General features: G+C 37.7%; 9 protein-coding genes and 1 non-coding gene across 17 annotated transcripts; 5 read left to right on the forward strand and 5 right to left on the reverse strand.

The window, feature by feature from the left end:
* Positions 1-14,038: 14,038 nt before the first annotated feature.
* LOC116253552 (protein NONRESPONDING TO OXYLIPINS 2, mitochondrial-like) lies at positions 14,039-19,398 on the reverse strand. Of its 2 annotated transcripts, none has more exons than XM_031628414.2 (3): positions 19,142-19,398; positions 18,300-18,418; positions 14,039-14,278 (listed from the first exon to the last, which is right to left on the reverse strand). In XM_031628414.2, the coding sequence occupies exons 1-3, from the start codon at positions 19,297-19,299 to the stop codon at positions 14,253-14,255; spliced, it is 303 nt and encodes a 100-aa protein (XP_031484274.1). In that variant the 5' UTR covers positions 19,300-19,398; the 3' UTR covers positions 14,039-14,252. The 2 variants fall into 2 exon arrangements, with proteins under 2 accessions (XP_031484274.1, XP_031484275.1); XM_031628415.2 differs by having other exon boundaries at positions 18,253-18,418; positions 19,142-19,397.
* Positions 19,399-20,961: 1,563 nt separating this feature from the next.
* On the reverse strand, positions 20,962-28,296 carry LOC116253542 (putative nitric oxide synthase). Of its 2 annotated transcripts, XM_031628398.2 has the most exons (14): positions 27,844-28,296; positions 27,398-27,583; positions 26,824-26,910; positions 26,653-26,732; positions 26,245-26,326; positions 25,879-25,899; positions 25,259-25,304; positions 23,635-23,753; positions 22,522-22,635; positions 22,346-22,444; positions 22,166-22,255; positions 21,746-21,855; positions 21,384-21,639; positions 20,962-21,302 (listed from the first exon to the last, which is right to left on the reverse strand). In XM_031628398.2, the coding sequence occupies exons 1-13, from the start codon at positions 28,261-28,263 to the stop codon at positions 21,390-21,392; spliced, it is 1,704 nt and encodes a 567-aa protein (XP_031484258.1). In that variant the 5' UTR covers positions 28,264-28,296; the 3' UTR covers positions 20,962-21,302; positions 21,384-21,389. The 2 variants fall into 2 exon arrangements, with proteins under 2 accessions (XP_031484258.1, XP_031484256.1); XM_031628396.2 differs by having other exon boundaries at positions 20,962-21,639.
* Positions 28,297-30,164: 1,868 nt separating this feature from the next.
* Positions 30,165-41,615, reverse strand: LOC116253331 (uncharacterized). 2 transcript variants are annotated; one of them, XM_031628106.2, is made up of 15 exons: positions 41,380-41,614; positions 41,154-41,237; positions 40,450-40,523; positions 40,042-40,075; positions 38,139-38,197; positions 37,780-37,894; positions 37,652-37,689; positions 36,979-37,076; positions 36,809-36,864; positions 35,662-35,977; positions 35,344-35,444; positions 33,599-33,655; positions 33,036-33,101; positions 31,543-31,617; positions 30,165-30,536 (listed from the first exon to the last, which is right to left on the reverse strand). In XM_031628106.2, exons 1-15 carry the CDS (start codon positions 41,548-41,550, stop codon positions 30,492-30,494), a joined length of 1,389 nt encoding a protein of 462 aa, XP_031483966.1. In that variant the 5' UTR covers positions 41,551-41,614; the 3' UTR covers positions 30,165-30,491. The 2 variants fall into 2 exon arrangements, with proteins under 2 accessions (XP_031483966.1, XP_031483967.1); XM_031628107.2 differs by lacking the exons at positions 30,165-30,536; positions 31,543-31,617 and adding an exon at positions 31,630-32,094 and having other exon boundaries at positions 41,380-41,615.
* Positions 41,616-44,497: 2,882 nt separating this feature from the next.
* LOC116252372 (transcription factor UNE10-like) lies at positions 44,498-47,518 on the forward strand. Of its 2 annotated transcripts, XM_031626577.2 has the most exons (6): positions 44,498-44,739; positions 44,910-45,585; positions 45,792-45,896; positions 46,347-46,412; positions 46,588-46,920; positions 47,173-47,513. In XM_031626577.2, exons 1-6 carry the CDS (start codon positions 44,597-44,599, stop codon positions 47,281-47,283), a joined length of 1,434 nt encoding a protein of 477 aa, XP_031482437.1. In that variant the 5' UTR covers positions 44,498-44,596; the 3' UTR covers positions 47,284-47,513. The 2 variants fall into 2 exon arrangements, with proteins under 2 accessions (XP_031482437.1, XP_049933458.1); XM_050077501.1 differs by lacking the exon at positions 45,792-45,896 and having other exon boundaries at positions 47,173-47,518.
* Positions 47,519-53,073: 5,555 nt separating this feature from the next.
* TRNAT-CGU (transfer RNA threonine (anticodon CGU)) lies at positions 53,074-53,145 on the reverse strand. Its single transcript has one exon. It is a non-coding gene; the product is annotated as a tRNA-Thr (tRNA).
* A 3,481-nt stretch (positions 53,146-56,626) lies between these two features.
* Positions 56,627-61,305, forward strand: LOC116253581 (WAT1-related protein At5g47470-like). Its single transcript, XM_031628483.2, has 7 exons — positions 56,627-57,024; positions 57,816-57,881; positions 58,153-58,269; positions 58,514-58,724; positions 58,961-59,122; positions 60,024-60,175; positions 61,013-61,305. Exons 1-7 carry the CDS (start codon positions 56,822-56,824, stop codon positions 61,161-61,163), a joined length of 1,062 nt encoding a protein of 353 aa, XP_031484343.1. The 5' UTR covers positions 56,627-56,821; the 3' UTR covers positions 61,164-61,305.
* A 1,465-nt stretch (positions 61,306-62,770) lies between these two features.
* LOC116252235 (WAT1-related protein At5g47470-like) lies at positions 62,771-68,100 on the forward strand. Of its 2 annotated transcripts, XM_031626365.2 has the most exons (7): positions 62,771-63,135; positions 64,440-64,505; positions 64,924-65,040; positions 65,199-65,400; positions 65,855-66,016; positions 66,796-66,947; positions 67,646-68,100. In XM_031626365.2, the coding sequence occupies exons 1-7, from the start codon at positions 62,933-62,935 to the stop codon at positions 67,788-67,790; spliced, it is 1,047 nt and encodes a 348-aa protein (XP_031482225.1). In that variant the 5' UTR covers positions 62,771-62,932; the 3' UTR covers positions 67,791-68,100. The 2 variants fall into 2 exon arrangements, with proteins under 2 accessions (XP_031482225.1, XP_031482226.1); XM_031626366.2 differs by lacking the exon at positions 64,440-64,505.
* Positions 68,101-70,439: 2,339 nt separating this feature from the next.
* LOC116252400 (zinc finger protein ZAT4-like) lies at positions 70,440-72,586 on the forward strand. Its single transcript, XM_031626630.2, has one exon. The coding sequence runs from the start codon at positions 70,876-70,878 to the stop codon at positions 72,139-72,141; it is 1,266 nt and encodes a 421-aa protein (XP_031482490.1). The 5' UTR covers positions 70,440-70,875; the 3' UTR covers positions 72,142-72,586.
* Positions 72,587-74,628: 2,042 nt separating this feature from the next.
* Positions 74,629-87,304, reverse strand: LOC116253019 (uncharacterized). Its single transcript, XM_031627725.2, has 19 exons — positions 87,135-87,304; positions 86,212-86,265; positions 86,001-86,120; positions 85,648-85,701; positions 85,349-85,456; positions 83,764-83,875; positions 82,441-82,486; positions 81,640-81,711; positions 79,695-79,757; positions 79,457-79,611; positions 79,248-79,312; positions 78,787-78,937; positions 78,330-78,435; positions 78,092-78,227; positions 75,867-75,931; positions 75,594-75,758; positions 75,429-75,501; positions 75,261-75,343; positions 74,629-75,032 (listed from the first exon to the last, which is right to left on the reverse strand). Exons 2-18 carry the CDS (start codon positions 86,258-86,260, stop codon positions 75,288-75,290), a joined length of 1,596 nt encoding a protein of 531 aa, XP_031483585.1. The 5' UTR covers positions 86,261-86,265; positions 87,135-87,304; the 3' UTR covers positions 74,629-75,032; positions 75,261-75,287.
* A 2,813-nt stretch (positions 87,305-90,117) lies between these two features.
* On the forward strand, positions 90,118-116,427 carry LOC116253540 (structural maintenance of chromosomes protein 6B). Of its 3 annotated transcripts, none has more exons than XM_031628392.2 (30): positions 90,118-90,199; positions 90,439-90,807; positions 90,899-91,004; positions 92,314-92,447; positions 93,767-93,822; positions 94,458-94,544; positions 94,735-95,055; positions 95,809-95,928; positions 96,252-96,386; positions 97,801-97,877; positions 97,957-98,032; positions 99,290-99,364; positions 104,917-105,021; positions 107,186-107,355; positions 107,491-107,593; positions 108,762-108,874; positions 109,510-109,714; positions 109,802-109,933; positions 110,019-110,133; positions 110,240-110,325; positions 110,417-110,512; positions 110,705-110,841; positions 110,928-111,030; positions 111,936-112,015; positions 112,122-112,200; positions 112,584-112,641; positions 113,997-114,094; positions 114,173-114,267; positions 114,856-114,920; positions 116,233-116,427. In XM_031628392.2, the coding sequence occupies exons 2-29, from the start codon at positions 90,648-90,650 to the stop codon at positions 114,911-114,913; spliced, it is 3,180 nt and encodes a 1,059-aa protein (XP_031484252.1). In that variant the 5' UTR covers positions 90,118-90,199; positions 90,439-90,647; the 3' UTR covers positions 114,914-114,920; positions 116,233-116,427. The 3 variants fall into 3 exon arrangements, with proteins under 3 accessions (XP_031484252.1, XP_031484253.1, XP_031484251.1); XM_031628393.2 differs by lacking the exon at positions 116,233-116,427 and adding an exon at positions 115,761-116,011; XM_031628391.2 differs by lacking the exon at positions 116,233-116,427 and adding an exon at positions 115,024-115,300.
* The last annotated feature ends 5,469 nt before the right edge of the window (positions 116,428-121,896 follow it).

Consider the following 121,896-nt stretch of genomic DNA (forward strand, 5'->3'; position numbering starts at 1 on the left):
ATATATATATATATGTAGAGAGAGAGAGAGAGAGAGAGAGAGATTTACCGTGGGACTGTAATTAAGATTCACCTTATCAGTCTTCAGCTTCGACGTAAAAACACAGATTTACCGTCGGCTGAGTTTTATAGCAGTATTCACGTAAACATGCTCGGCACATGCACATATTGGCTTAACATAGACGTGAAATGAATTTTTTTATAAAAAAAGCAACTAACTAACTTTTAATAATATAACAAAATGCATACTTAATTTTGTTGATGCTTGTAAAAGGAAAAGTTAACTCGATAACGTGCAACGGTGAAAGGATTTTACTTCCAATAATAATAATAATAATACCATAATAATAATGATAACAGGATAAATTATTAAAAAAAAAATTATTGGGGTGGTGGAGAAGGAGGGAGGGAAATAAATGAGGCCAAAAGCTTCAACTGTTCACGAGAAATATACTTATTCTACCGCTCAAGTAACGTGGGTTACCTCACTCAGGAGGCTTAAATAAATGGAGCGACAGCGCCGGCCGTCCATCTCCTGCCTCCGGCCGGACCTCCGCCGTCGGATGTCCTCGGGATTCCTCTTCACCAGAAAGGGCCAGATGGGTTGCCATTGTCCCCTGCTGGTTCGGTGTGGATGTCTCGGTCGCAGCAAAACCCACCACCGGAAATTACCAATCCCTCCCCAAAAGCGAACTGTGCGAGCAAGCGGAGCCACATGATGACAGTCGAGAGCGAACAGAAGAAAGAGAGAGAGAGAGTGCTGCCACCATGATTGGGCTCTCAATATTTATTTTTGGGCTCCATTTCTTCGTCCGTCCGATGCAGAAGAGTTAAATGTAAGGACGCTTGGATTTAGTTAAGATCCTCAACGGTTGAAAGAACTCCCTGCTGGATTCGACCCATTCATTATAATTTTAAGATATATGTGGGTGGATTTGTTTTAATCTGAGATCTACTTAGCTGTTATTCAAGGGGCGGAGCTAGGATTTTGTTTAGGGGCGGGCCGAACCTCTCGATTTGGATAGGACCAAACTGAATTCTAATACAAAAAATATATTATGCAATTAAAAGAATATTTTTTTTTAATGTAAAAAAAAAATTTGATTGATTGGGGTGGGGTCATGGCCTAGGCAGGCCCCTCCTTCCCTCCGCCCCTGCTGTTATTGAACCTAAGCCGTTTACTGTCGATGTTTCGAAACTTTTTGCGGTATAAAAGTGCAGTGCAATGAATCGTAACAGAGACCATGGATTTGTAACAGATACCCTCTTGACATAGACCACTCCGGTAGAAGCTGGTCTGCGTGCGATTAGTAAGAGAGCTGGAATTTTACTGTTTTTGCCTGTGTGTGTATGATATGATTCTTTAATGTGTTCAGTAGATTTGAATCCAATCCGATCCGTTTGAATCCCCGGGCTGCTGGATAAAATAATACTGCCATATCTGCAAATGGGTCGATGCATTGAGTCAGCGAACTCGATTATGAACTCAGCTAAATATCATATTCATATTCATGTTCAGTTTCATTAGATAGTTTTGTTACAAGTATTGAACTCATGGTGCCTTAGATGTGTTACCAGAATCACCCGATTTCAATTGAATCGGGTAACTATTTCAAGAATATTTTAAAACCTTTTACTTAAATTATTTTATATTCATTTTTCATTTATGTTTTTTTTCAGTGACTTTCTTCCATCATTATATGATAGTCAAACGAATCGGTCCGAATCGGCTCACAAACCGATTTTTACAACATGCCTCCAGTATCTCTTCACCGATCGGGACTCTACGGCCCAAATTTCGGAATTAATTAAAGCATCATGTGTTTGCACCTAATCTCGAGTTCGCTTCCTTACGAAGGTATATAATTCACATGGACCCGCTTGCTCGACCTAGTTTGCTGGATCCATTCCATTATACCGACCACATGGTGCCTTAAATTAAATTAGACCTGAAGTTCGGGTCGCGGAGTCCCGATTGGCGAGGACGGGTATGGAGGGGTACTTCCAATGAAAATCGTGAGTTCTATTTTATCCAAATCAAACTGGATATGGATATCTATTAAAGTCCCAATATGAAATTTGTTAACTATATAGTTAATGCTCTATTAAAAAAAAAAAAAAAATCAGCTACGCCATTGCAAGTTGCTTATGGTTATGTGGTGGGGAAAAGAAGGGCTTGATCCCTTCATTATTAAAAGAAACCAAGGGACTCAAATTCACGGTAGACAGCTCACACGGGCTCCACCGGCTTAGTCATGAGCAGCCCCATTTTCTCACATGTCATGAGATGGCCAAGACTAAAAGACTTGCATGTTTTCTATGGTGTATTTTTTATATTTATATATAAAAGACTCAAGAGCAGAGCTAAAAATTTTTCATGAGAGTTGTATTTTTTAAATTCATATATAAAGGATTTAGGAGTGAAGTCAGAAATTTTTTTTATGAGAGGGGCTAAATTAAAGTTTCTAAATTTTGATTAAAACGAAAATATCATTTTTCAAAATTTTTACATAAAATAAATAAAATTTTATAAAATTTACATTGAGCTGTGTATGTGAGATCAGACTAGAGCATCTGAACAACTTAAGGATTTGAGCTCCTGCCTCTCTCGTTTTTTTTCTCTCTCTCTATACACGCATACAAAAAAACATGTTTAGAGGAATAGAGACTCTCATACGTTCAGGGCTGTCCCTTCCCCCCATTTCTTTCATTCTTCTTCTTTATATATATCTCCCTTTCTCTCTCTCTCTCTTTCCTAAATTCACCAATTCCTTCCCATTTTTTTGCCTGCCACTTACCGCGCCGATGCCTTCACACAACCCCGGAGCTCTGCCGGCAGCACCTTGTTGAATATATATATATATATATACTGAATTGGACAAGGTTAATAAATATGAAAAGCCCATGCCACTTGAAAAGAAGGGACCAGCTACTTATTAGGCAGTGGCCTGAGTTGTTACACCATGACCGCAGGGTGGAGTTGCTCTACTTTGCTGTTTTTAGTGCCATAACAACTTCCCTTTTACAATACAGTTGTGTAACTATAGACATCCTCTTGTAGCTTTAGAAAATGGATTTCGTATAGTAAGAAAATTTTAAATCTATTTGCTATGAACATAAGAAGGGATGTATCCGCTGGGGGTCCGACGACCCACTTTACATGGGCCGACGGAGCTCTGGGGCTTGGTCCCGAGAAAGTCGAGGCCTCCGCCTGAAATCGTCCAGACTTCACGGCGAGGAGGCCAACGGGTTAAAGAGTACTACGGTAACTGGCATTGTGGGGACCATCAACAACGTGTAAGTGTATTAATACTAAGCGAGGGGTCAACGTCATCCCAGCTGTCTATTTACTGGCACCATGCCGATTGCCGATGGATCGCTTTTGGCGCGGCGAGTTTTTGTGGCGATGTAGACGAACGGCCGGAGGAAGGTGGGCTCGCACTTCACACGTTCGGGGTTCGGAGGTTAAAGTTTATAAATTTTAATATAAATTGAAATATTATTTTTAAATTTTTTTTATATAAGACAAATAAAAATTTCTAAAATTTAGATGTAAATTAAACAAAACATTTTTAAGGTGGGGCAAGGCCCATGCAGCCCCTTTTGGTTTTGGTTTCGTTCCTGTGCATTTCGGAGCTGGAAATGACGCACTGGGTGAGCTTCACGGTGCCACTTGCTAGCATGTCCTATGACAGGCAAGGCGTAGGCGAGGAGAGAGGATAAGCAAGAGGAAGGCTATGAGAGAGGCAAAGATGGAAGGTCAGATTTTGTTGAGTTATAGTTTCAAAATTTTGAAAGGAATTGAAATATTATTTTTAAATTTTTTATATAAAATAAAACATTTTTTAAAAGTTTATATGTAAATTTATTTTTTTTTTAGGGCAAGACCCTATTGACTTCGCTTCTGCTTCAATTCATAACAAAAATTTTTATAGACGGAAAAAATATCACGAGAAATTAAGATGTCCGAATAATATCTTAAGTAAAAAAATCGTGAAAGTTATGGCGAAATGTTGGTTTTTGCTTCCAAAATACTGTAGACGTGTTTGAGTGACTATCAAAGTTAGGTTTATGGGCCAGGCCACATGGCTATGCTTCAATAGAAATTTTATTTATGATATTGGAATGTTTGTATTTACTTTCACAAACAATATGATTTAGGCAATTGCTGTAGGACTTTCAGCTAGTAACATATCGTTTTGATCTCTAAGATGCCCTTAATTAAAAACAACGTACCCATTTTTTTATTAAATTCATCAAAGCTAATCATCAACTCATTTCCAATAAATCTCATTAAGCTAACATTATAACTTAATCAGGAAAAAGATATGCGTGGTATCTACGAAGAGTAATTATTTTTTGTAACACGCTTCTAAAGTTTGCCATGTAATTGCACAACAGTGCAGTTTTAAGATTTTTATATTTTAAAAAGGACATTATAGGTTTACAATTTAAGAAACTGCTAATAACATTTTGTTTTTACCGAAACCCCTTAACATGCAAGACACTACTTATGGTAAGGTAGGATAACATAAAATAAAATAACAAAAGTAACTACAGAAAAATAATAATGACATTACTTTCAAGCCACATTTTTACGATTATGATGCAAATGGGGAAACATGTAGGAATCTTGGTACTTTTTAAGTGCCTTTCAGTAAATTGTGATTATTTTTTTAACTGTTGACCGCTGGGACTGAACCACCCGCGATTCGAGGCCAGCACAAAGCGTGAGTCCTTGGGTGAAGAAGAAAAAAAATCAACGGCTGCGATGATCCCGAGGCCGTGCTGTACATATTGCATTTATTTTGGACAAATAAATGTGAAAATTGAATCGGGAGTAAGTTCAGAAGGAAGGAACGAGTAAAATGGGAGGAATGTCATTACCACAGACATTGACCGGACCCTTGTGTGTGTGTATGCGTGTGTTTTTTTTTTCACTTTTCATATTTTCAAATAAGTGCCTTGGTTTTTCCAATATTTCAGGTCACTGACGCCACATGAAAATGAGAAAAAAAATGTATCAAAAAATTCTTGAAATACCACGATCATAAAAAATGCTCATTAGAATTGCAGTAAATGCAAAAAAACAGCACAAAAAATAACTTATTCACTTTCATCACTGTATTACAATTAAAAACCCAAGAATCCGGAAACTCTCAACGGTAAATTCAAAAACCAAGAAAATGACGTTTTAAAGTTTTGTGTTTGTGGTTGCGATGTTCATGAACGCTGCAGTTGGATGATGTATTGTGGCTGTAAGACGTTAGTGCGACTCGAGCTTGGGACCAGGCCCACTTGGTCGGTCCCTTCGGAACTGGGTGGAACTAGCGAGCCGCCGGATCGAGGTGACCTGGACGTGACCCACATGCCAATATGCGTCCACTATGGGGATATATATTTTTTTTATCATATTCGGAGATGGGGCCCACCAGAGGGTGTGGATGGGCCCCACCAGAAACGCTACCGGGTCCTACTTCTCAATAATTTGAGCTCATTCGTAAACAAATAATTGACCTCATACAACAAGCGCCAATAACAAGTGCTTTATAATTCTGCCCAGAAAGAAAAAAACTCGAATAATTCGTACCGTATCACGTACGTTCAATTGGTACTTGGGTACTCTTCCCTATGGATCACTTGGGTTCCAAATTTGATCCGACCTCTTTCTTGATCAACTGAATCGGGATGCGGCTGATTTGGTGAATCGGGCGATTCGTCGGTTTAGATAAATAGAGTGTCGATTGGCTCAAGATAATTATTGTTTGAAATGAATAAATAATATAAAAAATGGAAACATTTTTAAAATATTGAAAAAAACATTGACGTATGCTCTCTTGGATAGTCCGTCAACCATATCATTTTGATTCGATTCAAATAGGTCAACCAAATGGTATTTAAGTTGAAGGGTACCATCGCTGATGCTTATGCAACCCAAGACCCCAGAAACAGGAAGGAACCAAGGTTCTTTGGACTGCAGGCGGTATGGGAATGAGATCGGTAGAACCATTTTTCATATGCATACGTACACACATACTTGACTTTTATAATTTTTTGTAACTTTAACGACTTAGTCTATCTTCTCTTATTATTACAACAAGATAAACACACATTGTATAAAGATTAGCGTGAGTTTTATATAAATTAATTATGAGTTATCCCATAAAGTTAGATTGATTGTTCACAAGGTATCACATATAAAATTGCCGTTTTAAATTATTACTAATTATTCACTTTTTTTATATGAACAATTTTATATATGACACTTTCTATACCATGAATTAAGTCAATTGAATGAATTATAATAATCTACCTACTTTTCATGTGCATCGTTTTTTATATGTCTATAAATGCACGATCAAGGAAAAGAACTTTCAGTTTATAGTTCTGATTTCGTTAAAAGGATTAAAAATCATAGTCACTTAAAATATCAAATTTAGACAAAATCGCGATCTTATCGTATATGTGTGTGTGTTTGGTGATGCGCCTACTACACATGTTTATTCAAATATGTTTATAAAGTTGCTTTTGTAAAGCCTGTTTAGGAAGTGCCCAAGCACATGTTCCTTTTATTACTAAAGTTATAAGGAGCTTTGCCACACATTATCTTAATCTTTTAATAGCTGTTATAAAAGCAACGAAGGAGCTAAAAAGTTCATTGCTTTACTCCTTTTTTTATAATGACCTACCGCCCACCTGTCTTGAAGATATAATCATAAGGTTTATAGAAATGAAAAGAAATACCAACATACATGACATTATGTCATTTTCTCAAATGTAGATTTAATTTGTTAGCTTGATTAAATTCAACCAATTCCACCACCATTGCTTCATAGTTTCATACCTAAAACTACTTAAATGACTTATTTGATCAAAGCATCAAATAAAAATTAAATGCGTACGCTCTGTCTCTCTCTTTCTCTTGCGGTTTGTTACTGTAGCTAGGAGACTTCTTGTCCCCAATTTTTGTATCTAGGAGACTTCTTGTCCCCAAATTTTGATATACATTCCTATTTTATCGGCTCTCTCTTTCTCTCTAACCCGGCCATAATGACCATTAAGGCTACTTTAGACTCTTGAAAAGGGAAAATGAAAAAAGAGTATTCAGTCGAAGGGGCCATCCAAGTCTAATTTTGAAAAGAAATAGAAGAACACTTTTCCATTAATTGGTTTCTTCATCAATTGAAAGGGGCTGGCTGAACCCAAGTAGGTGAACCTGGCAAGGTTTTTAAATGAGCTGCCGGGCCGGCACCCTGGGCTGCGCTCGGGCCCAGTCAACGACTCGATTAAATGAAAAACAGCCATGCCAGCGGACCCAAAACCCACACAAGGCCACCGTCAATTCCCCCTCTCGACCTCCCAGCACTGGCCTTCCACTTCTCCACAGCGTGCCCCTTGCCCCCCTTTGTTGAGGCACCATTATCCTCCTCACGTTGCCTGCCCCCATTATATCAAAAAGCTTCTCTCTTTCTCTCTCTATATATATATATATATATATTTGTTCACTAATTGCTTGACTTATAAATGTTATATTATATGCATATGCGATTCGTTTGACCTTAATACATAAGAAACGATCATATTTGATATGATTTTTATACAGACTTTCGCAATCAATCTTAGGCATGAAAAATACATCTAATAATTTTTTTTTCCAAAGATATACATTTTTTTATTAGTCCTACACAACTGCACACTTGCAAGGATGGCGTTAAATTTCGTGAAAGATAGCATTAAGTCGGGACGCAAGCAGGTCGGATATTCTACGGATATCATGCTTACTGGTACAGTAAAAAAGTAATGGTAAAGATCTGTTTGTCATATCCAATTCATTCGTAGAAATGAAAGTGGCCGGAATTACCTCTTTACATATGCCAGAACCGAGGCATGTGCCCGGAGACTGACACTTATAGGTACGGAGCCCAAGTTTATATTCTATTTCAATCTGATATCTTATCAATTTGATCTTAAAAAATCGGATATGAAAAAAAAATTAATATTCTATTAAAAAATGAAATCAAATTTGGATTTAATAAATGGCATCCGATCGAATTCGGATTCGAATATGAATTCAAATCAGATTCATTTTTAGACAAATATCATGTTTCTAATGCTATTAAATTTTGAAAATTCACAAAATTCGGTTCAAAATTCAGATTCGGAGTTAAATATAAATATAAAAATCGGATTCGAATTCGAATATGACTTTTCTTTATTAAAATTTAAATTCTAATATGTGAATATCCGAAAAAATGGATATGTTTAAGGATATATCCGATCTGAATCTGATCCGGATGTCACATCCAAGTGACCTCATCTCTTATATAGGAGCTGAAAATTGAAATCCTAATTATCTAGCTATGTGCATGAGACATCTGGATGAACGGATGGCTATATATATATATATATATATATATATATATATATATATATATATGAGCTTAGTGAACCATGATGAGCATTTAAAGGTCTATTTTGATATGGTGCAAAGTTGAGTCGAGTCGAGTTCGAGCCCATAAAGGTAGTCGAGCTAAATGAGCCAAGTTCAAATTTGGCTTATTATAAGTCAAATAAATAATAGTCCAATGCTATGAATTAACTAAAATAATATGGTTAGGAGTGTACTAATCAATTACTGATGTGCATGTGCATACTTGCGAGCTCTCCTTTAGGAGGACCGAGGACTTATTGATCCTTTCAATTAATAAGTTTAGCCGAGCCAAGAGTATACTAAATGCACTCTCATTGATGATGTGATGTGATGTTCAATGTCCAAGAGCGAGAACACGTTCCATGTTAGACAGCTAACATGGGAAGGAATGCCCCACCTTTTAACGTAGGGGCATTTTTGTAATTTATATAGTCTTTGAAAATTTCACTTCTGCCATTGTAAAGGGATGACGGTAGGCAATTGCCCACACAAACAACAAGTTTTTTTATTTTTTATTTTTTTTATACGGATGTCTTATAAGTATTTACTTGTTTATGTATGTAAAATGAAAATTTCTATAGCTGCGCTTTTTAACCAAAAATTTTATGGTTCCGTCATAGTTTTAGTTTTTAACCCATAACAGATATTCTCTTGTTAGAGGCCATAACATATGGCCTGCTTTGACATGAATATTTGGACCCAGATGAGGCAAAGAAAATGATTAAGTTGCACTGCCAATTATTCTCATTTGTCTCCATAGTTATATTTATGTTCCCTAATCATATGTTCATCCATAGTTTTCTGTTCCTGCATATTCTTCAATTGCTGGTAGTTGCTTGGATTTGTTTGTTTAATACAAGTCATTCTTGTATACATAACGCCATTGGTTTCCTCTGAAATCTGGCGGCAGCTTGTTTCATCCTATTTCTTGCTTTTAAATTTTAAAAACGATTTAGAAATTTCAAGTTGATTTAAAAATAAAATATAAACCTATATTGTAGGAGCATTTTTCATAAACTCTGCTAAATATATATACCAACAAAAAAACTGGTCTTCACAGTGAGTGACAAATTTGAAATGTGAATTCTTGTCGCCATGAAGAAAGCTGCGCAGCTCACATGCAAGAATAGGACGCCATGAATGAGTTGCATCCGATGGGCCAAAGTGACAACGAGGAAGTTCAGAGATAATGGAAGTCTAGTTGGAACGTAATTGAATCCAGTAAGAAAATAATGACAAAAACTATCGTACCAGATAGCGCTCGTCCCTGCTGCTACCTTGCTCAAGTCCACGCCATTTGTCCCATTTTTTTCAAATGCTCTTTCTCGAGGAACACACTTGTCGATCAGAAACTTCTACAGTGTTGCAGAGAATTCAGTGACTTAGCTGAATCTGTTATATACAAAAAAATATTACCTGCATCTGTCATAAAAAAAATGCATTTGATTTAGAAAGATACATAAAAGATGAAAGACAAATAACCTTTTTAAATATATCATTCACGGGATTGAGGAGACAGATAGAACGTTTTTATAGCATCGCAAGAAGAAAACACCCATATATAAGTTGAAATATGAAGGAGATGAGGTTTAATTTAGATGGTAGGATGAAATAATCCTTTTATTTGTTTAAAAATAATTATTCTAAAATATGTCAATAATAATCGTGTTAAGATAATGCAAGAAAAAGCTTCAGAATATGTTTTTCTCTCATTCATTGGAAAACTTGTAGAAAATCGAGGGATATATAACAAAGTGTATCAGGGAGCAAACACGAGCAGGAGATTCAGAGGCTGAGTTCATGAAGAACCAATCATGGGTAGTGATAGATTTGCCGTCAACCTCCCACTGTTTTGATCACGCCATTGAGATGGCTTTACTCATTGACAGCAGGAGAAGTGGACAGCAAAAGCATGAAGAGACCCTGAAAAGACCTTTTCTTCTTTCTTTGGGTTGAGATGACGGCAAACTTTTACCTTTTAATAATTTTTCTGGCTGCCAATGTCAGTGAAGCTGAAGTTAAAATTGCCTTACGACACAGAGAGAGATTTGTCTTCATCATTCATCATTCATAGATGTACTGAACCGCCCCAAGTTGATTGTTTGATGAATTTTCCCTTCATAAAATATTAGAAAAATAGTTTTTTTCTTTTTTTCCTGTTTAAAGGAAAATTGCCACTAGCTTGGAAGCTGTTGACATATTTGTTTTTGATTCAGAACCTCCATATTTATTGCAACACTTGTATGGGACAGTGTATCAATTCACGCTTTTGTTTGGATGGTATTTGTATCATTTCACTAAAACAAAACATGTTCAAGCACCCAATTTAATCTTAAAAACAATGAATTTGGAAGTTTCAAAGGAAAGAAGCATCGTAAAAGTAAAATATGAATGAGCAGAAATTTTTTCAACAACAAAATTTTCTGGGGTGGCATGGATCAAGAATCGAGAAGAATTTCTGCACATGTAAAAGGGCTAGAGAAGGTTTTAGTGCGATTTGGAGGAGGAATTGAAGCTTTTAGAGAGCAGGTTGGGATTTGTTGAACCAGAGCCCGAGCCGAGTGTAAGAATGAGTCGGGTCGTGACAATGAACCTCACATGTCACATCTTCAGCGAGAACTAGGGGTAAGTCCTTAAACATGTCCTCTAAATAATTGGCTTAAAATTGAGTGCTTGGTCCACACTGCAAATAATGGGCATATGAGACAAGAGCCATGGCCACATGTTTCCTTGCACTATTATTGAAACCATGTGCAAATGAGTTCAAAACACATAAAATTAAGATGGGGAGCACATGACAGAGCTGCAGATCCCATGCTCAACTTGGCCTTAATAACAGCAGAATTCAGTTGCTCATACTGTGAAAGGAAGTAAATTAATCTCTTAACTGCATTTTCTTTTCCCATATTTGGAGTTTTCAAAAGGGACAGAAATGTTCAGGATCCAAGATGAGGCAGAAGACCTATAGTGGGTGTCGCAAAGGGACATGGCAGTAGCAAGGAAGCAGCTCATGCAGTCTGACAGGGCAATAGAACTGAAAAATTAAAGGGCTTGGGGACTGGATCACGTCAATATAAATGCGCCGCTCAGAAGCTCGGGTTCTGGTTGGATCCGAATCATAAAACAATGCTTATGCAGACTGGCGTTGGGATGCTGGAAGACTTGACCTTTTATAAAAGGAAGGGTCTGCTGGTGAGTTAGTTCTTGATAAAAGGAACGGAAGATCCGGCCGGTCCTTCCGATCGGTTAAGTCTTCTCCGGCGACATTTGCACCGTATGAATCGATTGAAACTTGAGACGCATACTTCAAAATGTTATGTGTGTGGCCTCTGCATACAAAATGTGCCACAAAAAATGGACTTATACAATGTTTGCCTGATTTATTCCTAACTTCACGCATTGAAATTTACAGCTTATAAATTTCAAGTTATACATTGTAAAGAGAACCAGTTTTTTTTGCCATTAGAGTATACTCAGTATAGTTTGTTTCATGAAACAACCCTTGGAACATGAATTTCAGCAGATAACTCGACATATATATATATATAATGGAAAGTAACCCTTGTCCCGAGGATCAAAGGTGCTCAAGAGGCAAGACACTAGTACTGTATAGAAGGCACCCTCCCTCCCCTAGTCATTTTCCACCAAGTGAGTGACTGGCTGCAAGTTAGTAGATCTATAACTGTTCAAAGTCCAAACATTTAGGGCCCGTTTAGCAAATAGAACAGTGTAACCGTCACTGTTTTATGAATCTGTACTAATTTTTAAGTCATATTCGCCTAACAGTTATATACATTCTATTTGCCAAACCAAGGACATTCATACGCGCATATCAGTACACTTCTGGCTGTTCAAACCTTGAAAAGGGAGACATGGTGAAAAATTTTATAGCTATTTGTACACAGGAAAAGTTATCTACAATGATTTCATTGATTGAAAAAAAGGATGGTAGTCAGATGAACTTAACCAGATAAAGACACCCCGGATAACTTCTACTTAAGATCCAATGCGCACATTGCAGTACGATCTGCTTAAAGCTACAATGAAGAAGAAAGCTCATGAAATTCAAGCAGTAACGTCCTTTCTCCGTTAGGTAATACGCATGAAACTCGAAGCTCATAATGTTCACTTTAATTTAATTTATGGAGGCCAAAGGGATAATACCTACTACATGGGGAGCATCTCTTTGTCTAAAAGCAGCTCATATACGGCTCCTAATTTCTAGTGCAAGTCAGCTCATTTACCTAAAAGCAAGCTGGCGCTCACTGAATGGCAGACATTAGGTCCACTAAGTGTTGCATGTGCGACACTATACTGTGTGCTTTGTTGACTTGTCTGTATTGCACTGGTGTACTATAAATACCAACCATCGAATTTTGATGGTGTTGCACATTCACCAAGTACAGTTGACATGATCCGTACGTGATAACAATGTATGCAGGGCGGTACAGTTTCAGTTTTTTATTTTTTATTTTTATTTTTCAAAATTAATTTACATATATTTTTTAATCCAGGGAAAACACCGATGCAGCCCATCGGCAAACAAACCAATACAGCATCGTTATCAATACCGATGGTACTGGCGCCTACAGCATTTGAGACTTATGATGCATTCTCATGTTCTCACAACAAGTTTGATGTAATACATGGTAATTAATATGATAATTTGAAGTACGTAGACGGGCCACGAATGAGTCAAGCCAAGACGAGCATACTACGCTTAGATTGGCTAGTGAATTCTCCCCGCAGCTTGTTTTCTAGGCAAACCAACTAGAGAATTGCCTGTGGAAGAGCGAGCTAATGCAAAGCTATGCACATTTGCCAGGTGTATATATCTATGCCGTGCCGCTAGCAGAGTAGTGTTTTCAAAAGTCGTTGATCCTCCACAATCTGAAGAAAAGCCTATGGCTTGTTACGTTGATTGTGTTACGGGTTTGAGGCAAGTTCAAATTGTTCTTTCTCTCACTCAACACCAACTGTCCAAATCAAGTCCTGAAACCAAGCATGACAAGCCGAAGACAGTTTCATAGAACACTTACCGAGTGGTCCTTCCTTCATCGAAACGCCTAAGATCACAACACCACGAAAATAACTGATCGCCCACAGGACGCTGGAATAAACCAGGGGAACATATTATAATATTGTCTTTGCTTTCCGAATGGGCTATTCTTCTGGATAAATGCCTTGAATTGCTGATTTTACATTGGGCCATGGTTCAAAAAAGAACCTGTAGTTCCTAAACCTACTACCCAGCTTCAACCTTGAAGCAAATGGCCCTTATAGTTCAATTGATAAACCATGGTTCGCATTGGCAAATGGTACCAATCCACTCATTGGCAGCTCTCGGTGTTAGCAGCCTGCATTTATAATGCTCATCTCTAAATTAAGATCGGTTCATCTTTCAAGTTCACACTCAGCAATATGCAGCACACATGTAGTTGCCATCTTCGTCAATACAGGTGACGGTCCACGACGACCTAAGGTCCTATTATTGAACCCGATTTCCACTAGATGTCTCGTCTTTCATTAGCATAACCAACCATTCCACACATACATCTTATGCTTAAAACCGTTTTGACTACAGGAACAAGATTACAGAAGGAAACAATGAAGAAAACAGTAAACGTAAAACTTATTATGTCAAGTTTAGTTCTTCGGACATCGTCAGTAGATGTAAATAAAAAATTACAAACCACCAAGAATATAGAAGTTGATCAGTCGTGACAGTGAGAAAAATGAATTGTTCACCGAGCAATGTCAAGTTGGAACAGAAAAGAGCTTCTCCAGAGAGGAATAATAGGGCGTCGTGATGGCAAATCCTCCTACCTAGGCACCGCCACACCGATCTCTGTTGAAAGGAACAAAATCGTAAAATAGAGAAAAATTACTTGAAGCAGGAAAAAAAAGTAAAATGTGAACTTGAAGCATACGGTATCCTAAAATCAGATATGTAACAGTCAATTATCCAAAATCCAAACTGCTGACCGAAAACGAGTAATGGTGTCGTGATTCGACCATGGTTTATCCAATGAGGCCCATGTCATGTATCAAGATATCCAAGAGAAGACTGTTTATTTAAATTATGCCATACTACATAAAGTTCTCATTATTCATTTTCCCGACACAGTTCCCTACAAAAGTAGGACACTCTATCATGCTCGGGATTGCTATGCTTACGTTAAAACTCAAATCCAAGAGACAAGGATAATTATGAATCAGTGACAAATGACTGGCATTTTCCACGATCACTACGTTCCACATGACGGGAAAAAATATGGCACACACTCAATTTGCATGGAATAAATTTTAACTGCTAATGAAGAGCTTTCAGTGAAGAACAATTCGTAACCTACCTTACAGGCCAACCACACGAAGCAAAATGAATTCACTCACGTGTCATCATAGTAATCTGGGAAAGGAACAAGGCTTGTCACTAAGCAGTTCAACAAACATTAATACAGAAAAAGGCCCACTAAGTAGTCCAGAATTTGATGGGCACTAGACACCTCGATAATTGAAGTGGAGAGAGAATTTTGGGTATGAGAAGAGAAATGACATGACAAGGTAAAGTGACAAGATGTCCAAAGACAGGCTTTAGCGATCAGGACCCCAAGGTCCTCACTATAAGGTCAGATGAACCTGGGCACAACTTTATAGCTTTGAACTCGCTTCTCATGCTTCTTGATGGCAATATACAATGAAATTGCAGGCAAAGTAATCCATTATAACAATTGATCCGACTGCTAACACAGAAAAATGAGGTTGTATATAGTAATTTTCCTTGAACGTGTCCCTGACAAACGTATAACTTACAAATAATGAAAGGGTACAGCCAATGCTAGATTATAGAGTGTTATAATTTTACTTTCAAATTGTCTTTCAAAATTCGTCCTTTGTTGTTTTGAAATTAGTAAATGCAACTTGATTCCAGGCCACATAATGCAAACATGCTCAGCTATATAGTAAGGCCTATAGTAAAACTATATCATGTGCATGCTCAGCAGGAATCCTCAAATTGATTCGTAGCCAAAATTTTCAGAAAAAAAAAAAACAGTATCCATTGATCAGCTGATGCATCCACTGCCAAAATCTTCAACATAGATAGACCTTTAAGATAGCAAATAGATACAACACTAGTGATGTTCTCATGCTTCACTTCAAGGATACTCTGCAGGAAGATGGAATAATTGAAAGTTGAAGCAACACTGATATCTATGAATGTATTCCCTATCATATGTTTTTGTGTCATTTTTAATCATCCTCATCACCATGCTCCCCCACCTAAATGGGAGCTCTAGTTTTCCATTCTTAGACTATTTGCAGATGATAAAATCCATAATCATACTCATATAACAGGCCAAGACTTTAAAAACCCACCATGAACCTAACAAAAAAGAAAGAAAGAGAAAAAGCCTCTCATTGCATGACGTTTATTAGTACGAGACTAAGAAAATTTGTGACTATGCCAAAAGAGCAACACGTTGGTGTTGATTCTTCAAGCAAGAGAATGAAGGCATCCACTAGCCAATTGAAATAGAAAATGGCACTACACAGTTTTTACTTCTAGGCATGTAACATGCTTGAGATAGCAGTCTATGTTAATGGAATATCCATACTTGATGATGCTGAGAACTGAGAAAGTGGTTGGCAAGTCCATAAGGGCCCATTTTATTTCTTTTAAGCAAAGGGATATCATGTGCCTGCAGGAACCAAACATTTGAAGTTGGTTGAAGATACAAAGATCAATTGATCTGCAAAAGGACATGAGTGGTTTTCTAGAAAGAATAGATTAATGGCATAATTATGATATGATCTATGCAACAGAATTAACATTATATATATGGGTAAAATATATGTCCTATATAATTATAAGTGAGATCATAAGATTATTTAATCATATTAGCTACAGCTACTTATATATTAATATGCAAGATTATGCAATATATAGATATGTTGACAGGATCTCAGTTATTTTTGGGATTAAGTACGAAAGTTTTAGCAATACCCTTCCAGAAACTGGGACAAGCCATGGGGTTTTTCTTGCACATATACTTGAGAAATCTAAAATTCAGTAATTAGACGAATTGTCAAATTGCAAATAAGGATCAATATTGCAAGGAGATTAAAAGGCGGTGAAATATAGAAAGTTGCAATATCACTCCTTAGAAAATAACCTCCAAAGGAAGGACCAATTTATAGTAATAGTATTATTAACATGTGGACTACCTGATTCCACATCTTGCAGTGAAGAAAAACAGAGAATATAATATATGTCATCCTATATAAAAGAAATGCTGTTCAAATTTTATCTCAGAAAAATAATACGTATTGGGTCCTAAAATCCTAACTAACATATTTATATTTTATACATAGATAAACAAGGTATATCCTTATTACACGCACAATAATTATAAATCTCAAGAAGATCTCCACTCATATGCAAACATGACATTAATGTATATAACTGATTAAGTCCAGCAAGGGCGGGTACTAGTAGTCTTACATTTGCAAATAATCTGTAAAGGTTTTATTGGAAAAATTTATATGAGAACAGACAAGCTCTAGAGTTTGAAGACATACAAGGCAACAGAGCCTAAGCAAATGTAATCAACAAGACAGTTGACGCTCTCACCTTGATTCCTAGAGAACACAATAAGTAACATATCCATATGGTGCAATGTGCAGTGAACTACTCAAATTTCTCAAGGTACAGTAGCTTAGTAACTTTATTTGTTCCGTTAAGGCGTTAACTATAGTTTTCTGATACATGCAATACAACAAATAGGAAAACAGAAACGCATGCCATATGAATTCTTCCATTAGTATCAGGAAAACAAACTCAATGTCTTTAGTATTTCAGCAAGCAAGGAATGAATGTGGTCCTCTATTTTCCCTATGGATTAGATATAAGCATATTCATACAAGCGTGTGGTCAATTTTCCTTGAGGTAGCATGTTTGCCAGGTATCTCCCAAAGTATGCAAATAGAATAAGAAACCAGCTAGTGGTCAACCATGCAAATGCATCAAGTAATCCAAGATGATCTTACCAAATAGTTTTAAATAGAAGTCACACAGGTAGAATAGTTTCCTAAAGCAGGTGACTGATACCATCAACCCCTCCATGTGCATGTGAAAAGAAAGGATCAATCTTAGCTCAATTTTTGTTGGCAAGCACAGTGACCAAATGGCATCTTTAATAGGTCTCATCAGAAGAGGATGAAGGAAAGAAGAGGATGTGATAAAGAGAAAATTCACATAATCAGGAATCCAGGGAAGTGCTGAACAGTCATGAAAACAGACTCAACAGTACAAATAAGATAGAATGGAAAGAAAGAAGAGAAACTATTCACATTACATGTTCAATTGGGAACTTTTATCACATGGACAATCAACTTATGCACGAAAGACAAGAATAGACTAGGGTACATGGAAACACACAACAAAGATTTTCTGATTTAACACACAGATACATCTATCAACTGCTAATCTCATTAAAAATTATTAAAAAACTAAAATTATGAAGGATACATCACTGTATATTATGCCATGTCACGTCACCTACACAATCACAAGCAAGTCGTTGGACATAATCCTACAGGTCCAACCTATGACAGCAGAACTGGACATACACTAGTTCCTAGGAAGCAGGAGGCTGGACCTCCAAAAAGAAGAAAAAAACCCACCAACCAACCGGACAAGTGACTTAGTGAGCCGTGAGATGGTTAATGAACTAGAGTAGTGCCAAAAGAGATAAAGAACTATATGTTGCAGATTGAACAAAAAAAAAAGCATTTGCAAGTATTGAAGGAGAAGCAACTCACTCCAGACACAAAATATTAGAGTCCGGGAGAGGTCCGACAGAATGTACCCTGAGAAAGTGCACGACAACTCTGAGAGTTTACACTTAAGCATGAAGACAGGCGCGCGAGGGCAACAGCGCTATGCAGTGGAAACAGGGAAGGTCCACAACTCAATTCAACTGGCAATCTGCCGTAAAAGTCAAAGAAGAAAAGAACCAATTAATAATAAGAAAGCAACACACATTCGGCATAAGTAGATTTTTGTTTGGCAAGATTATACTGGCGCCGGAATTGCACATCAGGTCCAAAATAACAAAAATCGGTCAGGATACAAACTATGGGTATGATCATAGTGAAAGGCGGCAAACTACAAGAAAATTTGGAAGTTCAGAATGAAAAATCGATAAAACTACTAATCAACCCATGAGTAACACGCAAGGGAAAAAAGAAGAAAAGAGTTCATGCGACAAAGTGGGCACCAACCGAAAATAATTTACATAGAAAACAGAAAAAAAAATGTCAACAGACGCAGCAACAAAAAACGCAAGACAGGAAGGATATCAAACAATGGGAGACTTAGAGCAAGCAGACCGAGAGATGAAAAAAGATGACAACATAGATAAAAATGTGAACGTGAAACAGAACAGGATGAAATAAGAAAGAAACGAGAAGAAATTCAGAGCTTACGACAAACGTTATGATCGACCAAAAACAAGATCGCAAGGGCATGATTCATCCATCAACAAGAACCACAAATTAGCGCAATAATCCTTTAGCTCAATAATCAAGCTACTTTGAAACAAAAAAGGCGGCTGCGGTGAAATCCAAATCCAGCATACTAAATCCGAGGATGAAAAACACACCAGAGAAACAATAGCGGAGATTCTTTCGAAATGGAGACGGAAGCAACCTGGTGAAGGACTGAAGACGACGAGAGCAAGGCGTCGCCTTCCCGCCAGCTGTCGGCAGACTGGCGCACGGCGAGGGCGACGAGGAGACCCTAGCTCGAATGGCAGAACGAACCGCAGAAACCGTCGTCCTCCTAAGTAATCTGCAAGGCGAAGCCATCGCCCAGAAAATGGAGAAGGATGTAAGGGAACCACGGACGATCTGCGAACACGGCGGTTGCCTCGGCCAAGGGGTATAGGGTTTAGGAGCCTCCTTTTGGCGCCTAGCGTTAGGGCAGTGCGGATTTTACATGACATAAACACGTTGCGTCCCGCCCGAATCCAAACGCAGGACACCGACAAGTGGGAATCATAATAATTTCTTTTCAACCCCCGCCCTTCCGAGAAATTTAGATAAGCCCACCTGACTTTTTGTTTGTCAAGAACCTCATGGACGGACCACTATTGATGGACCATTATTAATGGGCTTTGATTGTTTGGAAATCATAATGATAGTATGTTATTATTTTATAAATCTGTTTTAAAAGATGAGAAAGATTCATCTAATGCTGTAACAAGTGTTTTATGAATTGGTTTTATTTTTGAGGTAGTTTCATGATATTGTAATATTATGTTACTATTGTCAAACAACCCTTTAAAAGCGTGTTTAATTCATGGACAAAGTAGTTCTTACAAAGCTGGTTTCTACAACAATGGTCTACCCTCTTTACATCTGCATGTGCTCTTCATAACTTATAATAGCTTTGAAACTTATCGTAATAATGTCATTAAGTAAACAAAAAGACCTTTCAAATTGAAAGGACTACGTAAACAAGGAGACCTTCCAAATTGAAAGGACTCAAGAATCTCTAACTTTGAGGTCAAACTTGGCCTCAAAAGGTCTAGCATAATTGGTTGGGCGCGTTGAAGGTACGTTGTTAGTCAATTATTGTGAGTGCTACTTCCCTTGGACTTTAAACAGTGATATCACAACAACACACATTTGATACTGCACCCCACTAAGATCTCAATGCAGCCCAAGACCCCAGGATAGGAGGAATGAGGAGCCTTTAAATCTCTTTTTTGTTTGGGTGGCTGATCGTTAATCTCATGTTCATCCAGACAGTTCATTAAACTTGGGCTTGATAGTGAACCCTACCAGTTTATTGTTGTAATTACCTGTACAAAGGCAACACAATATTAGAATGCAGGAGGATCGGGTTGTTTTCTCCCACACACTGAACCATGATCCCTAGTTTCGTGAGCTGTTCAGTTTCATTTCTTGCCGATAGTGAAACCCTGCATCCATGCAACTAGCCATAAACAGTTGAAAACAGGTTTCGTTCCAGCAGATGGAAGGCATAGTCCTTCAATATGGTTTGCCTCTGCTTCCACAGCATCAACCGAGGATGTTTTAATAATAATCTGATTGTTCTTGTTCAAGGTGTATTCGTTGGTCGCAAGAGCTTGCCCCAACATCAAAATTTTAAATTCAGTAGGATTTTGTAGCAACTTTTTGTTTATGAACAAGTAGAATAATTGAGCAGCGCATTTCGAGGTCCTTGTTGTGAGTGGCTGTCTGTCTGACCTATGGAGGCAGATTCGCTTTACGAGCGATCTTCGCCAAAAAGCACGAAGGCCCTCTTGTTTATCCTTCAGAAGTTGATTAGGTTCTCGCTAAATATTCAACTAGCACTAATATCTTGAATCCACCTAGTTAGTTAGTTGAACCTCATATTCTCCACCACATACAATTAGATGCAGATTAGGGGACAAAACTTTGAAGTCTGAGATGCTGAAAATCAAAATTCTCATGGTAATAAATATCATGTTCTCTTTAGGAGAAACGAATAAAATCTCTTAGATTGAAAAGCACCAGAATAACTGTTTTAGACATAAAATTTCTCGATGGCACGATAGAAAGACAGACCAAACAATGGTTTCTTAGATGTACAGATACAAACTTTAGTTCTGTAAATTCTGCACAGGACAACCTGATTTTTGGGCTGATACCGACATTGGCTCGATATTGGTCACAGGGCATCTCGCAATTTACACTGGAGAATGATGTTACAAGACACTGAAATTTACCAAGCATGCCCCAGCTATGTGCATGGCAAATGGAAGCTGGAACTTGTTAAATTTATGAATGGATCTTCAAGAAGATGAAGGCGTGTGCATTATCTGTGAAAAGCCTGGATTGGAAGATCCTTCCAGCCATAATACTATACAAAAATGAGGGAGAGGACAAGAGCAAAACTATACCTCAAATTATGTACACAACTTTGGCCTCATTTCTATCTGTTTCTCTGTCAGATCCTGGAACATGTACCACTCTGCACCCGCTTTGCCGACAGGCATGGGAGGGCGGATGAAAACTTCAACAGGTTTTGGAACGTGTATGGTTAAGTGTAGTTCTCTTGGAGTATCTTCAACAATCAAATCGGAAAATTCAGTTGATATTCCCATAGGCTCAAGAACTATCCATCCCAAACCCGAGACAGCAATGTCACAAGCAGGCCTGTCAAGGGAAGGTATTTGAGACTAAACAGTTTGTTGAACTTCCACAGACCATGATTTTGCAAGAGACTTCAAAGAAAGTAATCATTAATTGGTTAGCCACATACCTCTTCCAGTCTTCAAATTTTATTTGTAACCGGCGAACAGATTGAAGACCAGGCCAGCTATCTGCTCTCTCTTTCCCATTTGGTGGTGTAAGCAATACCCCTAGTTCTCTCTGAATGCATTGTGTGATAAAAGAACTAGTCAGTACTCATTAAAGCATAGCAAATAAGAAGAGAATATCATGCTTCATCTTTTTGTTTCCACATATAGGATCTCAACTCATAATAGAAGAGAAAAACAAAGCATAAGAGAAAAAACTAAGAAGTGAGAATCCAACTATTTGTCTAGAAAACTGTATAACTTTGAAACCGAAATTACAATCAGGTAGGTATAAGATTCAGGCAAAACATGGTCTCCATCACATTTTTTAATTTCCCACTCTACCAAACTACACTTCTACACTTCAAAGTTTAACTACACACCTTGTAAAAGTCATCTGCATCAACTGTAGGCACCATGTGTGAATGCAGAGCTTTGGGGCCATAGAGTGTCAGCCTTGTATGAGGAAAGACCTACATGCCATGCAATGGGTGCACTATAAGGATAAGCGTGCATTTAAAACAAAAAATTATGAAAAAAAATTTCAGCCGAACTCTACAAACTTTTAATATGTCAATCCTAACAAGTCCTCCCCAAAAGATAGATGACCCATTCAAGGTTGTAGCTCCTCCATCAGAATGTGCTTCCTTACCAAACGATGCCTGAACAACCACGTAAACTGACCATTAGGAAAAGTTATATATATATATATAAAATATTCCGGAACAGCTAATCATACAGGAAAACATTGGCCTCTTAGATGGCTCTGAGGTGCCAGGGAAGGCAGATCTTCAGAATGGACCACAGCAGCTTGCCTGTGGTGCAGGTGCACTCCAGGAGTGTCATAGAGTTTCTGCAAGGTATCAAAGAATAAAAAGGATTTAGCGACAAAAAAGGAGGGCCTACAGAATTGTTGAAATGTGGAAGAACTAAAATACTAACTAGCAGTTTTCTTTTCAATTTTGCACAGGAAAGCTGCATATTATAATGAACACAAAGATGATTCTATACATACGTAAATATGCTTTATGCAAAAATGAAGGTTTCAAAATCAGTCTGACACCGTGTTGAGTCACCAGTTGCTGTACTTTGGGTTGAGTCTGGGTTTGGCTTTAAAGCCTGTGTGTTGTGCGTGTGGTGTGGATGCATTTATTCTCCATACCAAGGTTAGAAAAATTAATGATTTCATCCATGTATTAATGATGATGTTCTTTCTGGGGGCCTGAACATGGTTTGTGCATGTAGTATGTTGTCCTTGTGTCTGGACATTGATGTTTGCATGCTTGAATTGTCTGTATGTGCATGTGCCACGTGTATTTGCATCCAGGTGGGTAGAACTACAGTCCTTTCTTGTGGCCCCCTAAGGCAAGAACCTGCATCGGCTTATGCAAAGGGGTGGGGACCCATGGAGTTTGAAACAACCTCCTGCCTATAGGTTGTGAATACACCCCTTTCAGGGCTGCTAGGTAGCAGCTAAAAGTATAATTTATAAAAAAGACACATACAAGGACACCATCAGCACACTCATTGACATTGGCATTTCATGTCAATAGATAGCATGAGAAAATATCTAAAGAAGTCATATCCTCAAATGATCCAGAATGGTGAAGAAGCGCACCACCTCAACAATTTAAATCATTTAACAAAGATCTACCAAGCAAACTCGCTTTTGCCTTCCAGAAATCTATCAACCACCAAGTGCAAAAGGAATAACAAATATCATGGTTCTTGAAACTTAGTCAACTTAGTGTTGGAAAATACCAATTTTTCATGTTTACATGGCATTTGGAAACAAAGTAACGATATATTATCACTCTGACAACATGTGTAAGGTAGTACAAAAAGAACATACCCCACCACCATGAAAAGCATCAATCTCAATTGGACCAAGGGTAGTTCCAGGAACAGCAGACTGCATGGGCTTGTATTTCCGAGCTGCTGCAGCAACTGGATCTTTTCTTGCCATCATCTCTATATGGAGAAAAAGGAAATTAGCATCCAACAAAATTACATTAGTGTCAAACATGCTACAGCACAATTGCTGGAGTGTGGACTGCTTAAGTCACTTTTGTTTTTTTAGTTTATATAGTTGAAACAAATAAAACACATCAACTTTTAGTAGAACATGGCAGCTCAAGTTCATGATGCATAGGCAAGAGATGAAACATAGGCTTGTTTACCAACACTAGCACAGAATTCTCCCTATATGACCTTAAGAATGGACATTACGGATTCTCCATCAAGAATATAGGGGGTTAGCTCCAAGATGGAACAAAAAACACATGAACTATGCATTGAATAGCTCATTTCAATCCGGCCTGCTTCTGAAACGTGAGATGATAGTTGATACTATCCAAAATGTAAGTGATGAAAAAAAAACGTAAAGAATTATTTACGGAAAGAAAAGGACTAAACCAACAACTTTATTTGTCTTTTCTTGGCTGAAGATGTCAATGCAATATTGAGGAAAAGAAATAACATAAAGGAAAACCATATCCAATCAATGCAGGCATGAAGGTAGCCGAGTTCTGAATTCTAAGACCATTAAAAAAATACCTTCAAGAAAGGCACTTGGCAGACCTGAGACCATATCTGTGACAATGCCAGTTTAGCGACTACAACCCATTATGTGCAACGAGAGTGAAGATGTGGAATTTGTTTCAAAAGGGTCTAATAATTCTGCTAATTACAATTGATGGCTACTTCAAAATTGGTCATGATTGGACTGAAAACATTGACATATGTGGGGTCAAATCCCAAGATCCTCTAAACTAGCTATAGAACCATGACAGACAATGTGCATTGTAAATACAAGAGCAAGTCAAGAAGTATAAAAATGTGTGTGTGTGTGTCACTGGTCTTCAGATTGCTCGTCCAGGCTGATGGCAACTATGAAATACTAAGTTTACATGTAAAATAAAGAGGGTTGACTATTCATAATAAGGGATGGTTAACTGCAATTAAGGGATTCCAAATCACGATTAAGTTCTTTAACCTTGTCACTAATGTTTCCGGTTTGACTAATCAATTACTGTCTTTTATCTAAATCCCATCCATGCCCTCTCCTCATTTACACTTTTGCCCTCAGCCTTTCAGGATTGGTAAAAAAGAATCTCGGGGTTTGACTGAGTAAAAACCATGGTTATGAAGTCAGTTTTTCCTCCAGGTTGGACCGTTACGACATTACGTAGCTAGAGTTCCGCTCTTCTCACTGGCAATAGGCTGTTAATAAACACCATAGCACAAAAAAATGCTGGCAGGTTAAGCTCGGTCCCAAAAGTCACCTCTAGGAACTCAGTAAGGTAAGTGCAAAGTGCTAATTTTGGTTCACATATCAAACAGTGCAAGCTATTGTTTCAGGACTACCACATAGATAAATCTACAACAACACATTAATAAGAAAGAAAACAAGGAACAATTTAGCTAATCAGCTACTGTTCACCTAAAGGCAAAATGTGCTAAGTTTGAGAACTCACGTAGCAAAGCATTAACAAAAGCAGATTTCCCAACATTTGCTGAACCCTGTAATCATACAAAAGAAGTATTCACATAACCAAAATCATAACTCAGGACAAGAAAAAAACTCTTATAGAAAAGCAGCAAGAATATAGTTGCTCAATGACTTTGTGCCTGGAGCAAGTTTTGAGATCAAACAGACAATATTGATAAATGGCCCCACAACTGTGGAAGGGCCCATATTTGCATACTGCTCCTAGTGTGAAAGAAAAGGCAGCCTTGGCGCATCCAACAGCCAGCCCTATGAGCTAGCTTATCAGCTCAACCTCTGCCACTACTGCTTCACTAGCCATTGCTTCAGATGGAAGAAATGACGATCTCACTCTTCAAGACAGATTCAGTCAATCTATTATGGCTAGAACATGGAGTTGCCACATATACAACAAACATGTATCAGCAAAAGAGGATAAACAACTGCTTCCACATTCATAAAATCAGCATTTGGTGACAAGTAAAATGGTTTAGCAACTTAGTTTCTAAATTAGGAGAAATGTCGGGTCACAACATTGCCCAGTCTTACAATGACAAGAAACTTGAGTAGACGACACAAGTAGATAACATGAAAAAAGTAGGTACTAACCAGAATGTATACATCTCGGCCCTGCCAAAAGAAGGAAAAAAAGTCAGAACATAGTTTTTTGAGGAAAGAAAATAGAACTAAAACATGCAAAACACTGAAACTGTAATAATTTCCTGAATTTTTTTTTATATTAAGTGGAAATGAACCAAAAGAGTTTGACTTCACACAACAACCTAAAAGTCTAAAACTTAAAAGATAGCCAGAATATAAAAACTACAAAAAAGACTGAGAAATTTAGAATGATCATTCAAGAACACAGAATGACACGCTTTCCATGCTTTCTTCAGCCTAACAAATATGTGACTCCAAACTATTATGAGATGAATCAAATGAATCTATCCCTGCTAGGAATATAGAACGAAGCACCTTTTTCTCCTTTTGAATCTCAACAGCAACACCTTCAATACCTAACAGAGACTTTGAGCTGGTCAAATGGATGCTCAGGACACTGCAAAAAGGCAACATAGAAGAATATAACATTGTTGCAAAGTAAAACCAACTGTCTTGGTAAAATAAAATACCAAACAGCAAAACCAAAAGTCAATGCATGAGTCTTAAACCACCACAATAATGATTCTTCCAATATAGATAATAGAAGGAGAGCTGATTCTCGCTAGAAACCTCAATGCATCACGCTGTTGGCCATGTATGAGCATCTTGGGGTAGACCATACACAATGGACAACCAAATTTGGTCATACATAGTCAACCAAATTTCAGTTTGCTCCGTAACAAGAACCTGCTATTTCCAATAGTTGGAAAATATGAAACTCACTTAAGCTTTTTCTTCATTGTGGCCTCCACTATCCAGTCACCCACACAGTTCAAATCAGTCCCTTTAGGGAGGAGATCGACCTGTATCAATTAAAAGAAGCCCAATGAGCAAGGTGGAATCCATAGTTGTAGAGAAACATCACAAACTAGAACCAGCACCAGGGGAACTTACCTTAGTGATAACCAAAATGATAGGATTTGCACCAGCTATATCACGTATCCGGGCCAAAAAGCTTCCATTGAAATCAACAATGTCCACCTATACAAAGATTTAAGTGTATAAAACCCAGTAACGTGCATAACGACAGTGAAAGATGATTTGCTCTAGAGGATTGATGGGAGTGCTTTCAAGTTTGTCAATTGTCATCTATCCCAAAGTGCTCCTAGACGGTATCTCAAAACAAACACTTTACGAAAACCAATTTGCACATGTATATATTAATGAGAAATAACATCTGTGTCTGCGCGCATGTGTGTTGTGGAGTGGGAGAAAGCCTGTTTAGAGCTCAATCAAAGCTTAGTCGGGAACTAAAGAAAGTTCACAAAAGAACTTAAAATTATAAAATTAACTTTAAAGATGGGAAACAAATGAGTAAATTGATAACTCAAAACGATTGAAAATTGCCACATATTACAACCGTTCTTGTTATGCCGAAAGTTAAGACTATAAGCCGGAAGTTTTAAACAGAAAATCGTCATGAATGCTCGCACATTTGTATATTCGTATGAATAGAGAACTTATTTACCAACTTAACGATGAGAACTTTCTCGGTTCTAAGGTGGCATAACTTCTCACGCAGCTCTTCAGCCGTTATAAACTGCTTACCACCAGCATAACCACCATTCCCACCCACAGCAGTAACCATGTGACCGTGTGATAGAAGTATACACCTCCCACAAAGAACAGTCCTGAGCTGACGATGTCTCTTCTTCTGCACTAAACATGAAGAATTCAAGCTACCTTGAAATCCTTTAAGAGCCACATTAGGAAATCATATATCAAAAAGGTTCTCAGAAGGTCCAAAAGGAAACAAAATGGTAAAATACAAGAAAGTAAGTCATAATAAGCAAGACACACATCAAAACCTCACATAATTCTCTTCACCTCGCGAACCAATCGGCACCATCCAAAGATAAACAGCCGTAACGAAGAGGCACCCGAAAGAAGGGCACTGGAGAAAACTTATCTTACCACTTCGTAGGTCTGCGGGTCGACGTACCCCGGGGCATCAACTTCCTGGGTTTGCAGAGGCGCCCCGCAACCGTAGCACGAAGCAATGCCGGAGTCCACCACCCGCTTTGGCTCAGCGCCCTTATTCTTCTTCTCTTTCTTTTTGGGCTGCCCAGAGATCGGCTTTTGGGAGAGAAGGCGGTGGAGGAAGACCTCTCCCCTTGTAGGGGCCGCGGCGCCCGTGCCTGTCGGCTCCCCATCAGAAACAGATGCTCTGCGCCGCTGTGTCTCTGAGTTCGCCGATGATGCCTTAACTGAAGAAGAAGAACACAAAGAAGATTGTCTCAATCCGTGGAGAGGAATAAGGAACGGGGGTGCTCTGGGGAGAAAGGAAGGAGTAAAGGAGGAGGCGAAGTCGAGGAATGGCGACTTGAGGGACATGGTGACCGCATGGGACTCGGTGAACACGATAACGCTTTTAACACTAAAACGTGAGCGTGTTTTAAAGTACTTAATTAGAAACTGGACTACTGGAGTGGATTCTGAGTTCGTATGTTATTTTCAAAATTTGCCTTTGGAACAAAGTAGTAATTAATTAACTGCAAAAAAAGACATATTTTCTTTACCAGTATAAAAGTTAATCCCCAATTCTTTGTCAACCTATTTCGAGGTTTACAACCATCTACCTGCTCCAACTGACCGATATGAGAACAAATAAGGGGTCTCCTGACAAATGATGAACAAAGGAGAAAAGCACACATGTTTCTACTATAATTGCAAAATATTACAGTGGTATTTGGTGAAACCAACCAAAACCTAACTTTAACTTGTTTGATTAAAATCGGGTCCTTTAATGAATTTTTAAAATTAGTTTAAATGAGTTTCCAAAATTCGTTTTTGTGTTTGGGAGACACGCAAAAACAGTGTTTTTATGAAAAACACTCCCTTTTTGGTTTCCCTTTTGAAAACCAGGATTTATCAACACTGGAGTTTTCTCAACTCGGTCTTGATGTTATCCAAGAACTCCAAAAACCATGTTTGGTAAGCAACCCCGCTTCCACTTGCTTGTCACAACCTCACAATGATGATCAGTACTGAATCTGTTGATCAAGCTTAGTGAAATTCTTAACAGAAGAAACTGTTTGAAGCAACCTCACAAAGGGTAATATTATCTTTCCCTGTTTTAACAACAAATCTCGTAAGTTGGCAGTACCAAGTAAACAACAAATCTAGAAAAAAGAAGGCGCCGTAAGAAATATTTCTATTTAGTTGCGGAGTGATATTTTTCCAATATATTGACTTCGGAACCGGAGACTTGTCCCCGGCATCCTTCGAACAAACCCTGTCATACCTAAGCAACGTCGCACACCCGTTGGATCTTGCTCCAGGATAACATACTTCACTGGCCCTGCCATGCATAGTCTGCAATCGATCGACTGTTCTTGCCGTGTTTGCTATCACATTTGAAACTGCATTCAATTTTCAACCATCTCAGCAATTTCAAAATCCATTCTTCCCCTTGAAGCCCAAGGCTAACGTTGATATAGCAAGAAAAACCACTCCGAAGTGTTCTAGCAAGCAAACAAGTTAGATTTTGAAGATTTTCATTCGCTGCAAAAGTATGACTACGACTGAGCATGGTACTGGGCGTGGTCAAAAGTTAAATCCTAGGGCCTAGTTCAGCTCGTTTACATAATGAGCTAAGCCAACTCAGGTCGCGGGCCCTGCTTTAAGAGTCAAGAAAAATCTTAACCCTACAGGCTATTAAGTAAATCCGTATGACTAAATATATAAATATTTTGACGAGTTGAATCTGACCCAATTCATTTGAATCGAATTAGGCAAGACAGATCGTCCAGTGCAAAAGAGCAGGCTTTGTTTAGGCCTTCATGGGACTGCCGGGCTTTTATGCTCTGGGATAACGGACATGCACGGCCGGGTGCCCATCCCTACCTATCACCTATCAGACGTTTTATTTTCGAAGTATGAGCCTCTCTTTCACTAACCGCTGCCATAAAGGAGCCTACAGTTAAATCATGTCATGTTGAGACAATAGAAAATTTATGTTATCCAGTGCAATTCCATCTCCATTTTTATACAGAAAAAACTAGTGCCGAGGAACAACAATAAAGATACCCTTATCTGACAGTCATCAAATAAAAACAGGTTCGTCTCAGAAAATCAGACATCTGCCAGCCATTCTGAAGTTATAGACAAACGTGGTCGTACATCTGCGATCGATCTGCTTTATGGGAGAAAAAAAGTATGATTTCTTTCCCCCTACGCCTCCATTATGTGGGAATGTTATAACAAGGAACTTTTTATCCACCGGCGCCAAGTGGTACAACAGCCAAATCGAACCACTAGATTCATTTCATGATACATCCCAAGTGTTCTACATCCAATTACACCACAATTGTTATACTTCAATTTAGGCGTCCATATTGACAAGAGTAAGAGTTCCAATTTGATAAACAAATTGGTCAGTTTGATAGGGAAAAATTGTACACAAAAAAGACGCATATTACAGACTAAATGACAGATGAATGCCATCCGTCAGCTGAGAAAAGCATGGATTCGAGAAATTTTCCAAATTTGAAGTGACCGCGCATTCCCAGGACTATTACTGGGTGCTCCGGTGGTACGATCTTCTTCAGTGGCATTTCCTTTCAGTTCGAACTTGAAGGTCCATGTGAGATTCCTCGCTCAATACACTGTATAGAAAACATCAAGATTCAGGATTATTACATGCAAAACCGAGCAACCTATATACTTAAGAGCCACTGCCAACAAACAGAAACTGTTTGCAGGGTTGGATGATGTTTGGCATGCTCACGCAGGAAGCAGTCATCCACTACCTTTTTACTTTATGATGTGGAATATTGCTTGCTAACCCATGTCATCAATGGCTCGCCAAGGTCCTTAGGCTAGCTGGTAGTGTAGGCAAACCGCTCCTCAGCAACCTAGCACGTCAAAAGACCTAAGACGTTTGGCTCGCTTAGGTGTTCGATAGCGTAGGATTTTTTTACTTAAATTGTCATTCCTTCTTCCTTCTTTTAAGACTTTCTTTTCCTTATGGTTTTGTATAATTTTTTTTTCACTTTTCATTGTTGCTCTACTTATCGCCTAGGTCCATAGCATAGTTGGTGACATATATTCTCCTCCATCTTCTTTCCGAAGTAGCACAGCCCTCTTCATTGCTATGAGCATCTTAATGTAAATCATGGATCTTTACATAACCAGTTGAGAATCAAGGACTTCAACCTTTCACGTGTAATTGGTTGAGCTTCAAAGCATGAAATATGTCTTCTTCCCCCATGTCCAATCAGCAAAAATATCGACTTGCTGGAACTGAAGGCAGGTATAGCACAAAAATATGTAAATGTAAAATATGCTGTTGCATTCACTCCTTATATATGCAGATACAATGTTCTTCGTATTTCATAATTCATACTTGGTCAGAGATGCATGCTATTCGAGCTACTAGAGTGTCACAATCATCGCCTATGAATTTGTTCAACCACTAAGAAGCTAATATATGAACGAAGAAACAGGATCTTGCTTCATGTGTTACTGAACTCTTTTGTTCATAGAAGAAACACAAATTCAAGAAAAGATGAACTACATATTTTTGCTGATTTTAAACTTTCAAACGTATAAAATAGAAAATGTGTTCTTCAAGAGACGAATACTAAGATCCAAAAGGGAACTAATTTATACCTGGAGGAGATAGCCATGAAGCCAGTCTAGTGTTTGGGGAAATGTTGTAGCCGAAACATTAACCACTGTCAAGCCCTGCTCATCAGAACAGAAAGAGAGTAAGAGGAAAGAGACAAAATTAAAACAAATGACCGTGGATTTTAAGAATGCACGATGCCATCAACAATATATTAGCTGTCAAAATGCCAAGGCCTTCATTAAATGTACATACGAGATCTAGTTCTAGAACAACCAACCAAATTGACGTGCAAGCAACACACAAATGACGATTACTGATGTACGTCACTGATGGTGGGTACACAAAACATAACCTTCAGTTGAAATCTTAAATGAAATACCATAGTTGAAAATCAAGTTGCTGAATGCTCATAACCGGAAAAGACAAAACCATGTCATACACGCAAAGTTTATGATGATGCAACCATAATAATAATATTGCAAGAAAGAGAAGCCAACCATGCAAACTAAGCAGACCTATGCCACATGGATGCAGCAAGAAGTTTCAAGGACTTAGACAATCTTCATGGAGCTGGAAATGTGGCTATCCATGATCTGAAATATGCATCACGAGAAAATAAATATGCTGTGAATCTGAATTTTATGCTAGAAGCCTAGAAATAGTACTTAATCTGAATTTTATGCTAGAACTAGTACACATGGAGATACTTCAAAACAGGAGATGGATGAAGAAAACAAGATACATTTATCAAATTGAATTAACCTAGTCAGCAACTCCCATGGTGAATCTTTGAACCTGTTAAGCTGAATTTTATGCTAGAACTGATTGCATGAACTCACTTAACTGCATAAAGGAAGGAGGGTATATGAAGAAATCAAGATATACTAATCGAATTGAATTAATATAATCAGCAAATCCCTCAATATTGTTAAGCTACGCATCAAAACAGCAGATATGCACATGCCTGCAGTTGAATAGCTTTACATAGTTGTATGGTCATCAGATAACACAATGGGATCTCTCTCTCTCTCTCTCACACACACAGACACACACAGCCTTTCCTCCATAGGTTTGTCATGCATGTCTCAAATCTTTGCTTAAGGTCAATACCTGGTAGAGACCATCACTAAAGTTTGGCTGGCTTACTATTTTAACACTCTACTTAACAAGTTGGACCTAAATGAGAAACCATTTTGAAATTCTCTTCTCGGTGCATGGATTTTCTTGGCTTGGGAAAAAGGAAGATGCTTTGATATTATGTGCAATTAGACATAACATAAAATTCGATCAAGCTATAATCCAAAATAAAGCCGTCTGTCAACAGCAACAGGACTTGCATGATCAAAGCGACATCACTTACAAGTTTCAATCATGGAGATATTTTGGTATTATATAGATCTAGATGTTACACAAAATTGGTCGAAGCTATAATTCAAATGAAGATCAACTGCCAAGAGGAAGGCCTGGAAGAACAGTCCTAAATCTCATTCATCTGTAAATTATATATGCTGACTACCTGAGAAAATTAAATTACCTGTGTCTCGAATGAGCACAAATAATCTTGAATAATCTTCAAATTTCTAACTAAAGTATCTTGATCCTGAAGATGACAAAAAAAAAAATTAGTGACCAGTAAGAACTAGGTGCCATGTAAAAACCATATATGAAATAAAATGTACTGAGTAAGTACTAACAACAACCCTAATTAGCCAAAGAAGATTATTAGTGATCTTTCATGCCTATATCCATAAGACAGGTTCCACCAATCATGCTAAAAACCATACATGCAATAACTTTGAAAATGATTGTTCAATTAAAATATAGGCACAACATGTCTCGATAACTTCTAACAGTTGCTAAAAGTAATGAATTATCTCTCCAAATTCTCCAACTTTTGAGACCAAACAGTGCCTATGTTCTGGTCGAGCAAGGTAGATAAGGTTATCATCTGATTTTTGAGCTTTGTGGGGCAGTAGATAACTAGTTCTTCAAAATTTCATAATGAAGGCCCAACAGATAAGCACATGCATTTTATGCATCATATGCATGTCTATATTATGTAGATGTGCATACAAATATTAGACCTCAATCAAATACCTGAGCAAGACATTTATCACCAAATGTTCGAGTAGAAATCCATTCCTCCAGTAATGCCTATATCCACATCACAGTGCAATACTGCAATCAGGTTCCAGCTAATACAAATCTCATACATGTACTAGGTGAAGAAAAAGAGTATAAACTCAAGGTTTCCGGGAGAAAATACATTCCAATACATTCTGAAAGAATCCTTCTACTGCAAATCAAGTCAGCTATGAAAATAGATAAACTGTTTCTATCACTAGAAGAACATATCTTAACAGTCAAAAGTGTGCTTGGGCGCCCACCTTTTTTCCTACACTGGCTACCAAGGAACTAAGTAAAAAAGAACGTCTTAAATTCTTCTTCTTCTTCTTCTTCTTCTTCTGCTTTTACGTTTCCATTCTTTTTCTTTGGCTTTTCCCTTTTTTCTTGTTTTTCTTCTCCGTCTTCATTTTTTTTCCTTCGCCAGGTGCTGCCAGGGCACTCTTAGGCTTTCTCCAAGGGCCACTGTCTAGTGCTTTTGACTACTAAGGATCTCATACAACAAAAAGAAAAGTAAATGGAAAAATGGATAGGAAGATATTTTTACATTCAGTACTTTTTCATCTTCAATCTTGTCATGCACTGGAAACATCAGCCGCTTAGCTACCAACTTTATATGACAATAACCAGCTGTATTATCACTATTCAGAATGCTGCAATTTAAATTTATCCAGTTATGACAACCAGAACATCAGGTTTCAATGGAAAAGCTCAACGTAATTGCAAAATGCTTGTTTCTTTTTTTAAATATACTAACTTAAGACCACCTACACTCCTCTCTGCAACACGCCACACTTATTCTTTTGCCTGTTCAACTAATCTATGTGGCGTGGCTGGGGTATCAATGGTTTGAAGCTGTCATCAACAGCCGAGCCACTGAGAAGCTAATTAAAAACGGTTGTAAACAGTAGTTTCCACTTTCCAAGTGTAACAGCAAATATTTTATCAAGATCTGATATAGACAAGAACCAGCTTGCCATTGCAACACAGGAATCCTAATGTCTCAAAATTTTATTTTAGTTGCTATATTTGGACCCACTATTTCCAGCAAATTACATAAGAACCTCCAGCACAAACACCTCTTCTACAGAAAACAAATTCCTGCCATTTGTACCACTCTATTAGAATCAATTAATTTTAGCATGTAAGTAAATGATGCAAGTAGTAATCACTTGTGGTGCTCCATTTTGCCATTTGTTTAATTTCAGCTGATGTTTCAAATTTTCAATTCCATTTGTTTTTTATTTGAATTGATGATTTACAAGCTTGTGGACGGGTATCCACAAAATTATTTTTTCTTTCCCCTCTGGTGATGCAAATGTTTTTCCAACGTTTTTTACATTCTGCAAACGTCAGTACGTCACAAATTTGAGGCAAATCGCTCTAATATCAGTCCTGAGAATATACTTTGAATTATCCACTAATTTCACCAACAACGTTTCATCATTTCTACTGATTGACAATAAACTAGTAACTAATTCCTCCTGAAGTCTGTTTACCTCCCAAAAAACTTGAATATCATTGAAAATATTTACATAAAAACAAAGTATAATCTTCAAAAATAGCATGCCAAAAAAATATTTTTTTTATTAAACACTATGGAAATGAAAATCACAAAATCCATTTGTGCAAGCAACACAATGGATACAGAAATAAGACTAACCGCATGAGAAGAATGGGGGAAAAAACATGAGAAAAACTAAAAGTTTGCCTCGCACCTTGTGATCAAAATCAGCCATCTTCAATACAATGGGAACAATTATTGGCTCAGCAACGGGTTTGTCCTGCTTTGAGGTACTTTCCACCTTTTTACCCCCACCTATGAAGGTTAAAACGATTTAAAAGGGGAAGGCAGAAAGGGCTTGAAAGCATAGAGAAGGAAGAATAACAATAATATTAAACAGACCAACCAATATGCCCATGAAGCCACCAACACCTACCTCAACATCCCCACCCAAGTGACGTCACTAACTCATGCATGTGTGCATGCACACAGAAGAAAAAAGAACTAATAAAAGAAGATACGATGATATAACCTTGGGATTCATGTACAGTGTCTGTAACATCTGATGGTGCCGGAACTTCAGTTACTTCTGGTGTGTGGCTTCCTGAGATGCTCTGTCCTTGAATGAATGAATCTTCACTGCAGCTATCTCTCTCAATTTTGTGTGAATTAACAGAACCAGAAACATTATCAGTAGAAGAACCCAATGAAACTGTCTCCACTGAGTTAGCAAGTTTATCCACTGAAGTTCCTATAGCAGATGTTGGAACTTTAGCCTTCTTAAATGACCCAGTTAACACTCCATTTTCCTCATCCATCAGATAAATACTTGGATCCAAGTGTATTCCCTGACAGAATCAACAAAGAACCACGTATTTAGGTCGAATTATCATATAGCTTGTATTGTTATAATGACATTGCCAAATAAACCACAGTTGCCCAGTTATACAGAATTTGAAGTCCGTGAAATGTGATGGGTGATATGAAACCAGCAAAGTGAAACTCAAAAAAAGCTTTCAAGTCAGCCTGTGAGCTGGAAAAGATACAAAGCTACTTCGACCTGATTTTATTTCTAACCTGAAGAGGATTTAGAAACATAGCAAAGGGTAGATTGAACAAGGCTTGACAATGATATGTATTAGTTTTGCTTGCTGTGTTACTCATTCTTAGAACATGCAAAACTAGACCTGGTGTAAGGGCTGATGATGTAGACTTATCCTTTTCTTACATGGATTACTCTTTCTGATTAGAACTTGGAAGTATGCATTGTTTAATTTGTTTTAACTTTGTTTTGTTAACAGATTTAATTCTTTTTTGCTATGTCCAGTGCATCATGTCGGCATCCTAAAACCATACAGTGCAATTCATGATACATTATGATGAAATAGGAATTACAAGTGCTCACAGAGCAAGGCTGTCCAGTAATTGAATGTGCATATGCTAAGAAGCAGATCCCCTTCACCAAACTCACGACAAAGGGCAAAACTATTCACTAATAAGGGGAAATGGACATCCACATACTCAGAAGATATAAATATCAATAACATCATAACAATAATATTTTGATTTTCCCAATGGGAGGTCAGCTGTCTTGCCCTCATCTACATCTGATATCAACTAAAAGAACCATCAAAAGACATTGACTGGATTTTGAGTTCAGCAGCAGAGCACAATCAAACCTCAATTATGATAGGCTTGCCATCTTTCATTGCTTTCTTGAGGTCACCTGCCAAACCTAACCAATATTGCCAAATGTCATGATGATTGGATGGCTGATGCTCGATTTGACAACAAATAGAAGAAATATAACCTATGACAGTATGCTAATAACAGCAAGGATCGAAAGTACCTTTCCTTACCACTCTACACTCCCTACAGAACTCGGTGACAAGTTCTTCCTGGCTCTTGAAATCTCGTGCCCAAACTGGAGTGGAAGCCAATGGTGCACTGCATATATTAAACCATATGAATTTTGTCCATATTTTGCAAACAAGACCATTCAATTTAGGGACTGCGCTATAAGAATATAATAGATAGCTAAAAAGTTGGAGAAATTAAGCATCCCTAAATGTGCTGAAAGCGACTTGGAAGTTGGGACAGAATGGAAAAGCACCACAAATAAACAAGTCAAAACGCCCATAAATGACCACAAGTCAAAACAGCCATAACAAAGAGTATTCAAACATGTGACGATCAAAAGGAATTGCAACTATATAACCTACATTGCCTAAACTCTGTACACAGTCAAGATCCCACATTCTGTTCATTGACACATTTATTTTGTCAAAAGGGTGAAGAGATCTTCTCCCAAAATGTTAAAAACTTAAAATATAAATTTCTTTTTGCAACCCATACCCATAAGCAGTCAGAGAATTCATATCTTCCTAGACAAATATGATCACAAAGGACAGATAGTAGAACAAAATTGTACTTCAGCATTCAAAGATGTCAGGAGAATGTACATATGCATACATTTCATACATTCACATAAGAGGATAAAAGAATAGTGATCATCAACATACTCGGTGGAGGTTCGCAGCAACTCGTAGACCATATCTGTCTGCAATATCAAATGCAAAATAGTTCAAGAAAGTTAATACACAAACTGGACTGCTAGAACAACAAACATGTCAGGACATAGATGAGTTACATGTAAAACATTTGGCAAGTTCAGGCGTTGAGCAAGTTGCGTTGCAATAGTGGATTTTCCAGCACAGGCAGTACCACACACAAGTATTACAAGAGGAACCCTTTGATGATGAAATCTATCAGAAAAGGTACAACAGTAAATCACAGATTAGTGAACAGAACTTTTACAGCAGCTAATAATTTCAAGTTGATATAAAAAGGACATGACAATGTAATCCAGTAACTGACATTCATGTCTGCAGGAATATCATGTATCATGTGACAGAGGTGCAACATTTATCCTAGGAGAGTATACAGGTTCTAAGCAAAATGAAAAAGACATTTGATTTCGAGTGCAGAAAATAAACAACAAGTCCCAACCTGGTCATCATCTTGTAGCGAATAATATACTCTTCTCCATAGCCTCTCCGCTCCATAAGCTGCATTTCATACCTGATGTTGGTAAGATAAGGAATCCCAGTACTATTAGACCCAAACAAAAAAACAAAGGGAAAAGATAACTTTTGTTAATCAAAATTTTAATGGGTGTGTGTCAGTTCTCTACATAAAATTGAAGGATTTACATTCATATGAATCACCCAACAAGAAACTATGCACCAGAAAGACTGTTTCCATGCAAAAGTATAGAGAAAAACTTATTTGAGTAAGATAAAGTAAATTGGTTCATCAATGATTCACAATGAATTCTAAACAACCACGTAAAACAATTATAATAAGCCAAAAAGCATAAGGCACGTTAACCAAGGTATGCTGTGAACCTTGCCATCACTCTGTTTTTCAAAGTGATGAAGGAAAGGAGTCATAAACGGATGGACTAAACCTTTGACACAGAGACTAGCTGATGAGAAACATGATTGCAACTACTGAAGCTGCAGTACACATCTACACATTACAACAAACACCAACCAGAATTTCTACTATAGAAGAGGTGTCTTAATCAACCCAACTTCATCAATTTGAAGAGCATACAATCAAAGCCTTATTCAATAGCTGACGTGAATAACAGTATACTTTTCTTAAGTCTCAAACCTCAAAAGGATAGAACAATGATAAGAGGTATGGCTAAGCCAATGTCAGACAACAAATTCAAAGGCCCTTTGCATGTTAAATATAGATCTTCAAATGAAACACAAGCAACAATAAAAATTTTGACACGAATAGGAACCACAGATAAATGCCGCAATATATCTGAAGGAACTAAAGAGGGGAAGAAAACAAAGAGATAGTCGCTAGTTAATATCCACATCTGCTCAAACAAATTGCTTCAAAACATACAGCGAATTGGTGTTATTTCCAAGAAGTACAATTTGTTAATTCAAAATCCCATAGCCTTATTGCACACCATATCAAGCAAAACATTACTTGAAGCAACCTTCTGCCTATGTCACACGGGTGCGGGTGCGATACGGGTACGGGGATACGGGTGCGGACACGGCAATTTTCATTTTTTTTGGATACGTGGACACGGTAAATTTTATATTTAAAAAAAAGATAAAATAAAAAAAATATTAGATTAATAGTTCAATCTTACAAAAAAGTTTGTTTTATCACAGTATTTGAAAGGATTATTAATGGAAATAATTGGATGCATCACAAAAAATTGATAAAATGAAAAAAAAACATTAAAATTTTTATTTTCTGCCATGTCCGCACCCGCACCCGAGTGTCGACACGGACACCTGGGCTATTTTGCCGTGTCCGTGTGACATAGCCTTCTGCAGTGGAATTTGCAACACACACCAAACGTCCATCCCCACCCCCACAAACACCCAAACAACGACTCTAGGTTTTCTTCTTTTTAATGTTTTGATAAATGATGCAGAGAACTATGAGGTTATGAAATTGCAAAAAAAAAATCATGACATCCCCTATTTAGGCTCATCTTTCTATGATAAAGGACAGGCTCATGGTGGTCTTGGAGCATCCTTTATTTGAGGACTGAAAAACATGACCCATTAAAAAAATCCTCAAACTTTCAAAACCTAAAGGCGTTTGTGAGAAAGTGAAGTACTAATTACTATCAAATAGTTCGTAAACATTAGCAAGAATATGACCATTTTATATTCACATAGCAAAGTTCGGAAATATAGAAATAAGCATGTCCTCCTTTACTTTTCTCATATAAAATCACTAGTAATTGATTCTTGTGAAGACTCTTGTCATGAACTGCCACTTTCAAGTTTCAACATATTAAATCTAGTAAATCTGGAGTAACAAGTAAATTTTAGCTGGTATATGGTATACAAGTTTGCTAGATAAGTACCTTAAACAAATTAGCCTCCAGATCAGATTGTGAACTGCAAACAATTTCAATAAAGATGAAATGTCAGAAGAGAAAGAAAAAAATTAGCACTAGGAAAGTACTAGGTATATATCAGACCTCTAAATCAACAAATACAGGTGAAGAACCTAATTATAAGTTGCAATATCCTTAATACAAGTAAAAATACTGCGAGTCCTACAAAGAAAAAAATTATGTAGGGCGCTGCAACTGCCTTGACAATTCTACATATAGAAGAAGATGCAGAGGTTCATATAGTGACAATTAACAAGTTACCAAAAGTCATGCTACTTGGAATCCTGTCTCATCATGATAGATGTCCAATGAACAGCAAAGCAGAAAAAGGGAGAGATAAAAGATAAACAGAGTCCTTATGGGAAGTTTACATACACGTCCAACAAGCTGTTGTCTACAAGCAGCTTTTTGAGTTCAAGAGCAATTTTAATAGCAACATGATTTGGGATCTGCATAGAAATAACATAAAGATGATTAGTTATTCCCCATGCAAACGACCAATGAGCCATATCACAACGCAGATTCGCAATTCAACAGTTGTCAAGCGCATGCAACACTGTTGAGGGTCGTTGCTTCGCCGTTTCTGATTTCACTCCCAGGAGACCAAAAAACCAAACAAGGCTGTAAAAGACATGAATTACACAGTTGGGAGAAACCAGTAATAGGGAAACGCTTACAAGAAAAGGAACTTCAACTAGCACAAAGAAGCGCTTGGATCATGTAATAAAGGCCTAGTTGACGAATTTTCACCAATTTATTGGAATCAAAGACGCCCAACGGAAAAGAACAGCCATTAAACTCACGAATTCTCTTATAACCATTTCAAAATTCACCCATAACATAATTAAAAACAATAAAAAACCGACAAACAGATTTACGTTTCGTCCCGGAAACATTTGAAAATACCAAGATATAAACTCGGATAAACCCATAAAACCACAAGCAATCAACCAAAACCTGCAAGAACACCTAAATTTCCATGCATGCATATTGAATTTCGTCAAAAACAGAAGCAAGAAAGAATCTAGGCGACAAGAGCCGAAAAGAAGGCAACGGAGAGAAAGGTGAGAGCACACCACCTTCGTTACAGTAAGCATTCTGCTCAACAAGAATCTCGATAACACATAGTAGTGATCCGCATTATCCCCTAGCCAAACCTTCACCTGCCACACAAAACCCAATCTATCAATCGAGAGAGAGAGAAAGAGAGAGAGAGAGAGAGATTATTATGATGGGTGGTGCATGCGCAGAAAAAAGTTAAGAGTGAAGAACGAAGAAGAGAGAAGGAACCGGAGGACCAAAAACCTTAACGAAATCGTATTTGGAGGAAGTGTTGCGAGCGGAGAGGCGGCCGGGTGGCATAGCCGGCTCTTCGCTGCCCTCGGCCATGGAGTCCGCCGCCAGGCGGGAAGCCGATGTCTCTGCTGCCGCTTCTCTCGTTGTTGCCGGCTCGCCCTTCTCCTTTCCCTTCTCCATTTGCCTTGGTCAGCTCGCCCTCTCCCTCGTTCTTCACGTACTTCGGACGCCATTTTACTTGATTTTTTCCCTCTTTTATAAAGAAAGGAATGTCCACGTTCGCGCAGCAATAACACGTCGTCAGCATTCAAGTGGGAGTCTGCGACTCTGCCGAATCTTTATATGGATCGGATATTGGTTAAATGAATGAAATCAAGGTTCAGATCCAAATTTAAGAAAATTTTCAAATATTCGTCCATGAGCCGACTTTAATTGTTTTTTTTTAATTACAAAAACCGTGCCAACCGTTTAAGTTTTTTTTTTTTTTTTAATTACAAAACCATGCCAACCGTTTAAGTTGTTAAGTGAGCGAGATTTAATCCCTACCGTTTATAATGGTGTGACTTCTTTGCTAACGTACTGGGCGGTTAGATAGTTTGGTTTTTTTAAAGACTCAAGTTCGAATCTTGAAGTGGTTACTATTACGTTTCAACCTCTAAACCGTAAAAGGTCCTCAAGCATGCCAAGAAAAAGACATACAAAAAAGGTGCATGCATGGTTAATGGCCCTTTTTTTTAAAAAAAATGGACAACCCCATGAAAACCCATTTATATTGACCCAACAGTTAGGTGTCGTTTTATAATTTTTGGTTACTTTTTAACAACTACGACCGGACAAGATTGGCCGTTTTTTATTATCTTAAATCAAATCAGTCATATGGTGCCTTGAAATTTCCTAACTTGATGACATTATGTTTTAAAACTGCAAATATGATCCACATATTGTCTTTCATTCCAAGAGTATTTTCAGTAGTCATTCAGTAGTCATCACAACTTTGTCAAATGTAAGAATATATGGTGCGTTAAGATGGATATGAAGTTGTTAAGCTTGCATAAGTCTCCTAACTTAAAATATTTATCAATATTTGCCTGTTTTTTTTTCTCGCCTACTTGGATTCATAGCTTCAAGGCCGTCAGCAAAACGAACCAAAGGTGCAAGAAAATATATGTAAAGACCAGATTATTGCGCTCTTCTCAAACCTGTCATCACCACCATCATTGCAATGAGGGGTGTGGCCCAACTACTGATAATTAGTAATTTAACACCACCATCATCGCAATGAGGGGTGTGGCGCAACTACTGATAATTAGTAATTTAAAAAAATAGTACCCACATAAATCAAACTAATAATCTGGTTCACTGATCCACCAGCCTTATAATAACCCAAATATTTTAATAGTAATTTTTATTGAAAACCAATCTAACTGGGTTTCATGAAGAAATGGATCAAATTCACAAAATTCCAAATAGACAAATTCAAACGCGAGAAGAAGTCTATTCTGACTTGAATCCAGAAAAAAATTTAAAAGATTACGCCGCCTTGCGAGGGTGCGGTGTGAATCTGGAGAATAAACCAAAACCACCGTCGAGCTCATCATCAAACTATGGGTCAATTCCTTGCTGTTCCTTGCCGAGCTTTCGCGGAGTTGCGGATGGATCGAACATATCCGGTGTTCTTACTGGGCTGTTTTTGCACGCAATCAAATAATAAATGATCTCGATTTAAGAAAACATGGAACCGTAAATCTACGTATGGTAGCACATCAAGACAAAGAACCATAAATCTTAATATATCTAATTTGAATGGATATTTGATCGAACCGTTCGGAAAAAATCAAACATGAAAAAAATTTATATTCGATTAAGAAATCGAATCAGATTCGGGTTTAAAAAATGACATCTAATCAGATTCATATACACATAAATATCCAATCAGTTTCAAATACAAATTCAGATCAAATGTATTTTTAAACAAATATCCTATATCTGATTCTTTACGTTTTAAATATCGGTCAAATTTGGATTGACATCACATTCAGATTGTAAAATGAGAATTCTTTGTTCTGCAAATGCTAATATGTGAATATTAAAAAAAAAAAAGAGATGCATATATCTAGATATATCCGATTCAAATTCGACGAGCCTGGTGGACCAAACACCAACGATGGCATTTTCCGACGAGAACAAATTAATGTTGCAACGTTATCAAAAGAAGCATTTCTTCCAAAAACGGAACCGCCGATCATGACTATATCGGCAATCCTTACATCACAGACATTCATTGTTCGTGACGCAGTCCTTCATCCACCTGGCTATCGGTCGGCCGGGCCGGTGGTGATAACACTAGTGATCGCCGCCGAGGTGGTCGTACCCGGAAAAAGGTGTTCCGGCGACCGCCCACAGCTACGTGGCGTTCCAGCCGGCGGTCTTTGGCGGAATGGGAATCATGAGGTCGCAGCCAAAAGCTGGAAAAGAACAAAGCGAGTTAGAACGAGAGGTGGCATTGAAGGGAGTTGCAGAGGGGGCTGCATTTTGCACAAGGAGACGAATGCTTCACCGAGAGGCATGTGGCAGCGGCTTCTACGTGCCAGATTTATAGGCTGCCATATGAACCAATCACATTTCGGTAAAAGATCTTATTCCTTTCTCTTTTTTTTTCCAATCTGGATTATTTCACTACTTCGAATCTAGAGACCTACATTGGTTTATTTTCTTTAAGTTTGCTTGTTTGTTCCACGATTATGTTTATGGGCATTTGATTACTTTGGACTTGGACTTGAAATCCATAAAAGAACTATGATAAAATCTATGATTTATTAAATTAAGGATCATAAGTCAGATTTAAGATGAGCGAAGAGAAAGGATCTGATCTTATATCTATGATTCTCAATCCTAATTAATCATCTTAAATAAAAAGCTATCAAACACCTCCTTTATATTTCTAAGCAGTATTCTTAAGCCAACGAACGCCTTTCCAAGAAAAGGCAGAAGGTTGCAGGGAGTCTGACCTCAATAGTAAATCTGGACTTGAGTTTGGGTATTAATTTAAGACCCTGAATCGGGTCCGATCCGTTATTAAGGTTTGCCTTTTTAACTGCAGGGACGTCCCTCTCAGTCAATCAATCACCTTCAGACTCTTTCTCTCTCCCTCTCTCATCCCCCTCCCCACATATACACAAGCACTGTATAGTGCTCTCTCTTCCTTCACTTCTCTCGAAAGAACTCAATGAATCACAGCGTTCCTCAGTGGCAGATGGAAGAAGAAGAAGAAGAAGAAGGAGGCCAATGCCTAGTAAACTCTCCCAAACAAGGAGGCGGAGGAGCCTTTCTACTTACCAACGCCGATTCCTTAAGCGACAGCTTTTCCCTGTAATCTTTCTTTCTTTCTTTCTTTCTTTTTCTCTGTCACTGTGCTCCACAAGGATGGGGAAATCATTGGCTTCCTTTCTTTCTGCTAGGATTTGTATCGCTGGTGCGGTTTTCGTTTTCTTTTATCTTCTTCGTTTCCCTTATGTATCTCTCCGTCCTCTTTTTGTCAGGTGGGACAACGAAGTTGCAGAGCTCACATGGGAGAACGGCCAATTGGCAATGCACGGGCTCGGCCCACCCAAGCCCGCAACCTGCAAGCCGGCCGGAAACAGGCACGCCTGGGAGGCGGGCGGCCACCCAACAGCCAACGGCACCCTCGAGTGCATCGTCAAACAAGGCACATCCTTTCGTGTCCCGGACAAGGTCCCGGGGGCGCCGCAACCAGCGGACCTTCCCCCATGGTTCAGGGACGCCTTGGTCCCTTGCGCCCCAGCACCCGTGCCCACACCCACCCTGCAGGGTAGAGCCGGGACGGACCGCCTCGCCCTCGACCTTCCACCCACTTCGAACTTGTCCACCTGCGTGGGCTCTTGCCAGTCCCCCTTCCCGAGCTGCCATGCCCATGGCAAGAAGGAAGGCCGGCCGGAAGCCGAGTGCCAGAATATCGCAACGGTGCCGGAAGTAAATCGCCTGGGCTCGAGCTTGTGCGTTTCAGAACGTCCAGAGACGATTCGGTCCTTTTCACGAGTTGGTAGTGGCACTATGGGCACAGGCTACCCCTCCACCGCCTTGGACACGTGTGGAACAAGCGATTATGCCGGAGAACTGAACACGTCCCTTGGGTCGCCGGAAAATTCAAGTACAATTAAAGATGACCAGGGCTCGGTATCCCACACTAGATCCAAGGTGTGGACTTACTTCTTTCGTTTCGAATATAACTTTCAAACGAAAAACATATGTGCTTGCTGCCCGGAAATTTATTCCGGCGAGGAAGATGCCATGGAAGCATATCCTACTTTAAATTCATTTGTCGTCGCCTAATTTTAGAAAGTTGGTATCAACCGATTGCTGATTCTCTGGGTGTTTCATTGCTTTTCATTATGTGTTAAAAGAGGGAGGAAGAAGAGAGCGAGAACCGGAAGAGGAAGAAGGGACGTTCTTCAATCTCTTCTGCAAGAAGAAGTAGAGCTGCTTCGGTTCACAACCAATCAGAACGTGTAAGCAAGATTGACTGTCACTGATTTTTTTTCTTTAGTTATTTTAGGGCCACTTCATGAAATAGTTTGTGCATTTATTTTACAATATTAAAATATGTGGTTACTATCAGCTTATGAAAAGTGAGTCCGTGAAAGTTGGCACGATCAGCTCTCGGGATATGAATCTCAAATTGGAAGACAAGTTGATAAGAAATTGACAAACGAATCTCAAGTTTCTTTTTTATTTCCTTTTTTCCCGAAAATCTCAATTCATTTCATGACTACTATTTAAGTCAATCTTAAAGACAAAGTGATAAGTGGTGGGTCTTAGGTTGGTGGTTGTGTCCATTATGCCATATATATATATATATATATATATATATATATATATATATATATATATATAAAAGAGTAGCAGTAAGAGTACTAATGTCCCTAACAAATAATTGATGAGATATTAAATATTTGCAGAAACGGAGGGACAGGATCAACCAGAAGATGAAAACTTTGCAGAAGTTGATACCCAACTCCAGCAAGGTAAATAACTTTAAAATTTCTCATTTATGTATTCCTTCTGAACTGTGGTGCAACAAAAAGGAATTATATCATATATTTCATAGCGACGCATATTCATGCCTGCATTATTTACAAGAATATTCGATTGCTTTGGTGTCGAAATTAAATTTCGGTACTTTCTTGTTCCAAATTGCAGACGGACAAGGCCTCTATTTTAGACGAGGTGATCGAATACGTAAAGCTGCTTCAAGCCACAGTCCAAGTGATGGGCCAGACGAACATGCCGAACATGATGCTGCCGATGAGCATCCAGCAGCTCCAAATGTGTATGTTAACACAAATTGGCATGGGCATGAACGCCGGAATCCGGCCTGGCCACGCCGGAATCCGGCCGCTCCTAAATCCTGCCAACTTCATGCAGCCCAACCTCGTCGCAGCTGCCGCCAGTTCGTGTGACAAGCTGAGAGAGACGATCGCTGGTGCTTCACTACCAGATCCGATCTCGGCCGTCCTCGCATGCCAAGCACAGGTAGAGTGCCGAGGCCAGCTCTCATAGTCATGGTATTATTATATGATCTTCATATAGTTTCATCCATTATCCAATCTGCATGATGAGATCATTAGACTATAATTATAAAAGTTGAGATTATGTAACTAAATCAGAACGTGTAGCTAGTGATTCTTAACCGAGAGAGGTGAGACCAATAAGCAAAATTCTTCAGAGCGTTAAATTGCTAAGAAACGAGAACCTCTGACAAAAAGCACTTTACTTTGGTTGCAGACCATGAATGCAGATCCCTTTAAAATTGCTACCTTGTACCAGCAACTATGTCGGCCATCGCCACCGCCGCCACCACCACCACCATCAACTGCCAATGGCTGGGAGGGCTAAAAATTTCTCAAACATCTGTATACTGAGAAGCTTGCATGCTCACACTCGTCTTTTTTTCTTCTTGATTGGTTTTGGCCTTTTTATGGTCCCAAAATCTGCCTTAAGGTTATAAATGTTTGAAGAGAAGCAAGTTTCAAATACAAAATCTCAATGAAAGAATCTGTCATGTGTATGTCGATGACAAAGAAAAGAAGATACAAAGATCATTATCTACCTTATAGGTATTGAATTTATGATATATGTTCACTTTTGAAGACATATATAACTAGTTAGTTGCAAAGTTGTAGATTGGTTGATTTCTATCACAGGCATCAATGTTTAGGGTGAATAACTGTTCGAGCTTTCACTGACCTGCCCACCATATTAAGGATGAGTCTGCTGTTAAAAGGATGTTGGAAAAAAATATTGGCTTGAAAATTGGTTTAGTTTTTTATTTTACGTAAAAATAATTTAAACTTATAACAAATTACACTCGAAAGAGCAATTCTGTTTAATCGATCGATCGGATGATTTTCTATTTCTTTTTCACTGAAAACAGACAAAAGGAAAGCAAGCAGCCAATGATAGAAAGAACGATGGTAGGGATAATGATGATGAAGAAGAAGACGACGGCGATTGATTCATTGCTTGACCAGACGTATAGAAATAGGAAAGCGTACATGCATGTGTCCATATCACCCATTTGGAATGCCATTGACTAGAAGACATTAAAGAGTCGTGGAGAACAGTTCCACAGCCCCAGCAGTCCGCCAGTCCAAGCGATGGCAAGTGGGCCTGACGCGGCTGCCACTTGCTGTCTTCCTATACAAAGGAAATTTCAATGCCACGATATTTTACTGATCCGAGACTAGTGTTTGACATCAGACCTGAAATCCATGCAGATCTAAAAGATGTGGAACTTTCAGATCCACAAATTTTCAAAACCGTGGGTCTAATTGTTTGTTTAAAATGAGTCATTCCATGCATGAATTAATGATGGGAATGATGATGAATGACAATAACGATGATGATACTGATGTGAATGATCAGGCTCTCAACATTAGTGTAAACTCTTGAATCACTGAAGGCGACCATTTTGTTCGCTATACAGCAGCTTTCCCCTTATATGTAGGACCTCCGCATTTCCACATGATTGGAAATGTGGGTAGGGCCCCAAACGCCAACAAAACTCTACGGTTGTCCACGAGAATGTCCCTAAAAAATAAAAATATGCACGCAAGAATCTCTCTCTCTCTCTCTCTCTATATATATATATATATATATATATATATATATATATATATATATATATATATATATATATATATATATATATATTAAGTCCCATAGTAAATTCCACTTCTCTCTCTCTCTCTCTATATATATATATATATATATATATATATATATATATATATATATATATATATATATATATATATATATATATATATATATATATATATATATAGAGAGAGAGAGAGAGAGAGAGAGAGAGAGAGAGAAGTGGAATTTACTATGGGACTTAAGGTTTCACACACATGATAAGTGGGAACCACATTGCACCAAGAGCATCCTTTGATTGGATGATGCATGATGAGGGGTGTCATCAATCCAGCATGGCCATGGGTCCCATATTGTACCAAAAAAACATTAATTTTGACATCATACTGAATGGGAAAGGCCAATGGAACAGTGGGAATGAACATGAACCCTGAGCCTTGAGGATAGAGTCGGAAGCCATCATGTGATTGTGATCAACCTTTATGGACCATTAGCATAATTGCTTCATTGATTGTAATTCGAATTACATTAGAGCAACTGGTCTTTCATTTTCTTCATTTTTTGGTAGCAATTTGTGAAATTTGATTTCGAACAAGGTACCAAAATTTTATTGGGTTTCTCAGGAATGGTAAGAATTAGGCATAGGGTTCATATTTGGAGGAATTTTGACACCATTGAAGCTTAAGGCGAAGAAGAAACAGCTTCTTTTGATACTTTCAAATTTGTATATATATATGAGCAAAGGCAAGTCTTAGCTCCTCAACATGATCAAAGACATATATCTTTAAAGTAACTTTTTCATTATCAAGATGAAGTTTAGAGTATCTAAAATGTGCATTTTACATTTATGATTTATCCTGCTAAGTGAACCAAGAAATATAATACATATAACTGTGAATGTATTCTAATTGTATCTAAAATTAAGATCATTCGACATAATTATAGACTCTTTCTTAAATTAGCCGGTGCAAAACTGTTACTTTTTCTTACAAGTTAGAAAGCCAATGTTCAAGTTGAAGAAGACTGGGTCCAACTGTTCATGAAATTTATTATACAAATCATTGTACAGTATTTCTTTCTCCTTCTCTTCTCTCTCTCTCTCTTCCAATGACCAAATATGATGAGTTGCATGGCGTGTAGTAACCACATCCTCAATTCGAGTATTGGAAGATACCATCGTGATGGTATTGGAGAGTGTTGATTTTGAGATTAAAAGTGCTGCTGTGGAGGCCAAGTGGACCTGTTCTTGTTCGATTTTTTTCTTTCTCTTCTAACATGATTAGTAAGACACAGGCGTGGCAGCTGGAAAGCCTGGGAGGGTCCAGCAGTGAGCTGGACCGAGGCACTGAGCTTGTATCTGTACGTATTGTTGGCTGAGTCTGCAGCAGTGAGAATCATAAGGGAATCAATTATTTGGGGTCAGAACCACTTGCATGGCCCGACCACTAGAGAACCATTACTTATTATCGAGAGTCTGTCCTGCCCTTCTTTCCTCCTCTCCGACATGTCAGATGAGTTCAATGAATTGTGTACATCGAGTATCGTCAAACACTGTTCCCTTTCTTCCTCTACTTCTTCCCTCAGATCCGGATCTCCTTGAGCTTCTGTATTCTTGAGAACCTTGAGTTAAATTTTCCACCATCAGAGGATCATCGCATAGGGATGTAAATCACATAGAAGATCAACAACAAATCGAATGGGATATGACTAACATTAGTTCTAAACAGTTGTGTGAGATTTTTATCAGATCTCGTTTGGATGTTGGATTTGAATTTAGTTATTTACTGCATCTTGAAACAAAATCTGACTTAATCAGGCGCATTTTTTTACCAGGTCCAGTTGATAGATTCAGGATCGGATCAATAATTGGGAGTATCTAATGTACTTACATCCCTAGCTAGTCGCCCGAAAACATCTGCATGGAGCTATTGAGATCAGGTGACATGTGAAGATGTGGATGACCTCACTCATGGAATACACCATGCATGTTTCCCATTGGTGGACCGAGTGCACTGCTCAAGTGGTCACCAAATAGTTGAGCTTGTGATCTCCATGGCCAATCTGTGTATCTGTCACATATATTGACTGCGGTTGTTTCAATACCATAGAAAACTTATCCCAATATCATAAGAAACTTAGCGACATTTGATGGTTTGGATTTTTTATTCAAAAATGAAAATTTCAGGATCATAATTCCTCCTCAAACCAGGTTTCACTTTCCTAATTCTGAAAAGAAAATACATTGTTTGAGTTTCATAACTCTAATTTATTAAAAACTGAGCATTTTGATTCTAAAATTCCATTATTCTGGGTATAACAAACGCCCCCTTAGAGACATTTCTATTTGGTTATGGCCCCATTTTGAAAAATTAAATTTACCCATTAAATTGTTTAAGAATGTGAGTTTGGCCCCTATAAATTTTTTGAAAAATAGGTATTGGTCCTCATGAAAAATATTCAAAAATTATATTCACTGTGTTGCATGACAGTTCAGCGCCTGGCTCCACCCCTGCTACTAAACCTGCACTTTAACCACAAAACTAGATAAGATCATGTAGTGAAGTAATCAATGTTTGATTAAATCATGCATGCTGCTTAACCTGCCTTCTCTTGTTGCTCTTTAATTTGGAAGGAATTGTTTTCTTCCCCTTTCATCATCAAGTTGACTTACTAGCTTATGCTAAGACCAAATACCAGTCGATCGATTATCTATTAAAGCCTGAACCTCCTTCATCGTCATCAGCTTGATGTCTACGCAACTCTGGCAGTCTCCCTCGGCCCCCTTGGCTGCGAGTGAGCCACGTTCTCTACTTGCCTTTTCAGATTCCATGCTTACGTTCTTGATCATGGCGGAAACCAGTCTTGAGTTTTCACTGCAGCAAGAAAGAAGAATATGTGCGTCTCTTCCTTCTTCATCAAAAAGCTCATTGGAGTCCCTCTCTCTCTCTCTCTCTCTCTCTCTCTGTTCACTTCCATGGCATGCAGAAAAGATTGCAGCGTGAGATGGAATTTACTGTCTATGACAGAGACTGGGTTTAATGGTGGGGAGGTTGAACGAGTGGTTTAGAGGGAGGAGTGACTGCTGGAGCTTTTCTGTTCACTCAAAATGTTGGACACATAAGATGGGAGTCCGTAGCATGGCAGTATCTTTCCTCAATCATGAATCAAGTGAAAGCGCCAAATGGGCAGACAAGGACAGCCCAACTGCTTTGGCAATCCTTTGAGCAGCACCACCATTGAATATATTCATGAACTTGCCTCTAAATTCCACGAGCTTCAACCAAAACGTCTCACTCACACTACCTTATGTCTAAACTAGCCAAAATGGCACTTTTCTTAAAGATAGTTCTTTAATCTTGTAGAGAGTATTTATATATCTATTGTTGGGATATCTAAAAATGGATCTACCCTTGACAAGAAGGGACTAGATCTACTTGTTTGGCGTTGTTTTGGCTACAGGAGATCACCATCATGATTTTTAATTTATTTAGGGCTCCTTCGGAACTTGGGTAGAGAGTAAGATACCAATCAATTAGAATATCACGCATCCATTGTTTATGGTCTAAAAGAATTGTGCCAGTGAAAATCCAACTAACAACTAGACTTTCACTTGTCTGCCAATAAGCTCTCTTTGAATATATAATATATAATAAAGATGATAAATTTCAGCCACCAAATCTTTACGAGAACAAGGCTGCGAAAAAGCTTAAACTGAACAACGTTATCATGGTAAAGTTGAAAGTTGATTTAAGTCCTTGTCTTGGCACCCTTTACCCAGCTTTCACTCTTGCACACTAGCTAAAAAAAAGCAGCTTCTGTCTTGTTATTTGCACTGTAATAGACTAAGCGATAGCTCCAATCAACAGTGGTGGAGCCACATGTGAGTTTGTGTGGCCATATACAAAGGATCTGCGAGTGCTCTTCAGCCAAAAATTTCTGGCTCCGCCATTTGTGAACCTCCATGACACTTTTTGTCAAGCTTTCTGAGGTAGTACGACAGGCAAAGTAGCCACAAACGAGGAAGGAGCGGCCTTATTTTCCGGGCCACGCACTGTTGCATCATTTCAATGTGCAACACTAGGGCCCCATGCTTGTACAATGTTTTAGTTTTCATGATCCAAATAAGAAAAAAAATGAACCCCTTTAATCACTTGTTTAAATTAAATGTACAGATAAGATCATCGTGACTGAAAACTCTTTGTTGACGTGGAAAATTAGGAACTTTATGGTTTGCACGTTTTGAAACGACACATAAAAGCCAGGACGCCGGAAGATAGCTTGACAAGAAGAAACAGTATAAATTGCATTAACAGCAAACATTGTATGTTTTAAAAGTGAAACCAATTTATGTAAAACTTTAATAAAAAAACGGGAAGAGAATAGTTTAAGAAGAACAAGCAACAGATTTGCAACACCAGTAATGTGTTTAGAAGGAAAGGGGCTGCGTGGAGAAATGGCGAAAAGCAGGTCGATGGGAAAATGGCATAAATAAAAAGCCAAGCGAATAATAATATGAAGCAAAGCAGCAGCTCCCAGCGAGGATCGAACTCGCGACCTTTCGCTTACGAAGCGAACGCACTACCACTATGCTATGGAAGCAGTTGTCGGAGATAGGGGACATAAATTAAAATCAATGGAATATTCCATGTACGCAGCATACAGTTTTGGTAGCCTACCGCCAATAGAAACTAACCGCTCGACATTAACATTTTACCTGAACCCGACTTTACAGTAAGCAGCATCGAAATTCAACCGTTGATATACTCCAAAGGACGTTGAGAAAAAAGCGAAGGATGTAACAAATTCCACTAGTGACAAGAGAAGTGTGTGAATGGTGCCAAATTGAAGACTATGGATATCATGTCCCCGTTGCCTCAACTTTTCCTTGGTGTTGCCCTCATAAAGCTTCCTTGGCTCATCCTCATCATGCCTAGTGTCCATTAGAGAAGATATTTTAAAGGTCAATAATTGAAACTATGGTGATGAACCCATCCATGTATCCGATTCCTTGAAATAATGCATGGTTTTAATCGTCAGCAACAAGTTTGGTCTAATTCAAATTTTCAAATTCCTAGTTTTCTAATGCATGTAGATGTAGGATTTCATTAGTCAGATTGTTTTTCTGGCTTTGCCTGATCCCATTCAATTCCAGATCCAGGTTTGGCCCAATCGATCCACATCAAGTTAAAGTAATTTGGGCTTGGAAATATGTAATTTGGATTTGAGGTTGGCCTACTTAAGTCTGATAGTAACAAAAGAATCCTGAAAGATGTTCAACTAGAAATATTCTTGTTATAATATGAGTTCATCGGGTGATGTTTGAATACTTTGAGCCCATATAATAGATCGGGCAGTCAAGAAATTATTTCCGAAATGAGCTTGTTCTTGTTGCTTGCTAAAATTTGAGGTGGTTTGTTAAAATGTTCTCGTGAATTCAGAAGACAAAAGGAAACAAAGAAGGTGGTTGTAATTCTAGGCTCTATCTATAGGGCTGTTCATGAGTGAGTTCCAGCCGAGTTGAGTCAGCTTGAACTCGGCTCGTTTGTCTTAAAAGGAACTCGAACTCGGCTAGAGCTCAACTCGAGTTCTATTTCATTAGCTCGAGCTTGACTCGGCTTGAGTTCTTAAAACTCAAACTCAGCTCGAACCAAAGATTGGCTTGAGCCGAGCCAAACATTTCATTAAAAAATTTATTTTTTAAAGGAAGAGACAACATGTAGACTTTATACCCATTTGAGCAATCTACTTTTTTTGATAATTTTATGAGGCGTATTTTATATATTTTCTTTCTGGAGCTTAACCGAGTTTAACCAAACCGATCCCAATTAACCTCGAGCTCAACTCCTTTAGGTTGTCGAGTTCATTTCCTAACTCGAACTCAACTCGTTTAAGTCAAGTTTGAGTCAAGTTTATCGAGCGTGTTCGAGTCAAGCTCGAGTTAGGTTGACGCGTTGAACAGCCCTATCAATCTATTCAAGGACTCCCTCAGCTTGGGGTCTAATCATATTGAATTGCTTAATTGGGTGTTTTTATAAAAGGAATATTGTGTTCTTAGAACACATATGCGTTCGAAGAACTCAATATTATAGAAAACATTATATTGACTATGTCTAGTGACTTATTTATGAATCTATATAAATAACATTTATAACCACATGCTTCTTACAATAAAAAGAGTGTCCTTAGTTTATGTGTTCTTAGATGTGAATTGCCTTCGCGGCATGCAAACATTAGAAATGAGTTCCACACATATTTTCGGCCACTTTCTCATTACTTTGTCTTTCAAAATCTTTGGTAACTCTCGCCGAGACGGAAGTAGTTGGATTTGGATATGATGAGTCCCATTCCAAATCGGCTTCCAACATATAAATGCTAGCTTGACATCTGAATTATCAGCATCTACCTTTCCCTTCCACGAATATATACTACCTACTTCACTTTTACAAAGAGTTTCTGTGACAAGTTTCCTACCTTCATATCATTGATAAAAAACTTGCCACCATTTCCTTTAACATTTATAATCTTTGCTTCTAATATAAATCAGCTAAATGCATAGATCTAGAGGCAGATTTGATACAATCATGTTGGATTGGATTCAGAACATCAAATACTACTTTTCCACTCAAAGATTGGATGCTCTGCGCAATGCTCACCACTTGACGTCCAATTTACTATATGTTTACAATTGTTCATCAGAGGGTTCATCAAATCTGCCAATTTATGTGTGTTTCTTTCCTAAGCTTTCAATATGTGACTAAATTATATTTAGAGGCTGTTTGGCTATACGAACAGCAGCAAGTTGTACCATGGATCTATCTCATAGATTAGGGTAGATTCATGGAGCACTATTCTAATTATATAGTGTTCTAGAAATATACTCCAATTTTTAGGGCACATTCATGAAACAGATTGTTACTCTTTTTATTGAGGCAGTTTGGTATTAGGCATTCGTTGTGAATGTTGCATGAATCTGCTCCAAATTTGGGGTAAATTCATAGAACAAAGTGTTCTATGAATCCTATCTAAAGTTGGCGCATATTTATGGAATACCCACATATTGTTCCTAATGTAAGATAGTTCCTTAAGATCTTTTAGCAGATTGAACATTCTTGAATCTATCCTAAAAATTGGAGCAAATTTATGCAATACTAGAATTAGGTTTAGAATCACAGATTCATAGAACAATCACAAAGTGTTCCGTTTTACCAAACAACCTTTGATGAACTCTTTTATCAACAATTGTAAACTCACTGTCCCTTAAAATTAAATTGCTAACGACGCATTAGCCACTTTCTACATTCTAATCCGTTAAGTTAGGACACCTACGTACATAAATCTTCACATTTTTCTTCTCCGTAAGGATCTGCGCATTGACATTAATGAAACATGATTTACTAAAAGCTTTCTGCTTTCCCCAACATGAGCGCCAAAATTTCCCACCGATGCCGTTGGTTCCGCATAGTGAGGTTCGCATAAGAATGTAAACACATCAGATATATCAGGTCAGTGATCCGGTTTCAAATCCACTTGGTAAAGAAATCTGGATTCAATTGCTAATCGAATCCTAATTCAGCATGCAGTTGCACAACTGAACCCCAATCTGAGTCCGATATCCAACTGTGATCTCGTAAAGAGGACTCGGTTCCATACAAATGGCAGGTCTTTTTCCTGGTTGGATCAAAATTTGGTTTCAAAAAAATATAGAGTTCGAACACGAGTCTGATCAGGTCTAAGTCAGAACTCTATAAAGAGCAACCATTTTTACATTCATAATTTCACAAGTCAAAATGGGCATTTGTTAGACAGTCTCCTGCACGGGAAAATCAGAGTTATGAACCAGATCTGAACCGAATCAAACTTGAAAAATGATCTAAATCCGGACCAACTGGATCAAATCCGACTTGTCAAGTCCGAATATCATCAGAAATGCAGTGGCTCACGTTTTTTTTGGTGATCCAAAATGTGAACAATGGATCAATATCTGATCCAATATCAGCATCCGCCAATAATTCACCACCTGCATTGTCGATGTCAACTGTCCCTGTTCTCCACAAAGCGGCAGAAACTTATAAGCATTTAGACGAGCGGCCATGGTCGGCTTATTCTATCTTCCTTGTCCTCATGTGGACAAAGCCTTACCTCTTCGAACTTTTTTCGTCTCTTTGTTCATTTTCGCAGTTAACAGAAGGCGATTCCCCTCGCTTTGAGAAGAAGAAGAAGTTGGAGGAGAAGCGTTAGAATCGGCGGACAAAGAAGAAGAGGAGCAGAGACGGCCATGGATTTGTCCGTATCCTGCGGTGGAGAGAAAGAGAATTTTGCAATTATCTTGGGGTTGATAGCAATGCAATTGCTCTATGGATCTTTTTCTGTGTTCATGAGCAGAGTTCTTTCCACGGGACTCAATCCTCAGTTTGTCGTCATCTTTGGTAGCCTTCTCACCGCCATCATACTCTCCCCAGTTGCTTTTTTCTTGGAAAAGTAAGCAAAGTTAATCTCCTTCTATACTGATACTCTGTGTGTGTTGTGTTTGGGATGTGAATGATTGGAATTCAGGGAGATCATCTGAGCACATCAAAATCTGGATTGGGTCGAATACATCGAAGCCAAAGAAGAAAAATTAAAACCCCAAAAACATATTGTAGCACTCTCATCTCTCTGTCTCTCTCGATCTCCTTTGGTTTCTTGATGATTTCGACAGAGCTATTTGTTAATTTGCTTACTCAGATGTTTCTCTGTACAAGCTTGACGACGCTGTTTTACTCACTCCTGTTTTTATTGCAATTGAATCCAAAGTTTAAAAGCTAGTTGTCTAAAGACGATGATGGTAATGTTTTCTCTGTTTCAAAAATTTGGGCCATCTTCAAAGGAAGTGTCTTAGTGTCACCTCTCATCTTCTTCTTCTCTGTTTTGGGGTCTTGTATCCTTTAACACCTTTTACTGCAAAAAAGATGTATATATATCTATGTGTATATACAAATATATATTAAAGTGTGGCAGTAGAAATGAAGCAGAACATCTCCCGCTGCTTAATTGGAAGAATTCATAGATCTACAACCTATATCACTGTAAAATTTCAGCTGACTTTCTTCAGTTCTTCATCCCTGTGGAGCTTTCGCTCTTGACTGATGCATTATTTTCCCTTTTTTTTACTGTTCTTCTGCAGGGGAAGAAGGTCCTAGATGTTCTTTATATTTAAGTTATAGTAATTTAAGAATGAAGTCATCTCTTTGAGTTTTCTTTTTATTTAATGTGTTTCTTGTGGATGGCAGGGGGAAGAGACCCTCCAAGTTAAGCCCAAGGCTGTTAATCCAATTTTTCTGCATCTCAGTTGGGGGGTAAGTTACGCAATCAAAACAGTTTCTCTTTTTACTCTTTGGTTACAAACAAATAAGTAAAAAAAGCAGTCGGTGTGGTTAATTGCATCCACTAAAATTGCTTGTTTCATATGCAAACGTCTGATAGTGATTTATCTTTTTAACCTATTGGTTGTCCCTTAAAACTTTATATGTCAAACTATTAATGTTCTTGAACCAAAAATGTGTAGCTTCATCACTTACTGCTATTGGCTTAACTTGGGGTTCATTCTTTTCTTTCTTTGCTCCAAAGGGTGACTGCGTTTCAATCGCTTCTCTTATTGGGCATCCACAAGACATCCCCTGCCATTGCCTCTGCCATGCCCAACTTGTCTCCTTCTCTTGTCTTCCTCATTGCCTGGTTTATTGGGTATCTCTCTCTCTCTCTCTCTCTCTCTCTCTTATATATATATATATATACACACACATATACATGCAGGCTAAGGCTAATTTGAGTTCAATTCAAACTCGCTCAGTTAAAGTCCACTCGAGCTTGAATCTATTGTAAACATATTGAGCTGAAGCTTAACTGAAAAGTCGAGCTTATAAACCAGTCGAGTTTGAGTTACATGAACTCGACTATATTAAACTTAAGTAAGCTCGTTTAATTGAAGGTTAGAGGTGGTGGACCTAAGGAGCGGGCGGAGCTGGGCCAAGATTGTAGGGACATTGGTCTGTTTGGGAGGCGCCATGGCCCTGGCCTTTCTTAGGGGCCCCTCGATCTCTCACTGGCTCACCTCCCAAGCCCCCGACGATGACATGTTCATCGGCTGCATGTATCTCCTCGTTGCAGTTTTCGCTCTCTCCTGTGTTACCATCCTTCAGGTGCCCTCTTAACTCTCTTTTCTTCTTTATTTTCTCTATATGAAAAGTCATTATTAACTGTTTGATCCACTTTATTATATGAATATACACAATAACTAGATCGCAGCACGTATGGGAATGATTCCCATCATGGAGCAATTCCCCTCGTTGTGAACTATATATGAGGATAAGGCTGTAGATGAGAAATCGAACGTTGTAAGCCTCTGTCTGAAGAATGGCAATATATTGTGTTGCAGGCTGCAACTCTGATGCACTACCCAGCGCCTCTTTCGCTCTGTGCCATAACCTACTGGATGGGCTCGGTCTTCACGGCAGCTCTGCATGTGGTTCAGGAGCGAGGGTTCGACCTGGGTTGGTCCCAACTCAGCCCTGCTGCCCTTTTTGGGGCCGCTCTTGTGGTATATGCGACTCTTCCCTTCCAAAACTTTAAATATTATGCTGGGAAATTTTACATTTTTTAGCTCCCTACGTTTTAACATTAACATTGAGAAAAAAAAAAAAATCTTAACTAATAGTTTCAAAAGGGAAAAAAAATTGTTCTTACCATTAATATGCAACATTTTGTTAAAAGATGATTTTAAGTTTTGCAAGAAAAGTGTTGGAAGAATATCTTGCTTAAAACACCACTTAGCTTGGACGCAGGAAAATGTACATGACTTCCTACACATCCGGAGCTCTATTGAGAAATGTATTCAGCTGAATGAGAGAGTTGGAGACTTGAAAAAATAAGAGAAGAAGATGGAAGATGCTCAAATGGGCTTTGATTATAAACCTTCGAAAATTTTAAAAATAAGATCACAAATGGTTAGTTCACGGTAGAAGGAGGAAAAAACAGATGATAGAGAGAAGGGAAAAGAGGAGAAATAGGTAGTAGTTTTGCTAGTGCAATTCTTTAAGAAGCTAGCACAATTGGGTGGTAAGGCAGTTCACATGTAAGAGAACCGTGGTTTGAATCGATCCATTCTGGTGTATTACTCCTATGCGCTGCAAATGTTGGTAAGTACAATACAATACCTGAGATAAGATAAATAGTATAATACTGTATTGTAGATCCACATAGGACAGAGAGATACCATTAATGTGAATTTAAGCTGACCGAGAATTTTTTTTCGCAAAAAGAGACTGACAGCCATTTGGCAATTATGAGCAAACATATAGCTCGCATTAGAAATTTCAGAAAATTGAACCCAATTCTAAACAAAGCTCCATATACACATATATATATATAGAGAGAGAGAGAGAGAGAGAAAAAAAAATTGAAAATCACTAATATATATAATCTTGTGGGCTTCATCTTAGGGAGGTTTTGTGAATGGAACGTCCTTCAGCTTCCAAGCTTGGTCGATCAAGAAAAAGGGACCAGTTATGGTATCTGCCTTCCATCCAATTAGCACCATTTGGTCTGCCATCCTCTCATTCCTCCTTTTAGGCCATTCATTACGTTTAGGGAGGTAAGCCAACTCTTCTTCTTAATTACTCTCCCCTGAACTTTTAATTTCATGGGCGGAGCTAGGAATTTTTTATGAGGAAAGCCGAATTAAATTTTTCTAAATTATGATTAGGGCCTAAATATCATTTTTTCAAAATTTTTATATAAAACAAAAAAAAATTAAATTTACATGTAAATTTTTAAAAAAAGAAAAAATTGAGGTGGGGCCAGGGCCCATACGGCCCTACCTTGGCTCCGCCCCTGCTTCGCTTCATCTGTATTAGTCCCTGCTTTTAAAGACTCACAACCACAATTTGGATCCAAAATGAGACCCAATTAACAATTGATTGTGAATTCAAAGATGGAACTTTGAACTCAAAGGCAATTATGAAGTTGATTGCTAGCACCTAGATCATCTAAATATTAGCAGATTTAATTTATTTCTGGTCTCGGAAAACTGAAATCAGCCAGTCATGCCGAATATTATCGGATGGCTAAATATTTTAAACATGTCATGAAAGGCAGCATAAACTATTGTTAAAAACACCGTAAACCATGGCTACCACATATGACAGGGTATGGTGCTTTAAAGTTTTAGGGGCTATTTGGCACCAGTAACTTTTTATTACAAACCTATGATCTGGAACAGATTCAAGGGACAATAATAATTTGTTACTGTTGCCAAACAGCCTCGTAGTCATAGTTTTTTAAATATTTAGGCATCCGACAACAAGCTAGCTAATTTTAATTCTTCTATGGATCTGATGTCACCTATGTACCTACAAACATGAACTTGTGTGAAGGTGAACATCCAGAATGAGTGACTCTGATTATGTGTCTTTTTATGTGTCTTTTCCAGCATCATAGGGATGGTCCTTGTATTCATTGGTCTATATCTTGTGCTGTGGGGCAAGAATAAAGACAGATACGCCCTTCCTCTTCCTCTTGAAGCCAACAATGAAGGTGATTTGCTTGAGAAGCAAGAACGGATTAAACCCTTGCTGGGTTGAATCGAATCGACTCTGCAGAATGAGCAGTGAAGGAGTTAGCTCTATGGCAACTGCTTTTGTACAGTTTCTAACCACATCAAGCACGCAGATGTCAAACATTAAAGATATGGTGAAATATCGTAGTGAATTTTCATTTTCTTTCTTTCTTTTTCTTAAGCTCACTTATTTTTTTTTTTTCAGTAATCTTGCCTACCAGGAAATATGCACGTTCACTTTTTTTTTACTATTAAAAATTAATGGGCAATTTGCAAATCATTTTTTGACAAATACTTAAGAATTTATTAATCACGAAAAACCTGAGTATTTAAGTTCTCTTATTTAAGTACTTACCATTTATGTAAATTTGCAAATGACATCAAAGCAAAGGTAAAACCTCAAACGAGTCTTTCGTCACTTGGGTAAAACTAAAATTTGTGAATACTAAAGTAAAATGATATCTTCTTTGGGACTCCCAAATGAACAATCATAGCTCTAGAGTCTCATAAAATTTAAGCGTTACTAATCCCTTAAGCTAGGACACTGTAGAATCTTGCCATATTTTTCATCTCCAAGGGCATTTGTGCATTGACATTAATGAAAATATGACCTATACTGAAAATTTTCTTCTCTCCCCAACATGAGCGCGGAAATTTCCCACAAAGGCTTGCTGTTGCTTCTGCTTAGTGAGGTTCAGATAAGAATGTAAAACAGATCAGATATATCAGGTTGGTGATCCGGTTTCAAATCTATTTAGTAGAATTTGGTCAAGAAATCTGGATTCAAATACTAATCAAATTGTAATCCAGTATGTAGTTTCACAACTGAACCCGAATCTGAGTCTCATATCTATCGAAGATCTCATAGCTCAGTTACGTGTAGGGGTGAACACGAGCCGAGTCAAGCCCAAGTTCAGTCAACTTGGCTCGGATCAACTAATAAAACCTCGAGCTCGACACTAGCTTGAAGGAAGCAGCTCGAGCTTGACTCTGTAGTTATGTGTTGAACTCAAGCTTGAGCTCGATTAAGGCTCGGCAAATTCGTTTGAATAAAATTGATATTCATCATTACGTGTTGAGCTCGAGGTCGATTCAGTTAAAGTTCGACAAACTCATTTGAATAGAATTGATATTCATTCTTACGTGTTGAGGTCGAGCTCGACTTGATTAAGGATCGACAAACTCGATTAAGGCTCGAATTTGACTCGGCAATTAAGTGTTGAACTCAAACTCAACCCGATTATTTGAATGAGTCGACTCATGAACTTAAATTCGACTCGTTAAGCAAATGACTCGGCGAGCTCGAGTAGCTCAATTAGTTGTTCACCCCTAGTTGCACGCGTATAAATGATGGGTTGGAAATCAGAGTCGTGAACTATATTTGAATCGAATCTCATTCAATAATGATCTAGATCCAGGCCAACTGGATCAAATCCGACTTGTCAAGTCCGAATCTCATGGTGATCCAAACGGGAAATTAATCAATCTTTATCATCAGACCCAATCTCGAGAAGCGCTAATAATTCACCGCCACCAGTGCCTATTGCGTTGTCATTGTCGGCTGTCGTTTCTGAAACTTTTTTTCATCCTCATGCAAGCGACGGGACGGGGGCCGCTAACATCGTAGGCGTCTCCTACCTTCACCGTCGTCCAGCGTATAAATAAAACGTCTTCGAACACTCTTCATCTCTTTTGGCTTTTTCGCTGTTAACAGAGGGTGATTCCTATTGCTTTCAGAAGAAGAAGTTGGAGGAGAAGCATTACAATCGGCGAGAGGAAAGAGGAGAGACGGCCATGGATTTGTTCGCATCCTGCGTCGGAGGAAAAGAGGACCTTGTAATTATCTTGGGGTTGATAGCAATGCAGTTGCTCTATGGATCTTTTTCTGTGTTCATGAGCAGAGTTCTTTCCATGGGACTCAATCCTCAGTTTGTTGTCATCTTTGGAAGCCTTCTCGCCGCCATCGTACTCTCCCCAGTTGCTTTTTTCTTGGAAAAGTAAGCAAAGTCATCTCCTCTTTAACTGATCTGTATATATATATATATAAGACTGAATTGTTTCAAAATCATACATTCAAGCCATCCAACTCAAAATTGATGAATGGTTTAGATTTAATTTATTTTTTTTTCATCCCTTTCCACCACTGTTGGCAGCCCTACCTATCGCCGCCAGCAGTCACCTTAAAAAAGAGGAGGCCCACTAAGTCCCTCCTTCCACCGCTGCCACTGATCAGGAAGGACCACCGGCGACGGCAGGGAGAGCCGGCCGTTGCTCTCCCATTCCTCCACGTACGATTGGGTGGGTGGGGGAAGGGCAGTGAGCACCCTCGAGTGGAGGATGACGGAGGGAGCCCCGCCAGCTTCCCCACTCCTGTTGCCAGCCAAGTCCGGGCACCGGCCGAGCCGCTGGTGGATACCGGGTATTCCGTCCGACTCGAGCTCGAGCCTGGACTCGGATTGGGAAAAAGGGCACGGGGCAGTCCGGTTGAGTCTGATAATTTTTTAATATTTATTTTATTATTTTTTAGATATAAATATAATATTTTATTACTTACATTTATATATTATTTTATATCAAAAATATATTTTTTAATTTAATTAGGTCGGACTGAGGCTCGAGTTTTAATAGTCGGGTCAAGTTCGGGTTTTGGGCGTCACGTTTAGCCAACGGGATGTTCAGACTTATTTTTCCATGCTCCCTTCATTATCCTCCACTCAATGGAGGGTGATGGAAGGAGCTGTGTGGGTTTTTCCCTTCTTATCGCGGGCCCGCTTCCTCCCTTGTCCTCCAACCATGGTGGGGTGGAGGGTTGCCACCCATTCATAACCCTTCACCCGACCACAGGTGGAGGGAGCGATGACACGGCCGGCTGTCGGTGGTGAAGGAGAAAAAGAAAGGAGAGATATTAGTGAAAATATTGAGGGTTGTAAATATACCTGAATCGACCCTGGTTTGTTGCCACTTTTGGCGCATCCATGTGACCAGTGGCGGAACCACTTGATGGCTTGTGTGGAAAATTGCCCACATCAACCCAAAAAAAAAAATATTATTATTGCGTTTCAAGATCACATTATCATGACTCAAAATTTACATGTTATGCCCACACCAAGCCGGGAATCCAAGTGTCATGTGACTTAGTTTATACTTTCGCTCTTGACTACTTTTACCTTCTCTCATTTCTTGATGTGGTGTGGGGCTGGGGAGAAATCCCCAATCGTCTTTTATGTTTTGATAATTTAAAGGAGAGACATTCTCTTTTGAGGTTTTTCTTTTTGGGTAATGAGTTTCTCGCCGATGGCAGGGGAAAGAGACCATCCAAGTTAAGCCTAAGGCTGCTAATCCAATTTTGTTGCATCGCGGTTGGGGGGTAAGTATTAAACCCAAACAATCTCTTTTTCACTTTTTGGTTACAGACAAACCAAATGGAAAATACATACTTGTAGTTGCAGCCCTGTCGACAACGTGGTTGGATGAAGCTCAAGATAGCTGAGGACTCCCGCTCTCCAACTGTCTTGAAACAATATGAAGAGTTTATTCATAACTAAGTAAACCAGGCTCCCTATGTCTCGTCCATGCGTGGTTAAGTGAATCCACAAAAAATTGTTTGTTTATGTGTTAATATCTGATTCTCATTTACTTATTTACAATTGATCGTTCCTTAATTAAAAGTTTACATTTTCAAATTATTAGTGCTCCTCAACCAGAAATTTTTAGCTCTGCCAATCTGCCTAAAACATCATCGGTTTAACTCTTGTCTGATTCATTTTTGTTTCTTTGCTTCAAAGGGTGACTGTGTTTCAATCACTTCTCTTCTTGGGCATGCACAAGACATCCTCTGCCACTGCTTCCGCTATGGTCAACTTGTCTTCTGCTCTCGTTTTCCTCATTGCTTGGTTTATTGGGTATTTTTTTATCTTTCTCTCTTTTATTCGAAGGAGCATAACATAGTTTTATATATATATATAGAGAAAGAGAGAATTAATATATATATATATATAAAAGAGAGAGAATTAAATGTAACGAGTAACGACTGAACTTAGAATTATGAGGCGTTGGCTAGGTTGGAGATGGTGGATGTGAGGAGTAGGCGGAGCTGGGCAAAGATTGTAGGCACATTGGTCTGCTTGGGTGGGGCCGTGACCATCGCCTTTCGGTGGGGCCCACCCCTGGTCACTTCCGAAAGCCGCAAGGATGAAATGATCATCGGCTGCATGTATCTCCTCGTTGCAGTGTTCGCCCAATCCTGTTCCATCATTCTTCAGGTCTTTTCTTTAAGCCTTTTATTTCTTATTTCATATATATATGTAATTAAGAAAATATATTAGATTAAGTAAACATATAACAAGTATGTAAACCCATTGTGAACTGTTTGATCAACTTTATTATACAAATATGCCACCGACATAATATTTATTGATTTTTACATGCATATTTTACCATTATTTACTTATTTATGTATGTTATGCCCATTAAAATTGAGAATTTCTCCAACAGTGCCACATACCAGAAAATTTTTAGTTCTGCCACTATATAGATGATCTATTTATGCTCCTTTCATGCTTCCCCATAACGAATAACCTGCTCGAGATAAGCAGATCACATACTTCCCTTCCCTCCCGGTGAACTTTCCAACAAATGCGACATGATTAGAAGCCTCTATGAAAAATTGAATATTGTAAGCCCCTGTCTGAAAAACTATAATATGTTGTGGTGCAGGCTGCAACTCTGATGCACTTCCCAGCGCCTCTGTCTCTCTGCGCCATAAACTTTTGGCTGGGCTCGGTCTTCACGGCAGTCGTGCATGTGGTTCAAGGGCGAGGGTTCGACATGGGCTGGTCCGAACTCAGTGTTGCTGCCCTTTTTGGGGTTGCCGTGATGGTATATAGGATTCCAAAATTTTTGAACTTTATGCCGTGAAATTTTACATTTACGGCCCTCAATATTTTCACTAATATTTAAGGGAAAAAAATTTTTTAAACAATATTCACTTCAAAAGCCTTTTTTTGGAAGTTGGTGGTGATCCTTTTTTAAGATTTGTTAAAAAGAACCTGTTGCAAGAGTCTTACTCTTACTATGGGTCACTTCAAGGGCGGACCTAGTGGGTGCCCACTGAGCCCTTTCTTTGAAATGTTAATTTAGTGTTGAGACTTGAGTGAACTTGAACTTGAGTCCAGTTATATGAAGTAGCCCACGAGATCTGAGTCACTGCTCTATGTCAAATATGAAAATTTGTCAACTATATATTTAATATCCCATACAAAAAAAAATTCTAACTTTGCCCTTAGCCTTTGTGACTGGTTCTCATGTTAGGTGGCTAACACGGGAACTCGTGTTCTATCATAAGGGAATTTTTATTTTTTTATCAAAGGTTTCTTTGGTATTTCAATTTTATCTCTCTCTCTAGAGAAGCTGTCTATTAATTTACCATCAAAGATACTTTTGCCATTTTTAGCCAAAGACACATAGCCTCATATTAGAGGCCTAACATTGCACACTTTTACTTTTACTTCCCAATAATAAGTAATCTGCCCGGTTGAGGAGAAAGAAGTCCATATCAAACGACCTGATCCATACATTCTATAATTTAAAAAAAAATACTTTCAAAAAACTGGAAAACACTAATATATATATATAAAATCTTGTGTGCTTGTCATTAGGGGGGTTTTGTGGACGGAATATGCTTCAGCTTCAAAGCTTGGTCGATCAAGAAGAAAGGACCAGTCATTGTCTCTATCTTCCACCCACTCAGCACCATTTGGGCAGCCATCCTCTCGTTCTTCCTTTTGGGCGACTCTTTACGCTGGGGAAGGTACGCCAGCCCCCCTCCCTAATTATTCTCATTACATCTGCTGCTTCTTTTTATGGATCCACAACAGAAATTTGGATCCAAAGCAAATCCAAATAACAACTGGATTTGAATTCAAAGGTCAAAGATGGAAGTTCCAATTCCAAGGCATTTCAGAAACTAATTGATAGCATAACCTACAAATGCTAGATTTAATCTACTCCGGCTCTAAGAAAATTGAAATTAGTCGGGTGCCCGATGTTACCGAATGGCTAGATATTTAAAATCTTCTGCTAAAGACACCAACAACCATTGTTAAAAACGTTATAAATAGTCACAAAATCGTAAACCTTAGTCATCCGGCAACATCTGGCAGCAGGGGTTAAGGGAGGGGGGGCCGCCTAGGCCGTGGCTTCACCCCAACTAATTGAGAAAAAAAAATACATTACAAAAATTGAAAATTTTTAGTTGCGTAATGTATTTTTATATCCAGACAAGTTCGTCGGACCGTTTGGCCAGCTCCTGAAAGAAATCCTGGCTTCGCCTCTGTCTGGCAGCCAACGGATTTCAATTCCTCTCCCCCGCTCTATTATGACCTACCTAGAATGGAAAAGATGAGCTCTTATGAAAGATTGATTTCATGGAGAATGTTTCTAGTGCAATGGCTTGACAAATCACGGTCTATTAATATTGGTCTTTAACTATTACTTTATGCTTTGCAGTGTCATAGGGATGGTCATTGTGTTCATTGGTCTATATCTTGTGCTGTGGGGCAAAAGCAAAGACAGATACGCCCTTCCTCTTGAAGCCAATAACGAAGCGGATGTGCTTGAGCAGCAAGAACAGAGAAAACCCTTGCTGGTTTGAATCAAACTGACTCTGTAGATTGAGCAATGTAGGAGTTAGCTGCATGGTAACAGATCAAGTAGCGTGGCTTCTTCTGAGCTAACGCCAATGTGTCGTCGTTAACATGACGATGGCGTCCATGTTGCCGCCATTGGCATCTAATAGATGCTCCTGTAAGTTGCCTTACAAATTGACGCAGGAGCGATTTGTATTCATTATTATTGTTATTTGGGTTCGTTTTTACCATATTTAAGGGCGTTTAAGCCTCATTCGTAAGCAGTTTTTCTGTAAATGAAAAAATTTGTGTCCCTACTAGCAAAAAGGCTCCTAAAAGAACACCATTTTTTAAAATTGTTTTTGTGTGTTTTCTTTTTTTATGAAATAATTTTTTAACTATTTGGGCTGATCCAATTTATGATTATTTATGCCAAAAAAAATAGCACTGTCTAGGACCACGTGTTACATGAAATTCGGACACAACAAATTTGATGCAATAAAAACTGATTTTGGACAGTGGAGTTGAAATGAAAAAACGTAAGAAATATAAGATCCTTAGTGTAATTTTACAAACATTCGCACCCGGATTGCCCGTGAGGTCCAACACAGAGAGAATCTGAGATGGAGCCAGCGCGCCGGCCGTCCACATGGTGCTCATGAGACGCGCTCCATACGAGCCCTCAAACTGCGCCTACCCAACCAACTTTCCTCTTAGACTCGTTACTTGTGGCCTCTCATCTCATGCGCCACTTCACTCACAGTCCAACTCACCTTCTTCTTCTTCTTCTTCTTCTTCTTCTTCTTCTTCTTTACATAGTGTTGTCTCAGTTTAACTTCCAGTATTTCACTTCATATGGATCCTTTCCACATTACGTTGGATCTACGAATTTGAATCCGACCAATCGAATTCGATAAGAACGCCTGAATCCGAAATTGGTATAAGATTTTCATGCAGGTTGATACGTATCAGGATCCAATGAACTGTAAAGAAGTCGACCCGACCTTGTATTTAGTAGATGTGGATGCGACTCTGGCATCTAAGTCCATTAAGCAGTATCCGATCCTTCAGGACTGGCTTATTTGGAAACGAATAATTTCTTCCTACGAGTTTTGCTTTTCTACTTTTTTTCATGCTTCCTAGAGCATTTTCCATATTGTTCATGCTTATTCTTTTGGCCATGGACTTGTTCATCTTTATTCGAGCTGAGCAGGAGGATTAATTTCATCTCTTTAGCGACGGTCCATTGCTACGTCGGTACCAAGCGGTGAGATCTCCACATGTTTTAACTTGTGCGCAGGACCCGCCCCCTCCCCTTTTTTTAGGGTGTAGGAATATAACCCCCACCAGCAGAACTAGAAACGTGCCGCATAAAGCGTCCCAACCCCTCGTGATATGTTTATCTCTATTTCTATTCCGTTCCTTTTTTTTTTTTCTTTAAGACTTATATTTGAGTGACATAAATCCATTTTCGTGACTGTAGCCGTAAATAATTATGGTTAAAGCAACAATTACAATGATGAATAGTCCCTGCCTTTCATTTAAATTTGCCGAAAACCTCTTTTTTTTATATAAGACTTCTATTCAAGTAACATAAATCAACTTTTCGTGACTATGGCCGTAAATAGTTATGGTTAAAGCAACAATTAAAAGAAGGGTATGTTTTAAAAGTGGAAACTCGTAATTTACAAATTGGCTCCGAGTTTATTGACGAATTCAAGAGCATAAAAAGAAAAATGCCTCGCAAAAACTGTAGAGATGAAAATTTTCATATAACCGCAGCATTTTTTTTCAAATTTTCGCAAGCATTGCTCTATGTTTTTTTTTTTTTTTTGTCACAGCAGCTACGATTCAACCTATGAACTGCTAAATGTGAATCCCGTTTCTGCCATCATTCATTCTTTTTCAAGACAAAGGACTTTAACTGACGATGAATCATCGGTGGGTCGTACAAGTGCGTTTACATTAGAATTTCAAGCCAAAAAAAATTTTTCTTTTTTTTTATTGTGACAGTCAAGATGAACCTTAAAACTGAAATATTTCCTATTATTCATTAATGTAAAATAACTACATTGTACATATGGAGATTCCAATTTTGAAAAATGATATACAAAAACGTGCCGTTACGTTATAGTCTTAAAAATCATTGTTATGAAACCATTACTAGACTTGTGCGGCTCAGTTTCAAGTCAAGAAGAAGAAGTATGGCATTCATTGTTTGCTCTCTCGGAGGAGAGTTCCATTTCAAGGCTGCCTCTTGTTGTTAATTGCAAAACGGCTCATCGTGCTTCTCATATATGAAGCTCACGCTTATGAAAACTTCACCTACCCTTTATCATTTATTAGTTCATGAAACGCATCTTACACTCAATTCAAGACTTGGGCACTTACTGTCTGGTAGAGAGCAAATAAGCAAACTTCAGTTGTGGTGAAGGCATTATTTTATATTGTAAGTTATAAAGATGATTGATTTTCATAAATTTCTTCAAGAAAGACGTTTCATTGTAACGTAGAAGAAACTGAGAGAGAGAGAAATTAAAAACAAAAAGAAAGAAATAAAGAAGGCGTTGTTTGTGATTACAGGAAAAAGTTGGGGTGGGGAAGAGTTGATGGAGGAGAGGAGAGGGGGGAAGGGGATAGGAAGGGAATTGTGCGGAAAGAATGGGGCGCGTTTCACCAACCGACAGACGAGGGGAACGGTTACCTCTTTCTTGGCTTAGAATGGAAGCGATGTGAGGAAACAGCTGTCCGTTACGCGCCCTCTCGCCGGAAAAGCCTGGCTAATCCTTCGTCCATTCCGGCACGTTGACCCCAATTCCGGCGGCGCCACCCCTTCCTCACCAGCACCACCCACCACTCTTCTATCTCCACTCATTGAAAAAGTCCTCTCTCTCTCTCTCTCTCTCTTCTGTCTTCTCTCTCTCTCTCAGCCTCACTATTTGGTTGGCTCTCATTCACCAATACCATCTTCCTTCTTTTGCTCCTTCCTTCTCCGAAATTCACCTTTCTTCTTATTCACCTTCCACAGCCGGAAGCCATGCATGATAAAGCAAAGAAGCGCTTGTTGGTGTAGAGTTTAGGGAGAGAAACAGGAGACGTTGCTGGTGTTGTATGGATCAACACCACAATCATCAAGGCTTCAAGCACTACTGTAAGATCTGCAAGAAGGGCTTCGGCTGTGGAAGAGCGCTCGGTGGGCACATGAGAGCCCACGGCATCGGCGGGGACGCCGACGGCCACGTAGAGGACGGAGATCCGACGAGCAACTGGGAGGACAAGCCGGGGAAGTCGCCGATCAGGCGCATGTACGCGCTGCGGACCAACCCCAACCGACTCAAGAGCTGCAGGGTCTGCGAGAACTGCGGGGAGGAGTTCACGTCCTGGAAGTCGTTCCTCGAGCACGGGAAGTGCACGTCAGACGCGGAGTCGCTCGTCTCCGGGGACGACGAGGTGGAGGCGGCGGCAGCAGAGGCAGCAGCGGCTGGGGCTGAGGGGTGGCCCAAGGGGAAGCGGACGGAGAGGGTGGCGAAGCAGTGCAATTCGAATTCGAACTCGAGCCAGGAGGAGGACGACCTGGCGGCGAATTGCCTGGTCATGCTGGCCTCCGGACGAGTCGACCACCGACCGAGAGCGGACAGGCGGATCCCCGTCGAAACCGAAGAGTCGTGCGCGTCGGCCACCAAGGAAGATCCGTCGAGCAGCCGGATAATCTCCAACGATCGCGGCGGATTTGCGGTGGCAGCGCCGAGGGGATTCGAGTGCAAGGCCTGCAAGAAGGTGTTCAACTCGCACCAGGCATTGGGGGGCCACAGAGCTAGCCACAAGAAGGTGAAGGGGTGTTACGCCAAGGTCGATGAACAAGAAGAGAGCTACTTGGAAGAAGATGTGATCACTCATGACGATTACTCCATTACAACCAGGACCAAGCTTTTGTCTCAGCCACCGCCGCAGACCATGTTGCCGCCGATCAAGAAGAAGCCCAAGGTCCATGAATGCTCCATATGCCACAGAACATTCGAAACCGGCCAAGCACTCGGCGGCCACAAGAGGTGCCACTGGGTGACCTCAAACGCCACCGACGCCCTGGTGCAGGTGCGGAACCAGAGGCAGAGGCCCACCTTCCACGATCAGATTGACCTCAATCTGCCAGCGCCGGCCGACGAGCACGCCGGCGTCCTCGAAGAAGAGAGGAAGGTCAGGGAGGCCGCTTCTTACATACATCCCTCATGGCTGGGCATGAGCCCCAAGACGCCTGTGGAGGATGAAGTAGATAGTAGGGTGAAGATTGGGAAGCTTGGTGAGCTGAAGGACATCAGCTTGGGGGCTGGGTCATCCCCATGGTTGCAGGTGGGTATTGGGTCATCAAGCCATGATTGATTAAGAACTGCAATTTTTTCACGAGAAGACAGGAACAAGTTAAGGAAAACTAAAAACATTAAACCATACATAGAGATGAAGGAGGACATCTTCCTCGTTTTTCCCCCCTTCCCATTTTTGCATCCAACATATATTGTTTACCAATGTCTATACAACCCACATTATTTATGCTGATTGGGATGTCCAGGAAACATTGTTAAATAAAACAGTCATATTGTATTTATTCTTTTTTTTTCACGATTTATGTGGCTTTCCATTGAAATGGAAAGCAGAAGCAACTAATTGTTGAAGAACTGAATTTTTCTGTAGAGAAAAAGAGACAATAGCCTGTGCCATCTTCAGTTTCTTGCTTCTATAAGCTTCAAATGAAAACAATAAACAGCAGTGGGCTCCCTTGTGGCGTCAACGAGACCTGATAAGATCACGCCATGGCCGTCCGTTGCTAGAATACATTGTCTGCCCATTGGACCAAAGGTTGGACCTAAAGCAACCAGTATCTTACAATGTTAGAGATGAAGGCGAGATCGTAGCATTTTTTTTTATCTCCTGCAACTGGAAGGTCCTTAGGTGAAACCCCTCCGCACGTGGATGTGGAGATCTTGTTGGCAACTTGTCTTTCACTGTCTAGAACAGTTAAGTAATCTTCACAAAATGTGTTTAAGCTATTACTGTCTAGAACAGTCGTATATACCTTCACAAATGTGTTCAGACGAAGAGTTTGTGATGCTAATTATGTCTTAGTTGTAAAATGCGGGTTGGTACTCAAGCCGGCCAAGCTGGTCATTCGATGAATGAGCCCTGAATCTACTGTGAATCGATAAAAATTATCTGAAAATTGATTTTGAAAAAATAGATAAAAACTAATTGAGACAATAAAGCTATTAATATATTTTAAAAGAACCAAAAACATTAACATGTGGCACTCGTGAATTGGCCACCGAATCAAATCGGTTAGCCACCAGGCCGATTCTGATAAAATTGCTTAGTACAGGATGTTAAACCAGAAACCAGATCTGTCATCCCCCTCAAGAACTCAGAGTCAACTTGTTTTTACATTATATATTATATAAATGGATCAAGCATGGATTATTTGATGAAATCCGAGGATCGAGCCTTTTCGTGTATGGAAGAAATAATATTATAGAACTTACCAATTGATGATTATTAGCTGATCAGGGTTTAGCAATCTGAATAACCAATTGTTCGTTGAACAAACGATTTAGCTAGAGTGCAAGAATGATGCACCAGTACTTAAAACTGGGAATATAAAATTTTCGGAAATCTCCATTCTCCCAAATGTAAAGGCCTTATTAATACCACTTTGTAAATGTCAAAAGATGATGATATAACGCCTTGCTCGTCTGAAATCTAACTGCAATGAAAGCACACGGCAACGCGAGCAAGACCGAAACAACTGGGGAAAAAAAGGAAAAAAACTAACCTTTTCTACTTTGGATGTTCTTAAAATGCTGTCAGAAGGGCTTTATAGATGCTCCTAAAAGGCTGCACCGGAGTCAAGCGGCCACCCATTTATACATAGGCACGAGAACTCCCAATTTTGCGTTAAGACGAGATAGCTTATTACCCAACCTGGTTATGAGCACTGTGCACAATTTCTTATTTTTCATGCACTAGTTAATGACTTCACTCGAAAAAAAATATTGTAAAGACAATTGAAAATGAAAAAAAAATTAAAAAAAACTTAAAAAAAAAACATTCTACCCTCCTTTACTACATATGCACAAGTAACTTTCTCACTTATTACCTAATAAATGTATGAAAAAGTAACTTTCTCCCGCTCATTAAAAAGCAGCCAGATTATCTATTTTACTCGATTAGGCTACAGTGACATGGTTCATTTACTTCGTTGGGATAACGTCCTTTCAGCAGTATAATAGCTTTCACGTTGATAGTTAAAAGAACTTATTCAGACCACTTGAAATTTAAGTATCAGCAGTGGCTGCTACTCGAATCAAACTTTCTAGCTTACCGCATCTCCTGCTTCAGCTAGAAAATGTCTTACCTCAGGCTTTTTTTTTTTGTTTCGACTATGTAGAAGGGGACCGCCATAATAATGCGCCGACGATTTTGTTACAATTATGGGTTAGCCTCAGAGATTACTCCCCGGGGCAAATGTATTCCTGGGGGTGCTCCACCGTAGCGGCATATAGGACAGCAGAGACAACCCTTAATTAAATACCAACTCTTCCCTGGGCCTAAACGTCGCTTGGGTACGTTAGGCCCGAACACACTGACAGCAATATTTAGCCCTTACCATAACAAGAACATTTTCAGATGAATGAAAAATTAGTAACCCAAGGCTCAGCCTCCTCCATTCCCTAGATTCTGATCTCTAAGCGTCAGTGACGGCAATGGCGTACCCATGGCTCCCATAATAGCCCGAGGTTGTCAAACAGTCCACGTCCAAAACTAAGTTCCAGTATAAGTTTGCGTTCACACTTTTGTTTTTTCCCTGTTCTGAAAATGTAAAGCTCATATATGATATAACTCTTATTCCGCCAGTAAATGCATCGAGCAGAATCCAATACACCAGCCAAACAAGAACCCAACTCAAAAACATTTCGACATCCAGATTCCAGTGTCATCATGAACTATGATGCCCCTCCTGGGGTTCGAAGACAAAACAAACAATCTAATTCACTACACGTATAATTAATTGCACAAACTCTGAAAACCCCTCTCGCATATGCAACTTAAAACATGCACATCAGTGGAAATAATCACCACGGACGGATGAAAAGCTAAAACTGCAGATCTCAAACTGCTTGCTTAGGTATCCCCTCATCACAGAACTGATGACATGCACCGACATCATTTTGCTAGAGAAAAAATCTTCACTCTCGAGACATGTAAAGTCTTGCTCATCCAACCTGGAAGAACTTATCACATCAAGCTAATCAAGGCAGATGAAACAATAAGATGGACACATGCAAGCACAGCCTGTATATAAAAAATAACATGCAACAGAAGGCAGAAACCTAAGTAGCCTCGCCCATCTCTAAGACTCGTGCTTGCGCATGCACAGACGTGTAAAATGGACTAAAGCAGATTAAACATGGAAGGAACTAGGAAAAGAAAAAAAAAAAACAGATCATTACCATCTGCAAAAATTTTCATCAAGAGAATCAGGTACTGCCTGATGGACGAAGACCAGTAACTTTGCCTACTGCAACGGTTTTTCCTGTAAAAGATGCAGAACGAGGAAGGATTCAGCGGACAGGAAGTCCCCAATCAGAAGATAAAGCAGAAAATTTTCAACAATTTACCTTCAGAACGAAGAGTAAACCTTCCGAGCTGGGGAAAATCACTGAAGGTCTCAATGCAAATCAGGTTATTCACCTTCACATCAGACAAACAATTAACTCACTTGCATTTAAAAAAATAACCATAATAATCAACTGTCCAAACTAGAAATGCCTCATTGCCTATACCTGGATGCGGCAAACCACAACTGCACCATTTTTTACAAAGAGAACTTTCTTTTTCATGGGCTTCTTCGTCTTTGGATCTATTTGTTGCAACAGCTCCACTATCTCACACTCCTCAACAATAGAATGAATATGCAACACAGCCTTGTAGCCAGCAGTGAAAATAGCCTGACAAAATCAAGATACCATCAAAAGCTTGCAAGCAGAAAGCTTGAATTATAGCAGGAAGTCAGAAACAGAGATGGTTAACCAAGCCCGTCAGAGAAACATACGCACATTGTCAAGCAATTCCAGTATCTGCAACTGAGCATCAAATTCTGAGACAGCAGAAATCGGCTTTGCTTCACAAGACAAATAAACCACTTGAATCAGTAAAACAGTATAGGTGCAACTCAGATGGATCATGCTCTTCCAACTTAACTATCTTAAAATGTGTCTGCAATATCATCAATGGAAAGTTCCCACCAACATAACGGGTTTTATCTTTTATGTTCCACAATGGGAAGAAAAATCTTGAAATATGACACCGTAAGACCATGCAATTAGATACAAATTCTCATCATGCTTCAAAGTTCAAACAACAACTTTGACTGAGTGTCCAAATACTCAAATTTAAGAACCAATCTGCCAATTCCTATTTTCACACAGTACAGAGTCCCACAACGACAGTCTTTGACAATAATGTATTCGTCGATAATTGTTGTTCAGCATGAACTCACACACCAGCACCCAATAGTTTCTTAAAGTTGTTTGCTGCAACTGCACCTAGCAATGTGGATGGGCAATTCCACTCAGCAACTCAACATCTATACCCACAAACATAATTATTATAAAGTAAATATGCTGCAGACCAGTTGCAAGCACTCCCATAGATATCATGGGATTTTCGACCATCTAGAAATATTTATGAGAAAAACAAGTAAAACAAAAATATCAGGAAAATCTTGTCAAAAAAAGAAGATCGCGCTATTTTTCATTATTTTTGATGATTTTTTCGTTTTTTATTATTTCCTCATTTACTTTACTTTTTCTAATCTTTAGGATTTTTATTTTTTTTAAATTTGCAGAAATATCCCCAAATTTTTTTCAAAAAAACTTTGCCAAAAAATACCTGACAAAAACCTTGCCAATAATTTGCCAAGAATGATATTCGTAACAATGGTGGGAAGATACATTCAAATAGCACTTATTACCAGCTTATTTGAGCTTTATCAATGGTGAACACATGAAGCAAAGTTAGTTATTTGTCTTGAAGAAGGTATATTAAATGCTTTTAATATATCAAAAAGTTCTCCAGATACTCTTCATTACAATGTTCGGACAGGAACTAAACTCAAGAAATAGAAGAAACCAAAAACTTAGTAGCGAAGGAAAGGATATTATAGATAGATACAAGTTGCTGAATAAGAATACAGAATTTTAAGGTCTCACTGTATGGTAACGGAAAGAGGACAAATTTGTGTCATACTTTCCCGTTTGGGCATTCCTTGCTTCTATGTTTGGGCACCATCGAGTGACGAAAAATGATGTAGCTAAAGAATCTGAGCTCTGGATTAAGAAACAATGGCATTCGAAGTGGCTGCAAAAATGTTGGATTGTTTCCTTTGATGCAGTTATTTGGAGGCTTAGGAATTGTTTTGCTCATGACAAGATTATGCAAGTACTTTGCTTCCTTTTAAGATGCTCATATGGAGATCCTGCACCGAAGTTTACAGTTCCATGAACTTAGATGAGGACGAGCATACTCTGCTTAAAATCTGGCTCAAAACAGGGGTTGTCTGAAGGAAAATTGAGGAGCTTGAAATGGATGCAGTGGAGCAAATCATCTCCTCCAAAATTAATGATAACAGGTGGGTGATGGCAGTGTGGTTCAGTGTTAATGATGGGCACATGCATAGTCAAGCTTTGAGAGCTGAGGATAGAAGGGACCAGGCTGAAATGGGGCTGCTAGCTAACTGGCTGCAGAGTAGAAGATCTTCCAGATCTAGGCAGAGAATCATAACTAACAACAAAGGCTGGAGCAGGCACATGAAGGCCTTTCTTAACTGCAACAGGCTCCTTCAACGAGCTGGCACGATCTTGTTTCTTGCGGTGATCGCATCCTCATCATCAATCATCTCCCCACCCTCAATGCAGGGCTTCTGATTTGTAGGTATGGGTACAGAGATTGTAAAATCGACACAGAATGATGGCTCTAGCTTGTTATCATTTGGTGTCCTACTTTTGGTTTAGCTTTTTGTCCTGGTACTGATTGAGTCTTCTATCGTTTGGACCAGTGGTCCCATTTTGTCTTTGCGACTGCCAGGGTCTTTGGCAGTTGTGTTGGCTTTTGCCTATGCGTTCTTGATACTGGGCGTCCCCATTTTTTGATGTGCATATTATCTCTTCTAATAAAGGTGGGATCCTATCTTCCAAGCAATTTATATTGGAAGTAACTTTAATCACGGAAAATGAAAGTAACATTAATGCCAACATATATTAAAAATATAATTTTTACTTACAGATACTTGAAAGGACAAACCCGCCCAAAATATCATCCTCCTCGATTCCTGATAACCTAACACGAACATTTTCACCAGGCCCAGCACGCCTCACTTTATTTTCATCGCAATATAGGCCCAGCACTTTCACACTCGCCTGTAGAACAAAAAGGAGTTAGCAGAAGTTCAATTGAACATTTTCAATGGATACAGCAAATGAAGAAAGAACAAAAGAAAAAAGAGACAAAGAGCAAAAGACCTTATTGGGCATGACCAACAGATTGTCGCCTTCACGGATAGATCCAGACTCTATCTTACCCATAACAACTGTCCCCATGTCTTTAAATTTATCAATTATTGGCATCCTTGTCAAAGTACAGAGGCCATCGTATCAGAAAAAAATCAGATGACAATAAAAGCCATGTCAGAGAGGCAGCAGCAGTATAAACCAATATTACTAAGTAGCGGCCAGTGAAGTAGATCCACTTTCTATTGCTGGTACTAGCTTCAGGAATATGCTTGAATTATATGTGTAGGTATATAATAATAACAACAAGCAATAGACAAAAATAATTCTAGGTTCACATTTCCACCAGTGTGCCATCACAACAAGCATAATATAGGGTGAAACAAAAGTAAAACAGGATCATTTCTTGCTCATCAGATGCATCATAGGAACTCTATCAGATCATGTATCAAGCAAGTGTTGCTAGTACCTCAGTGGACCCTTTGGATCTCGTGGAGGAACTTCAACAGTATCAAGAACTTCAAAAAGGCAAGGTCCATTCCACCATCCACACACACTTTTTTCCAACCTAGTTTTTATGTTTGAACCAACCAGACCAGATATTGGAAGAAATTGAACATCTGCAAGACAGACATACATGCCTTCAGAGGAAAAAGAATAATTGAAATGAAGAGCATTGAGTTGGAATTCAAGTCATTATAAGCTGACAAAAAAACAAAAAACAAAAAAAAGTGCATTCAAGAGCCTTGATTTACAAGAAAAAATCACAAATTTCCGAAGCATGGTAAGGAACAGAAAGCTTAAATTCAGAATTTTGTTTTATTGACTTCTTCAGCTTGCTTCAGAAGATTCACATGGACAGTATGTGTAACTAGACAACTGATAGTATTGGTGTGTAAGACGTGACAAAATTAGATGAAGATCATTTACCTTTCTTAACATTGTAGCCAGAAGATCTTAAAAAAGGTATCATCTTTGACTCAATTTCATCAAATCTGGAGAAAGAGAATAAAACAACTGTCAAACACTAGCGAAATTATGTCTATGTCAATGGAAAAGAGAATAGCTCTTAAGTCTTGAGAAACAACAAAGAGAACACAAACATGAAGGTAGGAAAAGACAAATGCACAAGGACTTACCGGTCCTTGGACCACTTCACAGTCGAATCATCCATTTTATTGACAACAACAACCAACTTAGTAACCCCTAATGTCTTTGCAAGTTGGACATGTTCACGTGTTTGACCGCCTCTCTCATATCCAGTCTCAAACTCACCCTTTCGCGCGGATATAACCTACAGAGAAAGAGACATTGTACTTTCAGAATTGGGACACCTAGACAGCATTAAAGTACTACAATATCAGTAAACATACTCACCAGAACTCCAATATCTGCCTGAGAAGCCCCACTTATCATGTTTGGAACATAACTTTTATGGCCCTACACACATTAAAGGCATGACATAAGTAAAAGTGTAAAACATAGCCAACTGCTATCTGTAAGTGACAACCAAATTATATAAACACCACATCAGAAAAAGGGATATTGCAATGCTGATCCGTCTGCAACTAACCAAGCAAAAAAGTAAAGGTTTTTCTTCAGTTTCTTTTCCAAATTAAGTTGACAATAAAAATAAAAAATAAATAGTCATTATAGAATGGAAGTGCAAAGACTAGCAAAACAGCCACTTCACGAATAATGGATAAGGCTAGGACGTATTTGTCCACTGCATCAGAACATCCCATCACACAAAGCCCCTTGAGATGAGTCTAGGAAATTGCAGGATCATTTAAGTAAACAAATAATGATGGAAAATTAAAATCAAAAACTAGTTTTCTTAAATAAACACTGTGGTTAAGAAAAAATATAGTGCAGCAATTTTTTTAGGGTTTCCCACCTTGTCATGTTGTTCACAGTTGCTTCTCTCTTTTCTTTAAGAGAAAATGTCCAATAATGAGATTACAAAGTACCACAAGTCAGTAACTAGCTATGCAGCTTAATGATAACTAAAACAATAAAAAAGTTCAATCTAGCCGTGGAAAGAATGAAAGAAGAAGAAAAGCAACAATTATGACTATTCCAACATCCATTCACCATCAAGAATGTCCACTTTGAGGCCAGAAAAGCTTCCCATATAAGCATCCCATGGTTAACTCTACCACAAATTTCTGCTAGTATTTTAGCATCAGTGAAGAAAAATAAAATAAAATGCCTGCATTAATGCTTATAAGTTATAACAACCAGAGAAACCTATAAACACACAGAAACCTAGCAATCTAAGATAGAAAACGTACAGTTCCTCTCAAAAAGAAAGGAAAGATGCGATACAGTCAAATAATAGACTAGTATATGGAGATACCATCGGAAATAATTTTACAGTTGGATATTGCAGTCCAAATTAAAAAACTACTCATAGATGAGGCCTTAACCATATGCACCAGCTCTTTGATATATTATTAGTAATTACATAAACAATGGAATCAACATCTTTCAAAATGCATTTATCAAATAAATAAGAAGTGTCACATAATCAGCTTGACAGATCAACAGATAAAGGAAGGCAAAAGACTCAGCTTAACAACCAGATGGCCTGGAAACAGGACACATCCACATCGTATGACATTGTATCTACTAAATTTGATATTGAATAGTAAGAACACGTACAACCTATGTCACATCAGTGAAAGTGAGGGTGTCGAAGATGGGAATGAATTAATGTCAAAAAGTTTGAGTGCAGGGACATTGACTACTAGTCTATAATTATTCCTACAATTTTACTTCATCAGCTATAGTAATAGTAATACTGTAATACATATATAAATATACACACACACACAAGCACGATGAAGGCAGTAGTAATAATTGTTCAACAAATGGCAATATGTTCACATAAATTTACAGTCAATAGAATGAAACAGCACACAACTCCAATAATAAAGAATATTTTTATTACTAAAGTTTCAAAGACTAAGACAAAATAACAATATTTACTAATAAAATAATTATATTAATAAAACAACCGAGAACGGCCTCAAAAACGAATTTTAATTCCACTTTCTGGATAAGATTAGATTTTATCAAACTTAAAAAACAATCCATTCTTGGACAAAAACAGCCATGTGCAGTTTCACTGCACTCAAAGAATTTTATACCATGTTTCAGAGGTGTCCATGTCAAGCTGTCAATGTGAGTCTGGCACCCAAACAGAACAGCCCATGTAACACAGGGTACAACATAAACATGATAACAATTTTTATTCACTATAACTTTCAAGTGCAATCATCAACAAAGCTTTATTAAAAAGGAAATGAATTAATCATACTGGAGCATCCAAGATGGTGAATCTCGTTGTCTCTGTCTCAAAATGAGCCCTTCCAACCTCCACTGTCTTCCCCTATAGCACAAATTAAAAAGGTAGTGAGTGAAACTGACGGATGTAATAAATACATGTCAAGCACAAATATGATGGGTCCCCACCCCCCCCCCTCCCCACACACGCGCACAATGGCACACACACACACACACACAAAAAAAAAAAGAGAGAGAGAGAGAGAGAGAGAGAGAGAGAGAGAGAGAAAGATGTGATCCACAAGCTAAACATATTTTGAAGTACACGAACAACACACTGTTTCAATTAGTTGATAGAAGCTCAGCAACAAGAAAACTAAAGTGTTCACCTGTGCTTATAATAGGGGAAGAAACACTAAGCAGCAAGACAAAAATATAAATGTACTTCAAATAAAACAAATAAAAATAATTTGCAGCAAAAATCTCAACTTTGAGAGGTATAGACAAAAGCAAGTACTTCCTTATAGGAATGGATATTTAGGAACCAACACTTAGTGACTGAAGAAACATGCAATAAGTTAATAACATCAAAATATTCGCAAGAAGGAGAAAAGAGACACAGTGCTTTCCAATGAAACAAGAGCTGTTACTGATTATAGTTTATAAATGTGATGGAAAAGTATTTGATATCAAAATTTAAATCCCAGAGAACATGGCAAAGTGTAACTTCACAGAGATAACGTCAATTTTCCCTAGAACAAGCAAAAAAAAGACTGCACACTGAATAGAAGCATGTGTAGTTGGCATATCACAATACAAAGTAGCAACTGCGAACCTTTATTCGTTCCTCCTCATTTGTGTCCATGATATATGCCATATACCTACAATGTGGTTAGGTTAAACTAATCAGAAACAACAAGGAATGACAAGTGAACAGCATCAGCTATCCATAATGAAATACAAAAAAAAAAATCAGTCAAAGAAAAATAACAATAAAATAAATCCTGGTATGGCTAAAGCTTTTATATTTGCTGCCAAATGCATGTGCTATATATATATATATATATATATATATATATATATATATATATATATATATATATATATATATATATATATATATATATATATATATATATATGCATTCTACATTTTGCATTAAAATTTTGGACATATATATAATCTATCTACATTCTACAATTTTGCATTTTTGCATTAAGTAAGAAGAATTTTGATCATACATGGCAATGCAAAGTAACAACTGTTGTCCACTAATTACTATTCAAATGCAAAGTAACAACTGTTGTCCACTAATTACTTCTGGGGCCTCATTAAGGGCAAGAAAAACAAAATTTTGTACAAACTAGAAATGCCGGAAATGTTTCTGTTGTTAATCCGAACATGGCTTATATTTCTCGCTACAAAAGATAGTGAAATGAATCGGATCCATTTCTTGACCACCCATACCAGGTGATACCAAATGGTCCATTTTCTGGAAAGTGGATAGCCATAAACATGGTTAGAAATGGTGAGAGAGAGAGAGAGAGAGAGGGAAAAAAACACTTATTTCAACTTAATGAGTGGCAACAAAAAGGGGTGAAGAATAAACAAGTTCAGCATCCTATCTGCAGGAAATGCAACAGAGGGTAAAGGTAACTAAAGATAAATATGTTCCAACTGATAGTAAGTAGCACTAAAGACTAAAGGCCCCACGTAAAGAGACTTCTAAGTTCTAAGTTCTAAACCTGGACCCTAAAGCTAACATTTTAACTTTATTTATGTGACTCATGCATAATGTGACTCATGCATACTACAGAGTTTGTTATCCTTGCATGATATGTTCATTTACATAAAGCTTTAGACACAATGCTCATCAACCTAAAAAACCTATCTACATATTCTTAGTCAGGATAGTCACTAGGTAATGCTTATAGACTGCACAAGTTTTATGGATAAAGCATTTAACATAGCAGCCAGTGCCAACACTACAAAGTACAAACATTTGTAGCATTTGGCAACCTTCTTTGTATAGTTCCAATTTTATCAGATGTCTCTGTATGCAAGCACTTCCAAGAAGCATGCCTCAAGAGGAAAAAAAAGAAATAGTGCGACCAAATTTTACTCCTCTCGTCTGTCAATTGCAGAAAAACAGACTCACCAACTTTCCCTGCTTTTGTCCTTTGCTTCCTTCTCATACTTTTGGATTGTTCGATCATCAACCATACCACTAAGGAATAATATCTGTCCTCCACATGTTGATTTGCCAGCATCTGTCACACATAGATACCTATGAGTCTTAAGCAGTCACAACCCATAACAAAGACTTAAATAAGCGGGACAAGCAAAAACACAATCATCTATATTATGGTCATTATGCTGACTGATTTTTCATAAAACAATTACTAAATAGCATGTCATTGTGAAAAATCATCCCAAAAGACACTGTAAAGTGTATGGGAAATGCATGCATAAATTTAGAAACAGGCTTTGTGCAGGTTTCTTTTTGTAAAAACCTCTGTTTGCCTTTATGACTATCAGTTTATGAAATCCTTCAATATCAACTTTGATTGAATAAAAATATGCATCATGCAGATGCTGTGTCATAATGGATTAAAACACTAAAAAGATGTGGTCATATGTAAGGAAGGGCTCTCTCTCAGTACTTGAAGTCCTTTGACAACCATCATCCTGCTTTGTCACAACATGACCAATGTCCCAAGTGTACTTGCGAAATCAAGCTCATTAACCATCTTGTAATGCAGTAAATGACAGCTCTATCCATTCTCAACAATAATTGTAAACATCCAAAAAGAATGAAGATTGCCAAGTAGAAACATATCTATATGAAAAATTCTAGCTGAGGTCATTGTGGTGAACATCTTGATTAATGATCAAATACTACCGGAGCTTCATTAATGAACCAATTTCTGTGGAATATGGTTCTACCTGAGCTCATGCATAGGGAATAACTGGTTATTGATTAACAGGAGATTCATTAATGAGTCAATATTAGCAGCATCAAGGTCGCCAGAGAAGGAAACAATGAGTACGAAGCAGATAGGACAAAATTAGATGCACAAGTCCAACAGGGTAGATGTGAAATTCTATAAATTCTTCACAAGAAGAAAATTCCAAAAACAGCTCATAAAGTGCAACTGCATATGAGCAATTTAAAACAAATTGATGTTGAAGAAAGTAGCATGACTGTGTGCACCAAATATTTAAGAATATTCGACATTTTGTACAACAAAAAATGCATATATTATGTGTCTACCAACTATTTTACATATTTATAGCATGCTTCTCTAAATATCATAACACAGTTTCCACTAAGCTGACAACACAAGTAGGCTGATTCGTGATAGCCCGAAAAACAAATAGCTGTTATGAATTGAAAAACAATTAGATTTCCATGTCCATGAGAAGTGAGAACACTGCCAATCTAAAGTGAAAAACTATTTGATCTGCATTCTCCAAATCTTTCTTCATTTTAAGACATTTGCAGAGAATACAGGAGTACATGCTATTTGCTTTGTGCTTCACTGCAAAACCAAATTCACAGATCTAAAATGTGAAAATTTGCTTCACAAGATCTAGATTGCATTCTCAGATGAAATTTCCATAGACCTGTGAAAATCATATACTTATATCCAGTAATTGGGAATCTTTGAGAAATCACAATCATAAAGCATAGGAGAGGGGCTATGGAATCTGAGTGAACAGAACACATGTTCGGGACTTACCAACATGACCAATAAATACCACGTTCAGATGTCTCTTTTTATTCACTTCCTTCTCCTCTTCCTCTTCCTCTTCCACATTTTCTGGAGCAGCAACTTCATTTTCGTATTCTGAAATTTATACCCAACCAAACCAAAAAAAAAAAGAGAAATGCAAACATAACTGTTATAGAAACAAAAAACAAACACCAATATAGATGCACCTGTAAAATCTCAAATCCAGCCAAGACCGCAATACAGAAAAAAACACCATTTTCTAAGACCACAATAAAGAATGTAGTTGACAGGCAGTCAAATATTACCATTGGGCTCCGGTTCTACAGTATGCATACCAGATTGGACATTCTCCACCGTATCTGAGACCCATAGACAAAACCCAATACATCGACAATGTTATTTGCAGTATAATCAGAGACTAACCATTTGAATGTTCATGTGAATGACTACCGAATAATAGAAACATGTACAGAAAGAGCTCGTCAATAAGTAGATGGAGCCAAAAAGTATATAGATGCAGAAAGCAGACCATAGGGTCGTCCTTGAATAGAACAAAACTCAAACGAAGCGCACTACACAAGTAATCTCCGAATGCCATAAAAATTAAAACTATAAGTAAAACCAAAAAAAATATATATCCAGAAACAGATCAACCTACCAACATGACCACCATCTGCAACATGATCACCGTCTACAACATTTGGATGTTGCTCTAGCTCCTCATCCTTCTCGCGTAGTTCTTCAAAATTTTCTGAACCATCGTGCTCATTCTCTTTTGCTGGATGGGAGAAAAAATAAGTTATGTACATACCTCTTCTTATTTCGTTCATGCATGTCCTAACGAAAAGACGATTGAGTAACATAAATACCATTTGGTTCCAACCCCAGTTCACGCAAGCTTGCCTGGATATCGTCCATGTTGCCTGGAGGACAGCATAAAGGCCCACGAGTCAAAAAGATGTTCATTTAATCTATCTATCTATCAATCAAGCCGATGAAACCAGCCTATTAGGAGATACCCCGTCAAGCTTTTCAACCAAATCAAAGGAATCTTTTCTATAAATAACACTGGTCCATCGGGTTCAATCACGGTCAACCCCCAAGTCACTCAAGTGCAGGGTACTGAACAGAAAAGTCACGTCGCTCAAACATGATTCTTTTAACGCCCAATAAGAATATCAAGAATATCAATAATATGCATTACATGTTTCACCGAAAGGTCTCGACCGGTCATCGGAGAGCCACAGACTGTCTCCAGTCGTAGGGAGCTGCTGCAGGTGGATGAGAAGAAAATTGATGGGAAGAATAATTGGCTTTCGACGTTTAGGTAGTGTTTGATTGTCAAAAACAGCTACCGACCGATAACTATTCTGGATAACATGACCGCCGCGTGACGATCTGTAATAACTTACCACCATGGACACGTTTCTTACTGCTTGACTAGCGGAAATAAGTTGTCCAGCTTCCGACTTCCGAGTAAACAAACTGAAAACGAAAGTTGTGTGGAAGCACGAATAACTAATTTAGGGCAAACAGCTATCATCAACTAAAATGCACTCGAAAGACAAATTGCAAACGGGACTGCCCGACAATTTGGCCACTCAAAACACGCCGGGATGTTTTCAATCTTCACTAATGGGCCATGGAATCGTATTGTCTCTGTGAAATCTAATAACATTAAACATAACTCGACCAAAAGCAGGCCCAAAACCCCTTTCAGGCAAATCTTTCGGCCCGATGGATGCTGCGCGCGCGATAGAGAGATATGGAAAGGGAGACAGGGAGAGAAAACCTGTTCTTGGAGGATCTGTGAGGACCGAAGATAGACAGATGACTTCCCACTGTGAATAGATGAAGCAGATGACGATGAGCCGACGGAAATGATGGAGAGGGGAAGAGGAGCTCCGCTGCTCAGCGACAGGTAATGCCCTAAGCAGCCCTTCGCGGCTTTAGCCCAGCCCTTTCCAACCGGTTCACCCCGCCTTTTACAACGTACTACACTTACCGCGCCAAATTAACTCGCGGTGGATTCGTGGTGTTTGAATGCCGGCGATGACGAAATGTCGGCTTACAAGTCTCACGCGGACATATTGTCCACGGAATACAAAATGTCTGACCTATCAAACACGCTTCAATCAAGTATACAAGGCAATTTTAAAATATGTGCGACTAGGGGTCACTCAATTTAATACGTAAACGAAAAGACATGCTTTGTTCTATAATTCTGCTTTAAAAGTATACCGTATTCATAAAATGTTATCACATTATGTTTCATTAATCTACTCGTGATGGATTCGTTGAACAGTATCGACATACTACTTTAGCCAAACATTCTCAAGTGCGGACAACTAGTTCGTGCACACCTGTTCTACCTTTACCATAACAGTGTCAACAACTGTCTATCGAAGTAGTTTGTTGATTTAATTCATCTTGGTAAATGCGTCCTGTTTTCTTCGCCCAGCCTTTGGTTTGTATAATAGCTGTCCGTGTTTGATAATATATGTTGTTTTCTAGATCGAGTATCATGTTTCTTGGTAAAGTAATTTATACTAGTCGTGGCTTAAAATTCATGTTGGCACATTCTTATACAAATGAAATTTCATGGGGACCGTGTGTTTGGTTGAGAGTTCTGTTTTTTCATTATTTTCCATGAAAGCTATGGAATCCTTTAAATATAATTGCATCACCTGACATCGATCTGCGTGTTTTCATGTTTTTTTTAATGCTTGTATTTTTACTGGCACATTTGTATGCTTATGTGTACATGGCCTGTTTCTTTTGGGCTCATTTGGCAATAATGATAAATTGTCACTATTTATTTAGTTTGTCAAAAAATTTGAGATGGGTTCATGTACTGCTTTTTTGTGAGTTTATCAAAAAATTTGAAGCGGTTTTGTATATTATTGCAACATGAATCTACCTTGATTTTAGGCCAAGTTTGTGGAACAATAACTGACTGTTGCCAACCCGATAATGACCGAGCTATGAATTTTATTTTGGGTGGCCAAACTATGTTTTCATAAAAAAGAGGCCGATCTGCAAAGTTTTTGTCGGTAAATTACACATTTTAGATATTACATGCAACATAACGAAGCACATTCATTGTTATACAGAAGTACCTTCTCAATAACCACTGTCGTTTGTTTGATCATATTCTTTTGCTTTATCATCTTTAAACCAGTACTAGGCCTTCACATTGGTTAACGCGTGGCTCCAACGCTACCCCAAACACCACAAACCGTCTCATCCATGCGTCAATCGGTTTTTGGGAGCATTTGATGAGGAAAGTTAACAAAATCTGCACCATATTATTGTTTTCTATTACATGCTGTGATCGTATTTTATTATTTGGTAATTGAATCTGAAAAACGACGTCTTTATAAAATTAGTCTAATATATATATATGTAAATGTTTTGATATGTTTGATTATTATAATCTTGAAACACGAACACCAAGTTCTTAAAACATGTGTCACAACAACAATGTTTTCATTTTTTTTTTATTGTCAATTTTTGTATGATTTTCAATATCATGCATTTATTACAAATTTTTTCTTTAATTTTAGTGTCATGAAAAAAGACACCAATATGAAAATAGTGCATAGAGTGTCTATCCCAAGTCATAGTGGTGGAATTAGCCTTTAATTCACCCGAACCCTTTGCCTTCGCATCTAATATCAAATAACATGTTGGTTAATTAATATTCGTTGGGTTTGTGTTTGTTTTTTTAGTTATAGCAATATACTAATACAGAAGTCAAAGTCATTATTTTCTCTGATATTAGTGTGAGAATAAGAGGAAACATGGTAACATGGGGAAGGAAAAGAGTACAGGCCGTTTAGGTTCCCAACCAATGGACGTATATTATATAAATAATATATAATTTTAAATACTCGGGCACGTGTCTGCGGAATGTACTTGCAGTTGCATAATTGAAGGATCTCATAATGGTTACGTTATTAAAAAATAGTATTTTCTCGTGACAATTTAAGGCAGATAAAAGTAGTGGAATATCTGCAAGCTTTTATCTCCAGCGGACGGGATTACTGATTCGGGGGAAAAAATAACCAAGTCGGTAGAGTTTAGCCGTTAATTTGGTTCCGATTTATCTTAGTATAGTTTATGGATTTCCAACATCAAAGAACAGATAAATGAACAACGAACTCAAACGGAGAAAAAGTATCGAAAAAAACAAGACATTGAAAAAATGAAACAAAAATAACTAGTTGAGCTTGACAAAAAAAAAAAAGAAGAAAAATTAGGTAAACACATAACTAGAAGTATTGATACATTCAGTATTTTTTAGGTTTTTAAATAGCTTAAATGACATAAAAATAAAAAGTAAAATTCATATCAATTGAAAGCGAAGCTAACATTTTTTTTTTAAGGGCCATCAAACAATTCGCGGGTCGCATGAAGATGAGACAATGAGTAAGGTAAAGAGGAGCGACGGACCAAACCAAATTAAAAAAATTTGATTTTTTCAATCAGCTGCCCTCCTCCCTCCGCCCCTAACTGAAAGCAAAATGAATACCTCTTTATATATAAAACAGTTTCGTAATTACATAAAAACATTACAATCAATACGAATTTATTAATAAAACATTAAAATATCTTTAAGAAAGCTATCTTTGCGGATGAAAACAATACCATCTATTGAACTGCTTTCCATCGTTATATTTTTCTTTATGGTTTCATTATTTTGCGGATGATTCACAAATACGTGGAACAGAACGGTTGTTTGTAATTTTGTGGAATTTTTGGAGGATATAATTGTCCATCCGTCTTTATTTAAAGGCTTTCATCGGCGCCTTCTCCATTTCGCGGTTTCTTGAGCGCGGGAATTTACTCAACCAGGTGAGAGCGTCTCTTAATTTCCTAATCGACCAACCCCTACTCTCTCCCACTGATTTTCGGTTGTTTCTGGATTGCGATTTTCCTTTGTTATGTGTCTTAGTTCGAGTCATCTGGCGTATTTGTTGTTTTGCACTAACTGGTTGTCGATCGTCGTGCTTGCCGAGATCGAATGCTTTCGTGAAGGCGATGACGAGGCTTTTGATGATCTATTGAGTCATTTCTTGATGATTCTTTTCCAGTGTGGACAGGGATTTGAATCCCATAGGAAGACGACGGCGAGGTCCTCGATTATCCATGGAGTAGTGTTGCTACTGTTATCAGTCGTTATGCGTAGGGTTTTCTGATACCACACGAGAAGGCAATGACGAGGTCTCTGACGATCCATGGAGTCATTTCTTGGTGACTGCATCTGGTTGTGCATAGGCATTTGAAGCCCTACGGGAAGACGATGACGAGGTCTAAGCTCTCACGACCTGGCCCCCAGGGGACTCACAGTCAACCGGCTGCGGGGATCGTCTCGAGGATACGGCTTGAAAATTTTATGTGCCACAGCAACATAGAGATTGAGTTCGGTGATTGGGTGAATTTTATAACAGGACAGAATGGAAGTAAGTTTGGCTTTCTATCATTTTATTTCAATCGGGTTTCGCATCGATGCCGTTGTTGACGAGGCTGATGCCTACTTCATGTGGGTTTTAGGTGGGAAGAGTGCAATATTGACGGCATTATGCATAGCCTTTGGCATTAGAGCCAGGTCTACACAACGAGCTGCTTCGTTGAAGGATTTTATAAAGAACGGTTGCAGGTAATCAGTGAACCAGGCTTCCGTTCATTGCATATAGTGGTTCGTTTTATTGTCTCGAAGGATTCTATATTGACTGTAGCTATATACGTTCAACTAGTTCTTTTGCTTGTTCGAATCTGAAAGGAGAAAATGCTATCATGTTGGAAATGTTTACTACCGTGGTTGGCAGTACGTTTTTGCATGTGAGGAAATATGCCTTGACCCGATTTAATGTTCAAAACTCCGTGTAGAATAATGGTAGTTTATACGTGATTATTTCGGGTCACTAAAGACTGCTTGTTTCTGACAAGTGGCGACGAGTCATCATGATAGCGTTACTAAAGTAATTAAACCATCTAAAGAACTAGTCTCGTCCTGAAAGCAAGTGGTTACTTTGACACACAAAAGAAGCTGTCTTTACTGAAGACATTAACGTCTATATCCAGAATTCGAACTGTTACATTAACCTCATCCCATGCTCTCATGCACTTTTGCAGGCACCAGGTACACATGTATGTATTTGTGGCCTTGCATCCATGCTTCCAGACTTGTATATTGTCCCAGCACCATGTACAGGGATCAACTTTTCTTCCTTGTTTATTTCGGAAGCACAATGCAGGGAAAATTCTGTTAGACATGGAAATGCTCGTCATTCTAGCAATACAGGTTCAACAAGTGTGGTGTCATTATCTGCTGACTTCAAATTAACCATGTCATTATGGCACTAGCTGGCACTTAACTCTAATTTTATGATTGGAGATGCCCATCGAGATTCTGGGTCCATTCACAGATCAGTTCTGCTTTGCATTTGTTTTTTATCTACTTTATGAGCTACGCAATATTCTAGGGAGTTTTATTTTCTGCTCATAATTCATTTTTCCTTTTCAAAAGCACAATAGGATTATAGTTTATGATTGTATAGACACTATAGGCCATATTGAGTATTGCATTTTGCCATTTTTTTCAAGATTTTACAATTTGCGTCCAACAATGTTGAAATTACTGCAGTTTGATAGTGGTTAAAGCAGTGCATTTGCTTTAACTTTAATGTATATTAGGTTATAGCTTTGCTTTTAGTTTATGGCTTGGTCAGAAAGGAGTATGCAAATAGTTGAGATGCTTAGATGTTAAAACAGTTTTCAAATGAATCTGTTCACATTCTTGCCTGGTAAAGAAATAATTTTCTGAGGACTCTTTAACTGACTACAAGGGAAGAAATGAAACATGAACACTTGCTACTGAACTTTTCATTCTAAGGTTGCCAGTACTTATTAAAGCTTGAGACTTCCCTCTTTACTTAAAAAGTTTATCATTATGTTATTTTGTGCAGTTATGCCCTTGTGGTGGTTGAGATAAAAAACAAAGGAGAAGATGCCTTCAAGAAAGACATTTATGGAGATCATATAGTTTTAGAGCGTAGAATAACTGAATCTACAAGCACCACTACCTTAAAGGACTGTCAAGGTCTTGACTTCTTACTACAAGCTAATGCTCTTGACTTCATCTTTAGTCAGGAATTTGTTGTTCCAAAATTTATATTGCCCTGACGACTCCGCTCTCTCTCTTCCATTTGCAGACACAAATACACACACAGATACACACATACTGCATGTTTGTGGGATATTCAATAGTTATTCCAGAAGGGCTAGTCATTTGTCTAAGGGCTTTACATTTTAGTCATTTTTGTTATGGAAGAATACTAAGTTCATGCTCAGACTTGGACATGATCTATTAAAAAGGTTTATTGATTTGAGCCATTAGCTAATTTTGTCTTTTGGCAGCACTCAGCAGTAGGGTGCAGCCTAACTTCTGTGAAACTGGAAACAGCAGAGATTCCACCATCATATTCTCATCTCTTGCTCATAAAAATGTCCTGGCAGCTGCCATCTGTCATTTTGTGACAAAATGCATGGGAAAAGTACTGTACCAGAAAATGTCACAATGTACACAACACTTGATGCTACTTCCTCAAAACAACCAGGCCCTGATTCATCAAAACCAAACTTTGTGGAAAAGCAAATTGTGTTTTCCAGACATTTGACCTGATGCCCATAAATTTGCTATTTGGTTGTGTTTTCCTCCCTGATTTGAAGCATGAATACTTGTTGTTGCTAGACCCTCACTATAAAGATGGCTTTCTGCCTTTCATCAGTGGGTGCTGCTGTCTTTTGATTGTCATTGTCTTACCGGTTAAATTGAAAGTTAATTGGTGATCTGGGAATTATCTATTTGTGAGTTCTCGGGACTCTAGTATCTAAATGCAAGCAGCAGATTGAAACTCTATACTTTATTCATTGTTTGATAGTTTGTTGCTGAGGTCTGAAGGATTTTTGAGACCCAGATAAATTGTTAACCTCGTTAAATTTGAGTTTTTGTGTGAGCATGAAATATGCGACCATGCTGAGATGACATTGTGAAAATATAAATAAGATAATTCTTTTCATACAGTCCTGAATTGAGGTTGTTTTTTTGTGGTTCTCTTTGTACTCTTCCGTAGAATCTGGCTGTCCACCTTTTTGTATTTCTGAGTTGATGAGACAGGGCGGTGATGGTGCAGCACCTCATTTATACTAATTTTTCAGAGAGGACTTGATTTCTCACTCTTAGTTAAGCATTTCAAAAGCTCATTTTGGTTTTATTTTTAATGATTTTGTGTTGTCTGCAGCTCTGTACTATCATTTCTTATTGTTGACCAATATTGATGTGTTATTGCGCATGCCATATGTTTTATTGGTTTCAACTTCTTGCATTGGTGGCTTTCTGTTTTTGCATGTAACTTGCAGGAAGAAAAGTTTCTCAAAAGAAGGATGATCTTCGTGAGCTTATAGAACATTTTAATGTGAGTGTTCATGTCTATGCTTCTGTTTTATCTATGATCATTTTGCTTCATCTGTTTGCCTCCAAGCTTATCTTATTATATGCCTTTTTATTTTTATTATGCTAATATAGATGTTTGGTAACTTCTTCTGTTTGCATGTTCTTGTCTCTCTGTTTGTGTATATGTAGGGTAAAGCATCTCTTCTTGATCTTTGGAAGTCAGGCTCCTGTTGTATGTTATGTATGCAACTTCCAGAAAACTTGAATCCTAGTGGGTTACTCATCTCAAAAGTTGCATGTGTTTTCTCTTAATCCGAGCTACATGTCATCTCTATAGACTATAGTATGCCAGGTAGTGCACACTAGGTTAGGCAGTTCCCTGTTTCAGTGTATTTTATAGCAATAAGAGGTAATGATGTAGAATGTGCAAGAAGCTCATTGAAATAAAAAATCCAAGCCAGTTAACTCGATGCAATCTAAAGGATGATTTCTCCTGGAAACAATGTTGAAGAGGCCTATATATTTGGATTCTTTTTATGCAATCTGTATCTTTTCTGATATCTCTTTGTTCACATGTTAGAAAATTTTGTTACGTCAATGATTCCCAATTTTGTATGTTGACGTTGTTGTGGTGCATCATGCTTATTCTACTTGCAGATTGACGTGGAAAATCCATGTGTTATCATGAGCCAAGATAGGAGTAGAGAATTCTTGCATTCAGGAAATGATAAGGAAAAATTCAAGGTACTTGTCCTGTGGTGTCGTTGGCTCTGATAATTGGACTTTTTTGTAACTGTTATGCCTGTCATCTAGGATGATCCATTCCTTTTCAATCCTTATTCACATCCAGCACACCTACATATGCATGTAGCTATCCATTGTCTTCTACACCCATGCACATGGTAGCTAATATTTCCTTTGAAGACAAATGCAGTTCTTTTTCAAGGCAACCCTCTTACAACAAGTGAGCGAGCTATTACAAAGCATCAAGGGACAGTTAGATGCTGCATATGCAATTGTTGATGATCTAGAATCATCTATAAGGCCCATATTAAAGGAACTAGAAGAATTACAAGAAAAGATTAAGAGTATGGAACATGTTGAAGAAATTTCACGTCAAGTACAACAGTTGAAAAAGAAACTTGCTTGGTCTTGGGTATATGATGTTGATCGCCAAATTGAGGATCTTGCTTTGAAGATTGAAAAGCTAAAGGGTCGCATTCCTACATGCCAAGCAAAAATCGACCGCCAAGTGGTACATCTGCTTTTAATTTTAAATAAGCTTTGAATGTTTTTGACCATTTGATGCATTCAGGCAACCTTTCCTCTATCATGTTGCTGCCTTGATGCATGCAGGACATTTGTGTTTACTTGGCTTGTATTTTTTATGCAGCCTTCATTTTTCCGATAGTTCCAGGCTTCCAGCATGCTTCACGCAGCGTAATGAATTTAGATGTTCATTTTGGGCATTGTTATGTTGATGCTCTTAAAGTAGGGATCATTACTCTGTCGAGCATCTTTTGATTCTACAAAATGTGTTTTTGTACAACTTCTTTTTTCTTTGTGGGCCTCTTAGTTGTCGCAATTTACACTTGAAAAAGGCTTTCTTATAGAAGCCAAACTTTTTGCATGTCAAATTTCATTGATTGCTTTGAAAATCCGAGAGGATGTGGTAAACATAAAATAGGTTTGAAAATTTTGTTGCATATGCAAATTTCGAATGTGATCTAAAGGTTCATGACCTGTGACAGATCATGACTTTGCAAGAAGAAATTTGTACAGTGGCATAAGTAGGCTTCTGCTGCATACTTGGTTTTGGTGCTTTTTTTTTTTAATTTTATAATGGTGCTTTTACACTCATTTACACACTTTCATCAATCATAGTTTATGTTATTTGATTATCAAATGATAAAATATTTTCTTTGCTGGTGGAGTGAATTTATGTTCAAAAAAATAATGTTAACAAATAAATGAGAATAATTTTGAGTAACACATCGTTCTTTTACAGGTCAAAGTAGATGAACTGAACACCCGCCTTCTCGAAAATAAGGAAAATATTGCTGGTATGATGGAAAAGACAGTACAAGTGAGGAAACTGAAGGATGAACTGCAGCAGAACCTCTCTCAGGTCATATGGTCATTGGTTGATTTCTCGTAATTTCTTGGGAAGTCTTTTGCTGCTTGATTTTCTCCTACATGGGGTTTATTTGGTGCTGGTTATTGGAACAACAAACTATTTTGTGGACTAGACAGCAGACTTTAGCTTGTGAAATGTGTTTTGGTGTCATTCCGCCCATTAGTTATTTTCGCTAGAAATACCATTTGACTGATGACTTGAAGTTAAGAGATTCACTTTTATAAATGAATGGTTGCTGATTATCGATGATTTTAAGTATGTCTTTGGTTTAATAAAGTGCTTACTGCTTAGTTTTCTTTTTTAATATTTTTCAGGCTACCAGGGTGAAACTTGAACTGGATCAAGAAATTACCCGGAGAACTGGCCTAATTCAGATGTTAATGCGTCGTTTTGACCGACTGACTAGACAGATTGAAGAAATTCAGGACCAACACATAAAGAGCACGCAGGTTGTTACATGATGTTAAGATGAAAGGCATTTCATTTTTAAATATTCTTTTTTCTTTTTGATCTTTTGTTGATCCTTTGTGAAGGTTTGACATCTTTGTATATCTATTTTGTGGTATATTGCACTGTCATTTCTTACATCTATTATGTGGTCAGTGATAAGTGGGGTGTCCTTAGTTTCTCTTGCTATTTGAGCTGGAATGGTGTTTCCTGAATGCAATCTGTATGAGTGTATATTGATTTTGGTCTCCAATAGACCCCATTGTGTTGATGTTGTTTTCTTTCTGGAAGACTGTCCCATTCACATGTTCTATGACCGTCCTTTATTGCATCCTTGAGCATTTGGATCTGCTTCTTTTATACTCCTTCTCACAATTCTGGTGGTAATTTGTAGCGTTCTTTTGCTTATAGTGGTCTGCATAAATGGTTGCTTCTACAAGGCATTTATATATGAATTGATGGACATATTTGTGTTTGTTGCGTCTGAATGGGGGTCAATTGGGTTGAAATCAATTACTGTTTCATATATGAATATGATACTATCTGATTTTTCAATATATGAACCTTAAAAATATCTGATGATCACTATGTACGTGTATTCCTTTTTCTGATTTATCCGTGAAGAACCGCCTCAGTCCTCATTGATTAGGTTCATGGGTGTAGAACATCCGGCCCTTTAGCAAGTGCATCTAGCTTCAGCCTTGTGGAAAAGGCATATGCTAATCACGGGCTTTGATTTGTGTGAAGTTCCATCTTCTTTTTAGCATTTATCAGTCGCTCCTACTAGACGAACCGTCCGATTGGCAGTCGTTGGTTGTTCCCAGCTTTATGCTTTCGAGAAACTTTGAATTTGTACCTTATGACCAACAGTTTTTATAACCTTATATGCTGATTTTAGCACTAATCATGCATGTATGTGTACAAACAGGTGTGCATGAGAGGGAGAGAAAGTTGTCTATACATATAGATGCGTATACATATTATGGTTATGAGAGGACACAGAATTTGTGTAAATGAGTTCACATATGTGCTGTTTCCGAAATATTTTGTGAACATGTTTGAAGTGAAGTGCAACACGGATTTTTTAGACAATTTAACATGCAGAATTTATAAGGAAACATAAGAAGATTTACTAGGATCACTGAATGAAAAATATTATATAAGATTGAAATTTACACTTGTCGACAAGTATGGGAAGTGGGTTTCAAAAACATTTTCCATCTTCAGAAATGGTTCCCCAGGAAATGAGTTTCCACTATCCTGTTCTTGCTCCATTTGTTGAACTTCATCTCCTTATATCTTTTTGAGGGTTGGGGGGAATATATTGCCCATGCCATTTATGGGTATTTCAGATCTATGGTTGGTTTCTTCTTGGTGTTGCATATCTGAGTTTTCCAACCTTTTGCAAAATTGGAGGCTGAAGAATCGGAGATGGAAGAACAACTTATTATACTCCAATCTGAGGTGGACTCTGTGACTTCAGATCTTGAAAGGTCACTTAGTTTTCATTCTGTTGAACATACTCCTTGTCCTTTCTTTGGTAAGAAACTCAATGCTATTTTGCTGTTTCAGGCTTAAGGGTGAAGAGAACGTCTTGTTCAACAATGTATCAACCACGAAGGATGCTTTAAATGAAATCATCCGAGAGGTGCTGTTATGGCTCATATGGTCATTTGTTGGCTCTGTGATATATACACTGTGGGACAAAGTTTGATTTGTTTTTGGATCTTGCGGAGTCAGTACACCTTTTTTGCTTTTGGATCTGCCATCTCCTTGTGTGATCACTTCCTAACTGTGCTTTTTATACATTGTCTTTTATTTGACTGTAAATGGCATGTTTCATCAGTCATGGATCTCAGATGATTGGTAAAGCCTTCCACTGGAATTTGCTTGATGCATATCTGGAGAACCTGGGGCCTGACTGATGTGGCTGGCTATGGGTGTTTTCTTTTTCCTTCTTCATTTTACCTGTTTACCAAAGTGTATCTTATGTCTGTGTTTGCATTCCAGATACTTGAAGGGAATGCAAAAGTTTCAATAACATTACTGCCACACATAGTCATAGAAAACCTGTTTTTTTTCGAAAAAATGCGATAAATTAAATGGCCGTTTAAAACTAAAAAAAAAAACATTTTTTTAAAACGTTAAAAACAAAAAAATGCATTTTTAACCCGTTTTTAACGCATTTTTACTTTTTCATTTTTTTCAGTTTTTTTAATGCCAAACAGTTTTTTTTTTTCATTTTTCATTTTTTATTTGTTGCAAATCTACTTATCTTTTGATGTTTGTGTTATTAGTTTCTCATTTTATTTTTTCCCATTTTTAGTTTTTTAAATTTTTTAAAAATTTACTGTATTTTTCCCTAATTTTTCCGTTTTTTTCAAGCTCGCCGTATTACACCCGAGAAAAACTTTGCCGTTTAAAATTCTGAGACGTTATTTGTGACTAAGCTGCCACATAGCTGTTTTCTTAACTGAATAGTTCTGACCTTTGAACAAAGGGGATTGAACTTAATAGTACTCCTCAAAAGTTATCTATCTGTGTGTGTGTGTCATATGTGCTTTGTCTGCATGCATGTGCATTCAGCCATGCTCTCAATGTTCGTGTCTGCATACATGTTGCATCACTCTGTTCTTAGTGCACTTATAAGATCTTGCTATCTGGTTAGTCTGGTGGTGATGTTGCATGTACTGTTTGTTATGTTGCACAAGTTGTCACGTGGATTTTGGTAATCATTGGTATTTGCAACTTCCCTTCTTGGAATATCACCTTTTGTATTTGGTGGGAGCATATAGCAGAAGTGGCTCTTTTGTCTTAATTTTACTCAATTTATTCACTTTCACATTTTGTGGTGATTAAATGATATGACAGAATTGTTCTTTTTTATATGCTCTTACATATGCAGATTGAAGAAAATGAAAGGAAAAAACATGATATAAGTTCTCACGTCCGTTCCCTTCAGCAACAAATTACTAATAAGGTAGAATTCCTGCTTATTGCATATTCCCAAGTTACCAAACTTATCCTGGGAAGTTTTGAATTTTGTAAACATGTAGGTTGATGGGTTACGCCTTTGTCGTCAGTATGTCTACCTGAAACTCAATAATATATTCCAATGCACTTTGTTTTTCTTCAGGACCACATTTCTGACAAAAGATCTTGTAAAGAGACTGCAATTCATAATTCTTTACAATTTTTTTAGGAGTTCAGGGTATGTCACTTTAATTGGCAATTTACAGGTAACAGGCCAGCTGTGTTGCTGAGTCTGTGACTTTCACGGGGTCACATCTGTAATCAAGGGCGTCATTTTCAAAGGTTCCAAAGCTTTCCATATTGGGGCATAAGAACCACATGCCATGCTTCTGTTTACATTGTATCATTGTGCTTGATAAACTTTGGAAACTGAAAAATTCAATAATTACGGGAAAAAGAAGCATGCATTTGTAAAATTATTCTCAGTATGGGCATAGTAACATCCTGAAGAAGAAAAAAGTAATGGCACTCGAGGTCAATAATGTATACAAACTCACAATATGTATTGGCGTACAGCATAAGAGATGGAAAAATATAATATGTAAAGCTTACCATGTTTAGAAGAGCAGTTTTTAGTTTTTACAAAGAGGGATTTATCCCTATATATGTACACAGACGGTACTACTGAACTAGCTATTGCTGAGCTCCACCAGCTAGTCCAGCTTAGTGTCAGAATCTAACTTTGACCTAAAACAAGAACAGAAAAAGACAGAAAAAATACGAAGGATTACAAACGGACCTTTACACATCATACAGCTACTTACCATATATGTATAATATATATATATATATATATATATATATGTATGTATGTATGTATGTATGTATAAAAAAGTTACATATACATATAATCAAATCTATAAATAAATTACACACGCACACACACACACACATATATATATATGTAAAATGCATATGTATGCACATAAATTCTAACATCCTGCTTCAAAATTATTATGTAACAGTCAAAACTCAAAAGTTGGTCAAAATGGAAATTTAACTGCAGGATCACAATGTGCTGGTCAAAAAAATCTACTAATTGGTATTCAAAGGCAACATAAGGAAGGTCATAATATTATTCAGATAATCTGTTGGCAAAAAGTGTAAATCCATTTTGATATGTTTGATACATGAATTAAAAGTATGATGTCATGCTATGTAATAACCAATAACTTAATAGCACTTCTGCACGTCCCCTTTCATGGATGATAATGACACCTTTTACACTTCCAAATGACAACAATTCTCTTAAAAAACATAAAAACTTGTGGTGGAATGTCTTGTTTGGATCACCACGTCAACATGAATATGTGCAATTAGTTCTAAACTTCTAATGGATAAGTAGAGGATACATGTATTCCCTTATTTAGGGTTTCTTTAGCATATATGTTGATGCAAAAGATTGCACTAATGAGCAAATATTGGGGCATCTTGAAATTGACTAGCTAGATAAAAAACGTGAAATACATTAGGTCTGGTGACATTGAGGTGCATAAAAGATCTGACTATTTGTTTCTGTGGGATTGAATTTTCCATGGGACCCCATTTTCAGCTTTCATCTTTGTACCGGAAACTGCTGGAGCTTTGCTATTTTATCATTTGTTATACCAGATTTACAATAGTGTTTGAGGCAAATTTGGTTTGAGATAAAAGGGGTTCCTTTGCTACCTCAAGACCAAAAAATAACTTAGAAAACCAAGATTTATGATCAACATACCATCCATATATAACAGCAAATATCAGGAACCTTGCACTAATGTGTAACAAATAACACAATGTAAGTAAAACAATATTTTACACTACATTCGAACATGATCTTATTGGGCTTATAAAATCAAGCTTTTATTGCATGTTCAAAACAATCCATAGTTTAAGCACGTATTGGTTTGGAACATTCATACTGATTAGCACATCCATTGCACACTTTCTCATGAAGGTTTCTATTAAAAAAATGCTTGTTTAAGATCCATTTGGAAAATATTCCATTGTTTGATTGAAGCAGTTATAAGGTTTTTAACTGTGGTCATTCTAGTTGCAGGAGTAAATGACTAAAAGTATCCTCATGGTCTGTCCCATCATCTTGATTATATCATTCGGCTACTAACGTAGCTTTGTATCTCTTTAATGATTTATGATTTTTGGTTTTCTTTATAAACCCACCTATAATTAATGGTTTTGTTTTATTATGGACAAGTACTGGATTTCCCATGTATTAAGTGCTATCCATAGTCACAAATAACGTTTCAGAGTTTTAAACGGTAGGGTTTTTCTCGGGTATAATATGGCGAGCTTGAAAAAAGCAGAAAAAATATGGTAAATTTTCAAAAATTAAAAAAACTAAAAATGGGGGAAAAATAAAATAAGTGAGAAAACTAATAACACAAACATCAAAAGATAAGTAGATTTGCAACAAATAAAAAGTAGAAAATAAAAAAAAGCATTAAAAAAAATGAAAAAAAAATGAAAAAAATGAAAAAGTGAAAAAAAACGTGTAACTTTTTTTCAAAAAAACACATTGTTTTTTAAAAGTTTTAAATGGAAATTTAATTTATCATGTTTTTTTTGAAAAAATGTGTTTTTTGTGACACTTGACTGCTATCTATATTGTACGATCATATCGTATAGGTCGTGAAATCCTATACAATAATGTAAGTTATACATTTTGCATGTGTATCGTAGGTGTAGGCCCATGGAGCCCATATCTTACGATATAGTGCAATTTTTAAAAGTGGGCTCTATGCCCCATTTGTTCCATTTTTTTTTAAACCACCTCTTCCTCCATTTCTAACACTTCTAAGAGCTTTAGGAGGGAGATTTTTTGTTGGTTTTAGGGAGAAATTTTCAAATAAATCATGGACTTGATGGAGAAATCGCTGGTTTAAAGGGAGATTTGCTTGTGGAAGGTTGGTGTTTGGAAAAAGAGGAATTTTGTGTTTCTTTTTCTACAAAAGATATACAATCTCTCAATTTCAATTACATATATTTGTGCCGTGTTCTAAAGTTTGCCATAGGTTTCTATTTATTTTATGAACATATTTGTTTTATTTTTCTTAATGTCACAATGTGTTAACATATTATGCCTTATGATCAGCATCACAGATATTGTGAGGTATTCGAAATCATGTGATATGTACGAGAAAATAAAAAAAATGAAGAAAAGAGGACAAAATCATGAGATTTTGAAAATCTCGCCAAAAATGAAAATATCACTAACTTATCACTATTTTATGCAATTTTATGAGATTTTAATATTTTTTAATTTTTTGAAATTTCTAATGTTTTTCATTATTTTTAATGTTTTTAATTTGTAAAAATTGTCAAGATTTTCCCAAGGTCTACCCGAGAATAACAAGTTCGCTGAAAAATACCCGAGAAAAACCTTGCCGAGATTTTTCTGAGAATGATATTTGTCAATCCTTATGAATGATGGATCATGAATATTCATTACATGTATGATGAGTTTTTTTTTTTTAAATTTTATGCAGAACACTTTTCATGTTTTTTTTTTTGAATGTTCTTAGATTTTTATGAATACAAAAATAACTTTAAGATATGTATATGATACATTACGATGTGTTACAATGTGGCATATGGGTCGGTCCGATGGATACACATTAGGATACACCTTTTACAACATTGGTATTAACCTTTGTAAGAGCTACTAACTCAACGCTCGTGGCTTTTTCCAATATAAAATGGTCATCAATCTCATCCTAATAAGTTCATTTAAAATAAGAATATACGACAAGTAGACAAAGTCTATGTCTATGGAAAAAGGAGTCATAAGAGACAAACCAAGTGGTACTTTTGTTGTCCTTTTCAATCTTTGAAGAATAGGCTGTTGATTTTGAATCTCTAGAGAATCATTTTTGTTCTGATCTTGACTTTCTAAAGCATGATTTTATTCCTTTTACTATAAACGATTGGTTTGATGGATGTTTCTTTTCCAATATTCATTTCCATATCATGTCAAATTGCTTGATCACTTCAATATCATTGCATGCTATTTTCAAACAATAGCTAGAAAGCAATTAAAAAAAAAAGAGACAAAAAAAAGAAAAAAAGAAAAAGCATGATCAATGGATCCATGTGCTTTGGATCCTCCAAGTCTACCTTCTTTTTCCAACAAAACTTACATTTCTAGAAATAATTAATTTATTGTTTTTAATATCATGACACGTGTATCTCTTTTGAGTTTCCAGATATCCAGTAAAAGCACACAAAATAGTTCTGGAGGACATTTTTTATTTAAGACATAATAGTTACATTAAAAGATTCTAAGTCTCTGCTAATGCAATCCATATTTGAAGAGAAATGAAAGAAGAAAAACCAATGTCAAAATGGCCTTGGCCCAAATATCTTTGGAAGATTTCTTTAAATAAGTAATGTTTTAGTAAATTCAATGGTATGTCTATTCTTTCATTTTCAATGAACCATTTTGTTGAAGTGTTCTAGGACAAAGTTTCTGATGCATTTGTCCTTCATTTTCTAAACAAATTTTGAAATTTGTGAGATAGGTTTTCTCTTCCTGAATCAAATATGAAAATCTTGATGTTTTATTCATGTTGAATTTTAAGCACATTATGACAGTTTTGAAGGTCAAGTTTAAATTTGAGAAAGTAAATCAGCAAAATCTAGTGTATTCATCAATAAAAATATATAATAGAAGAAGCCTCTAAACATAATTATAGCATGACTCTAAAGGGCATTGTTGAAAAGGAGTGTTTTTGGACAAAAAAGTAATTCATTAGAATCATCACTCAGTCAACTTTAGGAAAATTCTGGCAGGTGGAAATGAATAATTTGTTTACATTTGGATGCTTATCTGTGGTGTCAAACATTCATATCCTTAGTGTTCAGCAATGAGTGTTCAGCAATGTTCCAAAACGAATTTCTTAAGGTACATTATTCATATAATGAAAATCTCCTTTTTTAGAGCTTTCTGTAATCAAATTTTTAGACTGATGATCCTACATCAGAACACATTGATTTGATGAGAATACAATATCTCAACCATGGTCCAAGATTTGGGAGATGGAAAATAAATTCAATTTAATTTTGTTATAAAATCTAATTTTTGAAATATATAAATTTGATGCTCTTTGCAACTATCTTTGTAGTTGCCTATGCATCCAATTTATAAAGATTCTTTGGAGTTGTACAAAAAGATGTTTTGAAATCTAATAACCAAGAATACGTACTAAAAGCGTGGCCGAAGACTGGAAGTAGCTGCTATCAAAATAGATACTCTTGAATTTCGATTGCTTGTTTATTACTATTTGTCAGAACTTACTTAAGTAAGCATGATTCCTTCAAATAAATTTAATCAGTTGTCCAGAAAAATTTATAACCTTTTTCTTTCTTGATTTGGTTCACATTCGCAAGGCAATCAGACATTTTATATTTTCTTGGCTCAGTTGGAAGTTGATAAAAATATATGCTATGTTGTTAGTTCAAAGCCATTATGCATTCTGAAAATATTGGTTTATTCCTTTGAAGGTAACAGCTTTTGGTGGTGATAAAGTACTCAATCTGCTTCGCACTATAGAGAGGCATCACAGAAGATTTAGAAAGGCTCCAATTGGACCCATTGGGGCCCATGTGGTGAGGAAAATCTCACTGGCACAAGATATATTTTTTGTCTTGTGATTCTCTTTTGTGCCTTTTGTGTGACTTTTTATGTGCTTCTGGTAGCAAAATTTTCTGCACTTGTTAGTGAAAGCAGTGTCCAATTTTAATTATCTTTCGAAGCATGAGTGTATCATGAGGAATAAATATTAATAGCATACAGAAGATAATTTGTTGTCATATTTTATTGAAGCTGAAGAATGCACATTTGAATTGTGAAAACTAAAAGAAATTACGGATTTAAACCATTGTCACATATATAGTGTATGGGTATTATACGACAAGGAATTTCTCGGGCATAATACGGCAAAGTTGTATATCTCGGGAAAATCTCGGCAATTTTTTTTTTAAATTTAAAACGTTTTAAAAATCTTGAAAATTATAAAACAATAAAATAAATAAGAAAATAATAAAAAATACAGAAAAAATGCAAAAAAAAAACACGTATAATACGTGTTTTTTATATTCTGGATTTTTTTAAAAAAAAACACGTCTTATTGCCGTTTTATATGGCTGACTTATTTTTTGCTTACTTAACGCGTTTTTTCGATTAGGACGTGATATTTGTGACAGTGAATTTTAAACGATGGTCACAGCCTAAACAGTGTTATTGCCAGGCATGAGGCTTGCAATGGAGCTCTGATGAGTATATGATCTCACTGACCTTAGTTTATATTTGTACTTCTGCAACCACTTCAGGATTGGTCACTGGTAGTTTGCTTTCTGAAATGCTATCCTAAACTTTTATTTTTTTGAAAATAATGAGTTATTTTGTCCTGTATCCTTGGCAACTTGAGAATTGACGAGCCTATATCATTCACAAAGACCTTTTATAAATTTATGTTAGTTTCGTTTCATGCTTTGCAGGTTTCTGTCGGTGTGCTTCCTTTGTTATTTGGTTTGTTTCTGACTGTCTTTGTCCTGCATGTATCATAGGGATCATTTCTTCGAATTTGGTTTCTTTTACCATCTTGTTGTGTTTCCTAAAACAAGATGCTGCTTATTTGCAGACTCTCTAGAAAAACAAAGTTACTAGATATATGATTGCTTTGTCTTAGCCATGGATGTACTGCTGGAAAATGTTCTGGGTGTTATGCTGAGAATGGTTTGCAATAACCTTTTCCACAAATTTACTTGACAGCAGATAAAAAAAAGGCATGCATGCAGGTTCTTTGTATGCATGGTGGGTGTCAGACATTTTATATCCTCGTCAAATTCGAGAACAAAATTCATGTTCTTGGTTTGGATTGTTGGCTGACAACACGAAATTGAACTCTATGAGTGGCTGCTGCACCTGTCACACACACTCTCTCTCTCTCTGTCTCTCTCCACAAATACACACACCAGAGCCCGAGCCCGGCCCGATTAAATTAAACAAATATATATAAAAAATATATAAATATAATTAATTGTAATAAAATATTATAATTATATATACAAATCAATAAAATATGTATAAAAAAAAAATCTTATCGGGCCGAACCGGGCTTATTTGGGCCCACCCAGGCCGAGTACCGGGTACCCGTCGGTTACCTGACCCGACTTCTAGCCTTAGGGACATATCACAAATATCACGTTTTATTAAAAAAAAAACGCGATAAATACGTTAAATATGGGTCAGCTGAAAAAAATGTCAATAAAGATTTTTCCTAATTTTAGGATTTTTTTGACTTAAAAAAAATGTCAAGATTTTTTGGAGAATATTGTACCCTAGAAATACCTTACCATAGAATACCCATACACAATATATGTGACGATGAGACATTCATTGTAAGCATAAAGATCGACCAATGACTAAGGGGTTGTGCTGTGAATTTTAAAAAGAAAATCAAAGGATCATTAGTAACCATAATATGATGACTTTTTCTTTCTCCAGTAATAGGTTTTCTTCTTTTGTAAATGAAAAATTTTCCTTTAAAAGAATGCAGTTTTCTAAAGGACTTCTTATATAATATGTGTTGATGTTTGCATGAATCTTCTGCATTCCATATTTTTTCCTCTTCTTGTCTTTTGATGATTTATTTGCTAGGATTTGGATTATCTTATTGTACTTTTGAATTTAGTTGATGAAGGTAGTTTAAGTACTTTTACATTGGTTACTTAAAGTTTAGTAAACCAACAATCTTTCTTTTCTTTGTAGGCCTTGTTGAGAGATGACGTTTGGGCTCTGGCTATAGAACATGCTATTGGGAAGTTACTAAATGCATTTATCGTGACAAACCATAAAGATTCTCTTATTCTTCGTGAATGTGCCAAAGAAGCATACTACTCCAACCTTCAAATTATCATTTATGATTTTGATAGGCCCCTGTAAGCACCATCTTTTGCCATTGCTTTTTAATTTGGTTAATACATTGGCTTACTTGTTTTTGCTTTTTTAGTGATTTGTGTCTCGTTGTTGACAAAGTTTTCATGTGTTGCCCATGGGTTGAACCTTTGATGCAGGTTGAATATTCCAAATAACATGCTTCCCCAGACCAATCATCCAACCACTATATCCGTCATCCACACAGAAATTCCAACCATAATAAATGTTTTGGTGGACCAGGTTATTTACAGACATTTCATCTCTGTGCATTAATTTGTGTTTTGAATTTTTAGCAATATTTCATGGTTTTAGTCTTTTACAACAGTTTGAACTTTCCTTGGAATTTTTTTGGGTGGTAATTTTCCTTTTCAAAATCATAAGTGTCATGCTTCTTGATGACTGAAGGTTATCTAGGTATTGATGCCTTGGTTGGACATATGATAATGAGGGGACAACCATCACCTTGTTTCTCATTATGATCACTGATCAGATTTGACTTGATTTTCCACATGGTAGATGTATTATGTAGAATTAATCAATATTCCTATGATTCAGATCTATGCCTAGTGAACCAATAGCAAGAAAACCATGGTCTTCTTATAGGAAACTATACACCTAAAATATTTCAAAATGATGGCAGAGTGAACTAACAGTTACTTGATGCATCTGGTGGTTGTAGTAGCAAACTGTAATTTGTTATAGCAATTCATATATGCATCTATTTATCCATCTATTATCTCTATAATATATATTTGTTCTATCAAACTTTATAGCAATTCATATATGCATCTGTCTATCCATCTATTATCTCTATAATATATATTTGTTCTATCAGTTTGCGAAGTTTATTATGTTGCTTTCTGTGTAGCTGAGAAATGTTTGTCATGGTGGTCGTGATTAACACATGAAACTGCGTTGTCCTTTGAGACCTTTCGGAGGTGTGAAATTGTGCTGAACTTGGTTTGCATGCTTGCATGTAATATCTGTGAAAAACATGCTCACGTCCAAGTTGCGGAAACATTTCTAGGAAGGATTATTCTTGAGGATAATCCAATGCCTTTTCCTCATGTTGAATATTGGTAGCCAGCTTTTGTTACCATACCTTGATTTAGGATTGTTTTGAGAAGAGGAAGTGAGTGTATCTTCACTGTAACTGTTTCTCTTGAATGAAATTATCTCATATTAAAGAGTCAGTTGATGGGAGAACAAGGTTGTCGAAGGAGGCATCCCCCTCTGTTTAACTTAACTAGTTGATGTCACAGTAAGAGAGCATCATGAAACTCAATGATTTTGATGAAACTATTTACATTTCACTTATCACAATAAAAACAAAGATGATTCACTGTGGTTCACTCTCAAACCTCAATTGCAAAATGCTCAGTGTATAGTTAACATTTTTGTTTTGCAGGGTAATGCAGAAAGACAAGTGCTTGTTCAAGACTATGAAATGGGAAAATCAGTTGCATTTGGGCAGAAGATTCCAAACCTCAAAGAAGTTTATACAGTGGAGGGTTATAGAATGTGAGGAAGCTTACTTTGGTTAACATGCTTGGGCGATTATTATTATTATTATTCTTATTTTTGAAGCAAAAAACAGGACGTTCCAGTAATCCTTCTGCATCCTTTTCTTTTGGTATAAAAAAAATTCTTGGAAAGAATTTTGATTATTTGATATTCATCAAGATTATGATCTCCTAGTCATTAAGTTCTCTTGTCGAAATCTCTTTTCGTTTTGTTGATTTTTGTTGTTTTGTTTCAAGGGGCCTGCTGGCTTTAGTACCCATGTAGACTACATAAAGTTTAGGCATCTTAACTTTTGGACTTTTGTAATGGCCTTGTGACTCATATTATTTTATGTGCAACAGATTATGTCTTTGAATTAAAGCTGGCAGTTATTTATTATTCCATGAAGTTGTCTTTTTATAACTAGTTTCAAGTTTTTGATACAATATTCTAGCAACCTTTTATTATTATCATAATCTTTTGATGCAGATGGATGGAGCATTTGTTTCCTATTATTAGCCACAATGTTCTCCTTTTGCAACCCATGCTTATGTTAGGAATTAAGATAAATATGGTTTTGGCCTAGGGTTAATTTATAATACTACAGTTATAAGAATCATCAGTTTCATGTGTGGAATATAATGGTAAAACAGGTTTCAAAGAGGCTCAGTTGAGACTACTCTTCCTCCAAACAAGAGGATAAGGACAGGCCGTTTATGTGGTTCAGTTGATGAGCAAATCAAAGAATTGGAGAAAGAAGCTTCAAGAGTTTCTGAACATATTCGATGTGGACAGAAAAGAAAAATAGATATTGAGAAAGTACTGAAGGAGTTTGATGGACAAATACAGCATATAAAGGTAGATAATTGTATCCTCTTTGTTGATATGGTATTTTTCTATAGCCTGGCTTGGGGGGCTTTTTTAGCTTGATGTATCTTCTGTCAGAGGCAACGCTTGGATACAGAAAGGTTTCTTGCTTCCAAGAATCTGAAGCTGCGGGAGTTGAAGAATGTGTCTCAAGCAGATGTTGATTCTGAACATGCACCAAATGTTGATGAACTTCATAAAGAAATCGAAGTGTGTTCTCATAGTCTAAAGTGTCCATTTAATTATGACTTCAGATGCTGTCTCTTGATTATGGGATTCAATATATTGATGGCAGAAAGTGAAAGATGAAATACATGAAAAGGAGACTGAGGTAGAGAAATTACGTGCAAGGTTGTCTGAGGCCCAGGAAAAGGCCAGTGAATTTCGACAATCATTTGAGAACCTTTGTGGTATACAATCGTTAATTTCTCTGTTTGATACGACATCCTTGATTTAATATGTTCATATTATGATCTTGTAACGTTCTCTTTTATTTGGCATATTTCTTTTGTGTAGAGTCTGTGAAAGGGGAAATGGATGCATTTGCAGAAGCTGAACGTAAGATAGTGTTGATTGAAGATGATCTGCACTCAGCACAAAAGGTGTTTCCACTTTGTCTTTAACTACTGGTGTTTATGAAGTCTTTACATTTGTAGTTTCATGTGTTTCAATTGTTATTGATTTTGTTTCTAGGAAAAGGCACATTATGAAGGAATTATGCAGCAAAAGGTTCTTCCCGATATCAAAGAGGCAGAAACACTGTGTGAACAATTGAAGCTAAAACGTGAGGTATCATGGAGTCTTGCTTAAGTCCAAAGATGAGCTGGGCTTTAAATTTGAATGGATCATAAACAGAGCTTTTGTTATTAATTTGCATTTTTGGGGCTTGTGAGAGCATTGTTTGGAATTATGGTTTGTAAACTGGATATTTTCATTGGTGACACTTTATCATCTTCCTTCTCTATCTTGTTCACTGTTTAGGAGAGCTACAAAAAAGCTTCCATAATTTGTCTTGAGAGTGAGTTGGAATCTTTGGGCGGCTGCAAACACAGTACTCCTGAACAATTAAGTGCCCATCTAAATCGGTTGAAAGACAGATTTGACCGTGAAAGCAAAAGGTTGTGACTCTGAATGCTCCATCTGGATTGTGTATTCCATTTACTCATATTGGAACCTTGTTTATTGTTTTTCTGATTTTGTGCAGATTTGATGAAACAATTGATGATCTTCGAATGATGTATGAGGTGAAAGAGAGAAAAGTTTTACATAAAAGACAAGTGTATGCAGATTTCCATGGGAAGCTAAATGTAAGTTTTGCCCTGAATCCTTTCAACAGAAAGTTTCTTGTTCATAGTGGGAAAGTTTGTCGCTTTTGTTTTCGTTATTGTTTGTACAATCTTGTCTACTGGAACACACTGAAATGTTAAGAATGTTGATGAGATCTGGTGGATACATTTTAGTACTTAGTAGTTGTAATTCAAGGTTTTCCTCACCAAACGAAAAAGGACTTAAATGTGTTGGGGAAATCTCTGCAATGGTTAAGAAGGAAGAAGTCAAACTCTTTCAGGTGTTCATGAAATGTCACAACAAAGTTCTAAATATTGGGAATAGGCATGTTTCGTTTGCTCTCAACAAATTTGTTTCTTATTCTTAAGAGCTTATGTTTGAGGTACCTTTCTTATGGAAATGTTATTTTTATTTTCTGACTAGAAATTTCACTGTCTTAGGACCATTGTGCTTGTGACTCTCAGGTCCATTTGTGAACATTTTTTGCTTTGTTCAACAAAAAATAAATGATTATTAGAGGCAGGATAGAGGGTTATATCTGTCTGAAACATTTCCTGTGTCACTGTTTTGTCTTTGGCTCCCACAACACTTTGATTAGATCATGACAAAAATCTGAATGTTGTTCTTTCCCTTTGGGTACTGAGATGTTTCATTTCACTATGTTGTCTCTTTGGCTTTTGTTCAACAAAAATAAACGATTATCAGAGGCAGGATAGAGGGTTATATCTGTCTGAAACATTTCCTGTGTCACTGTTTTACGTCTTTGGCTCCCATCAACACTTTGATTAGATCATGACAAAATCTGAATGTTGTTTTTTCCCTTTGGGTACTGAGATGTTTCAGTTCACTATGTTGTCTCTTGCTTGCCAATGGGTTCAGCAAATCATTTATACATATTTTGTTGTTTGCGTGCTTGCCTAACCAGGCATGCCAGAAAGCACTTGAAATGCGTTGGAACAAATTTGAAAGAAACGCAATTCTTTTGAAGCGGCAACTAACTTGGCAGTATGTTCTCCCATGCTTTATAGTTATTTCTGTACTTGTGCATTATACTCTTACACATTTAAATTTTCGCTTAGGATGTTGCTGAAGTGTGCCATTGTTTTCTTAGGTTTAATGGACATTTGAGGAAAAAAGGTTTCAGTGGCCACATTAAAGTTAATTATGAGGAGAAAAGCCTGTCCATAGAGGTAAGTTTCTAGATTCAGGACTTTGCATGCACTGTTAACGTTGTCAAGTAGAAAATTGGCAACCATTTAATTCAAAATCCCACTTCAAATTATTGATTTAGGTAAACAGCGTTAATCTGTTGCAATTGACTGTTCCCTGCGGCACTTTTTTAAGGAATGGAAAAATTTACAAATGCTCATGTTGGTTAGCATTAAATTCTTATTTGGTTAACCTTATTCTCCTTGTCATCGTGTGTATTATACATGATGTTGGCATGGGAATTTCTTGTTACCATCATATGTTGTTGGTCTACGTTACAGCATCTGTCCTGTCTTCATTTGAGTTATCTACATAATGATGCTATCTTCAAAGCTGAAATTTAATTATCCCTTTTCTGTTCCAGGTAAAGATGCCACAGGATGCTTCAGGGCGCAGTGTTCAAGATACAAGAGGGCTTTCAGGTGATGTTTGTCAGGTTTTTATATGGCACTGACTAGAGCTTTTACAAAGTTCACATGTTATAGATATGATGCTAATAGCTAGATTGGTGCTTATGGTACTATTAAGAGATAAGAGTACTGGTGTTGGATAGAATTATGACATCAAAAATGTCAAGGGTTGATAAACTAGATATTGGATAGAATTATGACATCAAAAATGTCAAGGGTTGATAAACTAGATACGGGATGCCTATGCATGCACTTTCAGAGCAGTATATTTCTATATATTTGTCATGCATGTTTAGGTGTTTAATTTTATATTTTTGTTTGCATATATGCATGTAGATACTGTAAAGAGCTTGATATAGAAATTGATCTATATCAAACATATTTTGATCTCCTTCAAACCTTTATTTGTCACAACAACATTGTCAAATGAGAGAAATCCAGGCACTAGGGCACAAAAATATATTAGAAAACACCGAAGAAGCATATATTACAAAGCGCAGAATGGCATATTCAAAGGCAGGGAAGAAGTATGCATTGGGATCCCCAACAACTCACAACTGTGTAATTCAGCTGCAATGTAAATGCAGAAAAAATAAGACATAATTACAAAAGGAAAAAAAAATTACAACCTGAACTGTAAATCCTAACTAAAAACGTAACTAAAAATCGTAAGTAAAAGACATAACTAGACAATAAATCCTAACAGATGTGCATCTACAATGGAAAGAGGAGCAGGTCAAGTCTGAGAATTCAACTGGAAAGGGAGAGGATTTTGGTTGGCACTAGAAGTCAGTAAAATGTTCTAGTCCTTGCGTCTTTCTTCCAGAGTCCCCAAAAAGAAAAAGAAACAAAATGAAAGGAACCTATGAAGCAAACTATAGAGTGCTGGAATCCGAATGCCAGACATTGACGGTGGTGCCTGGCAGTGTTTTCTAGGTAACACAGATTGCTGCTTTTCCATGCCATGTGCTTTGCTTCTCTTGCACTTCATTGATCATGCTGGATGAACCCTGGTTATAGTATAAGTGTGCTTGCCTTTTTAGTGCTTGTCAAGAAAAAATATGGTTGTGCTTCTCCAGTTACAACCTGAAAACATGCTTTTATATGACTGCTTGACCAATATTACCTTTCTAGATGTTCATTATACATCTACTTCCAGCTGAGCAGCTGGAAATTCGCATGAATCTTGGTAAATGCTTGCAAATATAATGTGTTTCTTTTAGTAGTTCATCTTTGATATTGCTTCACATCCTTGGGAGGACTCACTCTGCCTATTTGAGTTTGATTGGATACTCAGGGTGCACTGCTTCCGCCCTCATACTTGAACCTTTTATTCAATATGTAACTGGCGCTTCCTCTGTGTTCAGGTGGGGAGCGTTCCTTCTCTACCTTGTGCTTTGCATTAGCTCTTCATGAAATGACAGAAGCACCATTTAGAGCCATGGATGAGTTCGATGTATTTATGGTATGGATAGAAATGTAAAATTTATATTTGCTGCTAACTTTGTAACAAGCCTAAGTTGCCACCTTCTTCATCATTCAGGATGCTGTTAGCCGAAAGATCAGTCTAGATACTTTAGTCGAATTTGCTGTGGCTCAAGGATCACAATGGATTTTTATTAGTCCCCATGATATCAGGTAAAGCAAACAGCTGACATGTCAATATTGTGGGACAAAAATTTGGAATTCCATATGAATGGCATGTCTCACAGTGTGTCATTCTATTCTCATAAATGCAAAATTGGTCCTTCACCTTGTTTAGTAGACCTGGTTGTCCTAAATCTCTTGTGCATCTTTTACTTGATTGCATCATAAAGTGGCATCGGGATGACAGATCTGGTTATACACTTGTACTAAATCTCCTGAGTGACCCTTGTTTGATTGCTATGGTTAGCACTTGGCAATCATAAAGTGGACTTCAAAATGGAGTAACTGGAAAATTGGAATACTCCAAGAGATTTAATATGGCAGACCCCAGGAAGGAACGGTTTGTAAGCACATTCTCATATTCGTGGTTTGGAAAATGAGCAGTAATAGGATTGGTGAAATTGTCAGCTGTGAATTGTTGCTCACAGAGATCATTGGTAGGACCATTGCAATATAGAGCCGTTCATAAAAAACGTGGGTCAGCTTCCGTTTGTGTAACTGGCACTCTGAAGTAGTTCTAGGATTGGAAGTTGCCTGTTAATATGTATATTAATTGTCAGTCTCCCTGTTTTCTTGCAGCATGGTCAAGGCCGGCGAGCGGGTGAAGAAGCAACAAATGGCAGCTCCTCGTTCTTGATTGCTTGGTATGGTCTCCTACCTTTTTATCACATTGTCTGGAAATCAGATTTGCACTCTTGTCCTGGCACGAGTCATGCTAATCCTATCGTCTTATGTTTTGATACAAAGTGAAATCCGTTGGTCTTCACATTGGGAGACATGCAATATGTGCTCCACAAGAAATTTGGATGAAGTCATCCAAGCGCCCAGATCTCTTTTTTTCTTGCGAAGAAAGAGCGGAAAAGGAGGACGAGTGACTATGTTATTACAGTGACCGTATCTTTTGCAAAAAGGTGTAAACTTGAATCATCGGTTGAGGCCATCCAAGATTTTATTTTTACCCACTTGAATCAGCCGATTTGAATTGAATCAGTGGAAAACTAATTCAATGTGCTGGTGGATTCAAGACTGCCATGTGTGGGTTTCTAAATATTATTTTAAATATTTTAATAATTTTTGTACTTAATTAATTTTTAATATTTTTAAAGGAATGAAAGTTTTAATATTTTTTGCTGATTCTCAATCGATTCAAACAAATTGGCCAATTTGCTTACTAATTTGGTTGATGAATCATTCTTACAACACTGATATATATGTATATGTGGAAAATAAAATCAGCCTGAAAATGGACTGAATTTTTTAGGTCCGCCCTCCTCTCTATTCTTCTTAATCTTAGGGTCGAGAAGGTTATCAAAAAGGAAAAATGAGAGAAGAACGGGGAGAGATAGAAAGGTGGTGAGAGAGAAAAGTCGGTATGGGAAAACCGAGTCTTATTTTAGATTGGTTGAACTTGAACCCATTCCCCATATGTATGGGTGTGTGTGTGTTTGCGCATGTCTATTCTAACTGTTTTACTCTATGTTTAGGATTAATATGGGGGTCAACACGGTTTGTGTAGCGTGCCGGTTTGTTTTTCTGGTCAGCCAAGGTTGTTTTCAGTGATTCTACTTCTACGAATGTGCTTGAAATGTTGAATATGATACGATTGAAAAAATTGCAGAAGTTTTGATTTGTAGGTCAGAATCCAAAGCGAGTACTTTATAAGGTCATAAATCAAATTCCATATGTATAAATATGTACCATTTTAATGAGTCCTTTTCTAGGATTAGTTTTTCAACTTCTTTTTCTCTTTCATTCTCTTTGACCTACCTTTTCTCTCTCATTTTTCAAATTTCTCACGACCATCATACCTTAAATTTTTAAATTACTCATCTCACATTTGTTATCCAATTACTAATTTCATGGAAATTTTCTTGTGGACTAGCTACTTTGATTGAGCGTTGAATTGTACATTGGATTATATTCTAATTATCGGCAACTCTGTAATTGAATCTGTAGGACGTGCCGCCACGAACTCCCATTGTGTGAAAAAGGTCTGGGTCCAAATGCTATTTCAGTTGATATGAACCCAATCCAAGTAACACATAATTGCTTGGATATCAACTAACCACTAACCACTTGACCATTTTAAATTTATTGTTGTAGGGTGTTATTCCTGAACCTATATAAGCTGAGTTCTGGGTTTTCCAACAATTTTAACCCTTCATTATCCGGTCGGGTTCTCAAGACCGCCGCTAGTGGGTTGATATCTGAAAACTTTGATGCCACACAATGTGGTGCGGCGCATTCTCATTGGTTCTTAATCTTTCGATATCTCTGCAGTCGTCCCAATATAAACCTGGCTTCACTTCTATAGTCGTTGACCCGATGCATCATCACGTCGATTTTAAAGGGGAAGTAGGTCCCACGTCCTGCCCATCAATCTGTTGATTATTGTTCCAGGTTGGCCACCATTCTAACCACTGTTCTGCCCTCTTTCCTCATGATTAAGGCCTCAAAATCCGGCAGATATCATTGAACATGCCAAACCGCTGTGGTTGAGATGGTACCAAGAGCCAACATGTGAACTCTAACCTATATCACTGAACTAGGGTCACGGGTAAAATTATGGGATTACTGAGAAAGGCCCTTAGCAGTCTTTAGGTTGCTTAGACTTTTGCATGTTCAAAAGAGGTCGACGACTGCTTAGGTAAGGGAGCTTCTTAGAAAAATGGTTTCCTGTTAGTTTTGTCGAACTGGAAAAGCAGTATTCTTATTTACAAATTTAGTTTGTCCTGCTCAGGCAGCTCCGTCCAACGCGGTGCTTGATACGAGAGGTCACCATAAAGCTGTAATGAAGTTAAACATGGTGAAACTTTTGACATTTCTAGGTGGCAGGTCCAAAAGTGTGTTTGGTTCCATCGTTCAAATGGTTGGTCCTACCTCCATTACCAGGTTGGAATCTGACCTATAACTTGAAGAATTCATGGCCTTGATATGCACGTATAATTTAACCATGGTTGAGAAAATGGGAATGTTGGTTGTTTCTGCTGTAAGGTCGGACTAACTCCTGACAGGGCCATCTGTGTTGTCTCTTGAATAACCAACTGAAAGCTGCATTTGTTCTTTCTTTTGAGAGCGCGATAATACAACGTCCTGTTCTTGGCATATTCTTAGGGGCATGAATCAAATGCTTTGCAAGAACTTGCTTCTTGGCCATCTAAAACATCTATAGGGGGGCATGTGGTTGTCAGTTATTCGTTTCAAATTTGGGATAAAGCAATGAGACAGGATGTTCATGCGAGGTATTACGTTCCGGGGGTGGAAGTGGAAGGCATTTTCGCTGTGTCAAATTTAATCTGTTTTGTTCACATTAAAAGTAGCAGCGCTGCACGTGCTTGCGCCCAGGTCGCTCCGTCTCGAAATGGTGGTGAGATGGACGGTAAGGTACGGAACGCATAAATAATGCCCTCCGTCCGATGCAAACTAATCCCATTGGCGCATGCGAAGAGAAGGCAGATTGGAAAGACGAAACATGTGAAGGGGGAATAAAAATGCCAACTGTTTGTCATATGTGTGCGGTTCAGTAGTAAATAATCAACCGACAGTAGTGGTGGGCACTCTCAAGTACTAAAAAAAGTCACAAGGAACACAGTGATGGCGGGTGTTTCCCTTTCCGTTTGTTGCATATATATATGAATGATCCTGAGACCGTGCCCCCTCAAATACGCTTCATATGCGTGCGTTATAGTATTTAAAGTTGTTTTTTGATAAATGTGATTACATAAAAAGATGCAAATTATATGAAAATATAATTAAAAGACCGTTAAGATTTGATGTTAGATTGGATTTATGAGCTAAGACAGCCAAGACAGTTAATATTTAAAATCTTATAAAATTTTATTTATGTGTCCGATATGAGTGTTTACGCTTTTCGTTCATTTGTCTTGTTGAAATTATAAAAGACAACACTAGAAAGCAAATTAATTTTAAGGCATGGTTATGCTTACATTATGCCTCATATTGCTTTTTATTTCTCAAGTACATCTAACAGTATAAGTAATTTAGAATATATGAAAAATATAAGAAGAAAGTCGTGGAAATCTGTTGTTTATTTCAATCTATTGAGTTTTGAGCTGACCAGGAACGTTAATTTAAAAATTGTATACATTCTGATTTACATGCATTATTTTCATACACTTTTGAAATCTTGTAAGTATATATCTATTTATGTGCGTGGATTTGTGAAAAAGCACGCTTACATTGTTTTTGAGGCAGACAAGGCAATATATATGTATATAAATAAGTTTATTTCTATATTATTAGATTTAGCTGTTCGCAATATTTCCTCGGGTGATTTTAAGCAGTTTTCCGAAAAATTGTTAGCACAAATGGCGTTTGGCCGTTTGGATGATTATAATCCCGGAAGCCTAAGACAGTTAGATGTTAGTAAAAGCTCTTATATCGATATGTATCACATTTTTTTGGCTTTTGAACATACAATTTGGATATTTTGCATCAATTCTTATGGTTGGTTGTGAAAGCCGGTTGGGTGGCCGAATCCTGCACGACTAAATCTAACTCATTATATAAACTGGAAACTCATGCAAGCTCGAATGCACCAAATTGTTTTGGTGGTTTCTTTTTGGCATGATCACTTTCATGGTCGCCAACTCTTGAATCGTCAATTACAATAATTTGCATTTTCCAAGCCTTGAAAAATAAACCGATAAACAAGCTGTCGCTGTCTGCTGCTCTCGGACTTTTATAAATACTGAAGGTTTGAAAGCCATGTTTTCTCGTTTCATCATAAAACGACACGGTCCAACAGCTGTTTTGCATCATTAGGATGTCGAACATTTCTATATGGTTGGGTTTGTTAAAGTGGGAATCACTTCCCACATGTCCTGATTTCCCGTTTACAGTGAGAGAGAGGGAGAGAGAGAGAGAGATCTTGTTGATGGGGGACACTGTGCACGTCAATCTTACCTGAGAAAGCATTGTGGTGAAAATATTTTGGGCTCTAAGTTGGTGACCAACAGACCATGTGCTGGTACCATGTCAAGCAAGATGAGCTATTCCGGTCATTTACAAATGCGAACAGATTCAGTACTCAGACCGAGGGACTGCCTACGCCACGTTGCTCCACTCCATATAGACTTTCTACTTCCACGCAACATCGTCATAAAAGCGTCTATTGTTGCTATGGATGCGTGGGAAGCACGAGAACCGTGCAGTGGTGCACTGCCCCCGGTTATCCACCGCACATCCCTTTTGTTAAAAGGATCCCGTTAAAAGAAGGGAATAGCTTCTCGATTGCTGTAGACGAACCTTTACTGTTATTCTTGTTGTTGTTGTTATTCATGAGTGATCAACATATTGTTGCTGACGTTTGCTGTTCAGAAAAATTCATGATTTTTTATTAATGTAACCATGGCTAGCAACTTACTGTAGTTATATATTTAGATGGATGGGTTTGTGTTACTTAAAATGTTTTGTATCTCATTGTGCTATTTTTGACTCTTGCTCTATTTGCTAATGGTAGTGAGTCAGTTCACTGATGACAGTTTAACGTGACAAATTTGATTCCCAGATATTAGTTTGAAACACTTAGTGAAAACGAACTGATTTATTAAATTGCATATAAGTTATGAGTGATTAAATAAGAAACTGATATTATTGTACTGAATAGGCTAGCTGGCGTTTGGCAGACCAAACTCGCTTGTGCTAACAGATGCATGTTGGGTACTGAATTTTTAACTTGAGTCTTAATAGTCCAATTTGCTCATGTATATATAGCATTTACAGTCCCATGACTGGAAACCTAACTGAATGGTCTGATCCATAAGAAAGAGATACATGAACAAGTTGGAGTAGGAGCCGTTTCTCACTTTCTTGTTTAATTTAAAACCATAAGATGTAGGTACATAAAGGAGGCCTACGTAGGTCCACTATTTATTAAGTCCAACCTAGTCGGATCGAGTTTGGAATGACATTGGGACTCGCAGTTAACCCTAAATTTTTATCACCAAAATCTGGATCTGACTAGCATAAGGTCTGAAGTTCACATGTAACTACGTCTTCAGTTCTTTAAGGTGGTCTTTGATGGCCTGTAAATCTGGAATTGAAAATATATTTCTTGAAAAAAAAAATGAAAAAAATCTTTTCGATTCTCATTTTGATGTGTGTGATGGCCAATAAAAGAGCGCATTTTTTCAATTGGACAATGTCAGTCCAAGTCCAACCATTAAAAAGGCATATTGGCCCGGAAGAAAAGAAGCGAGTCCAAACGTGCTGGCTGTTGTTAGGAATTGTCATTGAAATGGCACATCATTTTCCTTTGCTTGAGCAGCGATTATTTCTCTTTCCCGATCCTGCAGATTTCAACCAATGAATGGAGTCAACTTGATTGTGAGGTTTTACTGTGACACCTAACTGGTTTGGGTCAATGCCAGTAGCCATTTTTTTTCACTTTTCTTCCTTTAATTTGGTTAGACGATGATGAGGACAATTAATATGCTTGGTTATGCTCAATTTTGTTAGGTTCATCTGCGTGTTGTTTCTTTTAATTTTTCTGCATCAGACTGGTAGAAAGATAATTCTGACATAATATACATTATTGTTTAATTTGCTTCATGAGCTAATTAGAGTTGATAATTTTCTCGAATTAGATAGTAGCATACCTCTGCTCAATAGTGAGGCTATATTATGAGAGGATAATTTGAGGACTGTTTCATCCTTGTGTCTTATGCTCTGGTTCAACTTAGAAAACATGTGTAATAGAAAATAATAAACAAGCATTTACATACTGGTTCATTTTGTCACATCTTGAAAACGCTCGGTTTTTTCTGTCGCAATGGAAAAGCAAATTATGCTAAATAGTCAAAGAGCTTATCCTACTCCTGGGACAGGGAGTTCATTTTGGTTCTTCCCAATGCCTATCAACCCAAGGAATCGAAACTAACTTTATAGGTGAACCTGCGTCCACCGTAGATAGTGGATGGAAAGTTCAACCTTTTTCAGCACCTTCCAGATGGGGCCAACGAAACCCTCTCACCACATGATGTGCATTGACAGGTAGTTGATTGGTAAAGCTTGTGAGTTTATCTAGCTCGCTTAGGGCTTACGACCAGTTTAACTTAGCTTCCGCAGGATATGAACACTTTCTCATCATCAAGTGCACATGGAAATAACTTGGAGAATCTTGGTGACAGTGTGTATGCATCAACGGAATTGGACTCAAATTGGAGAAGAATATGCTTTTTCCTGGTACAATTTGTTTGTACAGATACCATTGATCTGAATACGTGGATTAAGTAAATATAAGGAGTATGCGAACTGATTATCAGCCGTTTTTATGTTTTCGAAAGCCAAAAATAATGTATGCATTGGCCATTTCAACAACACCCAATTAGATGGTAGTCTATTTATGGGTAAGTATGAAAAATTTATACTCCATGGCACAAATTTCAAGAATTTGTGGAGGTGCAGGTGGCCTCAGTTTGGAAGACGCATTGTTTTACCCCCTGCATAGAAGCTTGCCAGTGGTTGTAACACACTCTCTGCAATCTGTATAAAGCAAAAGGGCCCAAAATGAATAAGAAGGCCCACAGAAACCTGTACTATATGAGCGTGAAGGATGAGAAAGGAAATAGATGAGGAGGGGGATGTGGATTCATCTAA

Source organism: Nymphaea colorata, chromosome 4, assembly GCF_008831285.2.
Source record: "Nymphaea colorata isolate Beijing-Zhang1983 chromosome 4, ASM883128v2, whole genome shotgun sequence".
NCBI lineage: Eukaryota > Viridiplantae > Streptophyta > Magnoliopsida > Nymphaeales > Nymphaeaceae > Nymphaea > Nymphaea colorata.

What these genes read in the sequence shown, in the direction of transcription:
- LOC116253331 (XM_031628106.2), bottom strand. Translation starts at nt 41,550, where the DNA reads ATGGAGAAGGGAAAGGAGAAGGGCGAGCCGGCAACAACGAGAGAAGCG. An exon ending in CGCTACAAGATGATGACCAG is followed by an intron (nt 37,895 to 38,138) that starts GTTGGGACTTGT and finishes CTTTTCTGATAG; the next exon opens with ATTTCATCATCAAAGGGTTC. An exon ending in TTCATGGCTATCTCCTCCAG is followed by an intron (nt 30,537 to 31,542) that starts GTATAAATTAGT and finishes TTTTCTATACAG; the next exon opens with TGTATTGAGCGAGGAATCTC.
- LOC116252400 (XM_031626630.2), top strand. Translation starts at nt 70,876, where the DNA reads ATGGATCAACACCACAATCATCAAGGCTTCAAGCACTACTGTAAGATC.
- LOC116253019 (XM_031627725.2), bottom strand. Translation starts at nt 86,260, where the DNA reads ATGGACGATATCCAGGCAAGCTTGCGTGAACTGGGGTTGGAACCAAAT. An exon ending in TGCAGATGGTGGTCATGTTG is followed by an intron (nt 85,702 to 86,000) that starts GTAGGTTGATCT and finishes TATGGGTCTCAG; the next exon opens with ATACGGTGGAGAATGTCCAA. An exon ending in GTGAAGTGGTCCAAGGACCG is followed by an intron (nt 79,313 to 79,456) that starts GTAAGTCCTTGT and finishes CTCTTTCTCCAG; the next exon opens with ATTTGATGAAATTGAGTCAA.
- LOC116252372 (XM_031626577.2), top strand. Translation starts at nt 44,597, where the DNA reads ATGAATCACAGCGTTCCTCAGTGGCAGATGGAAGAAGAAGAAGAAGAA. An exon ending in TTAAGCGACAGCTTTTCCCT is followed by an intron (nt 44,740 to 44,909) that starts GTAATCTTTCTT and finishes TCTTTTTGTCAG; the next exon opens with GTGGGACAACGAAGTTGCAG. An exon ending in TCCTCGCATGCCAAGCACAG is followed by an intron (nt 46,921 to 47,172) that starts GTAGAGTGCCGA and finishes CTTTGGTTGCAG; the next exon opens with ACCATGAATGCAGATCCCTT.
- LOC116253540 (XM_031628392.2), top strand. Translation starts at nt 90,648, where the DNA reads ATGACGAGGTCTAAGCTCTCACGACCTGGCCCCCAGGGGACTCACAGT. An exon ending in GACCCATTGGGGCCCATGTG is followed by an intron (nt 105,022 to 107,185) that starts GTGAGGAAAATC and finishes TTTTCTTTGTAG; the next exon opens with GCCTTGTTGAGAGATGACGT. An exon ending in AGATACAAGAGGGCTTTCAG is followed by an intron (nt 112,642 to 113,996) that starts GTGATGTTTGTC and finishes CTCTGTGTTCAG; the next exon opens with GTGGGGAGCGTTCCTTCTCT.
- LOC116253581 (XM_031628483.2), top strand. Translation starts at nt 56,822, where the DNA reads ATGGATTTGTCCGTATCCTGCGGTGGAGAGAAAGAGAATTTTGCAATT. An exon ending in TTTTTGGGGCCGCTCTTGTG is followed by an intron (nt 59,123 to 60,023) that starts GTATATGCGACT and finishes GCTTCATCTTAG; the next exon opens with GGAGGTTTTGTGAATGGAAC. An exon ending in CATTCATTACGTTTAGGGAG is followed by an intron (nt 60,176 to 61,012) that starts GTAAGCCAACTC and finishes TGTCTTTTCCAG; the next exon opens with CATCATAGGGATGGTCCTTG.
- LOC116253552 (XM_031628415.2), bottom strand. Translation starts at nt 19,299, where the DNA reads ATGGCTTCGCCTTGCAGATTACTTAGGAGGACGACGGTTTCTGCGGTT. An exon ending in CGTCTTCAGTCCTTCACCAG is followed by an intron (nt 18,419 to 19,141) that starts GTTGCTTCCGTC and finishes CTTTTACGGCAG; the next exon opens with ATTGCCAGTTGAATTGAGTT.
- LOC116253542 (XM_031628398.2), bottom strand. Translation starts at nt 28,263, where the DNA reads ATGTCCCTCAAGTCGCCATTCCTCGACTTCGCCTCCTCCTTTACTCCT. An exon ending in TTAGGATTGACATATTAAAA is followed by an intron (nt 22,256 to 22,345) that starts GTTTGTAGAGTT and finishes CATGGCATGTAG; the next exon opens with GTCTTTCCTCATACAAGGCT. An exon ending in AAATTTGAAGACTGGAAGAG is followed by an intron (nt 21,640 to 21,745) that starts GTATGTGGCTAA and finishes TTCCCTTGACAG; the next exon opens with GCCTGCTTGTGACATTGCTG.
- LOC116252235 (XM_031626365.2), top strand. Translation starts at nt 62,933, where the DNA reads ATGGATTTGTTCGCATCCTGCGTCGGAGGAAAAGAGGACCTTGTAATT. An exon ending in GTTGCTTTTTTCTTGGAAAA is followed by an intron (nt 63,136 to 64,439) that starts GTAAGCAAAGTC and finishes CGCCGATGGCAG; the next exon opens with GGGAAAGAGACCATCCAAGT. An exon ending in CTCATTGCTTGGTTTATTGG is followed by an intron (nt 65,041 to 65,198) that starts GTATTTTTTTAT and finishes GGCGTTGGCTAG; the next exon opens with GTTGGAGATGGTGGATGTGA.